This window comes from Diabrotica undecimpunctata, chromosome 3 (genome assembly GCF_040954645.1).
Source record: "Diabrotica undecimpunctata isolate CICGRU chromosome 3, icDiaUnde3, whole genome shotgun sequence".
In the NCBI taxonomy this organism is placed as follows: Eukaryota; Metazoa; Arthropoda; class Insecta; order Coleoptera; family Chrysomelidae; genus Diabrotica; species Diabrotica undecimpunctata.
In genome coordinates, this window is record NC_092805.1 from 20,732,376 (window position 1) to 20,854,271 (window position 121,896).

At 33.8% G+C, this 121,896-nt stretch overlaps 4 protein-coding genes across 4 annotated transcripts in view; 2 read left to right on the top strand and 2 right to left on the bottom strand.

Moving 5' to 3' along the window:
• The window catches only part of LOC140436550 (UDP-glycosyltransferase UGT4-like), an 11,903-nt gene extending 7,032 nt beyond the window's left edge, over window positions 1-4,871 (top strand). Inside the window, exons 3-5 of the mRNA XM_072525457.1 lie at window positions 1,201-1,389; window positions 3,732-3,951; window positions 4,588-4,871. Of these exons, the coding sequence (XP_072381558.1) occupies window positions 1,201-1,389; window positions 3,732-3,951; window positions 4,588-4,858 (680 nt within the window). The 3' untranslated portion in view covers window positions 4,859-4,871. The remainder of the gene's footprint in view (window positions 1-1,200; window positions 1,390-3,731; window positions 3,952-4,587) is intronic.
• An 8,087-nt stretch (window positions 4,872-12,958) lies between these two features.
• On the top strand, window positions 12,959-77,470 carry LOC140435700 (uncharacterized). Its single transcript, XM_072524421.1, has 10 exons — window positions 12,959-13,289; window positions 32,983-33,594; window positions 43,346-43,534; window positions 50,630-50,849; window positions 59,176-59,446; window positions 64,069-64,306; window positions 67,815-68,426; window positions 68,601-68,789; window positions 73,357-73,576; window positions 77,193-77,470. The coding sequence occupies exons 1-10, from the start codon at window positions 13,049-13,051 to the stop codon at window positions 77,461-77,463; spliced, it is 3,063 nt and encodes a 1,020-aa protein (XP_072380522.1). The 5' UTR covers window positions 12,959-13,048; the 3' UTR covers window positions 77,464-77,470.
• Window positions 77,471-78,746: 1,276 nt separating this feature from the next.
• LOC140435701 (uncharacterized) lies at window positions 78,747-87,532 on the bottom strand. Its single transcript, XM_072524422.1, has 3 exons — window positions 87,203-87,532; window positions 86,205-86,703; window positions 78,747-78,961 (listed from the first exon to the last, which is right to left on the bottom strand). Exons 1-3 carry the CDS (start codon window positions 87,530-87,532, stop codon window positions 78,747-78,749), a joined length of 1,044 nt encoding a protein of 347 aa, XP_072380523.1.
• A 4,803-nt stretch (window positions 87,533-92,335) lies between these two features.
• On the bottom strand, window positions 92,336-121,146 carry LOC140435702 (brain-specific homeobox protein homolog). The gene is made up of 5 exons (XM_072524423.1): window positions 121,109-121,146; window positions 118,148-118,443; window positions 108,629-108,745; window positions 107,887-108,051; window positions 92,336-93,045 (listed from the first exon to the last, which is right to left on the bottom strand). The coding sequence occupies exons 1-5, from the start codon at window positions 121,144-121,146 to the stop codon at window positions 92,888-92,890; spliced, it is 774 nt and encodes a 257-aa protein (XP_072380524.1). The 3' UTR covers window positions 92,336-92,887.
• Between the last annotated feature and the right edge of the window lie 750 nt (window positions 121,147-121,896).

Sequence of the window (121,896 nt, forward strand, 5' to 3'; positions counted from 1 at the left end):
ATGAGTGTACTTTTTCACTTAACGGTCATGCTAATCGGCAAAATTGCCGCTGCTGGGCCACAGAAAATCCTCACTGGATGAGAGAAGAACACACTCAATACCCTCAAAAGGTTAATGTTTGGGCAGGGATTGTAGGAAACAATATCATTGGTCCCTTTTTCACTGAGGGCAACTTGAATGGCAACAATTATTTGGCACTACTTCAAAATGATGTCTTTCCAACGTTGGCAAATTTATATCCTGATCCAGGAAACCCTCAAGTTCCAGCAAATACGATATGGTTTCAGCAGGATGGAGCACCACCACATTACCAACTTAATGTCCGGCAGTACCTCGATACAATATTTCCCAATCGGTGGATAGGGAGGCGAGGATCGATTGAATGGCCAGCGCGATCACCTGATCTTACATTATTAGATTTCTTTTTATGGGGATATGTGAAGAGCCATGTTTACAAAACTAAACCTTCTGATTTAAATGACTTAAAAGAACGAATAACCCTTGCGATTAGGTCGATCGCGCCTGTTATGTTAAATAATGTTAGAAGACAGTTTTATTTGAGATTAGGATGTTGCCAAGACGTTAGCGGTGAACATTTTAAACATCTACTTCATTAACATTCATAGTTCTTTTTCGTGTTCTACATTTTATTACGTTTTGCATTACATTTTAGTTTTTGATTGTATTGTAGCGAATTTCGGTAACCACATGATTTTAATTTATTTTATCTTAATTAATCTTAATAAACTTGAAAGCGACAACATTTTTAAATGGAGAATGAAAAGACCTTTCAAACGATATATCACAAGCCTATACTTTCTATTTTAAAAATTGGGGGTTGTACCTGTCATACTAAGGAGGTTGAAGGTAGGGGTTGCATTTTCACGTTAAAGAATGTCAAGTTATAATTTAAATTTGACGTGTTTCGGGATTTTTTATAAATATGTACAGTAACCTAAATAATGAATTTATTCCATTTGGCTTTTACACACTGTATACGATAATAAGGGTGTACGGTTGCGACGATACAGGCGCGTGGCGTTTAGAAATCTTTGTTTAAATTTAAAACTATGTTTTTATAAAAAACACTTATCGTTGTAAAAATATTTTTCCTTATACATTTTTTCTGGCTTAACGTATTTTTGTAAAATGATTTCCATATTCAGTAAATGTACCAATATTTTTTATGTATAATTATAGGTGCGATCTTATTTAGCTTTGGTTCATTTATACATCCATCACAAATGGATCCTAAAATTAAGGAAGCTATTATCAAATCTCTCGGTAAACTAAAGCAAAAAGTGGTATGGAAAACCGATGAAGAAAATTTCACTGGAAAACCTGCTAATATGAAGTTGAGCAAATGGGTTCCACAAGAAGCAATATTGGGTAAGAATTATATTATTCATTTTCAGGAATTCATTAAGCAGTTATGCAGATATACTTTCTCTAGAGCGAGTGAAGAGCATAGGGCTTAACGAGTCCCCTATCTTATTCTGCTGTTTATACGAATATATATATATATATATATATATATATATATATATATATATATATATATATATATATATATATATATATATATATATATTAAACTTAGAGCTAAGATTAATATTATTATAAAAATTAATATTAAACTCACCAGTCTTCCGGGTTGAACCGCGTCGATATCCATTTTGCCGAGCTTTCGACATCCTCTCTGATGTCTTCTTCAGGGCTTCCGAGGTCTCAGTCTCCCGAGCCCCCAGACACTACTACACTCACTAGTCACTTCTAGTTCACTCACTAGTTCACTACGTACTACGTACTAGTTCACACAGTACTGTAGTGAACTAGTGAGTGAACTAGAAGTGACTAGTGAGTGTAGTAGTGTCTGGGGGCTCGGGAGACTAAGACCTCGGAAGCCCTGAAGAAGACATCAGAGAGGATGTCGAAAGCTCGGCAAAATGGATATCGACGCGGTTCAACCCGGAAGACTGGTGAGTTTAATATTAATTTTTATAATAATATTAATCTTAGCTCTAAGTTTAATTGTACTAACCGCGGAAATCTTTCCGAACATATTATATATATATATATATATATATATATATATATATATATATATATATATATTGTTATGATTGTTTATTTTGACTTTAATCTTAGTTTATTGAGCCAATAATAAAAAAATATAACTTATTTGTTATCAAAACTAAAATAAACTCCTTATATTACCTGTGTTCGATGGATTCAAAGATTTTCTAGTTGTCTTTTATCGGGATAGAGAAGAAGGATAAGAATAAAAAAAATATTATATTACAAAAATTTACGTTTCTTTATTTTATATGAACGAATAAAACAATTATCAAATACTGTCGTTATCTTGTCAATCAGCATACAAGAAAATAATTCAAATTTTTATAATAATAAGTTTTTAAATCTACATACATTTATATTAAGTGAAAACCAATTTTACTTAAATTTTTCTTTACTTGAAACAAAAAAACAACAAAACTTTAAACTTTTGATTAGCCTAACAAAACCTCAGTTCTTAAATTTGAATGCTAATGATCATGATGTCAAACCGATCCTTCACAGATATAAAATTCAATTGTACAAAACATTTACAGCTTATTTTCTTATTGAGTTGTATGTTGGAACATACCCAGAAAAATCCAGTCTCCTCAACGATGTGATCTCTCCTTTTTGGCACCTAGGCTCCTTCCTAACGTCTCTACAAACCTGCTGCACTAACCAAAAACACCTGATGCACTTCTCCAAAAACTCAACTACTTATTAATGACACAAGGACCTCCTTTTGTCAACTTAATGCCGTAAAACTACTTTCACAAATCTTCACAAAATGCCAACGGTAGATACAAGGACTTCTTTCAATATACGTGCTATCTCCTTCTACAAAACTATTCAATTCTTTTCACAATGCCGGTATCCAACTCACGAACCACACCCTATCTTGAGACAAACGACTGTTTCCTTCGATGACCAAATTATAACTGACTTCTCCGGTTCCCATGATCGGCTCCTAATTCCCATTTAAAAACGACCGTCCAATCAAAAGCTCCAATTTTGTTTACCGTGATTTTGGAAAAGCCTAATTTCGGTTTCAGAGAAAAACTAAATAGCTTACTTTAAAATTGGTTTTGTCAATACACAATTTATACATATTTCAAAAGATTAGAATATGGTCATTTATTACTCGATTATACAAACAATGAAAAGATTAACTTACAGGTAAAATGTCTTCTAATTATAAACAAAGGTTTTTTGATAATTTTGTTTGAAACGGAAAAAGGTCGTTTGCCAAACAAATTTCTATTCTTATCTACACTAAATCTTATCTTAAATTACTATATACAATTTGTTTATATTGATATCTTAAAATTTTATTTCGATGGATTTTTTTATTTATTTTTCTTTGGTTGGGAAAGAAGAAACATAACAATATATATATATATATATATATATATATATATATATATATATATGTCTAAATTGTAATTAATCAGATAAAATAAGACTATTAGAGATTATTTTCTATTTCCAAACAACAAACAAAGATAAAAATGTTTTTATTTATAATTGTTGTTTATTCCCAAAAATATTGGTTAAAGAAATGATTATCAGTTACAATTTCCTTTTTTTTTGACAACTATCAGACTCGTTCTTTGGTAATTTGCTGGATTTCCAGGATGATTTTGGTGAAATACTTAAACATTTTTTACTTTTAGCTCACCCAAATTGTAAGCTATTTATTACTCATGGTGGTTTTCTAAGTACTATCGAAACTATTTACCACGGAGTTCCGATTTTGGCCGTACCTTTTATTGGAGATCAGGATTTAAATTCTGGTAGAATGGTAGAACTAGGCGTTGGACTTAAAACAGATCTGAATGAAATAACAGAAGAAAAGTTAGACTACCTCCTAAATCAGCTGCTTAACAATAAGAAGTAAGTAATATATATATATATATATATATATATATATATATATATATATATATATATATATATATATACAATTATATGTAGACTAGGAGTGCATCAGAACATGTGTGCATCTATTATATCCCTAAGTGGGTGGTCATGGTTCAACTGTGCGATTGTCGAAATGGATTAGCGAAGAAATATACGGGGTTCGTGGAATAATTTGTTAGTACAGAATAAGCTTACACTATTAAGCTTACAGTTCAAGCGCGAAAGCTACTATCTTCACTTATTAATCCGAGAGAATTCTTTGCTATGTAGAGTTTGCTGTGATGGCTTTAAAAACACATTTTTAAAGCTGTAAAATGTCCAGCCAAGAGTCTACGTACCTAAAAGGGGAGCAGAGTCCATGCAGAGGGTTCCTAGGGTGTAGTGGACCCTGTATGGAAGATCGAGCAAGACTGCCCTGACTGTGCGCTCTGACCTGAAAATGCCTCATATTTATACACACTCGTGAGCGTTGATATGGGTATTTCCAGATCAATTTGCCAACATTAGATGTTTTGAGCCGGAACCACGGTGTACTAGTCCACTACTATTATAAAATCAATGAGAAAATAAGAAAGTGACATTCCTAAACTATATTATTTTTTCTTTCAGGTACAGGGAGAATGCTAAAAAGAGATCTAACTTAATTCGAGATCGTCCTATCAAACCCATCGATCTTGCAGTTTATTGGGTTGAATATGTTATGCGACATAGAGATTTGTCTCATATGAGGGTTGCTGCTCTTGAACTAAGATGGTACCAATATCTCCTGTTGGATGTTATTTTAGTTTGGAGTATAGGTGCCTTTGTTGTGATATTTAGTATTTACTTTATTTTAAAAATGTTATTTTGTAGGCAAAAAGCAAAAGTAAAAACGAATTAAATACTATACTACAGATTTGAGTTTACTTCCTCCTCGTCCTATCTAACATCTCTATTGAGGTTTCGACCATTATGACAAACTCTGGTCTATTGTGGGCTTGGTATATGAGAGCGTTTCTTTCAGTTCTGGTTTATTCTCTGATATTCCTGAGCTACGATTTCTTATTTCTTCCTATAGAACTTCTTCTTCTTTCCCAGAATGATTCTGTTACGTCACAAAAGATGGTATAAAAATTGAGGTTCAGACGTGGTTCAGTGGTTCAGTTCAAGAAATCATCAAAAGAAAAAAACCACTCAAGGGAAAATCCAGACTAAGAAAATAATCAAGATTATTGATAAAAAACTCTCGGAAAATTTGATGAACCTTAATAAACGTATTCTTCTTCTTCTTTTTATGTAGAGAGTTTTTCATGACTTTGTCTGTTTTTCAATGTTCCTTCAGTAAGTTGTCGTTCCATCGTTTTCTGGTCTTCCTACTGATCGTCTTCCTATTGGGGAACTGTCTCTTGCCATCTTTACTACTCTATTTGTTGTTATTCGGCTTATATGGTTGTTCTATTCTACTCTTCTATTTCTTACCCAGTTCTTAGAACACCAAGAACTGGGTAAGAGTTCTTCATCTTGCATCTACGTCGTATATCTGTACTTTTAGCTCTGTTCCATAGTGTCTTACCATCAATTTTTCTAAGTGTTTTCATCTCTGCTGTTTCTAACATCCTTTCTGTACTCGCTGCGTCAGGTCATGTTTCTGCCGCGTAGTATTGGTCTGATGATTGTTTTGTAAATTCTGCCTTTCATTTCTTTCCCGATATTTTTATTTCTCCGTATTGTTTTATTCAAGCAACCTGCGGCCCTGTTTGCTCTATTCACTTGATCTTCCACCTCAGTTTCGAGCTTTCCGTAGCTAGATAATGTGATACCTACCAATTTAAACTCCATCACTTGTTTTATTATCTGACATTCCAGCTCCAGTTTACAACTTAGCAAATTTGCTGCAATAACCATGCATTGTAACATAAACAGCTTAGTGTGAACCAACCTTAACATGAGTTAGTTCACCTGTCGGTGTTACGTCTGTCACTTGTCACTAGAGAACAGACATTGTAAAAAATATGTAGAAGTCTAAATAATAAAGATTAAACTAACAATAGTTGTCTCAATAAAACATTACATGCATTTTGTTTTTTTTTTTGAGGAAATTGATGATTTCTCTTACACTTGCCTCATTATAAATATAGCTTCGGTGCAGGATCTTCACGATCTAAAACTTTGTTGTTCTTCAGCAAGTGTTATAACTTCATTCAGTTTAGTTTATCTAACCTAACCTAACCTCAATAAACGGGAAATTAAAATGGTGGCTGGTCATTGTCGTTTAAGAAGATACCTATACAAACTAGGTAAGGTGAATGAACCATGGTGCAGAAAATGCGAGATGGAAGAAGAAACTGCCATACGTATCCCATGCCATTGCAATGTACTAAGTGATATAAGACATTCATCGGTCAACTGAGGTCGAAACTTTGTTGAGGCCACAGGACTTATTAGATTTAATGGAAAAAACAAGGTATGGTATAAAGGCGTTACGACCAAATGCCAGAGAATAACGGCTTTTGCCTGAACTAAGAAGAAGCTGGGTTCCACAAAACAGCAGAAGAAGAGAAAAACCTCAGAAATTGCGAAGAAGGAATAACTGAAGCAATTAGCACAAGAGATCTTAGAGAAGACCCAATGAGGACCGAATTTGTAACGATCGAATGGCCTGAAAATTAGACATCGGATAACGTCGCCAGACATTTTGACATTTTGAAACCGATTATATATAATATATCCACAAAAGCAATATATATTTCTTTATATGCATACTTTTAATACATTAAACCATTGTAGTTTTCTATCAGTACTTTAAAATGATAAAGAATAATTTGCCATATTCAAATGGATATTAAAAATCGGAAATAATTGCCTAGTGGTCATTAGACTAATAACATAAAATCCACAAGGAAACTAAGTTCCTGTAGTTGGCTGTATACCATATATTAAAAAATTTTTTTTTTCAATAAAATCCTTTATAAAAAGGTATATAAAAAACCCATTTGGGCTATGTTAAATTGACAAAACGTTTTCGGAATAAGTATTCCATCATCAGTGTCAGGTTAATACATGGAAATAGCCAATAAATATGGGGGTAAAAACCCTTTAAAAATTGCTAAATGAAATTTAGTTTACATTATGTCTAGTTTATAATTAAGATGGTAAAGTTACCGTTGGATTGGTAACATGGCGACATATGACTCTACATTAAGTTGCAAGTCCTGAGACGGTATGTCTACGAGGACTTTATTAAAGCAACTGTTACTTTAATAGTTTCAGTCAAAAACTGTGTAATCTTCTCCCATCTTCAGCACGGTAGAATAACTTTTAATAAAATTAATATACATTTCTGGATCAATTATGGTGGCACATTTTTTAACTTTTTTTTCTATTTGAGCAAATACTCGATCAGGGAGAAGGAAAGATTGACCGACTACGGAATATACGAGTTCTATACACTTTATATGAAGTGGAGCACAGCATTGTAGCCGGTATTGAACCATTTCAACCATTGTGATATTCTTGTTCTTGCCCCCACAACCATCAGCCACTAAACGTACTTTATCTACCCCTTCATCAAAATTAAAGTTTATCAATGTGTAATAAACAGCGGAAACAATCTTATTTGAACTCCTTTGGTGATCATTCTCTGTCCATATAAACGATTTCACTGATTCAGGATTAAGTGGGGACTTTGAATTTCCAGTTACAACTGTAAAATTGTACAAATTTATTTGCATACTAAAATAGCAGGCCTGGTCTGGAATCTTTGGTAGTGGTAGATTCTTTTGGCAATCAAAAGAAAATATTGCTACTGTGCAACTTTCTTCTCTTAATAACTCATAAAACGCTTTACTACGCAGTTTCTGTACACGCTGGTTTGTCATTATCTTTATTTTTTTTGTTGGTTTGTGATTTTTTTCATTTTTTTCTGAAAATTGGAAACATTGTGAACATACATCAACTTTTGGTGATCCAAAACTAATGTTGAATTGTCGTACAAAAATACTTCTGAAGAAGCACTGTCTTACTTTTAGATGTTCCTCCGTTGTAGAATTATACATCTTCCACAGTTTCGATATATTTAGTTCACAAGGCTGTTATCGTCAAACAACTGTTTTATACCTGGCATATGAGTTTCGCAGCAAGTAATAGATTTAATTAAATGTGTTATAGCTTGCTTTTTACAAATTGATTTTTGTGAAGTTCTGTCACCTCCTCTTTTTTTTTCTGCTGGCAAAACTCCTGTTTTATGATATCCCTTTAATATCGTTTCAATTCGGTTTTTTCTAATACCCTGTATCGCTACGAATGTTTTTTTTACAAACAGGAATTGATCTCTTGCAGTGTTGATCGTGTACTTCACACTGACTGTTTTTTTTATTTAGAACGGTTTCTTTAATTTTCGTACACTTCCCGTCATATAAAACTGGTACACTTTTTTTTCCAAATGTAAACCTGTGTTCAGACTGGACACAATGGTTCGTGAATCAATTCGTTGTTGCCATCACAGATAACTGAATTTCAGTAAATTTAAATAAAACGTAAAACGTAAAAAATAAGGTTCAAAAATGTATAAAGTTTTTAGATAGGTATTATTTTTATTATTAACAACAAAAAACCATATCTAATAAATTTAATAACCAGAGAGAGGATTGAGTTAATGTCCAAAATGTTGAACGATATTTAAACTTAGGGTATTGGCACAGGGAACATTGGAATGTATCTACTGTAATTTTATACTTCAATTACTTACAGAACACAAACTGTTGACTGTATGTTATGTCAATAAGTTTAGTAACAGGCAAACTAACTAAATTAATTTATTATTTATTACATAAACGATAAATGTGAAAAACTAACATTATACTTTATCATACGTAGATTATAAACTAGAAAATATCCGGGGCGAAAAATGCTTTTCAAAACTATTACATTACAATCCAATATCTCACTGTAATGTTCCTTATGGAGGTTGAATCTACACCCTAATTGTAATCCGTTGTTATCTATAAATAGACTATTACTTTTTTACATTATTATGTATAAAATGTAAACAAAAAACATTTACCTACCCATTAAGATGCATATATTTTTTTTAAATTAAATGATTTACGGTGTATAAATGATAATGAAAATAAATTTAAGCGGAGTAAGATATTATCGTCTGTCTTGAAAAATCCTTTTATAACTGAAAAATGTTGGTTTAGTATCTACAGATGTTATCAGCGCGTGAAAACTTCCCGAACATATCCGAACGATTAAACATAAAAATTAAACATAAAAAATATTGCTTGCCATCAGTCAGATTTGACAAGTTTGTCAAAGTGAATTTTTAAAGATGCCACGTCAGTTAAGTCAGTTTGATAAAACGAGAATAATTTCAAAAATAGAAGATCGTTGGTCTATTCGACAACTGGATAAAGAGTTAAATAAAAGCATAACCACAATCCACAACATCCCAAAAAAAAATGGGAAAACGAGCAGACTTTGGATAGAAGGAGAGGGAGTGGGAGACCAGTTATTACTACAGCCCAACAAGATAAAACATTAACTAATTATTTAAGAGCGTATCCCTTCCATACGGCAAGGCAAGCAAAAGTTAATACAAACTTTAATGCTTCTATAACTACAGCATTAAGGAGAATTAGAAGAACAGATTTAAAAAATTGTGCAGCCGCCCGAAAATACAAATTTAGCGAGGAACATAAACAAAGTAGACTCCTATTTGCTTTAAATTACGTTTTAAATGATCCAGTCAATTTTTGGGACCGTGTAATTTTTACTGATGAAAAAGTATTCCAGTCTCATTATGATAGCCATATTAGGGTTTATAGACCGCCCCGAAATAGGTTTAACGAAAACTATATTTTATCAAGGGATAAGTCCTGACGGTTCTCTGTAAATGTTTGGGCTTGGATGTATAGAGAAGGTTTAGGAATGTGTTGGAGAACTGAAGGACGATTCAATACTGAAACCTAATTACATATATTAGATAATGTGATGTTGCCATCGGTTAGGAAAATTTTCCCCAACAATAATCTAATTTTCTAGCATGACAACTGTTCCATCCACACAGTCCACCGTGTACGGGATTACCTTATATATAATAGCATTGAAGCTCTTCCATGGCCATCTAAAAGTCCAGATATTAATCCAATAGAGAACGTTTGGGGACTTATGATCAACAAAATACAAAAATTAAATGTAGTTCCCCAAAACAGGGATCATTTATGGACCATCATTGAAGAAACCTGGGAAAGCTTAACCGAAAATGAAAATTTGTCACTAAATTTAATAAACTCAGTTTCCAGAAGATTACAAGAAGTAATTAATATTAATGGAGCTATGACAAAATATTAACTTTTCGAATTGTAATACATATATTTAAATTCCACACTTGTTCACTGCAAAAATTATTTATTTTTTATTAATTTCAAATTAAATTTTAAATTTTTCCAGTGGGTTTTATTTACTGTAGTATTCCACAACTCAATACAGTTTTGTGTTACACTTTACGAGAAACCAATCACACCTCTCGATTTGAAATTAAACATAATAATTTAAAGTCATGTCTAGATTTATTATCTATCATTATTTTTGAATTGAAATATTTTCATAAATTATAATAAAACACAAATAAATGTATGGGTACTGAGATAATGGAAAATTTCAAAATTAATAGAATTTTTTAAGATGCATGTTTAAATAAATGTTTAAATAAATGTGACTGACTAATCGAGAATGCTCGATATTGTTTTAGTTTTTAATATACTAAAACCTGCGACCTCTCGCACAGCCCTGCTTTTAGCTGGTTTGATATAATATTTTCGTTGAACTGGCAACGTTGCCTTCGAAATTAGAATGACACAGGTAAAAAGCTCAACTTACACAACTTGAAAAACACGATTTTAGATCATAAGAGTTGTACCAGTTTTTTATGACGCGAACGGTACCAGGTCTTTTTGGATTATTTGTCACGCAGTACCACTGTGTCATGTACCACTTTCAATGCTTTGGGTAGCAATGGAAAAAACAAGGAATAAGCAAAAAAATATACAAGCAGTACAAAAGCTCTACAAAAATATGACGGCAAACATTAAAACTGGAAATAGATTAACTAGAGAAATTCCTATTAGTAAGGGCTTAAAGCAAGGCTGCTGCATAGCACCTACACTCTTCAAAATATATCTAAATGAGGCACTCTCAGTGTGAAGAAGAAAGTGCTGCAATATGGGCATCCCAATCGGAGATGATAGATTGTACACGATACACTCCGCTGACGACCAAGCCATTCTAGCTGAAAGAATGGCTTGGTCGTCAGCGAAGTGTATCGTGTACAATCTCAAGCTGAAGATGAGAGTGATGTAGGCTACATGCTTAGAAAACTGGAAGATGAGTATACTAAATGGGGCCTCACAATTAATATACAAAAAACTGAGTACTTAGCTGTAGGAGAAAAAACCAGAAAGCCTACAAATCGAAATGGGAACTATAAAACCAACAGACAATTTCAAATACTTGGGAGTCCAAATAACATCAAAAACAGGAAGTAGCGAAGAAATACACTCCAGGATTGGCCAAGCAAGATCAACCACCAGACAGCTACACGGACTATTATGGAATAAAAAAATAACAAAAGAAAATAAAAGAAGAATCTATAAAACAATAATAGAAAGTATTGGGCTGTACGGCGCCGAACTCTGGGAAATAAACCAAAGAAACAAATCAAAAATTAAGGCCATGGAAATGAACTACTGGAGACCATGTTGCCAGCTCACTAGACTTGATAGGGTGAGAAACGAAGATATTCGGAGAGAAATGGAAATCGATCTAGACATAATAGACACAATCGAAGCCAAAAGACTTAACTGGCATGGACACCTTCAGAGAATGCCTGAAAATAGATGGCCAAAAAAAATAGAAGAATGGACTCCGCCAACTAGAAGAAAACGATGTAGACCTAGACGATCCTGGAGAAACGATGTCGACGATGCAATGACCGCTAGAGATTTAACAACTGAAGATTGCTTCGACAGAAAACGCTGGAAATTAGGATGCGAGAAGCGGCGCCAGCTGTAGAAGACTCGCTTGTTATATATATATATATATATATATATATATATATATATATATATATATATATATATATATGCATTATAAAGTGTTTTTATGAAGAACATTTGTTCGGAACACACTGTAACTGTAATCGAATGAAGGTGATATTTTGGCATAAATTGGTAACACTTATTTGACAGTTGCGGTGTCGACTAATGTTAATAAGTAATGAAAAAAGTGTTGTGTTTGTTTAAGTATTCCATTTTACATCTTTATACGACGCATACAAACGGCTCAAATTGTTTTTAACAAGAATTTTTTTTAACTCTTGTTTTGTTTCTATTTATTTACATTAAATATTAATTTGTTTCGTTGTATAATCCACTTTTGCAATAATTATGTGACCTATTTGATTTAAAATGGATTCAGGATTTTTTTATACTTTGGCAACTATGTCAACTTTGATCTCTGTCAATGATAATGACGTGCAACGGTAAGTAAATTAGATGGACTGTAAAAACATCTTGTTGGTTATAAATTTTTCGCAGAATTTTTTAAACAATTTTCTTTTAAGACGATTTCTGGAGTGGAGATCGAAATGTCAAACATTACTTAGTAAAAATGTGATTTTTATTACAACAAATTGTGGCTTAATCCCATAGAAACATAATATTTACTATAGTATACGCCTATAAAACATTATACCATGTATTTATTACAATTTAAATTAAAAAACACACTATCAAATGATGTAGAAATGATGACGTACGTCTGTTAAAAATGTGTGTTCAGTATACTTAAATCTATTTTTTGTATTTCTCATTCTTAGGGTTTCTGACACATTTTCTAGAAATGGAATTTTGTTTCTATAATTACATACATTACAATCTTTATCACTAAAATTTACATTGTTTATATTTACTGTAAAACAAATATAGGTTATTATGCGCATTAACCAAACACGTTTAAAGCGATATCCAAGAAGTATTTTATAGGGTTTTTTTAAAACTATCGATAATAACTGCTGGTCTTTGCAAAAAATATGCGTTTCAATATAAATTTTGTTTTATTTTTATTTTGTAATGGTTTGGGAACTTTAAATTCATCAAAGATCTTACTAGTTTTTAATCACTTTGGGAAAAGTCACTACTTTCAAGGAAAAGCCTTAGGACATGGTCTTGCCAGAGCTGGTCATGAAGTAACGATGATCACCGCTTTTCGAGATGACCAAAAGGTTGCGGGATACAAAGAAATATATCTGGATGGAATAGCGAATAACACAGGTATATATTTAAATATTTTTTATAGCTTTTATTGAATATTTTAGATTTTATGGATGTTGTAGTCTTTTTAAACAATTCATTTACAAGTAAAAATAAGTATTTAGTTTTAAATTACAATATTGTATTACAATTACAATGTATATTTACGGCATGTTTTGTGGCCAATTTAAATTACCATACCATGTCTACCAGTTCCTCTTTTTCAAAATTCATGGTTGACTGCTGTAAAATAATTAAAATCCAAGATAATGTCAAAATAATTTGATTTAAAACTATGTAAATTGTCAATTTGTAAGCCACCTAAGCTATATAGCAACCTTAATTTTAATGATATGGGAACTCATTTCAAACATCTACAATGAAAATGACAATTTCTTTATTTATTTTTTAAAATTTTTTTGTTGCTCTAAGATATACTGGGGTGCAAAATTAACCGGACACCTTAAAAATGGGTCATTTTTGATGTCTCGTATCTCCTAAACCTGTTGTCCGATTTCAGTAATTTTTTTAACATGTTATAAGTCTTATTCTTTTGACAATATCGCTGTAATAATGTTGCTAATCGGGTAAATTTTCATTGTATACCGGATGTACAAATCAAAGTATGTTTTTTTTCTCAAAGTTCGCATCACCCTGTGGAATTTTCTGGTATTGAAAATTTTCTGGCATATAAAATACTGAAATTAAAATCCTATAGCTTCATGTTTTCTCAACGTTTTGTTTTTTGATTAATTCGCTTACATTAGACCATAAAAAAGTTATATTACCACATCGGCCGTCATATTACCCGTATGCGCGTTAATGGTGAATATTAAATTCCTACTTGTATGTCAAAGAATGTGCAATAATTACGTCTTAAAACCCATCAAATTTCATTTTCATATCTCAACCGGTTTTAAAGCAATAAATAAATCGTTGGTTTGTAAGAAAAATTTCAACACCCTCTATCTCAGAAACGATGCATTTGTGGACATATGTTTATAAAGCAAACTGGCATTATTTTTTCATGTTGAATTTACCCTTGAAGTTTGCCATACTTATTTAAAAACACCCTGTATTGCTGAAAAACATGGTTAATTGTTAAAGTACCTAACTTTCTTATGGTCCAACATAAACGAATGAATCAAAAAACAGAATGTTGAGAAAACAGGGGGCTGTAGTTGGGTTTTAATTTGAGTATTATATAAATGCTAGAATATTCCACAGGGTGATGCGAAGTTTAAAAAAAAACACAGTTTCATTGGTACAGCCGGTATACAATGAAAATTTACCTGTTTAGCAACAATATTATTACAGCTATATTGTTAAAGAATAAGGTTATAAAATCACTTAAATCGGTCAATCGGTTTAGGAAATTCGAGACATCAAAAGTGACCAATTTTTAAGGTGTCCGGTCAATTTTGCATCTCAGTGTATTTGTAAGTAGTGAAGATAATAAAAATAATAAAATTTAATGCATAAAATATCTATTTTTTTATTAAAATATCTCCTAAACTTTTAAGTATAGGCATAGGAAGTACTTAAGACAAATCAAGCTACATTGACTTAAGTTCATGATGGTGAATACAGGGCAATGCATTTAAAAATACTGAGCAAATAAAACATGTGTTTTGACTTACCGTATATTATAGTCTGGAAAATATTAAATGAAATTGGTCATCCGAAATCATGCATTACAAGTGGTGAAATGTAGCTGAAATAACGTGCCCATTATGAATTCCAGGAAATTTTGAATTCGATCAATAGAATATTATATTTCTGCGTATAATAATAAAAATAATACATTAGATCTAGTTTATAAAATAAGTTTTCATTCACAATACTAATGTGTTAACTGAGCGGATGAGCAGAAGTTGACTAGGGGAACATATTGTACCTAGGGACAATTTTTACAATTTGATTTTTATAAATTAGACAAATAAAGATATTAAAAAATAATAAAATCTGGACAGTTGATCATATCTTTGTAAAGCTAATTCAAAAATGCCAATTTTCCAACTTTCTACCCATTTTATCACTTTTTTTTTGTATGTATGTACGTGTACCTAGGAACAACCGGTCTGTTGTACCTACGAACACGAAGAGTTGTACCTAGGGACACGAGTTAAAGTACCTGTACAACCAGAATTTAATGTGTAAAACAAAAATACTTTCTAATATTCGTGAAAATTTTATTGAAAATATAAACTGCTAATAATACACAGACTACCCTAAATTAATTTTATCAAAAGATATTGGAAAGATAAATGTGTTTGATTGTCGAGAGGATGAACCTGCTGTACGTGGTTGAGGAAGTTTTTGTATAATATCGCTGATGTTAGTTGTATATTCCGTTTCATCTTCAACCGTAAATGTATAGCCATATGCAAAGGAATGAGCTTTCTTTAAATATTTTATTTGGAACTCTGTTTTCCACCTTTTCTGATATTGCGGCTACAAAATATCCTGAATGCTTTTTCCCTTTTAAGTGCACCAAATCACCTTTCTGAAGATCATCTGGAGTAAATTGAGTGGAATCAATTTCTAAATCTGACAAAGAATTATCATTACAATTACTGCTGTCACTTCTAATCTCAAAGTCAATTTGATCTTCCTCTGACGACGTTTATTCAGTATTTAACTTACGTTTTATTTTTTTTGTTTTTTGCAGTTCCTTTTTGCGCTTCTTTTCCATACTGTCTTTCTTACTTTCTTTTATTTCATTAAATTTTGGGGTGGGAATAGGAGACCTTCCTTCCTTTAGAAATGTTCCCTTTGCGTGACAAAGCTTTTGGAATGGGACGAACCTCATATGGTGAAATAAAACTTGACATAACAGGAATTGGTTCTTGAAAATTCTAGAGACACGAATCCTAGCTTCTGGTGTGGAAGATGACGTTAAACCAGAACATAAAGGCTTAGAGTCTGTTTCGGAAGCATCACAATGCGGTGGATCGGGGTCAGAATAAACAGGAAGGGTTGTGTAAATATGGATCGTCTCGATCGGTTATGTTAGATGGCAAAAATCCTTGTTCAATAAAAATATCACTGTTTAAGGGGTATAGACCTGATACTTGAAAGCCCTTGGTTGTATTGTTTAGACTAAATGCCTTCAAGTACGCCGTATTTGCCAACTCTGCTACGTCGTAAATGGTACCTTTACCAGGAGAACTCATCCAATTAGTCATTGCATTATTGCAGAAAGACTTAAAGGGTCCAAAAACAGATAAATCGAGAGGTTGCAATCGGTGTGATGTATGGGGATGAAAAGTAACTAAAATGACTCCCGAACGTTTTGCCAAGTTAATAGTGGGTATGAAAATATGGCTTTAATGGTTACCTAACAATACAATAACCTTATTCTGCAAAGTAGGTTTAACATGTAATATGAAATGTTCTAGGAATTTAAAAAATACATCTTCATTGGACCATCCACTTTTGCAGCTCCTATTGCTCCAGGTGGTGCCCCTTTCAACATGTGACTTTTAAAATTCACTCTCGGAAACACAAATAAAGGCGGCACAGTATTTTCAGCAGCATTAATACAACATATCACAGTAACTAGAACACCTCTTTCTCCAGATGTCATTCGTCCTATTTGCCTTTGTCCTTTTGCTGCTAAAATTTTAGGAGGTTGCTGCACAGTAGTAATGCCCGTCTCATCGACGTTCAAAATTTTTGATGGTTCAAAGTTTCCTTTACTCAACGCATTTTTATATGATGGAAAGAAAATGGCAACTGTTTCTTTATTGAATGCAGTTGCTCTGGCCAAACTTGTATCCTCGGGTTTTCTAAGTGACAGAGATGCAGAATGTCTATTTCGGAAACCTCTAAGCCAATTATTTCCTGCTTCTTTTATATTATCCCAGCAAGCAGGATATTTTTTTTATTTTGGTTTGCATATTCATATGCCAGTTTTTTAATGTTTATCAAACTTAGGCCATAATGCATTCTAGCAGCTGTTTTTAAATAGTTTACCAGCTCCGTTGCCTCGGCTTCATTAAAAACTTGTTTGACTTTATAATTCGGACTGTATATAAAATTGTTTTGACCTGATGTTTTAAAATTTTTAATGTGTCGTGCTAATGCAGACTTTGTAAATCCAAATTGGCTCTCTGCGGCACGAATTGAAAGACTTGAATTTAAAACTTCACGAACAGCATTCTCTACATTGACTTTTAAAGGTCCCGGTCTTCTCTTCTTTTCTTTACTTCTTGGCATAATGAGCTCCTGAAACAAAACATTGTTTTGTACTAATACTTTTATAATATAACTGGGAACGGCCCCAGGTACAACAAAATGCATGTCCCTAGGTACAACAGGGGGACTCCATGTATAAAAGCAGTCGAATAAGTCGTTAACCACAACAAATACAACGGTTTGATTAGTGGATTCTTTCTTCTTTTGGCATCATAACCCTGGATGGGTCTTTGCCTGTCTGGCTATGTCCTTCCATTCAGATCTCTCTTGTGCCCTTCTTCTCCATTGTCTTATGTTCATTGTTTTCAGGTCGTCTTCCACGTCATCCAACCATCTCGTTCTGGGCCTTCCTTTTTTTCGCCTTCCTAGGGGCTTCCATTGTAACATTTTCTTTGTTGTTTTTGCATCGTTTTGTTTCTGCACATGTCCCAGCCATGACAGTCTTTGACTTTTCACAAATCTTACAATGTCATAACCTTCATTTAACTCATTAACCTCGTCGTTTCTCCTGATTCTCCATGTGCCATCTTCCTCTTGTAACGGGCCATATACTTTCCTCAGTATTTTTCTCTCGAATGTCCTGAGTTGGGCTTCATCTTTTTTCGTCATTACCCAAGTTTCACATCCATAGGTTATTACGGGTCTAATCAGTGTTCTGTAGATAGTCATTTTGGTTCTTTTGTCTAATAATTTCGATGTCATTAATCTTTTATTAGCATAGTATGTACGATTCCCGCTGGAAATACGTGCATTAATTTCGCTACTTACGGAGTTATTCTGATTGATTTCTGTGCCGAGATATGTAAAGGCATCCACTCGTTCGATAGTATAGTTGTCTATTGTGATATTATTTTCATTGTCAGTTATTCTTTTGACTGTCATATACTTCGTTTTTGCTTCGTTTATTTTGAGACCTCTTTTTCTTGCTTCAGGATCAATTTGTTTGAACACTTTCATTAGTCGTGGCTTATTCCTACTAATGATGGCTACATCGTCTGCATATGCAGTAATTTGTACTGATTTAGTGTTTATATGGCCGGTTATATTGGTTTTTCTGATGACTGCCTCAAGAACTAGGTTGAATAGCATGGTTGATAGGGCATCTCCCTGTCTTACTCCCATGTTGATGTTAAACAAGGGAGTCAGTTCTCCATCTACTCTGACTGCGGCTTTTGAACCCTGCAATATCATTTTTATGAGGCTGATGTATTTCTTAGGTATACCTAGATTACAAAGGTCTTCCAGCATTTTGTCTCTTTTCACACTATCAAAAGCTTGTTTAAAGTCTATATACATATTATATAGGTCTATGTCGTATTCATAAGCTTTTTCTTGTATCGTTCTTAGTATGAATATGTTATCTGTAGTGGCTCTATTTGGTCTGAATCCATTTTGATAATCACCAATTATATTTTCGGAGTATTCTAATAATCTATTGTAGATTATACCAGAAAGAATTTTGTATATTACATTTAGCAATGTAATTGGCCTATAATTCTGGCATTCCCTCTTATCTCCTTTTTTATATATTGGCTGTATGAGGCCAACTGTCCATTCCTCTGGCATTTGCTCCTTCGTCCATATTAATGTTATTAGGTAATGGATTCTTTCCCAGAGTTCGGATCCTCCATGCTTTAATAATTCTGCCGAAATTCCGTCCGTTCCTGGTGCTTTATTATTTTTTTGTTTATTTATTATCTGAACTACTTCTTCATAACTTGGATTTTCGATGTGCAGCTCCGCCGTATAATATATTGTCTCGTTCTGATCATTTTCGTTGTCTGAATTTAGATTTTCTTCGAAATATTGTTTCCATCTCATTATAATTTTTTGCTTCTCTGTTAGTAGTTCTCCGTCCTTGTCTTTGCATATCGTTAGTTTTGGTCTAAATGACTGTGTGCTTTCTTTTATGCATTTATAGAATTTTCTGCTTTCGCGTCTGTTGTTATGCTTTACGATTTCTTGTACTTGTTTTTTCATAGCCTCTCTTTTCTTTCTTCTGCATATTCTAGTCGCTTGTATTCTTTTTTCGTTATAAATCTCACTGCTATTTCTTGTATTTCTTTGAAGTTGGTTAAGCCTAGCTTGCATTTTTTCCTCTGATTGGTGGATTGATTGATTAGTGGATTAGGTAGTCTAAATTTCGTTTAATATCAAAAATTAGAAAATGGCCACAGCTTGTGTTAACACTTCACGAACATGTGCACAACTGAATACCATAGAGAGGGACACTGTTGCCGATATGTTTTGTAAATCTAAGGTTTATCTGATATTTTGTTTGGCGTTAATTTAGCCTGTCCCTAGGTACAACCGTCCCTAGGTACAGCATGTTCCCCTATATACCTAAATATGTACAATATTTAAATTAGTATATTCTTTTTAGTTTAGAAGAATATTTGATTATTTAGCCTGTCAATAGATAGAGTACTAGAAATCGCAGAAACTTGTTTGGTCTGTATGTACATAACTTCTAAAAACATTTTAAAACTTGTTTATTTGGGAGAAGTTACACATCGAGGTATGCATTATACGAATCATATTTTTACAAATATAATACTCAATCAGAACAAAACGCAATTATCTACATTCAAAATTTATTTTTGAGAAAAATTTAATTCTCTTCACTGTCAAATAACCGAGAAGTCTATTTAATAACGGAATTAATCAACATCCTGAGATTATGTCGAAATTTGTTTACACAGCAAAATAAAGACACAACAGATGGATCATCAACTGAATCAGCAGATTGGTGCAACTGCAGAATGAAGCAAATACTTTCATTTTATACGCGTCAATAAAAAACTAAAAATTCCATCAAAGGAAGAACTGGAATACAAAGTAAACGTTTAACTTGCATGGTATGGAACAGGATTGATAACACAGCCTAACAAAATGAAAAAAAAATGGTGCTTGAGAAATATCGAATTTTAAATATTTTTGATGATCTGTAAATGTATAAAAATATATTATAATATTAGATGTTCGTTTGTCATACTCCATTTAACGTTTTTTGTGAAAATATTGCTTTTGCTTATGTGTTTTTATTGTGCAATACGCTAAATAAAAAATAAATTTTTCGCTACAGGCACGATTCTTGGTAGAACTCAAAGTGATTAAAAGAGGCCAATAATTATCTTTGGTATGAAGGAATGACTAAACGCGGTTCAGTCGAGATTGATGTATGCATTTGGAAACATTTATCTGAACATAATTTTTTTTCAGACACCTGCAATGGAGAAAATCGAAATGTTAATATGGTTGCAACGCTTCTTTATGACGTTAAAAATTTAGATAGTGTTTTTACAATTAACCACTTTTTTTTTAGAACGGCCATTCCATGATGGAATGAGATTCTGTCCATGCGCAAATAGAAAAAAAGTCGAAATGTAGACATTTTTGAACCATCTGATTGGTATACGATTATAAGAACAGCAAGCAGAAATTTAAAGTACAGAGTAATTGAAACGGATCAAACAGCGTTTTTCGATTTTAATAGCTTGCGACAGAAAACTATACATAATAAAAAAAACTAGATACCGATGGCAACAAAACAAATTGGCTAATATTCGTTTGGTGTCAGTTTAAAAAAGAAAGCACAAAGACAGTGTTTTTATATACGAAATGGATTCAGAAGCTTTCCTAGACTTTGATATTTTAATCAATGTCTCTGACGACAAAGTACCATGGCTATCTCCTCTGAAAAACATAAAAATGTTATGGAGCATTATCAATATGTTATTCCCAAGAAATACCATGCCTTTTATGTTTCTTTAAACGAGTGCCACGGAACAGACAGGAATGAAAGCATTACCAATCAACAATATAGTGATTAATTTACTACAAATTCTATTTTTCATAATGTTATTTTATATTAAAAAATACTTTCGGTTGGTATAAATCCATACTTAGTAATTTGTGTTTACCCTGTTTTAAAAGAAACTTTATTAGAAGTTTTGTTTTTTCCGATTTTTTTTCGATTATGTGCCTTTTGAAGATGAAGCTAAATTTCACAAATTGGAACGGTGAATCCGCATAATATTCATTACTATGCATCAAGCAATCCCTATTTTGTTAACACTCATAGGTCTATAAATGTTTGGGGTGGTATTTTTGGCGATTATGTGATTGGCCCACATTTTTTTGACGGTCGTGTGAATGGTGCCATATATCTAGATCTTCTAAATAATCATTTGCCAATAAAATTGCTGCTCTTATTCAAAATCATCTAAATAATAACTTTCCTGAGAGGAGGATAGGCAGATAAGAACCAACTGTTTGGCCATCGCGATCACCGGAATTCTCCAAAATTGATTTTTTCATGTGAGGCTATATAAAAGACCTTGTATACCAGAAGCCTCCAACAACGGCAGATGATATGAAAAATAGAATAACGGAAGCTTTTAATAAAATTGACTAACAAATGTTAAGAAATGTGGCTCGGTCATTTGAATATCGGTTACAAACTTGTATAGACGTTGAAGGTGGACATTTTGTACATTTACTTTAGACTTATTTCCTTAATATCACATTAATTGTTACATTCATTACATATTATTATGGTTTATATTTTTTGTCACTAACTTATTGAATAAAAATAATTTTGTTATATTATCACGCAATACTGAATACTTATTTCTACTTACAAAAATTGAATGTATTCCCGAAATTTGAAGAAACGAAGAATATTATTATTAATATATTACAAATAAGGGCAGAGGAGCGAGCTCCTATTATGCCCAAAAAGCAAAAAAAAAACAAAAATAAAAAATATCCTTATAAAACTAATACCAATTATAAAGTTAAGTAAACATAAACAATTAAGTATATCATACAAAAATTAAATAGTGAGACAATAAATAAATAAATAAATAATGCTGCCCGAGAAAAACATAATCCTATAAATAAAATAAAGCACTATCAAGTTTATTTTTAAAGATGTTAAACACTAGTTGCCGATATAGTGTCTTGATCCAAATTGTTCCAGATATTAAAGATTCTATTTGGCAAGAAGTTCACCCTGGACCTTGCAGTAGTTTGTTCCCTCTTTAATTTGTATCGATGGCCTCTTAATCTTTCGTCTTGATTCAAAGTGAATATGATGTTTAGGTTCCCAAAATTATGTTTTAAAATACAGAAGGACATAATTAGATCACCTCGAAGACGACGCTGCTCGAATGTGGTAAGATGAGCGATGGATCATCATAATCTATCTTCACAGTTAGGTCTTACACGGCCGTATGCCAGTCTTGTGGCTTTACGCTGAACATTTTTAAGTAGGATCTTATCACGAATGAGATCTGGATTCCACACTGGTCCGGCAAACTCAAGAATAGGTCTAACGTATATTGAGTAAAGTTTACTAAAAGAAGTTAGAGATATACGTGTAAAACATTTACGGATCAAAAAAAATTTCGAGTTTGCACGTTTACACAACGACACTATGTGATCAGACCAATTTAAGTCACTATTAATTATCACTCCGAGATCAGTGTGGGAGGTTACCGAGTTTAAGGGATGTCCATTAATAAAGTACGGCAGTGATGGGTTATTTTTGCCGATATGTAAAACAACGCATTTTTCAATGTTAAGCGGAAGTAACCATTCTGAGGACCATTTGAATATTGCGTCAAGATCTTGTTGAAGAACATGTTGGTTAATGGTTGGATTTACATATAATTTCGTGTCATCAGCGTAAATGGAAACCTTACTGGATACGATGAGCGGAAGATCACTAGTGTAGACACAAAATAGTAGCGGTCCAAGTACTGATCCTTGTGGGACTCCACTCTTGACTGGCTTATCTAGTGAGTGGTCTTCCCCAACACGAACCCTAAAGTATCTGTCGGATAGAAAATCTTCAATCCAAATGTTCAACTTTCCGCGGATACCATAGTGATCCAATTTAGCTAGTAATCGACGTTTTGGGACACGGTCAAAAGCTTTGGAGAAGTCTAAGTAGACTTCATCGACAGGATTCCGATTGTTTAAAGATAATGACCAATCATTTACACAATGAAGTAAGTTTGTGATCGTTGAACGACCTTTGATAAAGCCATGCTGTTGGTGAGTGATGACATTTTCTTGAAGAAGAAACTCAGACATAGCTTCCGAAATAATCGATTTCATGACCTTGCCGACAATAGGAATCAGGCTGATTGGACGATAATTATTGCAATCAAGTTTATTTCCTTTCTTAAATATAGGAGTAACCGAAGCCAATTTCCAGGACGAGGGGAGAGAACTTTGATTAAAAGAAGCATTCATTTTAAGAGATATACGGATGGCTACAGATTCTGCACATTGTTTGAGGAAAAAAGAGGTGAGTCCGTCTGATCCAGGTGATGAATTATATCGTAGTTTCCTTAAATGATGTTTAATTTCATCCGGTGTGAAAGATATATTGTCAAGAGTTTTAGACAAACGTGGGCACATTATTTGAGGAAAGGTATCGTTAGGTTCATTTGTAAAACCCTTAGAAAATAGTAACGATAAACATTCCGAAGATTCGTTATTCGAAGGACATAAAGACCCGTCAGCTTTTTGAAGTAACGGTATGGAGACTTTAGGAGATACAGATGTACGAATGTACCGATAAACTTTTTTATTCAAATATTCAAATTATAGTTTACCGACCTTAGTTCTTCCTATTTTTATATTACGGTGGTTTAGTCCTCCTCTGGAATAATGATTCGAAAACTACTTAATAGTCTTCCAATCTTTCTTTAATATTTAAAGTAATATAATATATATATTTTAACAAAAAATCTGAATCAAAGTAGACAGGTTTTTGTTCACAATAAAAGTGATGGTGAAAACGAAAAATGAATTCAAATGTAATGTATTTGTTATATTGTAAACGAATCTGATTATTTAAGGGCTATATATATATTATTGATAATCATTTGTAAATTTTTAACAAGGGCTAACGAAAAAAAAAAACATGTATCTATGTTCGTTATAAATATTTAATTTTAATCATTATTTATATTTAAAAACAAATAATAAAAATATGAACAAAACTGAATATATAAACACAAATAAAAATACTTAACGAAAACTCAGAATATATTGCAAAAACTGAATTTCGAAAAAAACTTGGACATTTAACACTTTTTATATTCATTTTGAACGAAGACCTTTATTTTGAGCCAATTTTTATTTTTTAATATATCAGGATTTTTTAAAATCAGATCTTCACATTCCGATTTTTTGGGATGCCTCTTTTGTTTAATGTGGGTTTTAAAATACATTTTGACTACTTTCTTCTGATTTTCTGTCCATGAAACTAAAACCCTTTTTTTATTTTTTGCCTTCATATCCAATATTCCCTTTTTTTCATTATTACAACTTTCTGGACCTTTTGATTCAATAACATCATTGGTTTAATTTTTTTGTTCCCCAAATACCTCGTTATTATGTCCATCATCATCTTCCATAATGTCTTCTTCCAAATTTATCTCTATTTCTTCTAAACTTTTTCCCTTGAATTGACCTGCTTTACCTTTCTCCATTAACAGGAGCAACTTAGAGATCTTTACAGTTTGATAAATGTCATCGGGGAGTCTATATGAAGATCGATGAATTCCTAATGTGTGCCCCATAAATGAAGCCAGTTGCTCCATGTCATTTTCCGACATGGTAAACAACTGGGTTAGCGTTGCTAGATGTTTTCTCAGCCTTGTACATGTAAGAGCACTAGGATTTTTAGCTCCGCATAATTTAGCATATTTTGATATTACTTCATACCCTCGAATTGGTTTATCAAATTTTGGATTAACAAAAAGGTAAATACTAGGTGTTTTTAAAAGTAAATCTCTACATTTTGTAATCATTTCTAAGTGTTCTTGTACATCCTTACTTACTAGGACGGGTACACCACGTCCCCTTTTACCTTTTATTACTATTCTTCTAAAACTTTTCATTAAAATTTTTTCGGTTTCTGAAATTGCTTCAGAAAATTCTTCATAACATTGATTATCTTTAGCGCTAATGTAACTCTGTATGGTCATTCTTTCTAATTCACTAGGGCGCCTTCTATTTAATAAGATATGGCAATATATAGTTTCTAACAGAAACATGTAAGAATTAATATCATTATTATTTTTCTGTAATTTATCACAAGATTCATTTGCCCTTCGCACGAGATAGTTTTTCAATAGCTTAAGGTCACTTGCTAGTGGTATTAACGTCACTTTGTTAGTGTCTAAATGTCATGTCTAAATCATTTGCAGCTTGACTGGAAATATCATATTTCCAATTTCCTTCTATTATTTGTATTAAAGATTTTAAGTCAGCTTTAGCGCTGGCACTTCTAACTGTAAACTCAGACTTTTTCGCATTAAGCATAAGTGCTATATCACAACACTGTTTTAATGTAGTGCCAATATTTTTAGCAAATGATGGAGCTTTAAAAGTTTTGCTCTCGTTATCATATTTTGAAACTATTTTAGTAGCAAAAACTAAAGAATCGTAATATTCTGGTTTCAACGAGTCAAAAAGCGTTTTGATTGAGGAACTATTTTTTCTTAGTTCGATAACAATTTTAGCTAATTCCCTCATTTTTCTTGACGCTACTGGTATAAAGTGTTGTTCTCTATGGATCTTCAAATATCTTGAGCCAAACGCACAAATGAGCGGATCTTTTTTAGCCACGAGTGATACATTGTCTGCTCGCATTCGAGGAAAAACAGTTTCTTTTAAATAAGTGTCCCATTTAAGGTGCCTTAATAAGAAATTTTGTGCTTGTGATTGGGAACTTCTGGTTATTGAATCAGGATTACATATTTTTCTGTGGCGCCATAAGTTTTTTGCCGAATACATGCCGAAGCAGTGGTCACACGGTAGGTAGTTTGTATCTGCAGATCCTTTCCTAACTGGTTTTAAATTTGCAGAACCTAACAAATAGTTTCCCTTTTTTCTCAAAGCAAATAACAATTGCCTTCTCGTTTTACTTCTTGGAGGGTAAACCAAAATTTTTTGAACTTCTAATTCGCTTTGATGATTTCGTTGTATATGTCTAGGAAAATTTAATACAACTGATTCACAAAAGTAACAAAAAACAGATTTTTTTAAAGACTTCGTATTTATATTGCAAGTTTCTTCCACATGTTGATGGATATTTAGGCTGACAGAAGACGAAGGTGAATTAGATTGTTCCTAAAAAGTATGTGCTTTGAATTATATTGCTAAAATATTTGAAATAAACTTACCTCAATATTTAACTCATCTTTGTTAACTTGTTTTGGACAAAAGTGGGAAGAAACATTATTTATTTCTGGAGAACCTGAAGACTTTTCCTAAAAACCCAATTAAATAAATATTATATTTTTTCTGTTATCCATTTCAATATTACAGTGTACACAACACATTTTATTCTTTTAAAAGTTTTATTGCACTTACTGAAGAATCATCGAAGGGAACATAATTGGAATCTAACATTTCATCAGAAGCTGGTGATGGAGTTTCTAAGTCTGGAGAATCTGTGTTATCTTTATCACTTTCTTCAGGTGTGAAGATACTGTCAGGTGAACCATAAAATTGAGGGGAACTTAAGGATATTTCCTAAAATTATTTTTCATAGTAAAAAGTGACCGAAGTAGGGAAATACAGTAGGCGGTAAAATAAACAGTACTGAAATGAATATTGAAATGTATATGAATATCTATATATTTAGTATACATGATATAGCCTTACCAACATTATTCACGACGACGTTTCCGATAAAATAGATGTTAAAGATGCCCTCTGGCACTAAAAAAATCTAATTGGAGTTTGTTATTCCGGAATGTCAGACATTGTATCGGTCTGCCTCCTTCAGCATTCCCCATATGTACGTATCATGTGGTGTTAGTTAGGTTAGGCCTGATAATTGCGACGGGTATGGAAAATCACTGAACAGTATTCGAAGAGCACTGACCGTGTGACAGATTGCCCGTCCTGCTAAAACTATTGTCGATTTTAAGCTTTTTGGACCGATTTCGCGACCTTTTCCGTATGACCGAAAATAGTACTCCACGATAAAAAAATTTTCTGCAAAACTAAGAACCATCCTGAAGCACCTAAAATTATCATGACATTCACATAAGTTATAACGTCGTTCAGAAATCACTTAATACATTTCGGCGCATGACACATACAAATCTGAGGCATACGCATTTTAGTACTGTTTATTTTGCCGCATACCGTTCATATTTGAGAATAAAATGCTCTTAAATGTTAAACTTACGGAAGAAATGTCAGATGGATTAGAATTTTCAATCGGTAATATTTCATTAGCGGTTTTTTTACCAACTTTATACTGATCTTCATCTTTGTTATGTTGTTCTTGTAGTGTAAAATTACAAGGGAGTATATTTTCTTTAGATCCACTATAAAATCGAGAGCTTTTGATCTACAAAATATTTTTTTTATTTAAGTATAAGCAATGTTTTTTAAATATCTAACTGGAACTTACCGAAAGAATTTCAGTTGAATTTACTTTCTCGCTTACTGATTGGTTAATTTTTACGGGACTTAACGCTCTGTTACAAAAACGAATTGGTTTCATCCTAAAAATACACTGGTGATAAAATATCTAAGTATTGTTTAACTGAGTGAGCAAAAATTTGAACCCTACTTTTTTTTATACTCTTATACTTTTATACAAAATTTTTATGCTCGTATTGATGTTTTGGGGTCCCGGCCTGCTTGATCTGAAAATAATTTCAAGCACATGTTTACTTTTTAAAATTCAAGTTGTCCGTGACAATTGAGAAAAAAAAATTTCATTTCGGTCAATAATACGGCAAAATTATATTAATAAAAGTTTTTCAAAATATGAAATTATGTCAAAATACAAAATTTCACAAAAATCGGATCAATTTCACTAAATCAGATACACTTGGTATTATAAAAAAACTATCCAACGGATTTTTTGCCGTAATCTATGCAACATTTAAATAAACAAAAAAATGATATCGTTGACAGAATAGAAGGCATACAATTATCACCGATAAAATGAAACTTGCTAAGCAGGTAATTTTACGTGTAAATGAATCATTTTCTTGAATTTACGACTCTATTCTGACCTGAATCGAATTTTGTTATCTAAATTGGCATCTTAATATTATTTTTATCTTGAAAAAAAAAGTATATCTACCAAAATAAATAAATTATTTTCAAACTCTTTCAAACTAGTTTAACAAACAGTTTGAATTTTCAATGCCTTAACCATTGACCAGTTTGACTTGACTTGAATTATTTGCCAAAGTTTGACAGAGTACGCCATGATAAGCTAAGCGATATTCTTGAAAGAGAGGACATAGATAATAAAAATCTGCGAATAATTCTCAATATATATTGAAATCAGGAAAATATCATAAAAATAGAAAATAAGACATCACAGGCAATAGAAATACGTAGAGGAGTATGGCAGGGAGGCATCTTGTCACCGCTGCTATGTAATGTTTATAGTGAAAGCATCTGCCAGAAACCCCTTTTGCAAGCAAACGAATGAATCGTAATCAGTGGAGAGGTTGTAAATAATATTGAATACGCGGATGACACTGTATTAGTTGCAAGAACAGTAGAAGAATTACAACGATTACTTACAAACATAAATATTGCTTGCAACAATTATGGCATAAATATCAATATAAAAAAACAAGTATATGGTCTTCAGTGAAAACATGACACAACCAGCATATATTAGTATAAACAGCATTCAAATTGAAAAAGTATCAAGTTACAAATACTTGGGAACTTATTAAGAAGGAAAGGAAAAGACCCAGAAATTTTTACCAACGATAAAATGAAGAAAAGAATATTTGGGTCACCTAATGAAAGGACATAAATACGCATTACTTCAAAATATAATTCAAGGAAAAATAAAAGGAAAACGGAATCTGGACCGTAAAAGAATGGTTGCGGAATTTGAGAGAGTTTTTTGGCTGCACCACTAATGAACTCTTTAGGTCAGCTGTAAACAAGGTCAGGATAGCCTTGATGATTTCCAATCTCCGATAGGAGTGACACAGGAAGAAGAATTATTTGTCAGAAGGATTGACTTGAGTTTGACTGGAAATTAAGTCAAACTCAAGTCAATTTCAAACATTCAAGTCAAACTTGTGCAACTCTAACCAGCCGAGACGCCAAAATATTAAAACGAGATTCAAAAATGTTTGATCCATTACATGTATAGTTAAATCAATCCCTTGATACACTGTATAATATGTGTTTATAAATGTAGTTCAGATATATTTGTAAAGTGTACAAAAATATCTGATGTGTAATGTGGAGAAGACAGAAAATATATTATTTTGCATAATTATCTAGTAGTTTTGTTCAATCCAACTACCTATTAAATTGAAACAATATTAAATTGTATTTATTACCCGTTCTGTAACAAAATAAAAATTATATAAGTACATACCTAGAGTTTCCAGTGCACTACACGTGTAACATGAATAAAGAATATTTTATCTCTGCAAAACAAAACGTTAGAAATCGTTAGGCTTACAGATTTTTTCGCGCCAAATATACTCTAATATATTATTTGGTTTACGTATCCACCGTCGTTTAGTCTCTGATTTATATTTGGAGGAGTAAACCAATGTAACGTAGTTTTGACGTATATTTTGAATAGCAGATTTATTTTGTTAATTTAATATACATTGGAGGAGGTATGTATAGTAATTTTAGATGGAAGACCAATTGATTTTAATTTGGTAATTGTATAAAAAATTATAATGTTTTTATTTTCGATACATTATAAGAATTGTAAAAAAATTAATATACACGAATAATATTTTAAAGATATTCACTCCTTCTAGAAGACGACTTATAACCGCATTTTGAAAAGAGGAGCTATAGTCGGGTCGTGTAAATATATATATATATATATATATATATATATATATATATATATATATATATATATATATATATATATATATATATATATATATATGTTCGGATAAGTTTCCGCGGTCAGATAAATGAAAATTACTGAGTTCTCGGGAAGAACCGCGTTGAGAATTTAAAATGTTGTTCTACTAAATGATGTTCTGAAATTCTACTGTTGTTCACAATTTCTCAGATATTCACATATCCGATTCAGCTACCAAAGCTCTGTCAAAAGGCTTCAATTTCTCTGTCACTCCTCTTTCCATTCCAACTGAGAAAATTATTTGTCAAACTAAAGAAGCTATTTCCCATCTTCCTTCCGACCAAGCCGAAGTTGCCAGACAAGATGTCCCCCACCTTCAAATATCAGTCTTTCAGAAAGACGTGCCCTCAAAGAACTTTACAACAACCTTGACATCGTCATCCTTCCGGCCGATAAAGGTAATGCCACCGTCATTCTCAACTCTTCTAACTATTTCGACAAAATGTTCGAACTTCTAAATTCCACAGAATATAACCATGTCCCAAATGATCTAACCACATATCTAGAAAAAACGACCAAATCCATTATAAATAAGTCTACTCTATCTCCAGACCTCAAAAAATCTCTTATACCCAGAGAAAAATCATCCCGAATTCCAAAGATATACGGCCTTCCAAAAATCCATAAGCCCAATGTTCCCCTAAGACCCATCGTCAGTGCATACAACTGTCCCACTCAGAAATTGGCAAAACATCTCGCTTTATCCTTACAACCATTAGCCGAAAACGCCTCGTCCTTTGTCAAAAACTCTTTTCATTTTATTGATCTTCTGAAAAACTTTTCTATTTCACCCTCAGACATACTAGTCAGTTTTGACATTGTTTCTTTATTCACCAACATTCCCATCGATGAAACCATTTCCATCTTGGACTCTAAACATCAAATTCCCCAAGACACATTATCTCTTATAAAACACTGCATGTCTAATACATATTTCACGTTCCAAAATCATTTCTATCGTCAAATCAAAGGTGCCCCAATGGGATCGCCCCTCTCTCCCGTAATAGCAGATACATGCATGGAACATTTCGAAACAGTAGTCTTGTCCTCGTCAAATCTCAAACCCACCTGCTGGTTACGGTACGTTGATGACACGTTTGTCATTTGGCCCCATGGTAAAGACACATTAGATCTCTTCCTCTCCCACCTGAATGGAATACATCCCAGCATTCAATTCACGATGGAAGTTGAGTCTGAAGCGTCTTTGCCATTCCTTGATGTTCTTATTCAGAAAAATCCACCTCACAGTTTTTCCTATTCCGTGTACCGGAAACCCACTCATACAAACCGCTATCTCAATGCCCAGTCACATCATCACCCCGCCCAACTTAATTCAGTCATCAACACTCTTATTTCCCGTTCCATAAGACTTAGCGACAACAATCACAGGTCATCCGAAATCAATTCAATAAGACAAACACTCCTACAAAACGGCTACCACAAAACCCAAATCAATAGAAGCATTCAAAAACTTCTAAACCCCATTCCATCCAAAAAAGAAACCTTGCCGCCGGATCAACCCAAAATCTTTCTACCTTTCATTAAAGGTGTCACTGACAAGATCAGTAGAACTCTTAATATCAAAACCATCTTCACCACTCACTCCAAATTGTCCAATCTCGTCAGATCCGTAAAAGACCAAATCCCCAATGAAGACCATGGTGTCTACGAGATACCTTGTTCCAGTTGCCCACGTACATACGTAGGACAGACAAACCGACGAATCCATAACCGTATTTACGAACATTCTCTATCAGTCAAACATTCCGATACCACTTCAGCCCTAGCCCAACATAATATTCAGACAGGCCACAAAATAGATTTTGAAAAAGCAAAAACCATCGCTCCCATCCGCTCATTAAAAGCGAGAATCATTCGTGAAGCTATCGAAATCGAAAAACGGCCTAACAGCTTGAACACGCGCGATGACGCGAAACGATTGCCGGCAAATTGGCGACCCCTTCTTCAGCGACCTCCCGCCCACACCGCTCAGGCCACGTCAGTTCAGACCATGTCAGCGCATACCGTTCCCGCGCATACAGCGAGTATAAAAGCAGCCACGCAGGGTAAAACTGGTTGTCACTCGACACTGGGGAGTAGGCAGATTGAGACCTCAGTGCTGAGAGACAGTTCTTGCAATATAGAACACGATACTGGTACGTCTCGAGTGAGGGGAGTAGGCAGATTGAGACCCCGAACTCGAACCGAACCGTATCACTCTTGATAATGGCTCCAAAATGGGTGCCGAAACGTCGAGTTTTAAATTCTCAACGCAGTTCTTCCCGAGAACTCAGTAATTTTCATATATATATATATATATATATATATATATATATATATATATATATATATATATATATGTATATGTATATATATATGTATATGTATATGTATATGTATATATAAATATATATATATATATATATATGTATATATATATATATATATATATATATATGTATATATATATATATATATGTATATATAGAAGTACGATAATATTCTACTTCATGACATTTTGTTTTTTAAAATGTGTTTTATATTTATAATGCACAATAATATTAGTTACTAATTATACTTTACTTTTAGGTATAAACACAAATTTCCTAACGTGTTCGACTAATTCAACGATACAATTGCTTCTTGCCTTATATCCAGTCAGTATAAACTACGTAGAAATAACACTAGGACATCCCAAATTTCAGGAGTTGTTAAAATCAAATGAAAAGTTTGACATTGTTATTGTAGAGGAAATAATATATCCATCTCTTAAGGTCATAGCTTGGCATTTCAGTGCTCCGTTAGTAGTCTACAGTCCCTTTGCTCCCATGACAACTGTTCATTTGATGGCAGGAAATGCAGCTCCTCCATCCTATGTAATTAATACTTTCCAAGGAAAATCACGGTTTATGACCTTCTGGGAAAGATCATCCAATTTTTATATCTACATATTTGAAATGCTCTTCAATCATTTTATAATTTATCCAAATCATGAAACTCTTATGAAGAAATTTTTTCCTGGTTGTCCCGACCTTGCAACCCTCGACAAAAGTGTTGCTCTATATTTAAATAATGATCACGAGAGTATTACTGCACCTATACCTCATGTACCCAGTATGGTTAATATTTTAGGCTTTCACATCAAAGACAAAAATGAATTGCCTAAGGATCTACAAGAGAGCATGGATGCAGCCAACAATGGTAAGTATAAATAAATTATTAAATTTTTTTTTAATGAAATAACAGTTGATCATAGTGAAATAAGACCAGTCTTAAGCTTAAGAGTACGCAATTATTATTATGAATATGGCGACCATAAAATACGAATTCCCAATTATTTCATTCTTCACTGTGTCTATTTGTGATACCTACACTCTTAGACATTTAATTTCAGCCGCATTACTTTGTGCTTTTTGTACATTACAATATTACATTTATTAATATTGTTCTGAAGCTATTTTCTTGTGGCATTTTAAATTAATTACTATTTAACTGGGAATAAGCCACAATTAAAGGTTAAAATACGTTTATTGACGTTTCAATTTCCACTTCGGAAATCGTTCTCAAAATACAAACATTAGTAAATTAATTTACTAATGTTTGTATTTTGAGAACGATTTCCGAAGTGGAAATTGAAACGTCAATAAACGTATTTTAACCTTTAATTGTGGCTTATTCCCAGTTAAATAGTAATTAATTACTGTTACGAACATGCTTTTGACATGGCTCATATAACGGTTACAACTCTAACAAGGCCACAAGAACATTCGCGATCCTTCGAGTGAGAGACAGAACAACAGGTCACGTAGGCGAATTAGAGGTGGGACAACTCCTGAATGTTCTGGAACTTAATACTTTTGGTATATAAATGACGCGATGTTAGAAGTTAGTTTAGTTGATAAGAGAGTACCGAACTGTAAACTTATAAATAAATATATGTATATAAATTCGAACCGCTCGTTTTATTTAATCACGCTACAGTTGGTGTTACGGTGTGAGTAAAAAGAAATAAATTCAGCAGTGACTTTTGAAAAAGACTTTTGAACTTTTGAAAAGTATTGTTCGTCGGGAACATCCGCGTAGTTCGGTAGTGTCCTTTGTACGAAAGAACATTTAAAAAAAGTACGTGTGTGCCTGACCAAAGATGTTGCTAGTACAACTTTCAGTAAAACAGTTGCGTGAGCAACTGGAAGAACGCGATGAAGACTGCAGCGTAAATTAATTTACTAATGTTTGTATTTTGAGAACGATTTCCGAAGTGGAAATTGAAACGTCAATAAACGTATTTTAACCTTTAATTGTGGCTTATTCCCAGTTAAATAGTAATTAATTACTGTTACGAACATGCTTTTGACATGGCTCATATAACGGTTACAACTCTAACAAGGCCACAAGAACATTCGCGATCCTTCGAGTGAGAGACAGAACAACAGGTCACGTAGGCGAATTAGAGGTGGGACAACTCCTGAATGTTCTGGAACTTAATACTTTTGGTATATAAATGACGCGATGTTAGAAGTTAGTTTAGTTGATAAGAGAGTACCGAACTGTAAACTTATAAATAAATATATGTATATAAATTCGAACCGCTCGTTTTATTTAATCACGCTACAGTTGGTGTTACGGTGTGAGTAAAAAGAAATAAATTCAGCAGTGACTTTTGAAAAAGACTTTTGAACTTTTGAAAAGTATTGTTCGTCGGGAACATCCGCGTAGTTCGGTAGTGTCCTTTGTACGAAAGAACATTTAAAAAAAGTACGTGTGTGCCTGACCAAAGATGTTGCTAGTACAACTTTCAGTAAAACAGTTGCGTGAGCAACTGGAAGAACGCGATGAAGACTGCAGCGGGTCCAAGAAGATACTTCAAGAACGACTAAAGAATGTTCTTAACAAGAATGGAGATGACCCAGAGACATTCCAGTTTCAGTCAGCGGAAGAAGCAGTTTTAATGAAGATAGAAGAAACTTCTAAAAAAATTGAAGAAACTTCTAAAAAAACTGATGATAAATTCGAGACTGTTTCCAAAAGATTCGATGAAACGTCTCAAATGATTGAAGAAACTTCTAAAAAAATTGAAGAATCTTCTAAAAAAAATGATGATAAATTCGAGACTGTTTCCAAAAGATTCGATGAAACGTCTCAAATGATTGAAGAATCTTCTCGAAAGAATGATGAAAGATTCAATGAAACGTCTCAAACTATTAAAGAAATAGCTAGACAAAACGACGAGAAATTCGAAAATATGTCTAGAAGATTCGACGAAGTATGTAATCAAAACAATGACAAATTTGAAGAAGTCACAAGAACATTCGATAAAGTAGAAGAGAAGATCAAACAGTTAGAGAGCATGATAACTAATACAAAAGTGCTACCACCAGTTAACACAATAGCCTTAGATCCGGTAGTGAAAGAAGAATCACCTAGAGACGAAACGACACATAATATGAGATTCAAATTGCCACCATTTGATGGAAAGTCTTCTTGGTCCATATACCTTAGACAATTTGAAGCTATTGCGACAGCCCATCATTGGACAGAACAAGAAAAAGCTGTTTCCTTGACTGCTGCTTTACGAGGTGATGCTGCGGATATCCTAAGATCAATTCCTAAGGGTCAAGAAAAATGTTACCAGACCTTGTTCACCCGACTAGACAAACGTTACGGAGATGCCCATCTACAACAAGTCTACAAGGCGCAACTAAGAAGTAGAATTCAACGAGCAAGTGAAAATTTGCAAGAGTTTGAAGCAGATGTTGCTCGTATAGTGCGGTTGGCTTATCCGGAGGTACCAGACAACATTTTAGAAGAAATTGCTGTAGATACCTTCGTCAATGGGTTAAAAGAAAGTGAATTACAGAAAGCTTTACGACTAGCAAGACCGAAAGTTCTAGATGAAGCGCTTGCTATTGCCTTGGAACATGAAACAGCCAGTCAAACTTCACGGAGTCATCGAGTAAGAACCATTGAAGAAGGCGACGAACCAAACGATGAACGTCTGGAAGAAATGGTACGAAAAGTAGTTCGTAACACGATGCCGAAGAGACGCGAGCCAGATGTTGGAATTGCGGTGACGTAGGTCATATTCGCCGTAATTGCAAGAAAATGATACATGCAACAGTCGGAAAACTAGAACGGGTCGACAACAAGGGGCAACTGCCGACCTCGAGAAACACAGCCCCCATAGTAACTGTGAACATTACGTCCTCAGGTGGAATTCATAGCTTGTACATAGAGGGTCGTATCAATAATAAATGTAGATCGTTTTTGGTAGATACATGTGCAACGAGAACTATTGCACGGCCAGAAGTAGTACGAGGCCATCTTAAATTATTGCCCGCAACAGTAAAGCTTAGAACAGCAACTGGTGAGATAATTAATACATATGGCGAGGCTAATATGTCAGTATTCATTGGCCAGACCACAGTGAAACATACAGTATTAATTGCAGAGATCTCCGATGAGTTCATATTGGGGATGGATTTACTAAGGAAAGTTGGGGCTGTATTGAATGTCAAAGATGGAGTTCTCGAGATCAGTGGAGAAGAGTTGCCGTTTCATGAAGACAAAGAAGATGTTATCAGCTTAATAACGACTCGTGACGTAACTATACCCGGTAATAGTGAGAAAATTTTGATGACCAGACCTGATGGTTACTGCCGAGAGGGAAGTTTGAGGATGGTCGAAGATGTGAATAATGCCGAGTTCCTAACGGCCAAAGCTTTGGTGAGAATTCGAGATGTCGTTCCTGTAAGAGTTATGAATTTAAAGGGAACTGCTATTAAGTTAAGTAAAAGAACTTTGATCGGACAGTGTGTTCCCGTGGCTTCGATTTGTTCCATGAATACTAATGAGAAACCGTCGAAATCTAAGTATCCAAAGGAGCTTGTTGAGACGATGATTAAAACGTGCCAAGATCTTGATGATGAACGAACTAAAAAAGTGAAGTCTATGCTGATAGAATTTCAAGATGTTTTTGCCATGGATAAGAAGGATAATGGCAAAACAAGCATAGTAAAGCATAAAATTAATACCGGAGACGCTCAGCCAATCAGACAACAACCTAGACGACTTCCATTTGCAAAAAGAGATGAAGCCGAAGACATCATCAAAGATATGAACAAAAAAGGGGTAATTGAACCATCAAATAGTCCATGGACATCACCAGTAGTGCTAGTAAAGAAGAAAGATGGTTCAACACGTTTTTGTATTGACTACCGACAGCTCAATGCAGTAACTAAAAAAGATAGTTATCCTTTGCCCAGAATAGACGATACTTTGGATACACTTTCTGGTTCTCGTTGGTTCTCCACACTCGATCTGAAAAGTGGATATTGGCAAGTAGACATGGAGCCAGCTGATCGTGAAAAAACCGCATTCTCGATAGGATCAGGGCTTTGGCAGTTCACAGTTATGCCCTTTGGTTTATGTAATGCCCCGGCCACATTTGAAAGATTAATGGAGGCAGTTTTAAGAGGTCTAACATGGAAAACATGCCTGGTTTATTTGGATGATGTAATTGTAGTTGAAAGATCCTTCGATGAACATGCCAATAACCTAACAGACGTCTTTCAATGATTGCGGGCAGCGAATCTGAAGTTGAGTCCGAAGAAATGTCACTTGTTTCGACGAGAAGTGAAGTACTTGGGACATATTGTAGCAAGTAATGGTGTAACAGCTGATCCTGAAAAACTTGCAGCAATTAAGGATTGGCCAGTACCAAGAGATAAACACGAAATTAGGAGTTTTCTTTGCCTATGTACATATTACCGACGTTTTGTCAAAGGATTTGCCAACATCTCCAAGCCATTAACAAAGTTGACAGAAGAAGGCAAAGAATATACATGGAGCGAAGAGTGTCAAAGAGCTTTCGAACACTTACAAATGGCTCTGATCAGCGCACCGATTTTAAGCTACCCTAGACAGGCAGGAAAATTTGTGTTGGACACAGATGCAAGCAACAGTGCAATAGGAGCTGTTCTTTCCCAAATCCAAGATGGGCAGGAGAAAGTCATCGCTTACTTTAGCAAAGTCTTGTCAAAACCAGAAAGAAACTATTGCGTTACCAGGAGAGAATTGCTAGGCGTAGTGAAGGCTTGTGAGCATTTCCATAAATACTTGTATGGCAGAAAGTTTCTTCTTCGCACGGATCACGCTGCTCTAAAATGGCTCCTACAATTTCGTAATCCAGAGGGCCAGATGGCAAGATGGTTAGAACGATTACAAGAATATGATTACGAGATCGAACACAGGGCTGGCAGAGTTCATTCAAATGCTGATGCCCTTTCGAGACGGCCGTGCAGTGCAAATTGTAATCACTGTCTTAAATTGGAAGAACGACTTTGCCCCGTGAGACGAACCACCGTCATTAATGAGCAATGGCAGCCTCAACAGCTACAAGACGCTCAAGCAGATGATCCATGTATAAAAAGAGTATTGGATTGGATGCGTCGAAGTGAAAGACCTTCTTGGCATGACATTAGTGCATGTAGTCCAGAAGTCAAGTGTTACTGGAGCCAATGGAATTGCCTAGTGCTGAAAGATGATCTTCTGTATAGAACCTTTGAGAACGATGATGGTACAGAAACTAAGCTTCAGTTGATTGTACCTAAAAGTAAAGTGTCAGAAGTATTGCGTCAGTTACATGACGGTGCATCAGGTGGACACTTTGGTATCACGAAGACTCTGCAAAAGGTTCGAGAACGGTTCTATTGGGTGAACTGTAAAGATGATGTAAGAAGGTGGTGCCGGAAATGTGAACTGTGTGCAACCAGTAATGGTCCAGTTGGTAAAAAGAGGGCACCCATGAGACAGTACAGTGTTGGTAGTCCTATGGAAAGAGTAGCAATCGACATTGCAGGTCCACTTCCAGAGACAAATGATGGAAATAAATATATCCTGGTAGCCATGGATTATTTTACGAAATGGACTGAGGCCTATGCGATACCAAATCAAGAAGCTGCTACCGTTGCAGAGGTACTTGTTAAAGAATTCTTTAGCCGATTTGGTGTTCCCTTGGAGATCCACTCCGACCAAGGGCGAAACTTCGAGTCAACTCTTTTCCAAAACGTTTGTAAATTGATTGGTGTCAATAAGACCAGAACGACACCCTTGCATCCTCAATCAGATGGAATGGTCGAGAGAATGAACCGAACAATGGGTAAACACCTATCCAAGGTTGTATCAGAACACCAAAGAGATTGGGACCAGCACATTCATTTATTCCTAATGGCCTACCGCTCGGCCGTGAATGAAACTACAGGCCAGACTCCAACCTGCCTGATGTTAGGTCGTGAAGTTCGTTTACCCTGCGACCTAGAGTTTGGCTGCAGACCTTCCGAAGAACATGTTGCAAGCGAAGATTATGTCGACCGCTTGAAGTTAAGAATGAACAACATTCATGAACTTGTCCGACAACACATCCAGATAGCCAGTGACAGAATGAAAGATCAATATGATTCTCGATGCAAGAGTGAAAGCTATGAAGTAGGTGATTTTGTTTGGCTTTATAATCCACAACGTCGTCAAGGCTTGTCTCCCAAACTGCAAAGACAATGGGAAGGTGCGTATGAAATTAAAAAGAAAATAAATGACGTAATATACCGAATTAAGAAGTTGCCGAAAGGTAAACCAAAAGTAGTTCACATAAATCGTCTTGCACCATATGCTGGCTCAAATGAAACAGAAGAAGCACGAACCCTTCAACATGAGATCAAAGATGACCGGCGACCAAGCTTTAATGAATTTATGTCAAATTACGCAGAGAGAAAGAGTGCTAGATTCGGCGTGACCACAGAAGTTCAGCAGGATCTTTTTAGTGTTCCGCATAACGTCTCTCTAGCCCACTGTGTTGCCCAAGATCTTGAGATGACTAAAGGAATCTCATCTGTATTTTATAAGAAATTCGGTCGTTTGGACGAGTTAAAAAACCAGCAACCTAAAGTTGGAAGAGTACTGAGATTAGAAGATGGTTCTCGATCTTTGCTATATATGGTGACCAGGAAGTCGTATACAGACAGGGCAAGCTACGAGGATATATGGCGTGCTCTAACTAATTTGAAGAAAATCGTGTGCAATTATGACATCAAGAATTTGGCCTTACCCAAGATAGGCCATGCACTAGAAAATCTGGATTGGAAGATTGTCAGAAGCATGCTTGAAGTAATCTTCCGAGAAACCGGCGTACGAATTACTGTGTGTTGTATTAATCCGAAGAGATCATGTCTTTCAAAGTCTGTAGACTGTTATTTCTTCTTGAGGGGTTCATGCAGAGCTGGAGAGTCCTGTAGATTCCGCCATCCTGGGCCTACATATAGAGTTACTGATCGGGACGCTCAGATTTAAGAGGGGAGCAGTGTTACGAACATGCTTTTGACATGGCTCATATAACGGTTACAACTCTAACAAGGCCACAAGAACATTCGCGATCCTTCGAGTGAGAGACAGAACAACAGGTCACGTAGGCGAATTAGAGGTGGGACAACTCCTGAATGTTCTGGAACTTAATACTTTTGGTATATAAATGACGCGATGTTAGAAGTTAGTTTAGTTGATAAGAGAGTACCGAACTGTAAACTTATAAATAAATATATGTATATAAATTCGAACCGCTCGTTTTATTTAATCACGCTACATTACATTTATTTTTAAAACCATGGGTTCAAAGAAGAAGATGATGTCTATTGAACTAAAACGTGAAATCATTGAAAAACATGAGCAAGGTGTACTAGTAACTGACTTGGCGAGGATGTACGGGCGTACCACATCAATGATAATATGTACTGTACTTGTACGAAAGGAGGTGATAAGTGGTATAATGCCAGCTAAGGGCGTTACAATAATTTCTAAGCTCCGGACTTCTCTCCATAAAAAGATGGAGAAACTCCTAATGGTGCGGGTGACAGAGAAGCAGCTTCAAGGAGGAACCTTAACACAAAGCATGAAGGTACGAGCGATTTACGAAGATTTGTTGAAGCAGATCCCACACACTTCGAGAAATGATCGGAATCGGAAGACTCGTTTAAAGCCAGTCAGGGCTGGTTTGACAACTTTAGGAAAAGGACCGGCATTCACTCCGTCGTCAGGCATGGTGAGGTAGCAAGTTCGGATGTGAAAGCAGCTGAGGTTTACATCAAAACGTTTTCCGAACTGATAGAAGCCAAAAGATACATCCCCAGCAAGTCTTCAACTGTGATGAGACAAGGCTTTTCTGGAAAAATATGCCGAATAGAACGGCAGAGGAGAAGACGATGCCAGGTCACAAACCTATGAAAGATAGATAAACTCTACTACTTTGCGCCAATGCGAGTGGCGACTGTAAAATCAAACCTGTTTTAGTGTAAAATTCAGAAAATCTCAAGAGCCTTTAAGCCACATAAGATTTTAAGAGAAAAACTGCCAGTTACGTGGAGAGCAAATCCAAAGGCGTGGGTTACCAGGAAATTCTTTGTGGAGTGGATAAACCTTGTGTTTGTCCCTTCTGTTAAAAAATATCTACAGCAAGACAATGTACCCATGCAAATCCTTCTTGTCCTCGATAATGCCCCTTCTCACCCACCAAATCTCGAAGATGATTTACTCTAAAAGCTCAGGTTTATAAAGATTCTCTATCTATCAGCCAATACCACTCCTATATTGCAGCCCATGGATCAGCAAGTGATTTCCAATTTTAAAAAGTTGTACACCAAGCACATTTTTCGGCGCTGCTTTGACGTGACGCAGAACACAAACCTTACCCTTCGAGAGTTCTGGAAGGACCACTTTAACATAGTAATATGCCTAAGAATTATTGAGCAGGCTTGGCTAGGTGTTACAACAAGGACCTTAACCTCTGCATGGAAGAAACTGTGGCCTCAGGGTGTAGATGAAAGGGCCTGCGAAGGACTGGAACCCGAAGTATCAGTGGTAGATGAGATTGTTTCTCTTGGAAAATCCATGGATCTGGAGGTGGATGAAAGAAATGGGAACGAACTTGTCGAGGAACAGTCTCAGGAGCTGTCAACCGAGGAGTTAGACGAACTACATTCGTTTCGTTTTGAAGAGGAGCCAGAATTGGAAGAAATTGTCTCTATAAGAGATATAAAGGAGATTATGGGAATATGAAAGAAAGTTGCAGAGTTGGTGGATAAAAATCACCCCGAAAAAGTTACAACTGGTCGTGCATCGTTGTTGTTCAACGAAACTTGTTTAACACATTTCCGTAATATTCTGAAAGGGAGGAAGAAACGAACCTCCTTGGATAGTTTTTTAAACGATCTGCAGATGAAAATGAGCAAAGTGTGACGAAAAAAGCGAAGACCACTGACGAAAATTAAGCGCTTCCTTAAGCACTTCACTTTTTCGTATGTTTTTACAGAATATTCTTTTAAATACATTTTTCTTATTTAAAAACACTTAACAAAAACAACTAACGTGTTTTTTTGGGGACTGGAACGGATTAATGATATTTCAGAATTTCAATGGGGAAAATTGCTTTGACATACGAACAATTTGACATAAGAGCAAGATTACGGAACTCATATGTCGAGGTACTACTGTATATAATACCCAAAATTTTATGGGTTTAGTATACACTTCCACTGTTTATAATAATTCTTCTTTTTTCAATGAAAGATGTCTATAATAAAAGTTTATTTAAGCTGTTAATACTGTGAGATAGGAACTTTTGTGCTGTAGGTTTCCAGCTATGAATCTGTCGAAATATGCCCCAGTAAGCGAATAGACCTTATATTACCTATATGTTTTCTTTTTACATGCGCCGTGAACTTCGAAGATTTCTAAAGGTTTATGTTACACTTAGTACAACGATTCATTTTCTATTTACACCAAAAAAAAAACAATAAGAGTTTAAAATTATAAATACAAAACTAAATAAATAATTTCCTACACCGTGTTTTCGCTCTTAAACTCCATGCTATAATATTAAATAACACAATATTTCTTTAATGTTTTTTAGGTGTAATATTATTTAGCTTCGGTTCATTCGTGAAGCCAGAAGAAATGGATCCACAAATTAAACGGGCTATCCTGAATTCGTTGGGAAAACTAAATCAAACAGTTTTGTGGAAAACCAATGAGATCAATATTCCCGGTAAACCGGATAATGTAAAATTGCATAAATGGCTTCCACAAACAGATATTTTGGGTAAGAATTAAAAATAAAAATAATATATATGTTACGGTAAATGTAATGAATTAGTGATTATGCATAATTACCGATTGTTATATATATAATCATCAATAAACTTGGTAAATGGTAAATATGATAATTTCATTCTTCAATATTTCAATGCAGGGCTTCTGCCATTGGCTTGTACGTATTTTGACCTTGTTAGGTCTCCTCAGAGCGACAAGCTGAAGCTCTTATTGAATTGAATTGAAAATAAATCTCTCCAGTCATAAAAGAATTATTAAATATAGACTTTACAACGCCATCTAATAACAATCATAGTAGAAAACCGAAGATTTTTTATTTGGCGAAACTGAAATTCAGATATTTGCCTACTGTGCTTTATACAATACAAAAAGCAGATTCATGAATTAGCCGACAAGGGGAATCTATAATTTGCATTCCACGACCTGTCGATCCACCACGGCAAAAATCCTTCGCGAATTAATTTTTAGTACTCACGAACATGAGTAAATACAGAAAGAGTTTGAGATTTAATTTCAATGCAAGGCTCCTGCCATCCGCTTATATGTATTTCGACCTTATTAGATCTTCTCTCGACTTGGCTCTCGATTGAAAATAAATCTCAAACGTCTTTTTGTTTTATTTATTTACTCATGTTCGTGAGTACTAGAAACTAATCCGCGAACGATTTTTGCCGTGGTTGATCGTCAGGTCGTGGAATGCAAATTGTGGATTCCCCTTGGCTAACTCATCAATATGTCTGCTTTGTATATTGTAAAAAGCACAGTAGGCAAATATCTAAATTTTAGTTTAGTCAATTAAGAAATCTTTAGATTTCTACTATGATTCGTCAATATTTATCAAATTCACTGACAAGTTTCCTCCTTCCTATGGGGCTCCATTCGGTTATTCTCTTTATCCATCTGCTGTCGCTAGTTCTTCTTACATGTCCATACCACTTTAGTCTTTTTTGTTCTATATATGTTATTATGTTTGTTTCTATTGATGTTCTTTGCTTTATTTCGTCATTACTTATCCTATCCATTCTTGTTACTCTGCAGTATCTTCGCAAGCATTCCATCTCTGTTGCTACTATCTTACTGCTGTTTTTCTTGTATATGATCCAATTTTCAGCCCCATTTGTCATAATACTTCGCACTAATGTTTTATAAATCTGCGTTTTTGTCTTCATATTTAGGTGTCTATCCCACCATACTGAGTTAAGTTGTCGGATTGCTGTTCTTGTTTGTCCTAATCTTTGTGTAATTTCTTCCTCTGTTGTTGCCTTTTTCGTGATTATAAACCCCAGGTATTTGAATTTATCCTTTCTTTTGATTGTTACGTTGTCATCAATCTGTAGATCTTCTATGTCTTCTTCACTTGTAGATAGGTACCCTGTTTTCGCGAGGTTAATATCTAGGCCAGCCTTGGTATATTCTTCTTGTAGTTTCTTCATCATGTAGCTGAGGTCGTCTTGGTCTTGTGCAATCACTACTTGATCGTCTGTAAAGCTTAACGTATATAGGTATTCGTTCCGTACCGGTACTCCCATGCCTTCGCATTTTCTTTTCCATATAGTCAAGGCTTTCTCTAAGTATATTTTGAATAGGGTTGGAGATGTGGAACAACCCTACAGGAGCCCTTTTGTTGTGGTGAAGTCTCCTATGATACTTGTTCCCATTTTAATGGACACTTTATTTTCTTTATACAGAGCTTTTGTAGCTTCTATGAGTTCCGTCTGTATTTCTAATTTGTACATTGTCTCCCATAGTTCTGATCTTGGTACAGAGTCATACGCCTTTCTCAGGTCCACAAATGCTAAGTGTATATCTCTATTTTTTGCTTTTTTCTTTTCCAGCAGTGTTCCAGTGTGTATATGTGGTCTATGCATAATCTTCCTGCCGTGAAGCCTGCCTGATCCTCACCGATTTTGCTTTTTATCGCATGTTCTATCTTTTCTCGCAGTATCTTCCCATATAATCTTTCTATTGATGATATTACGCTTATTCCTCTGTAGTTTTCGCATCGTTTTCTATCTCCTTTCTTAAATATAGATGTCATATAAGCCCCTGTCCATTCCTTTGGGAGCTGTTCTCCATTTATGGCTTTCTGAAATATCCATTGTATCATCCGGTGTAATTTTTTTGATCCGTATTTTATAAGCTCAGGTGAGTTTATAATTCCCAATTCGCTATGGCGAATGTGATTAAAGTATGTTACTGATCGTTATTGGCGGTCTCTGTTAATGTCGCATGCACTCTCTCGTTTCTTATGTGGTCCGTTTGGCTAGCCTCAAACGCGCAGGTATAGCGATCGTTTTAGCATTTTATTCACGTGTCCACTCGACTAGTGCCGACTCCTACCCTTCTATTTTATAAAATATTGAATGATGGCTGGTATGCTTGAGCGTTTTAACTCAAAGTTAGTTAATATTATGAAAAATATGAAAGCAAACAGTGGTTTTCTGATAAAAAAACATCATGTTGTTAAAAAAAGGGACCACTGAACATACGACTACTTGACGAAGTTCGTACAGTTACGTGCCTAAATACGTATTGGTATTTTTACTATATTTGTAGCTCAAGCATACTTCAAAATGACAATAGCCGTGAGTTCAATAACCAAATCATAGAAGAAGCTTAGCCAATGTGGCCGGATAGGAAAATCGTGCGCGGAAAACCTAGGCACAGCCTGTCTCAAGGTTCGATCGAGTGTGCAAACCAGGATATAGAAAATATGTAAGTCAGAATAAGTTCTTTGTTGGAAAGCAATCAACTTAGTAAATGTTCCAAAGGGTGACACTTTGTGCAACTTATAAAATATAGACCATTTCGTGAAGGGATCAAGTATACTTCTTATGAAGCAATGCCTGGGATACCCAAAAGTAGGCTTTAAGAAATTATCTGTACCAGAGGTCTGGTACGTTTAGCTATCTAAAAGGATGAAATAGAGGAATAGATATATATTTCAAGATAATTTGGACTTTGGACTAAATGGGCAAAATGAAGAAATAACAACAAATAGCCATAACCTTAGCTGCTATCAATCAAAACAATCACAAACTGTTTAAGACTATATACGCTGTGCAATAGGATTAGAAGTTTTTGTTGTAATGTATTTTACTAGGACTATAGTCCAACAATATACTGATGAGTGTGACTCATTTTCAAAAACGAAATAGCAGACTAAAGAAACAAACAATTGATATTAATGGTGGGTACACATATGCGAGCCGAACTGTTTGCGAACTGCTCGTGAGCTGTTCGCGAAGAGTTCGTCGAAAATATGTTTATGTTCAGGCTATCCAATACCCTAACTATCTAATAACAAACCAAGAATTAATTTACTTCGTTATACTAAACATTTCGGTATTTTGTTTACATTATCTGTTATTAATTTCTCTCGCTACTTAGATAAGCCGCGCTCGTTCAGCAATTTTGTTTAACAGAATGATATCATCGCACACTTGGCAGAAACATTTTATAGACACAATTTATAGTTCTGCGAACATTCTTTGTGTTCGTCCCAAAAACCGACATGCTGTGGTTCCTGACGAGCAACGAATGAACAGCTCGCAAGTGGTTCGTCCCGTCGTACAAATTAACGAATATAGCGTTCACAAACGGTTCGCGAACAGTTCTGCTCGCATATGTGTACCCGCCTTTAGATATTAAATCTTGAAATATTAATTTAATTTATATTCTGTCATTATTGAATGTTAAGTTAAAGGAAAAGTTCATTGGAAGTTCTCCTTACATGAATAATTAAAATAAATGGGCTTAAATAAAAATATATAGATTTCCTTAACGTTGTAGGATACATATTTTATGCAAAATTGTTAAGGATAACCGTAATTTTAAATTATTAAAGTAGTTTTAATCGAAAAGTAATTTTCATTATTGGATTATTTACTCAACTACTTTTTAAACTTCCTGAAATACAGAGATGTCCTAATTATAATCAGAATATAAATCGTTTTTACTAACAATCATAATATTTGTTATTTGACAATTAATTTATTATTTAAACATAGGTTATAATAAGCGCTGGGTATTTTTACACCCTGCTTGGTTTATTGCATGTAAATATATACAAGAAAATGGAGAACCAGTTACATTAATGGTATAAAGAGATAGACAACAATGTGGTACCACTAGATTTCGATTAGGACTTAAGTGATGTTCGTTCTAAAAAAGAATCCACAATACAGATTCTAAGCAGTCCACACAAGATTTACCCAGTGATCCTGAAGAGGCCATGTCAGAAAGCGGCCGAGAAGATGGTTTGCTAAGACCAAAGCCTGTAATATTCTTACGAACTTATCTCGGCTAAACGCAAAAGGTGCCAAAACCATATTAAAATGCTGGATATTGTCTTTTTTGGATGCTATGGTCAATAATATTGCTGTTGACTACGAGGAAATGCAAGCATTTATCGGACTTTTGTTCCTCTGAACCCTGGAAATTAGATGGCACAGCTCCAGATATTTTGTAGCTACTATATCCAAGAAAAGATTTTACCAAATAATTCAAGCTGTAAGGTTTGACGACGCCACTAAGAAGCAATAAAATTAGCCAGTTGATAATATTGCACCCATTCGAGAAATACTTGAAATGTTTGTCATTAACCGTTTTTCAGCATACAGTCCTGGATTCTATGTGACCATATATGAAATGTTGTAAGCATTCTGTGATCAAAGAAAATTTAGGCAGTATATAATCAACAAGCCAGTGAAATACGGAATCAAGATTTATGCCTTGGTGGACGCTAGATCATTTTTCACACAAAATCTCAAAATTTACACCAGCAAATAGCCCAAGGGACTATATCAACTACCCAACGATACAGCTAGTGTAGTAAAAAGGCTTATACGACCCATAAGTGGAACCGGGCAAAGCGTAACAACGGATAATAACTTTTCCTCTGTACCCTTAGCCAACTCCTTAGTGAACGGTCATTGCTTGACAACGATAGGTGCTTTGCGTAAAAACAAACCAAAAATTCCTCCTGAGTTGACAAATTTAAAAGGAAGACTTTTATGTAGTAGCATGTTTGCATATGGTGACGATGGAAACAAGTGTTTACTTCTATCTTCTTCTTCTTGCAGTACCGTCTTCTATCGGAGGTTGGCTACCATCACAGCAATCTTTACTTTGTTGGCTGCAGCTCTGAACAACTGTATTGAACTGAACCCATACCACTCCCCTAAATCCTCCCTACCACTCGCAACCAGGAAATTCCTTCTACGTCCCACATTTCTCTTTCCCGAGATTTTTCCTTGGATTATGAGTCTAAGCAGAGAGTACTTTTCTCCTCTCATTATGTGGCCCAGATATTCCAGTTTTTTCGTTTGTATGGTTTTTATGACTTCGCATTCCTTCCCCATCTTCAGCAGAACATCTTGATTTGTTACTCTTTCTGTCCATGGTATTTTCCACATTCTCCTGTAACACCACATCTCGAATGCCTCAATATTTTTGATGTTTATCTTTTTCAGTGTCCAGGCTTCCATGTCATACAGCAGAACGGAGAAAACATAGCACCTTAACATTCTCGTTCTTAAGTGTATATTTATGTCCCGGCTGCATAGGAATTTTTCATTTTCTCTATTCGCCTCTTGATTTCTCTTGCTTATATCATACGTACCAAAAAACTAAGAATGTATTACTGCTTTCAAGACTACACAGTGATGTGTACTGTAGATTTAGACAATCGCTGGTCGTTTGTTTTTGCAGCCCAAGTATTTTAACTATAAACAGGCAAATAATTTTCAATAATAACACTATTATTGTAATATCTCTAAGAAGCTACATTACAGAGCTTGACAAGCAACTTTTAATGTCCGATATTCAACGACGTTCTAATATCCCAAATCTTCCTTATAAGTTGAGACTTAGAATTCGAAATATAACCTGAGAAAAGCCATCAGTTACTCAAGAGACAACTTCAACTATAAAACCAAGATGTTCTTTTTACCCTGTAAGGAAGAATAGGTTTACCCAGCATTATTGTACTAACTGTAAGTTGCCGATAGGTAAAGAGCACACAAAAGAGTGTGAGCACACAACAAATTTTAATTGCCACCGCTGCGCGGCCTAGAAGAGGAAGAAATCTAATTTTATGCGTAATGCGTACTTTTTTGCAATAAATCAACTTATTTGTTTTATTCTTGGATAATGTGTATATTTGTTAGTTTAGTAGTTTTTTTGCAGTTTTGCTTTAACAAAAATGTAAGTTTATCGTTTTTATGGGCCAATAAACTTAACCAACAAGTACTAATGACTCATCTATTTGACCCATACCCATATGTAATGGTTACACTATACTACACTATTGGCGATGATGGCTGATCGTGTGATTGTCTATGATCGGCACAATCATCCTGAAAGAGTCCACACAATCGTCCGTAATAGTAAAGTTTGTTTAGCAGTAAATGGTTGACTTTAATTAGTATCGACTATAAACATCCTGGGTTAACCGATAATAGTATAAAAGGCCCGGTTTCAGGTAACAATGGTTTACCTCAGGTACAAGGTCTTAACAATGGGCCAAGTCAGATAAATTAAATAATATTTACGATTGCACTAATTGATGTCAACCATTTTCTACTAAACAAACTTTATGTCAAACCACAAGCATCAATTGATTCCCTTTAATGCGTCTCCGAAAAACTGACAATTCACGGGTTATAGGCGATCATAGAAAATGATCGGCAAGTATAGCCGAGTATGCCATCTAAACAGCCGTGATCGCCCTTACTTGTCTGTAATCGCCGATTATGAAGAGGGGCCGTTAGACAAAATCTAACACGCGAGTGATGGCGTAGTTTTTTGAGGTGTGAGTGATGGAAGATTAAAATATACAAAGAGGTACTAAAAACGTTATTTTATTTGCACCCCGTACGATTAGTAAATTATGTTACATCTACAATGTATTGTGTAAAATTTTTGTATATACAACAGACTTAAATGCCAGAGATAACCGGACGATAGGATCACTCTTTTACAAATATACTTGACCACCAACATGTTAAACATTTTAAAAAATACAAAAATAAAAGACAGAACCCAATAAAGCAAGTAGCTCTTTACTAATTTTAATTTTCAGCTCACAAAAACTGCAAACTATTCATAACTCACTCCGGTTTTCTAAGTACAATCGAAACTATTTATTACGCAGTCCCAGTATTAGCCATACCATTCCTTGGAGACCAGAGGACGAATGCTATAAGAATGGTCGAAATGGGTGTCGGATTAACTACAGGATTGGATGATATTACGGAACAAAAATTCGATATTATATTAAATCAACTTCTATATAATAATACGTAAGTTAATTGTCCTAAATCTTACAAATCTTACTATATTTTTTGTTGTTTATAGACTGTTTTAATATATAATTTTTTTATTTTATAATTGAAACAATTGTTATAGTGCAACAATGAGTTCAGAAAATAAGGCTGGGCCTTCACAATCCAAAAAGACAAGGAAACAAAATCGGGCTCTTACGATTGATGAACTGGAAGATCTAGTCAATCGTTCGCTAAAAGAGGGTTTTCAGACGAGGATACTGTATGCGAGATACTGTATGCGAGATACAGAATTTTCGATGGCGGCTGTATCGGATTCACGGGCATGCTCGTCAGTATGAAAATAGTAGCAGTGCAGTGCGGTTATATTTTTGGATTATGGATGTAGAAGAGTGTGTTATGCTGTGGTACATATTATATAAAAAGAAACTGAAAGAACGACGTAATTTGTGGGTTCATCCATAAAATTTTGGAAATTCAATTGAGTAAAAAAGACACAACTATGCGTAGAATTATTTCATCAAAAGAACGGCTTTCTATGACTTTTTAAAGTTAAAGTCTATGACTTAAATTTAAAATAAATATGTGTACTTATCTCCAATTTGTAAATTGTTTACCTCGCCCTAAATAAAAAATGACCGTATTCCTTTCACAATAATGTAGTTTGATATTCGTTAAATAATCAAAATTTCAATTAGCAAACTTTTAAAACTAAACTGTATACGTATGAAACAAAATATTAAACTATTCTACTATGTATTTATAATAAAAACATGTTTATTTCTTACCATATTCATTTTGCTGTACTGCAGTCATGGCCTCAAAATTGTCGCTTAGAATTTTCGACCCAGCACTGCTGCTTTTTATTTCTATTGCAGTAATCTGGCGATGCTGTATCCCATAGACAGGGATTTGATTATACCAAACAAATAAATTTGTCATTATCAAATACAGCACGCTCCATTATTTAACTATATTCAGAAAACACCTTCTTTTTTTCGTTGCTCATTCACAATTATTCGACAGAAAATCGCGCGTCTATGGAATGTGGTGCAAAAGTATTCGTGTCTGAAAGCGTTCATTTAACGTAATGGTTCTTCTGTATCTGGCATACGCATTCAGTCGTCGGCGACAGGAAGGTCCGAGATACTGAATTCGGTATCTCGCATACTGTATCCCTCGCGCGTCCCGTCTGAAAAGCTCCATTTGAGTCTATGTAATATCTGCGTCTCGGATACGCGTATCTCGGATACAGTATCCTCGTCTGAAAGGGGGTTAAGTGAAGACGAATCTTTTTTGTCTAGTGGGTCAGAATATATGAATTATGACTCGAGTTTTGAAGGAGAGGAAGAGGTACAACATTTAACAGTGATTTAGTGAGGCTAACTTCACTCTATAAAAGCCATCTATTTGCACGGCGGAACCGAATTGGACAGAAAATTCACAAGCTCCAAATGAATTGAAAATATTGAATTTCACAAGAAAACAAAAGTTGTTACTTCCTTATCCAGGGAATAGTCCAATTGATTTTTTTCCTTATTATTTGACCTTGAGTTTTTAAATTTTATGGTTGAAGAGACGAATAAAAATGGGGTTGTTGTTTTATCAATGAGTAGTGGAGACAAGTCGCCTATTGCTTTTTGGAAAATATTAACAATTGATGAATTTAAAGTTTTTCTTGGTTTTCTATTCCACATGGGAGTAGTGTTGCCCAAATGCAAGAACAAGACGAGACTTAGACAGTCTTGGTCTTGGTCTTTCGCCAAAACACTGGTCTTGGTCTTGGTCTTGGTATTGCACTCCCGGTCTTGGTCTTGGTCTTGGTCTTGGTCTTGCAGCAAGAGCCTTGCAAGTCTTGCAGTTACCCATTAATTAGCCTTTTGCTATTTATTAAACGTTACTTTAGATCTTAAAACAACGTAACAGAGTAAGTACATTTTAAGCTTGAATTAACATAGCAATAATAAAGACTAACCAAATTAATAAATGTCTAAATAACTGACACCGGGTGGGGTTTGAAGCGACGATCTAAGCGATCCGTGCCTATACTCTAACTAACTCAGCTCTCTACTTGAAAAAATAAAGACTAGTTAAAAAAGCAATGGTAATCAAAAGTAGTAGGTACATAATATATGTAATTGGTAATAAGGTAATAACTATATTTTTTTACATGTCCACCTTTTTTAGAGGTTATTAAAAAGCTTGTGATATCTCCACCGAATTTTGGTTTTTCGGGAAGAAATATTTGTAATTCCTTTTTGTGAAAAGATATTAGATGCTTCCTTAAATCTGACGTGTTTCTGTTGATCATTCTCATTTCAACCTTTTTATGTAGGCACAATTTACACAAAGCAATTTGGGATGCATGAATTATTTCGAAAAACTCATCAAATTTGCTTTTAGGTCTTTTAGATCTATAACTCTAACGCTCACTACTCGAACTAGAACTATTTGAATCTTTGTCCCTCATGTCAAATTGTAAACTTGTCACTCCGGGAACAACAAGGATTAGATGAAAAACAATTATTACATTAGACTCAATGGAAAGCTCAATTGGGAATAAAGTTAAGTGATGTCGAAAAAGTAACTACTATTATACTTAGTTACTTTGTGTTCGTTACTATCCAATACCCTAAGTATCTAATAACAAACTGAGAATTATATATCGTTACTTCATTATTCTAAATACTTCATTACTAACATTATCTGTTGTTAATTTGTCTCGGTACTTTTAAATATTAGCCACGTTCTTTCAGAAAATTTTGTTTAACCGAATGATCTCATCGCACACTCAGCAGAAACAATTTATAGTCTTAGGCCGATAAGATTTGTTTATTTAGATTCCTCCTGACTAAATTATAATGGGAAAAAAATTGAATTATTAAGTGGGTGTCCGTAACAATTATATTTTTTATTAGCTAGGGTGACATATTTAAAAAAATATCGATACGATATTACTGTCGGCGTCGCAATGCAAGAATATTATTTTTATGATTAGAGGGCGGCTATTCTCAAAATATGGACAATTAATTTCAGAGCGAAGAAGTCGTCTGCTGGAAAAGAATGTACAAAATATTTTATTTTTACATTGTAATTATGACCTCTGAGCACGTGTCAAATGTGTTTTTTTAATGAATATTTTGATTCGGTATGTATGTTTATGGTATTGTTTGTAATGCGCATAAGTCCAGTTTTTCAAATTTTTATTACATATTTTTTTGCGTCTCATAGAGTCTTTAAGCATATACCCGAACTACTATACTCGCTAAAACCACACTCACTCCTAACTGCAAGACGCAAGAGTCTCGCAGGCTTAGTCTTGTTCTTGCTTAAATCTTGCACGGTCAGTCTTGGTCTTGGTCTTGCTAAAATTAGGCGGTCTTGGTCTTGGTCTTGCAAAAATCCAAGAACAAGACCAAGACTGCAAGACCAAGACCGATTTTGGGCAACACTACATGGGAGCATTTCCGTTGCCCAGAATACAAGACTATTTTAAAACAGATAGATTATTTAATTTACCGATTTTTCGTGAACACATGATTTTGGAACTAACACATGGTTCGTGAACACATGGTTTTCTGTTCCATATGGGAGCATTTCAGTTGTCCAGACTACAAGACTATTTTAAAGAGATAGATTATTTAATTTACCGATTTTTCGTGAACACATGATTTTGGAACTAAAACATGGTTCGTCAACACATGGTTTTCTGTTCCACATGGGAGCATTACAGTTGCCCAGAATACAAGACTTTTTTAAAATAGATAGATTATTTAATTTACCGATTTTTCGTGAACACATGAGTAGAAATAGGTTTTTATTCATTTTGAGATATCTGCACTTTTACTCCGAAGAAGATGTGACCAATGAATCTAATAAAGATATTCTAAAAAAATAGGATGTATACTATATTATTTTAATGGCAAAATGGAAACCATATATTATCCGGGAAGAGAACTTTCTTTAGATTAGAGCATAATGCTGCGGCCAGGTCGATTGGCTTTTCGACAATATATTAAAAACAAACGACACAAGTATGGAATAAAGTTGTATATGTTGACCGAGTCAAACGGAACGGTGCTTAGATTTCGTGTTTATACAGGGGCAAATGATGCAGAGCTAAGCGGTATGGGACACGATTCAAAAGTCGTCATGAATTTGATGGATCAATGGCCATGCCCTATATATGGACAATTACTAATATGCCCTTATCAATAGAAAACTTATAGCACTGGGACGTTAAGGGCCAACTTAAAAGATAATCCTCAAGAAATTTCGAAGAGAAAGTTAAAAAAAGAAGAAAAAGTATCTTTATTCAAAGATGACATACATGTTGGCAAATAGAAGGACAAGCGCGAGGTATTCTATATAACTTAGCAGTATAAAGACGAATTTTGAATATTTATCAACGAAAGAGGGAAAGAAGTTCGAAAACCTATGGTTATTATGGAATATAACAAGTATATGTCCATAATTGATCATCAAGATCAACTTTTATCGTAATACACTTGTGAAAGGAAAATCATCAGATGGTACAAAAAAATTCTTTATTCATATAGTCCAAATTCTTATGTTGAATGCCTTAAAACTTTATAATATATACTCTGGCGAGAAAAAATGCCTTTGTACGATTTTAGGCTATGTATAATAAATCGGCATTTACCAATAAAACCACCACTTGAAATTGCTCCTAAAACTACACAACCAAGCCACACTCTTAGTAAGATAACTGAGACATACCAAGATAAAAACAATTACAATAACTAGAATAAAGCAAAAAAGATGTCGCCAATGCACCAAAGACGGAAAAGGACGAAAACGCAACATGTTCCAGTGCAACGAATGCGATGAAAAACCAGGGCTGTGTCCAGAATGTTATTAATGTTTTAACAAATATCATAGTTTGTAATATATGTCCTCGTTGTTATATATAGCCCAGTCTGGTTATACAAAAATCATCGATTTCACGGCAAAATGTTTCGCAGATTTCTGAAGCTTTTAAGACATAGGTGGGGGTTACTAGATGACGAATAGATAAAAAGATACTCCTATTTTTACCTTGCGTTTTTTTTAAACAATAATTTATGGTCAGAATTTGATTTTTTATCTATAAGTTTTTTCCCTTATAATTTAAATAAACAATATTTATACCATTTTTTTATATCAAGAATATCTTTATTTTCCCGTTTTTTCAATTAAAATTGATAAATAATTTACGGAGATATTTGCAAAAAAGCAGTTTTTTTGCACTAATTTATAAATTTAATTAATTTTTTTATTAACAAAATAAAATGTTATTAATACATTTCAACATTAAGGAAATACCGTCCTTTAAATTTGTGCGAAATTTCCCCCCGATCGGTCAAATAGTTTAAAAGTTATTCAATTTGTTTATCCCTGGGACTAATTATTTAAACCATTGAACTTGCTTTATGAATGATGCTAGACACATTTAACAAATTTCATAGGATTCTTTAAGACTTATTCTATCTCAGAAGTTAAATGAATATTGAGTTTTCATCGAAATTATTTACAAAATAAACGTTTGAAAAAGGGGTATGTTTTTTACTTATAAACAATTGTAATAACTTCTATATTTTTCAAGCTACAGACTTGTACGTACAACCATTAGATAGCTGGTAAAAAAACTCACATTTGAACAAAAATAAACCTTCTATGAACAATAGGAACGAAGTTAGCGACAATTTTTTTGTTAATTATATCTCCATTTTTTATAAACATTAAGAAGTAAAATTTGCACAAATTTTGAATGAAAATCTAAACTTTATATTGAATTTTATAGCTATAAAATTCATCCAATTTTTTGAAACTTAAAACCTTTCGAAACGAAGTTACTTTCGAAAGATCGACATAGGAAAATGGAGGGAAACTGTTTTAGCTCCTCGCTGCAAAATTTAATATTATGGTTACGGATTTATCATTCAAAAGCTTCAACAGTTCTGTAGGAATTTCATCAGGTCCATTTGCTTTTCCATTTTTAGCGTTTCTTATTGCGTATTCTACTTCTTCTTTCAATATGTCTGGCCCAGTTTCATTGATTATCTGAGTTAAGTTGTTTCTATCGTCTTCAAATAATTCATTCATGTATTCTGTCCATCTTTTTATTTTATTCTCTGGATCTACAATAAGATTTTCATCTTTGTCTTTAAGTTTACCTATTTGGCATTTCTTTATGCTTCCTGTTATCTCTTTTACTTTTTTGTGCATATTGAACGCATTGTACTTTTTCTCATAGGTTACCATTTCTTCACATTGTTCTTTTTTCCACTCCTCTTTGGCTTCTTTTATTCTCTTTTTTATGTGTTTATGTATTTCTTTGTATTTGTCTGGGTAATTCTTCATCTTTCTTCTTTGTTCTATCAAGTCTAGTATATCTAGTGTCATCCACCCCTTATTCTTTGTTGTTGTTTTTGTAAGATGTTTCTTTCCTGCTGTTTGTATAGCTGTATTTATGTACTTTAATTTTTGGCTAACGTTGTTTGTATCGTTAATTTGTTGCTGCACTGAACGGAGGTTTTCATTTATTTCTTCTCCTGTTTCTTGTCGTATATTTTTGTTTCTAAGTTTATTTAAATCTAGTGCCTTTCTGTGTAGTCTTCTAATCTTTTTTGGTCTCGCTTTGGTCTATCACAGTAACTACCGGGTTATGATCTGAGCCTATATCAGCTCCTGGGTACGTCTTAGTACATTTAACAGTATTATGATACCTCCTTGCTATCGTAATGTAGTCTATTTGATTTCTCACTATTTTTTCTTTGGTATAATGTGGAGATGTCCATGTATATAACCGTCGAGGAGGTAATTTGAAAAAGGTATTTGTTATTACGAAGTCTTCACTTTGGCAAAATTGAATCAATCGATCTCCTCTGTCATTTTAACACTTTCCTATGTCGATCTTTCGAAAGTACCGTCGTTTCGAAAAATTAGATAAATTTTATAGCTATAAGTTTTAATATAAAGTTTAGATTTTCATTCAAAATTTGTGCAAATTTTACTTCTTAATGTTTATAAACAATGGAGATATGATTTTTTAAAAAATAGTCACTAACTTCGTTCCTATTGGTCATAGAAGGTTTTTTATTTTTTAATGTGAGTTTTTTACCAGCTGTCCAATGGTTGTACGTACAAGTCTGTAGCTTGAAAAATATAGAAGTTATTATAATTGTTTATAAGTAAAAAACATACCTCTTTTTCAAACGTTTATTTTGTAAATAATTTCGATGAAAACTCAATATGCATTTAAATTCTGAGATAGTCTAAGTCTTAAAGAATCCTATGAAATTTGCTGAATGTGTCTAGCATCATGCATAAGGCAAGCTCAATAGTTTAAATAATTAGCCTCAGGGATAAACAAATTAAATAACTTTTAAACTATTTGACTGATCGGGGGGAAATTTGGCACAAATCTAAAAGATGGTAATCCGTTGATGTTTAAATATATTAATACCATTTTATTTTGTTAATAAAAAAATTAATTAAATTTATAAATTAGTGCAAAAAACTGCTTTTTTGCAAATATCTAAATAAATTATTTATCAATTTTAATTAAAAAAACGGAAAAATAAAGATATTCTTGACATAAAAAAATGACATAAATATTGTTTATTTAAAATATAAGGGAAAAAATTTATAGACAAAAAATCAAATTGTGACCATAAATTATTGCTTAAAAAAACGCAAGGTAAAACTAGAAGTATCTTTTCATCTATTCATCATCTAGTATCCCCCACCTATGTCTTAAAATCTTCAGATATCTGCGAAACATTTTTCCACCTTTTTTTTTAACCAGACTGGGCTAATACCTATGTCTTAGTTTTTGTTATTGAACTAACATGTTTTTTTACTAAATGTATGTGCCATTTTGAAAAAAAGTTTATTCAGTTTTTTATTTTTTTAGTATCTTTGATACTTTGCTCCTATTTTGTATTCTAAATACCATTTTGTGTTCTTATTTTTATATTTTCCTAATAATTTTTTTTGTATAAGGCCCCGTACGCAGTTGCCGACTTCTGACAATATTATTTCGATAAAATTTGTGACCGGCCACTTAAGTGGTCGATTTTTTTTCCTCTTCTGAAGGCTGTTTTTCCCACAAATGCTTTACTTACAATATAAAGTTTTGTTTATTTGTTAAATGTCCCTAAAATAAAGTTAAAATGTATTCTGGCCTCTGACGACCAATAACTACTAATGTCGCGACAGCGAATGGGTTAAGAGACGATTGGAGAGAGAAACTCACTAAAATATCTTCAAAACTTTGCTATCAACAGAAAAATAACTTTTGAATAGTTGAATATCTAAAAAATATTCATTTTAATTTCAGCTACAAGAAAAATATTCAAAGGAGATCCGCATTGATGAGAGATCGTCCTGTTAAACCAATGGACCTATTTGTCTATTGGGTGGAGTATGTTATTCGGCACAAAGATCTATCCCATATGCGAGTAGCAGGTTTGGAACTAACGTGGTACCAGTACTTACTTCTAGATGTTCTTTTAGTCTGGAGCGTAGGAGTTCTATTTGTAATATTTATTATTTATTATATGTCAAATCTTTTGTTGTCTGGGTGTGGACGAACGAAAAAGGTGAAAACCAATTAAATGTTTTACTAGCAAATTGAGCCTATTAATGTTACTATTATTACTTAAGATATAATTTACTAGAAACTAACTAGTTACTATGATGGCTTCAGAAAGCAGAAAATTGCTGTATTTCTTGTTTAAGCAATAAACGTCGATATAATTATAAGCTTACTTTTGTTGCAGTACGCCAGCCTTTCTTAACCTGTATGGCGCGCGCCCCTTAACTCTACGTGTGGGCAACAGCACATAAAAATTAATAAAAAAAAAAACGATATACTTATAATGAAAAAAATTGTTTGTGCTTTTATTTTCAGTAAAGAAAAGGTATCATTTACTTTCGCCCAAAATTAAAATCTAGATTTATAACTAAATTCTCTTTGATTTCGCAGCTTGCAATAAAGTCTATGAAGATTTCTTCTTCTGCAGTTTCAGCTCTTGGAGAGCTTCAGAATGGATTCCTAACCAACTTGTAATCTGCTACCAATTTATTGTCAGTAAGAAAATATTTTTTTAAATCGTACCAATATGTCTAAATGACTTTCTATTATCACAAAAGCAACATTCATATGGACGACTTTCTGCAGAAAGGGACCAACCCACAAATAGCACAAGCTGAGAAAAAGGAAGTTAAAGTTTCTGCGACAAAAAAATTGTAGCTCATTTAAATTTATTTGACGAAAGTTCGTAAATGGGTTAATACATTAGAATTATGTTTCTTCAAAATGTTAGTGTTAAAATAATAGTGCAGCTATGCATATATACAGTGTGTAAAAACCAAATGGAATAAATTCATTATTTAGGTTACTGTACATATTTATAAAAAATCCCGAAACACGTCAAATTTAAATTATTATAACTTGACATTCTTTAACGTAAAAATGCAACCCCTACCTTCAACCCCCTTAAAATGACAGGTACAACCCCCAGTTTTTAAAATAGGAAGTATAGGCTTGTGATATATCGTTTGAAAGGTCTTTTCATTCTCCATTCAAAAATGTTATCGCTTTCAAGTTTATTAAGATTAATTAAGATAAAATAAATTAAAATCATGTGGTTACCGAAATTCGCTAAAATATACTCAAAACTTATTTCCCGTTTAGGTCTTGATAATGAGAAAGTGAACAAAAACCATAGCAATGTGGTTTTTAGATGGTAACCATTAAAAAACTTTAAAGAATTTCCGTGGCAACGTTATTTTAACACGCATTAGTAAATTGTTTTATTTAAGTTGTCAGTATTTTAATTTAAGTAAAAAGTTCATTCAATTCAATTCTGAAAAATGGTTAGATTAACGGAAATGCATAAAATAACAGTTTTACAAATGATTGGTTACGGAGATAACACCCGAACACAACAGGAAGTAACTCGCCTATTTCATGAGAAATTTCCTAATTTACCGCCTATATCCCAATGAACAATAAGTAAAATAGAGAAGCAGTTTCGCGAGTTTGGTCATGTAAGGCAGATAAAAAAAGCAGCTGCCAATGCACTGAGTGATGAACTCAAATTAGATGTGTTGCTTGAGTTTCAGGAAAATCCACATACATCGAGTAGACAGGCATCCACTACATTCAATGCTAGCCATACATCGATAGTAAACATATTAAAAGAAAATAAATTGCATCCCTATAAGATGATTCCTACTTAGGAGCTCATGGAAGACGATTTTAATAGGAGAACTTTTTTTTGTGAGCAAATGATGGACATGTTGGATAACAATATTATCCAATTATAAGACGGTATGTTTTCTGATGAGTGTACTTTTTCACTTAACGGTTATGCTAATCGGCAAAATTGCCGCTACTGGGCCACCGAAAATCCTCACTGGATGAGAGAAGAACACACTTAATACCCTCAAAAGGTTAATGTTTGGGCAGGGATTGTAGGAAACAATATCATTGGTCCCTTTTTCATTGAGGGCAACTTGAATGGTAACAATTATTTGGCACTACTTCAAAATGATGTCATTCCAACGTTGGCAAATTTATATCCTGATCCAGGAAACCCTTAAGTTCCAGCGAATACGATATGGTTTCAGCAGGATGAAGCACCACCACATTACCAACTTAATGTCCAGCAGTACCTCGATACAATATTTCCCAATCGGTGGATAGGGAGGCGAGGATCGATTGAATGGCCAGCGCGATCACCTGATCTTACATTATTAGATTTCTTTTTATGGGGATATGTGAAGAGCCATGTGTACAAAACTAAACCTTCTGATTTAAATGACTTAAAAGAACGAATAACGCTTGCGATTAGGTCGATCACGCCTGTTATGTTAAATAATGTTAGAAGACATCTACTTCATTAACATTCATAGTTATTTTTCGTGTTCTACATTTTATTACGTTTTGCATTACATTTTAGTTTTTGATTGTATTGTAGCGAATTTCGGTAACCACATGATTTTAATTTATTTTATCTTAATTAATCTTAATAAACTTGAAAGCGACAACATTTTTGAATGGAAAATGAAAAGACCTTTCAAACGATATATCACAAGCCTATACTTCCTATTTTAAAAATTGGGGGTTGTACCTGTCATTCTAAGGGGGTTGGAGGTAGGGGTGACATTTTCACGTTAAAGAATGTCAAGTTATAATAATTTAAATTTGACGTGTTTCGGGATTTTTTATAAATATGTACAGTAACCTAAATAATGAATTTATTCCATTGGGCTGTTACACACTGTATGTATAAAAGTGGGTTGAAAAGTGGGTTGGTTACTTTTTGCATTTTAAGAAATGAACTCTTTAGAAAAGTTTTATTGAAATTATTACATTTAATACAACAAATGACCCAGCTAGAAAAACTCGCTTTGATAGACCCATCGGTTAGGGAAGAAGAGGAAAACCTAGAACAAGGTTCTTTGACAACATCGATGAAGACATGAGAAATATGGGAATACGTGCTTGGCTGGGGAAGGCGATAAAAGTGCATTCTGTTAAATTGAGTGCTGAAGTGTTGCTTCAGTCGCGTCATGAGACGAGTCGCCACTGGGACACAGACTATATATATATATATATATATATATATATATATATATATATATATATATATATATATATATACAATAGCACTAAAGGCCTTAGAGGCCCAGGGCTTGGAAAGTTTGTTCTTTCTTCATCTTTTGAAGTTTGATCTTCTCTGGCTCGATATGTGTTATTTATTTTTCTTTTCTGGCCTTCTAGTCCAATTTTTTCCATCTTTTTCTACCTCTTGATTCCATCTATTTTTTGACCTTCCTTTTCTCTTTTTTGAAGCTATAATGTAGTTTACTACTCTTTTTGGAGTCCTCGTGTTCGGCATCCTTTCTAGGTAACCTCGCTATTTTAGTGTCTGTGTCTTTATGACTCCTATTATATTAGGTTGATTATATAATTCCTTTAACTCATCATTTGATATTCTTATCCATAAACCGTCCCTTATTATCCCTCCATATATCGTCCTCAGGATTTTCCTTTCCCATATCTCCAGTAAATTTTGTTCAGTTTTTGTCATTGTCTATGTCTCACTGCAGTATGTTACTATTGGTTGTATAGTTGTTTTGTATAACTGTATACTTTGCCTTTCTTGATAAAAACTTGCTTTTCAACATTCCACTAAGAGCATGTACACCTTCTATTGCCTGCCATTATTCTAGCTTGTATTTCTTCTGTAATGCTAAGTTTACGTGATATTATTGTACCTACGTATGTAAATCTTTCTACCATTTCGAATTCGTATGATGATCCTTCTTCTACTTCTACTTTAAACTTTTGTCCATCCCTGAATTGATTATCTGTCCACTGCATACATTTTGTTTTAGTTTCATATATGTAAAGTCCCATTTTCTTTGCTGCTTTTACTATTGTCTGTACCATCCCCTGTAGCTCTTTTTTTCCTCTTGCCAGCAACACTACATCATCCGCAAATGCCAAGACTTGCTGTCTTTTATAATCTAGGAGTCCTTCTCTATTGATTTTCGCTTCTCGCATTATTTTTTCTAGGCATAAATTAAAGAGTAATGATGACAAAGGATTGCCCTGCCTTAATCCTTCGTTTACTAAAAATTTGTCCGATGCATGATTGTTTACTTTGACTCTGTTTTCTGTATTCTCTAAAGTAAGATGTATCATGTTACGCAACTTTCTGCTAACTTCCAGTTCCTCAAGGGTCTCTTTTAATTCCTTCCTCTTTATTCTATCGTATGCTTGCTCGAAGTCGATGAATAGCGCTATCGTTGGTAAGTTGTATTCATAGCTTTCTGCTTGTAATTATCTGATTACAAATACTTGGTCCGTTGTGCTTCTCCCTCGTCTAAATCCGCACTGATATTCGGGGACACAGATTAGTCATTTAAATAAAATTATATTAGTAAATAAAAAGAATTACTATTAACTACTATGGGACTACTATATCTGAAGTTAATCTAATTAATCTACTTTAAGATACTTATACCAAAAATATTATTATCTAGAAATTTTATCAAAAAATGTACAAACATGTAATTTCTATGAAGTCCAAGGGCAACCACTTGTTATTGTTGTAATCGGTTTTACTATTTGTTATAAGCTTATATTTTATCATCAGTAGTGTATAATAATTTATTAAATACATATCGACATCCTATGATTTGAGGTTAAAAAATGCGTTTCGATATAAAATTTGCTATAATATTATTTTGCAATGCATTGGGGTTAGTGAATTCTTCAAATATTTTACTTGTGTTTAATCACTTTGGAAAAAGTCACTATTTTCAAGGAAAATCATTGGGACATGGTCTTGCAAGAGCTGGTCATAATGTAACGATGGTGAGCGTTTTTCAGGACAACCAAAAAGTGCCAGGATACGAAGAGGTTTATCTTGATGGAATGATTAGTAATTTAGGTATCGTATGCAAATATTTATATACACAATAAACCTTATATATAGACTAAATTTTCTTTTAAATGTTTTGGGGATATTTTATCAATTTTGCGGTTTTACAATTTTGTTTTTTTCTATTCTATCTATTCTTATTAAAAGTTGAAGTTATCGTTTGATATTATTCTATCTCGAAGGGTAGTGCCAAAATGGTGGCCGAAAAAAATGGTGGCTATCTCTGACGTATTGCATCTCTGACTCTAATACCGTCTCATTTATGTATTTTTATTTTCTACTATGATCTATTTAGTTTTCTTCAAGTTGAGCTTGAAAATATACCAATCCCAAATCTTCTTGTTCATTAGATTTTGAAGTTCATAAATGCGTTCCTTTTTATCTGATACATTTTGGGATAGTTGTTTCTGTTCGATTGTTTCAACAATCTCTTTTAATTTATTTTGTAGGTGAAAGGTATCATGCTTTTTTTATAGTTTTCATTACATTCTTTTTTATGAAATTCTATGGAATTTTCTTAAATCTTATCTTCTGTCTGATTATTGTGTGGATTCTCGTGGATTTGTTTTATTTTTATTTCTGACTTCTCTTCTGTGTATTCGTTTTATCTTTATTTCTGTCTTCTTAAGCTAGCGAAATGAAGACGTAAGATAAGAACTGTATATCTACTTGATCTTACATGTTTGGTTTTTTCATTGCATTTCGTGGTCCAAATACATATATCTTTCCACAACTTGTATGGGCGATTTCTTGATTTCTGTTTTGCTCATTGGGGACAAGATTCGTCACCATTTTTATTTTCACATAGTTTTTTTTTTCTTTTTTTCCCTTTTCTACTAAGTCGTCTGTTATAAGAACAATGTCATTGGTATATCAGAGATGATTTAGTTTCTCTCCATCGATGTTATTATTCTTTGAGTCCCACTCTAATCATTCAAATGCGTACTTCATGACTGTTATAAATAGGTTTGGTGACAAAGTGCCCTGTCACACCCTTTTACCAGTTTTTATTTTCTAAGTCATGCAATGAAGGTTACAGTTGTTTGTTGCATTTTCATAAAATATTCGCACTGTGGCAAATGCTTTATGGAAGACAACAAAAACTAGAACCAGAGGTTTATTATATTCGATATACTTTTCAACTAAAGTTTAAGGTACTGAGATGGTCATTTGTTCCGTGGCCTGACCGAAACCCTGCTTGTTCTTCTGACTGGTAGAGATCGAATATTGCTTCCAATCTGTTTGCCAGTATTCGAGTAAAGAGTTTGTGTAGGTGGTTTATTAAAGATTCTTGATCTAGTCAGTGCATATATCATCCACACCTGTACCATTTCTGTTATTTAACATATCGATGCTGTCATGAAGGTCTTTTATGTTGAATGTTGTTTCTAGGTAGTTTGCCTCTTGATTAAGATTTTTAATTATTTTACTTGATTGGATATAAGGTTGCAGGATCTTGAAGTCACCTCTATGTTATATAACCAGGTTCTATGCTATTTTGCTACTATGTATCATGTCCATGTTTTCCTGCGTTTGGATCCATTTTGTCTTTGTAGCTTGACTTAGTTGTTAAAGTACGGCTGTTCAACTTTTTCTTTTCTAAAAGGATTCTCAAGAGTTTTTCAGGTCGTTTCAGGTCTTTAGGTTCACTAGATATTCCAGGGACACATTATTGTCTGCACTCTATAAGAATTGCTTTCCTGGACGTATTTTTTATTTATCTGGTCTTGATTCCAGATTTTGTATCTCATAGTATAGCATAGTTGCAATTTTTTGTCTTCTTTAAGTTAAATCTTTTTCCGAATGAGATAGTTCTAGGCCTGATAGCTGGCTTGATATATATACTACGTGGTCTATGTTGTAGCCTTTTTTCCATACTTTATTTTGGAACGATGGTATAAGTTTTCGATGGTGAATTAATGCAAAATCAATAGTTTCTAATCAAACCTCTATACTTTCTTAATTTGCGCCAGATTCTGCGTAACCTCATAGAATACTGTTGATGTTAAAATCTCCCAAATCAATCGGGTTGGACTTTGAGTTGAGTGGAGACGAAAATATAAATGGCTGCCTTGGTGATTTATATACCGAACTTTCATTGATTTTTAGCTTGTTTAAGTTTAGTATTTCTACATTTGGTAAAGAGCATGCGAAAAGAAGCACCGGATTGATTTTCGCCGTAAAATCTACAAAGTAACTACACTTTCATCAAAGAATCTATTCTGAAAGTAGTTTGGACTCGTTCCGATAATGTGGCAAAAGCCGAATTGAATTTGAATATGATTTAAGTATCATAATAGTTGTTCTATTTTCTTTTTGAGACCAATCATTAAACTGAATAAGATCAATTGGGAAATAGGTAGAGCAAAAATGAAAAGGAAAGAGAAAGCCCAACCACTTTAAAATCCGGTCACATTTTCTATCATGTCAGAAATAACGATGGAAATGGAAGTATTTAATTAATAAAAAATTAGCTAAGAATGTAATATTAGTAAAAGCAGTTTCCACAACAGTTTTGCTTGCAAAATTCCAACTAAACACCTGTTACTCCATAAAGATTATTAAGGTGTATGCGACAACATCGGGTCACACCGAGGAAGAAATAGAACAATTTTATGAGGACTTGTACACAGCTGTTACAGAAGACCATGACATTTCACGATCAAACAAGTTATTCCAGAGCTCATCTAAAAGCCAATAGGAAGGGTACAACATGTAGAATCGGAGAATACTAACCCGGTCAAGTCGCGAATGTTTTTCAGCCAGGATATTTGTCGTCTACCAGGACCCCTTTTTCCTTCGATTTTACCCTTCATAATTAGCTGTAATCACTCGTACTTATCATTCCTAAGTATGTGCTCCTAATATGCTGTCTTTCGCCTTTTAATGGTGGTCAAAAGTTCTCTGTCTCCCCCCATTCCGTGCAACACCGTTTCGTTCGTAATATCATCGGTCCATGGTGCTATTTCCATATAATGTTACCACAGTCTGTTGGTTCCAATAGAGATTTCTCTTTAGTCATTCCTTTTCTGTTTAGACATTCCATGAGTTATGTTTGTTTAACTTTGTCGAAAGCTTTCTCATAGTCTATAAACGCAATGAAAAGATCTTTTTGTTGTTGTTGTTGTTGTTGTTGTTGTTGTTGTTGTTGTTGTTGTTGTTGTTGTTGTTGTTGTTTGACCAGATATATCATGGGAGGAAATTCAAGATGCTCTCAAAAATAATGAAAAGTAATAGAGCTCTGGGGGAAGATGGTGTCATTGAGGCAATTAAGACAACTGAGACAATTAATTTCTCACACAATGAGAAAACATTCCAAATAAGTATAAACATTCGGTTACAATCCTCATTCATGAAAAAAGAGATAAATTTGGTCTTGAAAGCTGTAGCCTCTTATATTGTTCATAAGTCATTCTCCTGCGTTTTTTAACTAACTTTTGTCCGATAATATATGAAAGATCGTTTTTAAGATACACAGTAATTTTACTTTACTTACTAAATAACTTGTTATTTTTAGGTATGAATACAAATTTTATAACAGTTTCGAAATTTACGGCCTTACTGTTTCCAGTTTTCGTCCAACCAATAACATTAAACTTCACTGAGAAAACATTAAGCCATCCGAAATTTCAGGAATTGTTGGATTCAAAAAAACAGTTTGACGTCATCATATTAGAAGATACCTTAAACACAGCTCTTAAGGGACTATCTTGGCATTTTAAAGCACCCTTAATACTCTATAGTCCCTTTGCTCCAATGACAACGTTCCACATTACTGCAGGCAATTCAGCCCCTCCGTCTTATATACCCAATACTTTAAACGGTTATTCAAGCCCCATGAACTTTTGGCAACGATCGTTTAACAGTTTTGTTTATTTGGTCGATGTTCTCCTTAGTAATTTTCTATCTTACCCCAGTCAAGAAGCACTTATGAAGAAATACTTCCCAGGATGTCCTGATTTGGCAGCTATCGACAAAAATATTTCGCTTTTCTTAATTAATGACCACGAGAGTATTAATGCGCCTATTTCTCATGTACCGAGTATGATTGACATTTTGGGCTTTCACCTAAAAGACAGAAATGAACTTCCAAACAATTTACAAAAATATATGGATGCTGCTAAAGAAGGTAAGTATACAACCATTAATTTGTTTTCATAACCATTTTATTCCATTATTCTAGTAAATTATATTAATACAAAAAACAATTTTTATTCATAAGTGTTTTATTCATAAAACGATTTTTAGCTTTTTTTTTTATAAAAATAGACCTTCAATTTGTGTCATGATATTTTTCTTCAAGGTGTGATCTTGTTCAGCTTCGGTTCATTCGTGAATCCCTCGCAAATGGACCCTCAAATTAAACAAGCCTTCTTAAATTCACTTGGTAAACTTAGCCAAAAAGTTTTATGGAAAACTGATGAGGATAATATTCCTGGTAAACCAGATAATGTAATATTGCATAAATGGCTTCCACAAGAAGATATTTTAGGTAAGAAACAAATATTAAACTTACAATATGTACAATAAAATTACTCGAAATTCAATTCAAAAGTTTGATTTTAATTCGCCCATTCTTCAGTTCTATTCAACTTGGAGTATTTTACTTAACGTCAAGCAAAAATGTCAGATATACCTTAAATATCATCTTTAATTTTATTTCTATGTTATGGCATACATATTGACATAATGCCACACTACTCCACAAAATGTGACTTAATACTTCATACTTCAATATGGACATCGATCTTCTTATTCATGTGGTCTTCTTTCTAGAAAAATGGCTACAATTTCGTCAACTTTTTCCCAGTTTTGTGCGATCTTTAAAAGTAATTTTAAATTTAACTGGTCCAGTTTCTCGCATTTTCGAGACAGGAACATTGTCTTATGCCCGGATCCTTCTTTCTTCGGTCTTACTCTCTATTTCATCTATCGTATGACCTACAGCCCAATTCGACTCCTGGTCTCCCTTAGCAAACCTCTCCATTCGTTACGGCCTGTAGCCATTTTTCTCCACGATCGACTGCCAAGGAAATTTCTGGCGTCCTATCTTTTTCCCTGTAATTGTAATCACTTTAAGAAAGCGATTACAATTTGCACTGTATGGCCGTCTTGACTGAGCATCAGTATTTGAATAACTTTTTCCAGCCATGTGTTCGATTTGTTCTAGCTTTCTGACTGTATTATTTTCTTGCAATTTACGACGTGACCTACGTGACGATGTGATCTACGTCGCCACCATTCCAACATCTGGTTTCGCGTCTCTTCGGCATCATGTTACGAACTACTTTCCGTACGATTTCCTCTAGACGTTTATCGTTATATTCGTCGCTCTCTTCAGAGGTTTGTACTCGATAGCTTCGTGAAGCTCGACTAGCTGTCTCGTGTTCCAAGGCAATGGCGAGCGCTTCATCTAAAACTTTCGCTCTTGCTAGTCGTAAAGCTTTCTGTAGTTCACTGTCTCTTAACCCATTGATGAAGGTATCTACAGCAATTTCTTCCAAAATGTTATCTGGTACCTCTGAATAAGCCAACCGCACTATACGAGCAACATCTGCTTCAAACTCTTGCAAATTTTCACTTGCTCGTTGAATTCTACTTCTTACTTGCGCCTTGTAGACTTGTTGTAGATGGGCATTTCCGTAACGTTTGTCTAGTCGAGTAAACAAGGTCTGGTAACATTTTTCTTGACCCTTAGGAATCGATCTTAGGATATCTGCAGCATCACCTCGTAAAGCAGCAGTCAAGGAAATTTTGAATAAAATCCTTTATAAAAGGTATATAAAAAACCCAGTTGGGCTATGTTGCATTGACTGGCTATGTTGCATAGCACAACTGGGTTTTTTATATACCTTTTATAAAGGATTTTATTCAAAATTTTTAATATATGGTATACAGCCAAATACAGGAACTTTGTTTCCTTGTGGATTTCAAGGAAATAGCTTTTTCTTGTTCTGTCCAATGATTGGCTGTCGCAATAGCTTCAAATTGTCTAAGGTATATGGACCAAGAAGACTTTTCATCAAATGGTGGCAATTTAAATCTCATATGATGTGTCGTTTCGTCTCTAGGTGATTCTTCTTTCACTACCGGATCTAAGGCTACTGTATTAACTGGTGGTAGCACTTTTGTATTGGTTATCATGCTCTTTAACTGTTTGATCTTCTCTTCTACTTTATCGAATGTTTTAGAAACTTCTTTAAATTTCTCGTTATTCTGAATACATACTTCTTTAATTATTTGAGAAATCTCGTCGAATCTTCTAGACACATTTTCAAATTTCTCTTCATTTTGTCTAGCTGCTTCTTTAATAATTTGAGACGTTTCATTAAATCTTTTGGAAACGTTCTCAAATTTATCATCATTTTTTCTAGAAGATTCTTCAATCATTTGCGAGACGTTTTCAAATTTATTATCATTTTTTTTAGAAGTTTCTTCAATCATTTGAGAGACATTCTAAAATTTTTCCTCAATTATTTTCGTTAAAACTGCTTCTTCTGCTGATTGAGATTGGAATGTCTCTGGGTCGTCTCCATTCTTGTTGAGAACAGTCTTCAGTCGTTCTTGGAGGATCTTCTTGGACTTGCTGCAGTCTTCATCGCGTTCTTCTAGTTGCTCACGCAACTGTTTTACTGACAGTTCTACTACCAGCATCTTTGGTCAGGCACACACGTACTTTTGTAAATGTTCTTACAAAGATCACTACCTAACTACGCTGATATTCCCGCCGAACAATACTTTTTAAAAGTTCAAAAGTCTTTTTCAAAAGTCACTGCTGAATTTTTTTTTACTCAATTATCCTCATACCGGACGCCATGTAAGTAACTTAACCACTCCCCCAATCATTGTTACTGCATTATGCTGTTACCGATCGTTTGTTAGCGACAACGACACGCTCCACTATAAGAGGATTGTCTCATTTTTCCAGTAGCCTATACTTCCAGTAGCTATATATATATATATATATATATATATATATATATATATATATATATATAATATATATATATAATATATATATATATAATATATATATATATAATATATATAATATATATAATATATATATATATATATATATATATATATATATATATATATATATATATATATATATATATGATGTATATATACTTGTATATATATATATATATATATATATATATATATATATATACAAGTTATTATATACGAGAATATTCTGGATTAGCCCACCTCTAATTCGTCTCATCGAAAGCGCATCGAAGACGGGCGCTATTGAAATTCCCAACTCTTGAGTTTTCTATATTTATCCTTCTAAGAATTATTATGACGTATCGGAGATGGGCTATTTCGTTACAATATATTGAACCATTGGTTGTGATTTATGACATACGTATTACTTTTTCTAGAGCCAGGTTGAACAGTATACAAGAGAGAGGGTCTCCCTGCCGCAGCACGTTATTTGTTTTAAAAGGTTCAGACAGTTCTCCCTGAATTCGTACTCTACATTCAACTTTTTCAGGAGTTAGTTTTGTTAAATTTACCAACTGATTTGGTATTCCTAGCTCTTTCATTGCTTTGAACATATCTCTTCTTCTATTCACAGAGTCGTAGACTGCTTTGTAGTCTATAAATATGTGATGAGTATCAATGCCAGTGTTTTTTCCAAAATTTGTTTCAGGGTTACAATTTGATAAATTGTCGATTTACCACTTCTGAAACCAGCCTATTTTCAGGTATTTTCCTACTATCCGTTCTGCATATGGTGCCATACGGTGACATAGTACTGTGGAAAATATTTTGTACGCTGAATTTAGAAGCGTAATTCCTCTGTGGTTAGAGCATTCAAAGATATCTCCTTTTTTTGTGTCTGGTGCAAAGTATTCCAATATTCCAATCATTGAGAAGGGATTTCTGTGTTCATATGTCTTTTATAAGCTGTTGTAATGCTATTATGGTATTGTGGCCACCTTCGTTATATAGTTCAGCTGGGAGATTATCTATTCTAGGTGATTTGTTTCTGGCTAGCTTTTTAACTACATGTTTAATTTCAAGAATCGTTGGTGGTTCCTCTTACCTCTCGTCTGTTCCCCTTACCTCATCTCTTTCTTCTTCCAGGTTTTCTTCTTCTTCAAGGTTAAAGTATTTCACCCATCTATTCAATACATCTTTTCTTGTTGTTGATAGGTCGCCATTCTGACTTCTGTATTGTCTTGTGGTTGCATTGAATTCTTTTATGTTGATGTTAACTTTTTTATAGAATGCTCTGAATTCTTTCTTTCTGTTGAGGTTTTCTATATATATTTAAGTTCCTCATTTATGTGGTGTCGTTTTTTTATTTTGTGTATCCTCTTTTCTTTTTTTCTTTTTGTCTGGTAATTCCCTAAAGTTGTTCTAGTTCGTCGGGTAAGCATCTTTCTGTAGGCTTAATTTTTTTTCTTTTGTTACATTCTTGCATTCATCGATAAACCAATTTTTTTTACTATAAAAAAGGGTCGAAAAATAGTTCGTTTAATGTTTTATAAATCTCTCAAATTGTTTTTAATCTATATTTGGATCTCAGACTCCTTTTTCGTATATATTGGAATCGTCAATTAATTTAGGTCAATCTCGATAAAAAATTAATTGTACCAAAATTAAGTAATTTCATTAAACAAGTAATGTCTTTTTTTATATTTTTTTATGTTATATTTTACTAAAAGGTTTTAACAGTCGATATAAAAAAGTTTTATTATTTTGAATTTATAATCTAGAAGGCAATAAAAAAGCTCATTGAAAAGTCCATTAAAAGGACCGTTAAAGATTCGTTAAGAATCATTGAAAATACCTTACTATAATTTACTATAAATTGCTGCTTCTGAGCGGTAAAAAGATATTCTCACGTCTCGAGTGGGACAGTCACATCACCGCAGTCTACGTAAAATCATTTAGCTTTTACCACGGATTATTATGAACGCATTAAAACATATCAAAGAAGTTAAGTGTTTTTTGTGACTGTGCTCAAATAAAATAAAGTTATCTGAAACTAAAAACCTACAATTAACTTTACTTTTTTACCTATTCACTTTTAATTTCAGCTCATCCAAACTGCAAACTATTTATAACGCATGCTGGTTTTCTAAGCACGATCGAAACTATTTATCATGAGGTGCCAGTTCTTGCTATTCCTTTCGTTGCTGATCAGGATTTAAATGCCCTGAGGATGGTCGATACAGGAGTTGGACTCACAACAAAACTGAATGAAATAACAGAATCCAAACTCGATTTTATGTTACATGAGCTTCTCTATAATGAAACGTAAGTAAACTTTATTCTAATGTCAAAAATTAAAAACTTGTTCGGCAGAATTGTGTGACATAAATAGAGTTTTAGTCTAGTATGTATGCTCTCGATACATCTTAATGGACAGAGGGGGTGGCATTTGAGTTGCGAAATACCTGCTCATTATTGCGCATTATATAACTTTCTGCGGACAGTCTCAGATTGGAACTGACCCAAACTACGTACCTTGGCTTCGAAGGTCTTGACAAGTTTTCCCCACTTTTTAGGTACTTCACTTGTGCTTTCCAGTCTCTTGTTCCCATTTCTTCTATGTCAGAATGAACAGTCTCAAATCACTTCGGTCGTGGTCTCCCTCTTCTTTTTTTCCCTTGTTCTCCTGCTTGTAAGACTTTTAGGACGTTTCTTTCTTTTTTCATTCGTAAAACATGTCTCAACCATCTAACTCCCTGTGCTTTGATTTTCTGCGTTATTTTAGGTCTCTTATAGATTTCCATTAGCTCCTGGTTTGTTCTTTTGTACCATTCCCCATAGCCTCCTTTTTCCCACCAAAAAGTTTTCTCAGGACTTTTCTGTCCCAAATCTCTAACTTTTCTTCTTCTTTTTGATTTATGGTCCTTCGTGCAAGTGAGACCAACATATTGAAGGCAAGTTCGAATCTTGGCTGCCCTGGACACGTTTTTTTGCATGCAACAGTGCGTTTAATGATGCTACTGCTTTGCTGCCTTTCAACAACTGCTTGTCTATGTCTCTCTCTTCGCCTCCTTTATTCCGCTGAAATATATGAAACAATATTCTGAGATCTATTAAACTCAATTAGATAAATTAGTTTTTTAAATAAAGTTTTACTTTCAAATATTTAGGCTTACATTAGAAATAATTTAACATCAGCTTAAAGAAAATTTTGTTTCGTTACATTAGCAGGCAAATACAGAGGAGTAAAGGTAAACTCAGAACAACTCGCCCTGTAAGAATTGGAAGCTACTTTGCAGAGAGTCATAAATTACTTAAATTGTATACTTTGCGAAAGAGGTAAAAACATTAAAGAGTAGAAAATAACTTGGCAAAAGAACCAAACAGCTAAGTTTATTCTCGGAGATAACCAGTGCATATAATGGATTACAGGGACTCTAGAGAACACAGTATTAATACATGATTAGAAAAATCTTATAATAATACCCTAGAAAACAAGATAAGTATACTAATAATAAAATGTAGTCATATGAATACTTTGCATGGAGCCCTACAATAAACGCTGTTTAATCTAATACAAATATTTTGGTTCACATAGGAAAAATAATGGTGAAAAAAGAAATAAACGCTATATCAGAGGGAAAATAAAGCTTACATAGCTCAACAATTGTTGGGAAAAACTGCTACTTGACTAGATACAACATATTGCCCAGATTGTATTTCTTCCACTTAACATTGTTAAAAGAGAAGGGAAGTTTAGCGTCATCATTTTTAGTTGGCCATGATCCGCCAGTATCTCCAACCGTCTACCATTGTAATCAGTCATCAGTCTCTCTGTATTCCCATGCAGTACTTTGATAACAAAAATGGCTAAATACAATGTTGATGAAAACGAAATCTTCCTCAGGAAGCTTGTATATAGAGGTCGCAGAGAAGCTTATAACTAAATAATAAGCCTTGAATGCTGACAACGCTTTAATTTACTTATAATTATTTGCCATCCTAATGATATGAATGCTTACGTTTATTCTAGGTATACAAGAAATGTTCAGAAGAGATCTTCTTCTTCTTCTTCTACGACACTACAGCCCAAATTGAGCCTTGGCCTCCTTTATTGCCTCCACCCTTGCTTGTCTGTGGCTGATTTTCTCCATACACGGACTCCTAAAAGGGCTTGTGCTTCGCTGTTTACTGTGTCTTCCCAGCACTTTCTTGGCTTTCCAGTTGGTCTCTTTCTCCGCATTCTAGGATTCAGTGCTTTTTTTGGCAGCCTATCCTCTCCCATTCTTATCGCCTGTTCCATTGCAATCTTCTAATGTATTCTAATGAAGTCTGACAGTGGTGCTTCCTCATAAAGTTGATAAAGCTCGTTATTGTATCGACTTCTGAAGATTCCGTTTTCCCTCATAGGTCCTAGTATTCTCCTCAGTACTTTCCTTTTGAATGTGTCGAGTTTCCTTTTTGATGTTTCTTTTAGGACTCATGCTTCACTGCCTATTGGTTGAATTAAGGTTTTATAGATTCTCATCTTTGTATTTTGGTGGACATTTTCTTTTCGTCTGTATCATTATTTTTGTTTTTTATATGTTAATTTCCACATCTAGCCTTTTTGTTTCGTTTTTAACTAGAAGCCGCTAGTTTATAATATACGTGAGGCCTTTATATGCTGTACATAGTAGAGAAATTCCACGGTAGTTTTTGCAGTGGAGTTTGTCCCTTTTTTTAGATCGGGCCTACTATATTTTTTTCCAGTCGTCAGTTATTTTCTCTTCTTGCCATATGTCTTTGATGAGCTCGTTGATGTGACTTGCTAGGTGGTCGCCACCTACCTTATACAATTCTTCTGGTATTTTGTCAACTCCCGGGCCTTTATTGTTTTTCTGGGTCTTAATAGCTTCGAGAACTTCCTCTATAGTTGGAGCTTCTACTCCATTCTCTACTTCATTCTCTTCTACGTAGTTCGTACTTATTTCATCTTCCAGGTCTACTTGTGTACCAAGTAGGGTCTGAAAATAGTGCTTCCCGGTTTTTGCGACTTTCTGTTGGTTACTGATTATTTTCCCATTTTCATCTTTACATAGACTTGTTAGAGTTTTATACCCGCTTTTTATCTTTTTTAGGTATTCGTAAGCCCCTCTAATTTCGTTGTTTTTGAAATTTTCTTCCATTTTTTCTATTTGTCCATTTTCATAGGCTCTTTTTTATTTCTATATATCTTGTCTGCTTTCCATCTTGCAACTTCAAATGATGTTCGTCTTTATCGTGTTCTTCTTATTATATACATTTTGTGTGCTTCATTTCTTTCCTCTATTGCTTGTCTGCACTCATCATCGAACCATGCTCCCCTTCTCGCATTTTTCTTGTTTTCCAACGTGGATGCTGCTGCTGTCAGTACTGCTGTTTTGATATTATTCCATTTGCCCTCTATGGAGTGCAGTTCTAGCGCCCTTAACTCATTTGCGACTTTTTCTTTGAACTTCTATTTATATTCCTGAATCTTCAGTTTTTCTGGTCTAGTTTGTTTGTTCTTTGTTGTCTTTCGTTTTTTTCTTTGTTAACTCGGCATATTAATTTGGTTTGGAGTAAAAGATGGTCTGATCCACAGCACGCTCCTCGTCGTGTTCTCATATCTGAGATACTACTGACTGCCCTTTTGTCTGAGGGAAGTTTAGTGTCATGTATCATTTTTAGTTCGACATGACCGCCCGTATTTCCAACCGTCTACCATTGTAATCAGTCTCTCTGTATTCCCATGCAGTACTTTGATAATTAAAATCGCTAAATATGAAGTTGATAAAAACGAAATCTTCCTCAGGAAGCTTGTATAAAGAGGTCACAGAGAAGCTTATAAATAAATAATAAACCTTGAATGTTGAAAACGCTTTAATTTACTTATAATTATTTGTCATCCTAATGATATGAATGCTTACGTTTATTCTAGGTATACAAGAAATGTTCAGAAGAGATCTAGGCTGATGAAAGATCGTCCCGTCAAACCGATGGACCTAGCTGTCTATTGGGTAGAATACGTTATTAGACACAAAGATCTATCCCATATGCGAGTAGCTGGTCTTGAACTCACGTGGTACCAATATCTCTTGTTAGATGTTATTTTGATTTGGAGTATGGCAGCTGTATCTGGAACTATGATTATTTTTTATACTTTGAAATTAATTTTATGTAAGCGATCGAAAAAATTAAAAACAAATTAAATAGTAACATAGTACTTTAATTAATGATATATTATCAAGAAAATTCTGTTTTAGATCTTAGAATAGAATGGTTTTTATTAAACATCATATTAAATTATAAGAATATCTTAGTAATATTGTTATAATTCGGGTATTTTTTCACATAATGGTCTTAAATAAAAATTTTCTTATTGATATTTAAGGTGACCTGATCTGTTAATACCAATTCATGGTTGTTATATGTATTGAGAGACGGACTGTCAATTAGACAACTGGGTTGTGGTTTCTAATTGGGTTTCCTTCTATTGAAGTTTGTGGGAGTCTCTCTTCTGATCTTTAACTACCTAATCGTATTACATCTTGTGCCCCCATCACGCTCTTATATCTTCGTTTTAACGTGTATTTTTCTAACGTGGAGCCGTATGGCTGTGTCATCTGTGTATCTAGCATTGTTGGTAGTTTCCTCTCAAATTCGAGTTTCACACTGCGCTTCTAAGTTAATGAAGTGTATGAATATCGATCCTAAAAAAGCTCCAGGGTTAGATCTAATAAGAGGCGAAATATTAAAACAATTACCAAAGACAGCTATCACTAGGCTTACATACCTATTTACTGCATCATATAGATTAAATTATGTTTCCAAGGTTATGCTGCAAAATGGCAGAAGTAATAATGACTGAATTACCAAGAAAGCTGGCAAATGAGGTAAAAATCCTAATGAAAAGACTAAAGATCATCATCGAATAAAAGAGATTAATCCCACCACATGAATTTGGCTTTAGATATAGTCATTCAACGATAGATTAGATACATAAAATCACCAACATCATTAAAAAGGCGCTAAAGGGAAAACAAGTCTGTTCAAATATCTTCCTGAATGTGGCCCAAGCCTTCGATAATGTTTGGCATGAAGGCCTTATTCATAAATTGAATAGAGCACTATCAAGGCAGTATTCACAATTATTAGAATCGTACTTAACTGAAAGACACTTCAGAATAAAGCAGGAGATTACCTGCACAGAGTTAAAGAAAATCAAGGCCGGAGTACCGCAGGGAAATGTGCTCTATCCAGATCTCTATTTATCATACACTAGTGATATTTCTGAACTCGAAATGAAACAATCGTATTATTTGCAAACGACAAAGCTGTTCTGGCAGTGGGTAATAATTATGAAGAAGCTGCAAGAAATCTACAATCTCCAATAAACAAGATCGATGATTGGATCAAAAAATGAGTTCTTCCATTGATTATTAGATATATTATACCGATTATTTCCAGTTTTGCAAATGTAGTTATATATTTTTTAGCTCTGAGACATTCTTATCTGTTTGATGGCATCTTTCACTTTTTTAATAATCGGACCAGTATTGGTATGATTTGTGGTTTTAAGAGACATGCTCATACCATAAAAGAGTTCGTTTAGATGTAGTCCTTCTTTTTTCGTGTTATAATATAATCGTAAGAAGAGATTGTGATGAGACTTGATGAATCGAGATTCGTTGTTGGACATTTTTTCTACTGGAATATATTAAATATTTTATAAATAATAGGCCATTACATTTCCTTTTTATCCTTCGCATCTTCCTTTATGATGTCTAGGTTCTTCTTCTTCAAGTGCCATCTTCGTTCCGAAGGTTGGCGATCATCAGGGCTATACGTATTTTCGAAACTGCTGACCGAAACAATTCGTTGCTGCTACAGCTATACCATTCCCGTAAATTCTTTAGCCAGGAGTTTCGTCTTCTTCCTATGGACCTTTTTCCTGCTATTTTCCCTTGCATAATTATTCGAAGCAGTTCATATCTTTCGCCTCTTGTAATGTGTCCCAAGTATTGCAGTTTTCGTTTTTTGATCGTAAATATGACTTCCTTTTCTTTATTCATTCTTCTCAAGACCTCGACATTTGTGACTCTCTCGGTCCATGATATTCTTAGGATTCTGCGATACATCCATAGTTCAAATGCCTCTAATTTTTTGGTATCAATATTTTTCAACGTCCATGACTCCATTCCGTAGAACAGCACAGAAAGTACGTAACATCTCATCAGGCGAAATTTTATTTCAAGGCTCAAATCTCTTCCGCAGAACACTCTCTTCATTTTAGTGAATATGGATCTGGCTTTTTCTATTCTTATTTCGATTTCTGCTGAGCTATCGTTGTATTCATTTATAAAAGTGCCTAAATATTTGTATTTGCTAACTCGATCGATAATTTCATTGTGTAAATATAAATTTTGGACATTTTGTGTTGATTTCGATATTACCATAAATTTAGTTTTCTTTATGTTCAAAGATAGTCCATATTCTTCGCTGCAGTCTGCTATCTTATTCACCAATGTCTGTAGCTCTTCAAGTGTTTCTGCGATCAGAACGGTGTCGTCGGCAAATCTCAGATTGTTTAATCTAACACCATTTATTTTAATACCTACGGATTGCTCAGAGAGTGTTCTATTCATTACGTCTTCGGAATAGAGATTAAACAGGGTTGGTGACAGTATACACCCTTGTCTCACACCTCGCTTTATTTCAATTTCTTCAGTGGTATTATTCTCTACTCTCACTACTGCTTTCTGATTGTAGTACATATTTGCTATTAGTCGGATGTCTCGTTTATCTAAATTATTTTCTGTCAGGAGTCTGATTAGGTGATCATGCCGCACTTTATCAAAGACCTTGTTGTAATCTATGAAACACATGAATACATCTTGATTTATGTCAAGACATCTTTGAGACATAACGTTCAGTGCAAACAACGCCTCTCTTGTTCCAAGTCCATTTCGAAATCCAAACTGGGTATTATTGATGACCATTTCCAGTTTTCTGTGTACTCTAGAGTGTATAATTTTCAGAAATATTTTCAGTACATGGCTCATCAGACTGATTGTACGGTAATCACTGCATTGTTTGGCATTTATCTTTTTTGGTATAGTAACAAAGGTGGATAAAAGCCATTCTTGTGGTATTTTTCCTGATGTATAAATGCTATTGAAAAGTTTAACTAAAATGTGAATCGAGTCTTTTTCTATTAGTTTAAGGATTTCCGTTGGTATTTCATCTGGACCTGGGCTTTACCATTTTTCATTCTTTTTAGTGCGTACATTACTTCTTCTTCCGTTATTTCTGGACCTTCGTCTCCTTGTATGTTACTTAGCTCAGATTGTTGTCTATCATCTGCAAAGAGTTCTTCAATATAGTTTTTCCATGTCTTCAACTGTTCTTCTAGTTCTGTTATTATGTTTCCGCTGACATTATACAGGGTATTTGGCTGCTTACGTTTTTGTGTACCTGCAAGTTCTTTCACTTTTTTATGTACATTAAAAATATCATGTTTTGCCTGCAATTGCTCTATTTCTTCACATTTTCTTTTATAAAAATCTTCTTTTGTTATTCTGATTTCTATTTTGATTTCTTTCTGTATTTGTTTATACCTTTGTTCGTTTTTTCCTTTCATTATTCTCCGATTGTCCATGAGAAGAAGGATCTTATCAGTCATCCACCTTTGCTTTATTTTTGGTTTTTCTTTAGTCAGAATTTTCTTCACAGGACCTGTTATCGCCATTTTTACGTTTTGCCATTTTTTATCTATGTTGTTCGTTGGCTGAGATGTTTCTTTTTCATGAAGTATTTTGAAATTATTATTAATACATTTTTGCAGTTTCTCCTTTACCTCCAGGTTACATAAATAACTGACGTCTATCTGATTTGCTCTTCTTTTCTGCTCCAATCTTTTTAGTTTAATACTCATTTGCGCTATTAGAGGGTTATGGTCTGAAAAGACATCTGCGCCTGGGTAAGCTTTAACGGATTTTAAGGAGTTTCTGTATCGTTCGTTTATCAGTAAAAAATCAATCTGGTTTCGAATTATTCTTTCGCCATTGTCCTGGGGTGATTTCCACGTATAAAGTCTTCTCTTTGGTAAGTTGAAGAATGTATTAGATGCAATCATGTTATTCTCCTGGCAGAATTGAAGTAGTCTGTGACCTCGTTCATTTCTTTTACCGAGTCCGTATTCTCCTACATGTTTTCCACTTTTTCCTTTACCAATTTTTGAGTTAAAATCACCTAGAATTACGGTAATGTCTCGTGGTTTCGTCGATTTTAATACTTGATTGATTTCTTCGTAGAATTGTTCAATTTCGTCCTCGGATTTATCTGCAGTAGGTGCATAGATCTGTATGATATTTAGTTTACTTGTGTTTGTTTGTAATTGAAGAATGTCTAGATTAAATTAATAAAAATGGTTAATAAGTTGAGTCATATATTTAGCACAATGTACAATTTCTTAAGCCTAGAAAACATAATAAATTATATAATTCTTTGGTAAATGTCTATTAAAATCTACTTGACTTTTGACCTAACAATCAGTGTAAAAAATATAATACGTGTTATTTTTCTCCAAAATGTATGTAATTTTTAAGAGGTTGGCTGTTGGATGACGGTCCTATTTGGTTTAGATAACTCAATTACAAATTTTAATCGTTTGATTCCTTGGAATCAGCTGATATTTAATAATCTGATTGAAAGCTTTAGATTTTTGTTCGAAAAAAGAAGTACAACCGTCAGTTTAAATACAAAATTAAGTTCACAAGGATACTTGTGGAAAGGGTTAACAGTCACAAAAGTGGAGAAAAAACAAACGATCTTGCTACCTTATCTTTTAACGAAGACGTTTCGTATATTAATCTATACACATCATCAGTTCATAAGCATTTTTAGCTATCAATTTGATGAAAGTGAAGTATATAAAAAAGTTCAACTCTGGAACCATGGAGTTAAAAAGTTCAATGTTTTTTGAAGAAAAAACAGAACTAAGTTACTTTTTTATATAATTATAACAGAGAACAGCAGTACGTAAAAAATTATAAGGACAATAGACTTTCTAACATGGAGCGACAAAGATAATTCAAAATCACTGATAGGAAGGTTTAGTAAGTAAACATTAATAAATAACTTGTATTTGACTTTAGGTAAAATGTTGCTGTCACGATGATTGAAGAATTAAAGTAAAAAACGGAATGTGGCACTCCAGTAGTGACTGAGGAGGGAAATCATAGCTTTCTTATTGTGGTCTATTATGCACCGACCGATGGATCCATATGTATGTATATATATATATATATATATATATATATATATATATATATATATATATATATATATATATATATATATATATATATACTTATGGTAGACTTCGAGACCCGAGCACTATCCACATTAAAGCTCAAACCTACATGTTGGCTTACGATATGTTGGCGAAACACTCGTTATTTGGCCCCATGGCTGGAATGCTTTGGTGTACTTTCAAACACATCTGAATGGTATACATCCTAGTATCCAGTTCACGATGGATGAAGAAACTGATTCATCTCTAACGTTTCTCGAAGTTATCATATAGAAAAACCAATTTCAAGGTTTTAGTCACTCTGTTTATCAAAAACCCACCCATATCAATCGTTACTTGCATGCCAACTCTCATCATTTCCCTTCACAAATTAATTCGGTCATTATTACGCTTGTCTCCAGATCAATACGCCTTTGCGATGATGCAAGTAGATCCACTGAGTTCTCTAGTTTAAAACAAGCCCTCATTCAAAACGGTTACCGCGAAAATTACATCAATAGGAGCATCTATAGACACCAATCTCAACTCAAAGACTCAGATCCTTGTCAGCTTGTCTTCCTTTTATCAAAGGTGTCACTGACAAAATCGACAAAATTCTTAAATCAAGAGGAATTAAAACAATATTTACCCCCAACAAAAACTTGAATCTTTTGTACGATCAATCAAAGACAACATTCCAAATGAACAACACGGAGTTTATGAAATTTCTTGTGCAGACTGCTCCCAATCCTATATAGGCCAAACGAATCATAGAATCCAAAATAGGATTTATGAACATTCCATTTCTGTTCGCAATTCCGATTCAATTTTAGATCTAGGTCAACACCATCTTCACACAGGTCACAAAATTAATTTTAAAAACTCCAGAATCATAGCTCCCATCTGCTTCTATAAACCAAGAATTATTCGCGAGGTCGTAGAAATTGAAAAAAGGCCAAATTGTCTCAATAAAAGAGATAACGGCATATGTTCGCTCCAACACCTGCGCCAATCCCCGCGCCAACCTCCACCCAAACCACGTCACCAACGACGGTATAAATGAACCGTCCGCTGTTCCCAGTAGCAGTAAGGCATTGGTTAGTGATCAGTTTAGTAGTGTCTGGGGATTCGGGAGACTAAGACCTCGGAAGCCCTGATAAAAACATCAGAGAGGATGTCGAAAACTGGGCGCAGTGATAATCAACGCGGTTCAACCCTGAAGACTGTTGATTAGATTTAATTGTACTAACCTCGGAAATATTTCGAAACATTATCTTAGTACTGTCTTATATTGGTAAAAATAATAATAAAGAGACATGCATGGAACTGCGTTTACTACTCCACGTCTTGTGTAAACGTGAAAGAGAGTGAGTGGGAGATAAGGGGTCCGATTCTACAACTATACATAGCCATATTAGAGCGCAGTATATATAATATATATCTATAGGTATATAAGCAAAAAGTTGTTTGCAAAGTCGAAATACAGGGCGAACAATCACAGGCATTTGAAACGCATGTTGGGCTGCGACAGGGAGATGCGCTGGCGTGTCTTCTTTTCAACATAGCTTTGGAAAAGGCGGTCAGGGATGCCCAAATAGACAGCAGAGGAAACATTTTTAATAAATCATCTCAAATTTTGGCATATGCAGATGATATTGATCTAGTTGCCCGCACAACACGCAAGCTAGAAGAAATATATACCACCTTGTCAAACGCCTCAAAAAATATGGGCCTGCAAGTAAATCAAAATAAAACTAAGATAATGTCATCAATACCCAACAATAGAGCCAGAAACATCGGCCACCAATTCACGGTTGATAATTCTACCTTTGAAGTGGTGGACAAATTCACATACTTAGGCTCCCTGATCACCAAGGAGAACGTCATGACGGAAGAAATCAAGCGAAGAATAATCCTAGCAAACAAATGCTATTTTGGACAGTAGACATATGAGAAGCAGAAACTTAAGCCAAAAAACAAAAATAACCATATACAAAACCCTTATACAACCAGTGTTGACATATGGGTCGGAGACATAGACCATTTCCAAGGCAGATGAAAATCTCCTGCTTATATTTGAACGAAGGATCCTGAGAAGAATATTTGGTGGCATCTGTGAAAATGGTGTTTGGAGAAGGAGGTACAGCTACGAGATATATCACAGATATAAACATATATTTGGTGGTAAAGACGTAGTATCCTTTATAAAAATAGGAAGACTAAGATGGGCAGGACATCTGGCAAGATCACAGCAGAACAACCCTCCTAGAAGAATCCTTATGTCACCACCTGTGGGAAGTAGAAGTAGAGGTAGACCAAAACTCAGATGGAGGGATGGTGTAGATGAGGATGGTAGACAAATAGGCGCAGCAAACTGGCAACAGTTGGCAATGGATATAACTGACTGGCGTAATAGACTTGGGAAGGTCGAGGCTCTTTTATAGGGCTGTAGCACCAATGATGATGATGATAGGTATATAAGCTGTGGTTCGCGCAATTTGTCGTTACAACGGTTTCAGGCGTTTCAATCGTTCGTCGTTTTTTATCATACCTCTGCTTCATTCACCGGTCCGTCCGTAGCCCACGATAAGAAAGCTACGCTTCCAAAAAAGTTAAAAGTGTTTTAGCATCAACTTAGTTACAACTTAAAAGGCTCACAAAGAAAAAAGAGTTGCTTTATTTGTGAAAGAGTTTGCGTAAATACTTCGATGGACCCTTGGCAGTAGGCCATTTATTTAAACAAAAGATCATGCGTAGTATAATATTTTAGATGTTCGAACTCGGAATTGTCAGAGCTCGAACGTAGCTGGCAAGGTTTTGTACCTCTAGAGCAAATTTCACGCTACGATCTATTGAGACTACGCCTTCAGCTATTGAAATCGTCATGTCGATTAAAAATTAAGTTATTTTTAGACATATGTATGGTGAAATTTCTCAATAATTGTTAAACACTATTTATAGTAGGCACAACAATAATAAACTAAACTGTCTCTATCAAAAACTCGTCCCCAAATAACCTAACGCAATTCTGTTTCGGTTTATACCTTTCATATGACACTAACAAATTCCAAAATGCATGTTTATAATATATTAAATTCTAGAGATCCACTAGTTTACTAGGACCAGTTGGTGTACAGTCAAAATCGTTTATAACGAACTTCAGGGGACTGGTGGTTTTTGTAAACATTGTAGCCAGTGTTCTCTGTAAGCGGTTCTATGTTGCTATAATCGATTACACTGGTAGGAACAGTTAGTTCGTTGTACCTAGGTTTATGACGCAAAAATGTGTTACTTTATCTATACTTATAATATGTTATAATAACATATTATACATAACATTTAACATATGTGTTTATTGTACTTACGTAAATCTAAATATGTACATACATATATGTATAATATGTATTGAAATAAGTATGTCAATAAAGTATACTCATAAAATAACGGTTTCTCAAAATCTTTGTATTATAAAAGTGTAGGCATACATACTATTTATTTTTAAAAAGACAAAGAAAAATAGATACATTTATGTATTACAAAATATGTAAATACAATATTTTACCTGAATATTTAATGAAAAAAATCGCCTTCCTTGAACTTCTGAAAAAAACATTTTTTCAATTGATGTGAAAACAATCGATAATGAGTCTTTCACACTCTGGGAAGTTTCAGCAGTCTGAATAAATGCTCTTATGGTGGAACAAGCAGCATACGCTTCAGCAACAGTAGGGATTTTGCCGAAATCTTCCAATTCTTCATCAGCCTCATCAGTACTTTGTTTGTCACTAGTTTGGTGACTCAGTACGATGTCAATATCTGACAGTTCTTCGCTCGTACTTATTTTGTCATCCACTCGTACATAGTCATCTGCAGAGCAGTCAGAACTGAGAAGGGAAACGGCATCCTGCAAATGCTTTTGTGCAATATCGTTGTATGCGATTCCTGATGGTTGTAAGTCGTTAGTTAGGCCGGAAAAACGAAAACAGTTGATGATCGTTTCCTTCCGCACAGATTCCCATGCCTTTGATATCAGTAGTATACCGTTAAAAATACTGACTTTCGTATCGTCGTTATTCTCTCTCTTTTCGATGATTTTGTACACCAATTCTTTCCGAAAGCATTCTTTAAGACTTCTTATAACTCCTTGGTCTATGCTCTGCAGTACTTACGTACAACTTGGAGGAAGAAAAACGAGTTTAATTTGTTTTAACCTGTCAACTAGTGGGTGTGACAGTTGTCGATAATTAAAATTATGTGTTTCTTTTGTTGTAAAAGTTCAATGTCCCATTTTATTAAAATCTTTTCAAAAATAGCCGACGTCATCCAGGCTTTTTTATTGAAATCGTAATCAATCGGGAGATTTTTCACGTTTTTAAAACAGCGCGGCATTTTACTTTTTCCTATCACCAAAAGCTTCCTTTTTATGGAACCGGACATGTTGGCTGCAACAAGAAATGTAACTCGCTCTTTCGAGAGTTTACCACCGGAACATTTCTCCCCTTTAAACTTTAACGTGTGATCAGGTGCCAGTCTAAAAAATAACCCCATATCGTCAGCATTAAAAATTTCATCATCGCTATAGCCGGACCTGAGTGTAGGCCACACATTTTCGACTCAGTCATTTGTAATTGATCTGTCAACAACTGCTGACTCACCTGAAATTTTTCCATGGACAATATTGTGGCGAGCTCGGAAACGTTAACCCAGGAAGCATTACACTTAAAATCTTTCTTCAAAATCACAGCCAAAGCGTCAGCCTTTACCTGAAGTATCGGCCCACCCACGGGTACATTGTTTGCGCGTTGTTGTTTGAACCAATCAAGCAAAGCACTTTCAATGTCACTGTGATTTGATGACCGAACGCGTTTTCCTTTTTCACACTTATTAAATTGCATAATAATTTTCACTCGCCGTTTCATCGTTCCAGAATCGACTCGGCAAATTATTCCAAACTGTTCCTCAATAGTAAATTGTTTCCGTGACATGTTTTCTATGAAGGCTAGACACAACTGAATTCAAATTCAGAAACTCTTGGCTTGGGCCAAATGGTGTAATATAATATAATGGTGTAAATATACAATGGACCCGTCTTGGAAGGTCTAAATGTCTAAAGGACAAGTAATCAAGTGTAGATGCCTGCCCGGATGTACTTTAACCATAAATTAATAAATCCTTACTTGTCATTTCGCGGTACTAAATATCGGTAATACCTGTGAGAAATACAACACTACAATGTCGATTTTCATAACCTTACAGGATAGCACTTTTAAACTTATTTATTAAGATGTGGAAACATTATTATATTGAACATTGTATCTACTGTCATTTACATCATGCGTTGGTTATAATTATTTATTATTTATTTATTATACAGTGTGTAAAAATGTCATAATTGAAAAAAATGGATGTTATATCATCTGAGGTACAGATATGTACTTGAAATTGTACACTGTAACCAATATTTTAACTGCTATTGTTCCAAGAAATACGTTTGCTCTAACCGATTTGTTCATTATAAGCAATATAAATGCGTTTTTTGTATGTCATTTTATGGGAACTACTACATATTTTGTTTGTTATATCCGATTGTACGTTATTGCCGGCGTCGTTGTAAACGATTTTGACTGTATATTAAAAGTAATCAAAATCAGATTATCGTCGATAGTCAACCTCTTAAATAACATTTTGGATTATACATTGAAAATATAACTTAAAAATATAATTATATATACAGTAAAACTTCCGTTAACCGAAATAACTGGGGGGAGGTCGTTTCGGATAACAAGAATTTCGGTTAAAAATAACATTGTTTTTTATAATATTCTTGAACAAAGTATTGGTATTAAAAAATACTATGAGTTGATTTCGTAATATTTTCTAATAAGTAAATCCAAAATAAAGTAATACAATTAAGGAAAATGAACAAGATTAACATGCTTTTTTAAAGAAATCTATTTTCTTTTGCGTTTTCGTTTGACAGCGATGTTTTTCTCCCTCTCCATCGTTCATTTGCAGAACTCTGATCTAACGGCTGAATTAATCTTGTGACATTCGGTGGCAAAAATCTGACAATTGTCACTATTTTGTAGATTTTGAGTGTGAGTTGGCGCATTGTTAACAATGCTTTGGTGGGAAGGTTTTTTGATTTTAAAAAAGATTTTACAGTTGAGACGAATTCACTTTCGAACCATTCTGAAAAAAGAAAAGTGGTCGACATCCATGACCTTTTTTGGCTTGTATAACTGAAAGTGATTTTTGGAAATATCTTTTAGAGCTTTTGGTTGTTGTGATTTTCCAACACACAGAGACATCAATTGGTGAGTGAAATTATTGGAATTGTTTACGATTTGCGATAAACATGTACTTTTTATTGACGAAATTATTAAAACTGTCAGCCGATTCGGTTAAACGATGTTTCGATTAAAAAGGTTTCGGTTAAGGGAGGTTTTACTGTAAGTACAAATAATCTAAATTGTGCAGACATCTTTTATCAATAAAGATTTCATCAAACCAAATTAATATATATGTATTATATATATATATATATATATATATATATATATATATATATATATATATATATATAAACAATAATTTTATGATTATTTAACAAATGTACTCAGATGCAAAAATTTAATTCTTTTTGTTTTCTTGGCACTTGAATCCAATGATGTAGTCACAATATTAAGCATCCCTAACAATAGCAACTGAAAGATTTTCACTCATTTCTGATCTGTATATCAGAACATGGATTTCAAATTTATAAATTCAGTAATTAAGGATTAACAAAATTACCTATTACATTACAGTAGTTGATATTTGATGGATTTTTATTATAATAGTTTTTTTTTAATGAATAAAAACTATTGACTTAGAGTTTATACAGTTTGTAACATACACGGTAAGAGTATTTAAAAAGCTATCGTAGTTTTCTATTGGACTATACTTATTGGAGTAAAAATTTCTGTGCGATAAACCGACCCTTTCAATAACTGCCTTTCATAAACAATACACAACACATTTACAAACATTTACATACAAAACAAGATTTTAGCTTTGAAAAATAAAATGGATATTTTAAAGAAGTTAGATAGTGGAAAAAATATGTACAAATTGGCAAAAGCATATGGATCTAGACATGCTACTATCCTCCTTCTTATTCCTTGAGTCTAAATATTATTGGCTTGCTGTCTCCATTGGCTGCGATACTGTGCCATATGGACAGCTTAATGTAGAGTCTTCATTTGGTCTGCTCATCGTGTTAGAGATCTTTCTCTTGGTCTTCGGCCTTCTACTACTAATAGTTTCACTGTCTCCGGTCTTCCAGCTATGTGGCGGAAGTAAATTAGATATGCTCGGTTTTTTAATACTTTTATATTTATATGGTTTATATTTATATGGTTTTATATTTATATGGTTTTATATTTATATGGTTTTTTAATACTTTTATATTTATATGAAACTCTTCTAGAATTGACAGGTTGGTTCTATGTTCTGTCCATGACACAAGTAGAATTCTTCTATAGACCCACACTTCGAAGGCTTCGATCTTATTCCTATCGATTTTTTTGAGAGTCCATGTTTCAGCTGGGTATGTAGCAATGGGAAAAATAAGGGCATTGACCAACCTGAGCTTAGTATCAGTTTAGCTGTTGCGGTTCGAGCCATTGCTAGTCTACGCTTTATCACTGAGGAGCAATCGCCATTGTTGTGACAAAAGTGATTGAATGTTAGGGAAAATTCATCATTTGAAAAGTAATCGAATTTTTTTTGCTTTATATTGTGTTTACACCGATGTATTCGAAACATATTTTCGTAAATTTACCCAAGTATGTTACAAAGATATATTTTTAAACCTACCATATACAAATTTACAATTTGTTAAAAATAATTAAAGTAAAACTATAATAAAATCACTAATTCAAATGACTAGTATAAAACTTCCAACAAAGGAAAAATGATTATACACGACTTAAAATATTGTGCACTGACAAACTATTGAAAATATTTTTGTATTATATGTACATATTAAGAATAATGATTTTAAAAATATATTAATAGTTGAGTTTAAAATATAATTCTGATAATCCCACAAAAATATGCATCTATTCTAAATTAATTTTGTATTGTTTATTTAAAATTTGGAAAATATATTTTTTTTACATTCTCCCCTTACCTTTATCTCTATGGTTTGCCTAATTGGATTTTCCCATAAAGTTGGGCCACACAACTATTAGACAAATTAGATGTATTTTAGCATATATGCCTTTTCTAATAGCAGGCTGAGCATTGAAATGCAGATAAAAAATAGTGGAGCATCAACAAGAATTGTCTAGATATTGAAAAAATAGATATCTGTCTCATCCTAATATCCTAATATCCCAACCAGAGGAGCTACAAAATAGAAATATTCCAAGTTACTTCAGTAAGTGTTATAACAAAACCTTTTGTTCTTTATAAAAAACTCTTTTTTGCTTCGTATTCTGTATCTGTAGAGTAGGGAGGGCGAGTTAAGTTCCACAGCAATTAGGCCACAATTGACCTATTGCGCATCCCCCCAAGAAGCTGTCCTCCTTAGCTCCATCCTGCCATTTCTAGGAAGCTGGACAAGTCACCAAGGGACATCTTCCTTATGTGGGCAGGTGTGGGCCAGGCCTAACGTACTTTCGTATTACCGATAACTTCGGGCATTCACATAGGACATGCTTTACAGTTTCGTCTTCTTGTTCACACTTCTTGCATAGAGGTGTGTCTACTAGCCACAGTGTGTGGAGGTGTTTGCTTAGTTGACAATGACCAGTTAAAAAACCAACTGTCAAGCGAAGGTTTTTCCTGGTCATTCCCAAGTATGGGACAATTTTTAGCGAATAAGTTAAAGTAAACAATTATTATGACAGTATTATCGATATTATAAGGTGGAAAGATGCAATTAATAGAAGATGAATGAGAAAGGATCAGGAACATGTTAAATTGATCTATAAGATATAGTTGATAGTATACGTAGTCAGTTATTGTAATACTGATATTTAGAAATTGAATATAATTGTAGGTAGAGTCAGTAGAAGATTATTAAGTGTTTGTTTTTAAAGGTTAAGATTCATCATATCAAATATTGTTAAGAATGTTGCAGTAGATATTACTTAAATGGTTGGTGTCAGTCTTATACTTAATTGATAGATTCAGGAGTTTCATTAATGTGTACCATTTCACGGAAAAGTCGATTTTTATAATTATCAACGTGTTTCAAAATTTTTACATTATTAAAGTCAAAGTTATGTCCTGTCTTCAAGTGGTGGTCCACTAAGGCACAAGAGTTTTTTCTTATGTTACAGTCACTTTTGTGTTGAGGGACACGTTGTTTAAGCTACTGTTGACTTTGATCAATATAACAACTTTGACATTGACTGCAATTTACTCGGTAAATTATGTTACTCATTAGTGAATTTGGTGTTTTAACTTTTATTTTTAAGAGTAACCTTGAATTTAGAAGTGGATTGTATTTAATTAATTTAATGTTCGGAAATGTTTTGAAAAGTGGGACAATTTGGTCTGTTAAATCTTGTATGTAAGGTATTTTTTTGTATGAAATTCGTTGTGGATTATTTATTAAAGCTCTAGAATAGCTTTTTAAAATTTATATATATATATATATATATATATATATATATATATATATATATATATATATATATATATATATATATATATATATGTGTGTATGTATATTGGCAAGGCAAACATTATGTTTTAGACGATGAAGAATTGTTATGACAGCTTCAGTGAGATTTGTTCCATATACAAATGGCCCTTACGAAAAAAAAGAAGTGTTTAGGAAGGAATTTAGAATTTTCAAGATGTTATCAAAAATTCCAAAATGTCTAGTAAAGTCTGGAATATCAGAAAATGTATAGAAATAGTAGTATTCAGTTTCAGCGTCAATTATACATCATGACCAGCGTATTTCAAATAAACGAAATAAAATATTTTTTTTTTCACTGGCCACCTATTATCAATGTATTCTCCTAATTTTAAATGTATGTAAAAACGTGAGTTTGATGAACTAAATTATGAATGTAGTGATCCTGCAGTGGGATGTTGTACTATCATTATTCATTTATTTTTAACAGGACAAACAATCAAATATTGGATATTATTGAATGTTAGAAATAGAATAAAAAATTTGTATTCTAAAAGACTTTCGATGTAAAGTGTTGTTTGGGGATAGATGCACATTTTTATATGTAAAATTAGATATTTTTTTGAAAAAAAAAAACATAATTAAATTAGTAAAAAACATAACAAACAGTAACTAAAAATATAACAACATTGATACCTAAACATTAAACCCTTTTGTAAGGGTAGTTCATTTGTTTGGCGTCTCCAACTATATCAATGTCACTATCGCAATCACTAACGTCGGAATTGGTTACTGACATACCGGAGCTGCCAGCTGTCATATTTTTGTCTTGAGACATCGATGCTAAATTTGGACTAGTTCCTAAAATTAAAGAATTATTTATAGAAATAGATAGATAGATATAGAAATAAATTATTTAAATTATAAATAAAGATTATGTATAAATTAAAGTCTTATTTTATTTATCACAGAGTATATTTTAGTGTATGAAATCTGCCAAAATAAATCAAAGCAGTGTAAAGCATTGAGTTGAAAATGCATTAAATTTTAAATATTGGTTGATTTAACTTTCAAAAATCTTGAATGTGTTTCTTTATCAAAATATTTTCCGGTAGACAATTATCTTGGATCATATGGACGGAATAACAGCCTTGTTTAAAATAAGTCTCTAGACATATTAGAAACAACCAGAAATGGTGTTATCTTACTAGAAAAATACTTTAAGATAAAAGCTGATGCAAGGTGAGAATGAAGAGGAGACTTCTGGTGAAATAACAGCGTGTATGCAGTCACGTATAAGCAACTTTCCATCTACAGATCATAGATTGGTTGAAATTTTTGAAGGACAACATGAGGATCTTGTATGCTGTGAAATTTCAAAATACTGTCGAGCAGGTTGGCTATCTAGAATCAAAATATCCCAAGAATGTCTGCGATACTGGGAACATTATTCCTTTCTTGATGTGCCTATCCGTGACGAATGTTTGTGATCATCACGGCAATATTTATCTTGTCTGCAGCAACACAGATAAGCTACACAGATGTTGTGTTAAACCAGGATCTGACGTTCTTTCAGGATGTTCTTCTTCTTCCTGGACTTCGTTTTCCAAATATTTTTCCTTGTAGGATGGCTTGTAGCAGGGGATATTTGGATTTATTTCATATAATGTGTCCGAATTACTATACTGTGTGTCATATTTATGACTCGGCCAGTCCACGGTATCTGTAGCATTTGTAAATTCCTTGGTATATATTGAAATCCCCTCGTATATGTATTAAAACACAAATAATTTGAATTGATATAAACACATTTTTAGAGTTTGTTTATATACCACGGACGCGTATTTCTTTGGTATTTTCTTTTGATCGAAACCGCCTAATATTCTGCGTGTCAAATAAATAGGAATTTAACCGTATATGTTTTGTTTATACCAAAATGCATAAAATTTGTAGTTTTTTCTTTTGTTTTTCACCTTTTTTCATGAGAAAATGTGTAGTATTGTGGCAGTTAGATAATTACCTTACTCTCGGTAAGGTCGGTCGCTGGTCCGAATTTAGCTTCAAATTCGTAGTTTTTTCGTTTTTCGTACTTTTTATGGAAAATAAGTAGTTTTGTGGCAGTTAATTGTACAGTTTTAAATGAGGTTTGCATGGTCGGTGCTTAAGAACAGACGTCGGTGTGTAGTTTGAAGAAGCTGGCAAAATTCGTTAGAAAAAGTGATTTATAGTCAAAGTAATGTGTCAGTTCCAATAGGAGTAATCACTGTTTTTTATTTGTAAGCCGTTTCTCATCTGAGATATTTGTAAAACGGCGTTTCCAACAATTTTCAAAATACCAACATGGTTCCAGTTTTTTAAGAAGACGAGTCTTCTGTCCAGTGTGCCAATTTCAACCTCAATTTTGTTTTGTCCTATCGCAGTTTGGAGATGAATTTGTTCGAGTGGCGGTGAATCTAACTCCATTGCTAACCCCAGAAATTCTAAAGTTTATTGAAGTCCAGCAATTTAAAGTAAAGAAATTTTAGTGAAATCCAGGTAACTTCTTTGTGTTGATTTTTGAAGATAAACATTTTCTAATGATATGTAATGGCTTTCATAATTGTAATAATTAAAATTAATAATATGTAGGGTGTGGCCATAGCTGTCATATTATTTGTTCTGTTTTAAAATTTAATATTGACATATGACAGCTAGCACTATTTTTGACATTTGGTGAATATCTAATCATATTTGAGATTTTGTTTTCATGCACCATTTCTGCTACAAATTATCGTCCATTAACAATAGTAAGTATTGTAGTATCTCCAACTTCAAGAGTTTGCAAACTGATAGGACATAGTAAGTGTTTTTTCTTTGTTACTTTTGGTATTTATAACTAATTATATAGTATTTTTCTTGTATTACCATTTATATTTGTAACTTTGTGGTGAGACAGTAATACATGTTTAATTTTTTTCCCTAAACCATTTTGACTATTTATTTTAAAAAAGATTCTAACCCTTTTCTTTATGTTTTTTAGGAAGGAAGAGCCTTTTTCTTTTATCCAGCAGGAAGTTTCCTCAAAGCGGCGTCCCATTTTAAATAGCTAGAGGACCTTCTTGTGTTTTGTTTGGCCATTTGTCCAGGAGATTCATGTAAGTACCCTCCTTTTGTTTCATTTTTGTAGTTGCCCCTACCCAACCCCCTTGCCATTCACTTATCCACGACCCAGTTTCTTAAAATAAACCCTGAGCGCCGTTAGCATAAGTTTCGTTTATTTTGCTTGCCCTATCTCTGCCCCAATAATTTCTGTCCCCAATTTTCAACCCCCCATAGTAACCTATGTGGTAGGCAAAATATATAACGTATATATAAATATACGTTACATATCTGGGAAGTAATCTTAGTGGTTTCCAGTGATCTCCCATATATATATATATATATATATATATATATATATATATATATATATATATATATATATATATATATATATATATATATTGTTATGCTATTTAAATTGTATTATATTGCTTACTTAGGAAAAATCCTGTCTATATTTATTAAATGATCTAATCTCCAATTAATCACAATAAATCAGCATTAATTAATTACAATCTCAGGCTATTTAAATTGTACTATTTACCTTTGATCGTGGATTCAAAATATTTTCCAATTGGCTTCCTAATCGGGATAGGTAATATGACCTGAATAAAATACATAGAATTTCAACTGAACTATATGTGAGATGTCCTTTATTTTAATGAAATTTTATATAACAATCAATCCTGTAATATTTGCAATATACTAACTTTAAATATATGAGAAGTTGTTTTCTATCATGGACCCAAATGTTATTTTACATTGATTTTTAATATGTGTTATAACTAAGCTCTTTTTATAATTCTTTTTTTTTTAAGTGATCGCAAAATTAACTGTCTCTATTATTTATTCAATTTATTTAATTAATAAATGAAAATCACACTCCGGCTCTAATGAAAATTGACTGACCTTTCCTTCTCTGCCGTTGCAATTCTATGGCCACGCCACAACAAAAAAATCCTTTCTCTGCTTCTGCTCCTATTGTGGTCCAGATGACGTACACCTTTCTCCTATCTGTCACTGTATCTGCAACCCAACAACTCGTGTTAGTCTATGCAGCCTCCCTTTGAGCCAATCTCCGCGCCTGTTTACAACTCCAAATGTTTCCGGCTTCGTCTGCTATTAAAATTCTTATACCCTTTGGTTTTCTATCTCTCTGTACCCCGTTCCTCACACTGGTCAGCTTTTACACAGCAAATAAACACACCCGGTAAATTACGTCTTCGGGACTTCAAACAAACACAAATCCCAAAGCTCCTTCCTTCTTGGACGACTAAAACTGACTAACTCACTTTTTTTTCTCTCTCCTCTCTCATAGCCAAAACCAACCTCCTTGCATTCAAAAATTGACCAATAAAAATTATCCACCTCTTGTGACGTATATCGTTACCAACCAACTCCCTCTATAAAACGTCATTCGGGTAATTCCAGAAAACAACCTTCTTTAATTATTCTAACTAAATCTATCTGCTTTACAAATATTTCTTACTAATAGCTACAAACGATACCTGTTTCTCAATTCAATGTCTTTTGTTAATAAACTTTTACCGATATAATCTTTCGGGGAGAAAACCACCGCAAATCCCGGTCTATTGTTCAACACTTTCTATATACACTTTTATTCCGGGTAAATCCATTCCACAATAACCGACTTATTTAAATTTCTTATCGATAATATTTGAAAGTCTTGTCTCTGAGGCCTAATGAACAATTCTTCGAACAACTTAAAATACATATTTTGTCTTATACAGGATGTTTGAAAATTTATATGCCCGTGTCTTTATGAAATATCAATAATTTTAATTTTTATTTAAGTAATAAAATTTGTATATCGGTTTTTTATTGCTTATGGACATTCAAAAGTACAACAATATATATATATATATATATATATATATATATATATATATATATATATATATATATATATATATATATATATATATATAACGTGATTATTTCGACCAAAAAACAATTTATAAATATGTTGAAATAAATAAAAAATCTTTGTTTTTTCTAAAGCTCAATATTTCGCCATTTATTTAATGGCTTCATCGGGAGTAACTGTAAAAAACAAACATTTCAAAGTACAAGTGTACGTCAGTGTTTTGAAATGTTTGTTTTTTACAGTTACTCCCGATGAAGCCATCAAATAAATGGCGAAATATTGAGCTTTAGAAAAAACAAAGATTTTTTATTTAATATAGACCACATATCCGATATTTCCAACATATTTATATATATATATATATATATATATATATATATATATATATATATATATATATATGAAAATTATTATTAGAGTTTATTGTAGAATGGAGGTTACTAGAAAAATGAGACAATCCTCTTAGAGTGGAGCGTGTCGTTGTCGCTAACAAACGATTGGTAACAGCATAATGCAGAAGGTTTCTGGTTTCTTTTCAACCCCTAGGGACATCATTAAAATTGTATTATCGTATTTGTGTCTATTTGTAAATTTAGAATTTTCGTTCTTACCATTAATCAATGATTGACATACAATTTAAATTACCAAGAGATTATTTTAAAAAACAATTTTTATTTAGTCGGAGACAAATGAAATGGCAAATAACGTTTATTATGCTACTAAGGACTTTTTCAGAGTTTTTGATATGTACGACGTTATTATATCAAACGAAATATTGTCGAATTGGCATTCTTCGTTCTTGTATACGAATAGTAGCAAGAAATTCATAAATGTGCAGCTATGCTGTATTTGTACTTAATACTTTTGTCAAATTAAAATCGGAGTATGGAGAGCCAGGTACAACCAGGAACTCTACCAACTATTCAAAGAGACATTGATCTCAGAATTCGGTAAACTTCAGAGACTTCAATAAGCTGGTCATATATTGAGAATGGAGACCAAAAGATTACCGAAAAGAGCCTTAGATAGTAAAATGCAGGCCTCAAGACCAAAAAGAAGGCCACGGAAAAGGTGGAAGGATGAAGTGGCAACGAACGCGCAAAATTTGCTAGACATGAGAACCTGGAGAAACCATAGTTCGGAGGAGGCCACGGCTTGATTAGAGATGTTGCGGCATTGGAGAAAGATATCCTTGGTTTTAAAACTATTTTCGTAAAGCAGGTTTAACACATTATAACGGTTTAAACGTCATTTGTTATTTTTCTTGAAATAATTATCTTACTTCAATTTCTTTTGATTTTATTCATCTATTAACTTTTTCGTTTTATTTACTATTTTTATTTTAAAACTAGTTGACGCTCAACTCTTCAATCAGCTTTCTATTTACTAAATATTGTCATAATCTAAATTCCAGTTTTAATTTTCACTTAATATTCTAATTCTTTTATTCGGATCCCATTACGCTCTATGCCTCACTTCAGTAGACAAATTATACCTGTCATTTGGCAACTCTTGACGACTTGGCTTCTGCCATGTAACTTTAATTCTGTCGGAAGGGAAATTTCTGTTCATCAATAAAAAGGCATGATTTTATTGAAAATTCATTTATATCCTTAAAACTTCTTTGGGGTAAGTTTATATTTAGTATTTAAGCAATATCCTTCTTCTTCTTTTTATAGTGCCGTGCACCTATAGTGCGTTGGCGAATTATCTTAAGGCCATACGTCTGTCTTTTGCGGCATGCAAAAGATCGCCGTGTTATTTATGCCTGTCCAGTTCTTTCTGTTCCGTAGCCACGACATTTGTTTACGATCTACTCCGCTCTTGCTTTCAATCTTTCCCTGGATGATTAGTTGGGGGATTGCGTATTTTTTTCCTCTTAGAATATAGCCGAGGTATCCAATTTTTCGTACCTTGATCAAATTGAGTAGTTCTCTCTCAGTATTTGCCTTTCTTAAGACTTCGTCGTTTCTCACCCTATCTATCCATGGTAAGCGGAACATTCTTCGCAAAGTCCACATTTCGAAGATCTCCAACTTATTAATGGAAGGTACTCTTAACGTCCATGTTTCCATACTGTATAACAATATGGGTCATACATAGCATTTAACCATCCTGTAGTGGAGATTGAAGGAAAGATTGCGGTTACATAAGAGCGGTTTAAATTTGATAAAAGCTTGTCTTGCTTGTTCGGTACGGCATTTTATTTCTTGTTGAGGATCCTATTGGTTATTCATCATCATTCCCAAGTATTTAAATGTTTTCACTTGATCGATTGGAGCATTATCTACTTGCAGTTGTATTCTTAAAAGTGCGCTTTTTCTTATTGCCATGCATTTAATTTTTCCAGCATTTATCTTCAAGCCATATATTTTTCCTACGGTGTTTATTTTATTTAACATCAATTGCATATCATGTTCGTTGTCTGGTATTATCGCGGTGTCGTCGGCGTAACGAATGTTATTTATCGGGAACCCGTTTACTTTTATTCCACACTCAGAGCCTTTCAGTCCTCTGTAAAAATGTTCTCCACATATAGATTGAAGAGCATAGGAGACAAAATACACCCCTGTCGCACCCCTCTTAAAATTTCAAATTCTTCTGTGTTCGTTGATTTGTTCAGTCTTACTCGTGATTTTTGATTCCATTAGAGATTCTGGATAACTCTTATATCTTTCTCGTCAATGTTAGCATTGTGTAGCATTTTTATCATTGCGTCATGTTTTACGGTGTCAAACGATTTTTCATAATCGAGGAATGTTATGACTATATCGTTTCGTTGATCGATGCAGTTTTGTACAAGCGTATTCAAGCAGAGTTTCACGTGTACCCAGTCCGCCCTTGAAACCAAATTGTGTCTCACCGCTTAGATCTTCCAGCTTTCTGAACATTCTTGTGTGGGGATCATTATAAAGGTTGAATAAAGCCAATCCGTTGGAATGTGGCTGGTGTTATATATGGCATTGAAAATTGTTACCGGCATGTCGATTTTATCATCTTCCAACATTTTTATGGCTTCCGTAGTAACTCCATCCGGTCCAGGGTCCTTGCCTAGTTTTGCTACTTTTATAGCGTACTCCACCTCGGCGCGAATAATGGGAGGGCCGGATAAATTTTCTGTGGGTAAGTTAGTAGTTGGCAGATTCGGTCTATTATCCGCAAAGAGGGACGATTTGCCCTTATCTCTGTCGTGATTTCATTTACCCTGGCGTTTATTATCTCTTGAACTTTTGAATTAAATATAAATTAAATATGGATAATTTTAAATTGGTCGTTAAAAGAATGATTATGAACTAGAAGGAGAAGTGCGTACGTAGAATCTGCTTTTCTATTATAGAAAGCCCTTTTGTGTTCTGCTACACGTCTGTTAAAGGTCTACCAGTTTGGCCGATGTAAGTTTTTATGCAGTCACCACACCACTGTGAAAATGCTTTTTATTTTGGCTCGTGTTGTTCGTAATATTCCTTATTTCGTTCGTAATATTCCTATTTCCTTAATAATAAATAATAATAAATAAATTGTAATAAATTTTGTAGAAATGTAGAAAAACAAAAGTTTTCAATGTTTTATTCTTAGATTAAAGGAACTTCCACCAAGTAACGGTCGAATCCTTCACACTAAGAAGAAGTTAACTCTGTTTCATTAGTGTATGATTATTGATTTTAATTTTCTTGTTTTATATTTATTTATTCTAAATAAAATATAGACTACTAGAAATTTATAAAATTAACATTAAAACGTAATTTATATTGTTTTGAAATTTCTTAAAAATATGTACATAGAACAAGTGGTTTCCATTCTTTTTTATCGGCATCTACGCAACTTTCGCATAAATTACATCATTATCTACGTTCGAATCCTCAGAAAATGGAAACGAAATTGAATGGAAACTCCGTTACGATGAACTGTAAAGGCGAATGGCATCGGCCAACTTTGATAATTTTGTTTCTAAGTGGAGAAGATCTTGGATCTTACCCGCCATCTTATGTCATAATTTAGTTCATTAACTTATGAACTTCCCTTAATTGATGTTTAAGATTGGGTGCGCTCTTTCAAGGGCCCAAGATTCGATTTTCAGGTTATGGTCTATTGAATTAGAGGAAGGAAGTTTAAGGCCTTTAATATTTTCTTGGGAGTTTTCGCAAGACGTAAGCGTCTCCTGGAATACATTAAAATGGTAATTTGATAAAGTTTTAATGATTGTTAAGAAGGTTATTAATTAGAGGATGTAAATGTTTTTAATTTATGTTTATATTTCAATGCTATTCATCGAATTTATTATTACAAAAGAATAAAGTAGAATTAGAATAGACAAAAGAAATAGTAAAAACACAACTGTTAATAGAGCTGTAAATATTTAGCTTTTTAGCAATCATGTTGTCAGGCGTTCGTATTATGTGTCCGGCCCATCTAAGTCGTTGTTTTAATGAATTTTATGACATCTAGTAGAAGAACGAAGAAAAATTAGAAACAATGCTTCAGATCCAACAGAAACTGAAAACAAGATAGCAAATGTAAACATACGCATAAAATCATCAAGTAGAAGAGACGAAAATAATCATATTAAAGAAATATGCAAACAACTACAAGAACACGCCGACCGTCAAGAATCTAGAGAACTGTTTGCCAAAGTAAAATACTTAACTAAAGAGTTCAAACCACAAACGCAGATAATTAAAGATAACTTGGGAACGATCACCACCAATCCAGAGGGCATAGCAGTGCCGTGGAAACTATGTTGTGAAATGTTGTTTCATAGTGACTATAAAGACGTGAATCCAAAAGAAATAAATGACGAAAAGGAACCACATATTTTAAAACCGGAAATAGAAACCGCAATAAAAAAATTGGAGAAATTGGAAAATTTGGAAAATCTCATGGAGAAGATCACGGAATCACGGCGGAAGCACTTAAAGAAATGGGAGATATAGGAATTGAAGTAATGTCCAAACTGTGAAGTCTGGAACACAGGACAATGGCCAGATGATTGGTGTAAGCTCACTTTCATACCCATTTATAAGAAAGGCTCACCAACTGCCTGTAATAACTACCGCACTATAACCCTGATCTCCCACGCAAGTAAAGTTCTGCTAACTATAATTAACGAGAGATTAAAATCAATACTTCTACCACAGATCCCACAAGAACAATGTAGATTTGTCCCTGGAAGAGGCACACGAGAACAAATTCTCAATCTCAGACAAATTATAGAAAAATCTAGAGAACTTAATCTAGCTAGAAACATATTTAAACTTTTAAAAATTTTAAGTATTTTAATTTCATAGTCAGATTTCTTCTTTTCTATAGTATTGATAGTAATAGTACCCTTTTATTGTAGTCAACCACCCACTGTCTAATAGATTGTTTAGTCTATTTCTTGCATTCATACTTTACGTCAACTTCAATTGCTCTCAAACTAGCACCCTAATTATTATAGACAGGTTTGAGAAGAGTGAGATCTGGATTATGCCATCTAGTTAAAATATTCTATATGTATCTCACATGTTATTCTATATGTTTCATCAGTTGATTTCCTAGAGTAGTGTTAGTTGGATCTTTGGTCAATGCTTAGTTACATAGAATTTTGAAATGTGGAGATCACATCTACTACGTTGTACTACTTTGTACGTGATTGTGACTGCCCATCCAAGCTGTCATATGTCACATATCACCTAAACATTTCCGTTAATACCGGGAGCCATTCTCTCTCCTGTTGCCGACCAAAATGTAGCTTTGACTTTTACATAATTTTAAACTGTTCGTCCTTGTTTAATGTTAAATTTTATGTTTAGTTTTATGTGTATGACAATCTGCAATTGTTGGATAGCCCAAAACGGACGAAGTAAGTCTAAAACGTTCACAAAAAACTTTTATCATCCATTAACTTCAAGTTTTTTTATCGAAGTTAATCACATTCTTCATTTAAAAAAACCTTTCTTGGCTTATTTCAGATGCCCCTGATGATGCTTTAGAAAAGCGAAAGTACTTGGGCAAGATTCAATTAATAAAACTGTGCTCGATATCAGCCTTTAATTTTCAAAGTTCATTTATTCGAGCATTCAACCTTATATCAATTTAGAAATATATTTGTGCTTCGTCGACTACTCGAAAGCGTTCGATAATGTAAAATGGCATAAAATGTGGGGAATACTGAGAGAAATCCCCGAACATCTAATATACCTACTGAAACAACACAGCAAACGTAAGAGTCAACAACATATACTCCGATAATTTTAAACAAAAAGCCGGTGTTCGTCAAGGATGTATTATATCTCCCACGTTATTCAATATATACACCGAACACATCATGCGCATTGTATTCGACGGATGGCAAGGAGGAATATCAGTCGGAGGCCGAAAAATGAGCAATCTCCGCTATACTAACGACACTTTAGTACTAGCATCATCAACAAATGACCTTGAATACAGATTAGACACTATTAATAGTGAATATAGACTTAAAATTAATGTACAGAAGATCAAGGTAATGATAATCGATCGAATTAGAAATAACCAGCCGGGAATAAGAAACGTAACGGGGTTTGAAGTGGTACGTCGTTTCAATTACTTAGGTTCTGTTTAAAACTAGGTTGGTTAAAATCTGGAAAGATACGGACATAACCAGGAACACGAAACTGCGCCTAGTACGGACGCTTAACTTTCCTATCGCTATCTATGCGTCAGAAACTTGGACCATTAAAAAGTCCGACTCACGACGTATGATGTACCTTTGAAATGTGAATATATCGTAGAATTATGCGCATACCCTGGACAGCACATCGCACAAACGTCTCAATATTGACAGAATTCGACATCAATACTAGGCTTACCACAATCACCAACCAAAATATATTGAGGTACTTTGGACACATTACCAGACGAATAGAAGGCATGGAGAGGTTGGTGGTTGAAGGCAAGGTAGATGGTAAAAGAACCCGAGGATGATCGTCACTCCGATGGTCAGACCAAATAAAGTGCGCTGCCGGTTACTCTCTGTCTGAGACAGCACACCACGCCCAGGAGAAAGAAAAATTGATAGCAACCATTAATCAAATACCATAACGTCACCACATCCTTACGAAGGATAAAGGATAGAGGAGGAGGGATTACTTGCTTTTTAGATTCACTAAAGATGGACTGATTAGTCTGAAAATGTTCTGAACTTTATAATCCTTTTGGATTTTTTGAATTAAATTTTAATTAAGTATACCAATTACAACAGAAGTGTTTTACATCGATGTTCGAGTTTTTAAACTTATATGGTATACAGCTAACTCCCGGGAATAAATATAGCATTTTAAGCATATATAAACATATTTTTTCTAATCTCTATATTTTTGTAATCTCATTGTAAGACTAAAGAGGGCCTCTCTGGTCCCCAACCGTTAAAGGAACCAAAACTGTTTATCTCAAGTTTTCTTCGCATTTTAGGTGTATTCGTTGGTGAATAACTTTCAAGATAAGAGAATCGCATCTTCAATGGGTTCAACACTTTTAAATATACGTTAAGACAGACAATCACTTTCGATATTCCGACGGATGCTAGCAGACTCTCTCTCCATATAAAACAACCAAATAAGCAAGGTACGCGGCCAACAGAAATGTTAAAAAAAGATGAATCTAGAAGAAAGGACGTTAATTCTACTAAATTTGCAGCTTGACTAAAATATTATGTACTCAGCAATTTGTACAGAATAACGTGATGTGTTTATATGTTTGTTTTCGTAATTCATTCGTTCGAAAAAAGTTTGCTATTTGACAGACAAGGTGGCAATTCGACGAAATAATATTCGTCATTTTTGAACGTTGTATTTGAGTCTTGTATCAAGTTTAAATTCATTAGGAATTTTTATTAACTCTAGAATACTAACTATCGTAATTTTTACGACGTCAATGTCGTTGTTGTAGTATATTATGGAAGGGGTACACCAGTATCTCTTGCCCGCTCATCTATTCTTACATTAGTGTATATCGAAACGTTTTACAAGTACAGTTACGCATACATTATTAGTGAAGTGCCTGCAACTGAGCACAGCTTCGTAAATATTACAAAATAAGTAATAACGTTATAACTTCAGAAACAACAATATAATCAGTTTTGTTTTTTTAGTGTAAAATATGAATACGAAAAGTAGACATGCACAGACCTCTCACGCAGCGGGAGTTGGAAACTGAGTTGCAATTGTGCCTGGAAGAACTTTGACCAGATGAATCGGATAACAATTCTGATAAATAAGAACAGACTTGGAACAGAAGATGCCGTTTTAGAAGCAATTAGTTCATCTGAATTAGAGTTCGAACCATCAGACGAAAACGATTCAGATTCCGACCATGACTTGCCATCCAGTAGTAAGAAAAGAAAAAGAAGTTCTAAAAAGAGTAATGAGTTGGAAAAACAGTTTACTTCAGTGTTTTCAAGAAAATAAAGTAATGGCTCTAAAATCGACAAGGAAACGAAATGTTCTGCCTAGCAAACTCCATTAAACGAAGAAGATTCTCCAGAAATTGCAGCTAAAGAGAAGTAAACTCGGGTGCAGTCGAGTCTAAAAGATAAAAATGGACACAGGTGGTCCCCTCAACCAAAAACCGCTACTAAAACTTCCAAACGTAACTTCGTACATTTTGTTCAAGGCCCCTCTGATAAAACCAAGGAAGCACAAACTTCCTTAGATGCTTTTCGTTGTTTTATGTTTAAGTCCAAAGTCTCTGTCAAAAATTGTAAGATATACAAATGCTGAAATTTCTGTTAGGGCACAAAAATATAAAGTCGAAAAACTTACAAACTCGAAAGTGAATATTGACGAATTGCATGCACTCCTAGGACTACTTGTTTTTGCTGCTGCCCAAAAAGACAATCATTTAGCGACAAAACAAATGTTTGATGACAAAATTTATAATATAATAGTCTCCCGTTTTATACCGCTGTCGCGGCTTTGGGAGTATAGCAGGGTAGTCTGCTATATCTAGGGCCTACGGTATACAAGGAAGGTAACATGGCCAGTGCTACGCTTCAACCGTCTATTATTACCCCTGGTTTTACCCAAGGTACTCATTTTTATTCAGGCTGAGTCGACCTGGGGCCTATAGACATTTTTAAAATGTCTAGATGTTCTTGCCGGCGGTGGGATTCGAACCCCGGACCACCGGCTTGCGAGTCAAGCATCCTACCGCTTGCGCTACGCAGGCCCTTCAGGCAGCCAGACAAAATTTCTGGTGCGATATATAAAGCAACTACGGGCCGGGAAAGATTTGACATTCCTATAGAATATTTACGTTTTGATGATAAAATGTCTAGACCAGACAGAAAAGAAACAGACTTATTAGCAGCCATTCGTGAAATATGGAATGATCTTATATAGAACTGCAAAACGTCCTATAAGGCTGGATCATACCTAACAGTCGATGGGCAGCTACTGGCTTTTAGGGGAAGATGTCCTTTCGTATGTATATCCCAAAAAAGCCAGCCAAATATGAACTGAAAATAGTAATACTGTGCGACGTAGGTACCAAATATATGTAAGATGCAGAACTATATTTAGGAAAGGGAACTAAAACCAATGGAGTGCCTCTAGGAGAATATAATGTAAAACAATTAATTCAGGGTGTGTACGGAAGTAACTGTAAGATAACCATGGATAATTGGTTGTCAGTACCGCTAGCATCAGAGCTCTTAAAACCTTCTTACAATTTAACTATAGTTGGTACTCTACGGCAAAATAAAAGAGAAATACCTCCCGAGATGATAAATCTCAAAAGTCGTGAAATTTACTTTGATGGTGAAAAAACAATGGTATCATATAAGATAAAAGTAAATAAGTCTGTGCTTCTTCTGTCGACAATCCACAACGGTCCAGTAGAATGTGATCCAACTGGAAAATCAGATATCAATAAATTTTATAATGCAACCAAATACGGAGTAGACACATTTGAACAATGTGCGAAAATATGAACATCTCCAGAAAAACAAGAAGATTGCCTCTTTGCTTGTTCTGTGATATGATAAATAAAGCTTGTATAAACTTTTGGATCATTTATAATTATAACCAACAACGACAGTAGAAAAAAACCATCACCAGAAAAAAATTTATTTATTTAAGTGACGAAACATTGGCTACAGCATCGTGTAAATTGGTCAATTTTGAACCGCTCGGTAAAGTTGCTTATTGAAATATTGTAAATCTAGAGTCGCAGCAAGAACGAATATGCCCAATTGTGTCAAAACGTGCTATGTGTCAATTTTGTCCGTCTAAAAAACGTCGAATGACAACCCATCATTGCGAGCACTGCTGATGTCCATTTTGTGGTGAACATCGCACCCTTTGTTGTCGGCACTGTAGTTCTAAAATGTAGAATCTATGATTTTTTTTGTAATTTTTATTTTGTAGAAACATCTTTCTGTTCAAAATAATTTGTAAAATTAAGATAAATAAAATTCTTTTTTAGTGACCACATTTTTTTCTCAGCGTAGTAAATTAACGATGGTTAGTGTAAATAAAGGCAAAAATAAGGTTAGTATCTAGGGTTAATGACAAATCATAAAAAATAAAACACAAATGGAAAATTTGGAAAAGAAGAAATATAACGAAAGCATTAGTTAAAATAAAAGAAAGAAATATCTGAAATTATCTAAAGAATGTCTAGTTAGATTTGAGAATAAGAAATATAAAACCACATCAAAATTAAAGGCTCACCTAATTTGTCTGACGATCCTAATGGAACCTTTACAGAACTACCATTCACCTTTTCTTCCTGGACTTTCCGCAACTGCTTCTTGTGTTTCATTCGTCTGTTTTGAAACCACGTCTTAACTTGTGTTTCACTAAGACTCAGTGCACTGGCTAGCTCTACTCGTTCCGGCGTTGACAGATACCTCTGAGCGGAAAACCTCTTTTCTAGACCTGGAAACATAATGTTTGGGATATAAAGCTAAATTAGATACGTCTATCTATGTTTACCATTGTCATAGTTTCTTATATTAGCTATTTGATTTTTGTAACTTGTTTTTTTGGTTTTCTTTCTATTTTATTTTTCAGCTTTGCTTTCATAAAATGTATTAGTAATTTTTTATTGCTCTTTTGAAATAATATAGGGTCTTCCTCTAGGGACTTCCAAACTTTGACAATTTGTAGCGGCTATATTGTTGAAGCTACATCTATCAAATTGGCTGTCATTGATTCAACCTGTTTTGCAAAATCAGCATGGATGGATATAGCGTACAAAAATACGTAGGCGTATATATAAAAATTGGTTATTATTATTACTGATTTGTAAATAAAAACATGAAATTAACATCAGAAAGAGTTTAATTATGGTTTATTTTAAATTAACATGCAAAATAATAAAATTGAATAAAATAAATCAGTCAACATAACCTCAAAATGTGACATATTTGATTTTAATTAAATATTTGATTACAATCAAGTTTTGATTAGCGTTCGAACAACCGGCTCTAAAAATAATAATTTTGATACTTACCGGTTAACTGAGGATCGCTAAAGACTGTTCTGGCTTTCCTTCTTCTACAGTGTTTTAGAGCATTTAAAGAAATTTCACTAGCTGAACTACCAAAGAGGGCGTGATGAAAAGGAATGCCTGCAACAAATGAAATATGACTTGATAACTTTGTTATAACTATTTTAATTAATTTGTTTATTCTCAAAGAGCTTTAGAAGATATTGCACGGCGAAAAAAAAAAAACTGATAAAATCAATAGTTCCTCTTTTATTTTTGTTTTTATATTAGTTTTCCTTTTTATTACCACTCTCAAATGGAGCTTCGCAGGTTACACTGCTAGATAAAAAGTTGGAACGCCATAATACAACAATGGACACCTTACAAAAGTAGATGACCTAGAGGACGCTTTCTAAGGAAATATCGTCTACACAGCTATATGAAGAGTTGGAAACAACCGAGAGGATGAAAAGGTTATAGAGAATTGCTAAAGAAAGGAACAATCATCAAAGGACTTAACCCATGTGCGACAGATTACGAGTGCGTATGGAAGCGTATTAAGAACCAATGTTGAAATAAAGTAAAGATGGTATGAGTACTTTGGTAAGTTGCTAAATGAAGAACACCAGAGGAAAGACAGAGGATACGGTATCAAAAATGAGAATATAATACCGGGAATAGAGAGAGATAAACTTGTTGAGTCCTTAAATAGGATAAAGAATGGTAAGGTAGTAGGAACTAATACACATAACTGTGGAGTTTTGGAGGCTCTAGAAGAGAAAGTGCTTACCGACCAACGGCTTCGGGCGAATGAGTCGGTAAGTAGTAGGACACTTTTTTTATCCTGGAGCTGAAATCGACTTCAAAGGCGGAAGAACCAATAAATTGGTCAACGGCAGAAGAATGCAGAAGGCAACGGGAAACCACTGCATTAAAGACTCATGGAGTATCCCTAGAAATCGTCATGGCTTATAGAAATGACAATCAACAACCTATTAATCATGGTTTTCGGATGCCAAGATTGGGCAGAGGAAAAAACAACAGTAACGACAGGGCTTCCCAGGCCGTTAGCCAGCGAAATCCCTGTTTACTAGATATATACAAATCCATCTGCAAAATCGCTACATGGAACGTTAGAAGTATGTATGAACCTGGGAAACTGAGAAATATACAGCAAGAGATGTTGCGACTGGAGATTGATATATTAGGAATAAGCGATACAAGATGGATCAGTTCTGGCGAACTCAATACAGACAATGGACGAATTATTTATTACTCTGGAAGCAGCGACACTCAACACAGATATGAAGTTGCTATGATCCTCAGTGAAAAAGTAGCGAGATCAGTAACAGGCTTCGTTCCGATGTCCGAAAGAATTATAATGCTGCAGATATTGACAACTCATGGAAAAATGAACTTAATTCAGATTTATGCGCCAACTGCTGACAAAAAGAAAGAAGAAATAAAAAACTTTTATAGCGAACTTCAAAAAACACTACATCTCACAGCATCTAAAGATATAACAGTAATCATGGGTGATTTCAATGCAAAAATTGGCGAAGGAAAGTGCTACCCTAATGTATGACATTATGGGCTTGGTGAACGAAACGACAGAGGAGATCGCCTAATAGAATTTTGCGAGGAGCATAATGTTATAGCCGTAAATACATTTTTAAAGCCAACAAAATAGTCAGACATCAAATTGATTACATCCTAATAAAACACAAATATCGAAACTCAATTCAGGCAGTAAAGGCTTATCCAGGAGCAGACGTTTCCTCTGATCACAGTCTTCTTATTGCTAGGTTTCAACTTCAACTAAAAAAGACGCAAAAGAGCCGCAACAACAATAAACTTAACATACAGAAATTAAAGTCAGAAGAAACAAAAGAAAATCTGAAACACGAAATCAACACAAATCTAGATAGAAACCCAATAAATAATTGCAACGTAGAACAGCAGTGGCAATTCTTCAAAACCTCTATATTTGAGCCAAGTAAGAAAGTACTTACAACAACCAAATGTAAGAAAAAAGAATGGATGACCGAGAAAATTCTAGAGTTGATGAATGAAAGGAGAAAAAACAAAACCATCAATACGATCCGCTATAAACAGCTTCAAAACCAAATAAGAAGAAAAATTAGGGAGGCTAAAGAAACCTACTTCTCTTAGAAGAACTGCAAAACAGATATGACAACTTTAATCTACATAAAAAAACGGATGTGGCAGTCCAGTGGGACTGCCGGTGGAAGTTACACTTCTATACACGCATTCGCCGTTACAAATTTATTTGGGAGTCAATCTGCACAATCATTACATATGTAATTCTATAAGTAAGACTACAGAAGAAAATAATGACTACACTGCAGAAATCAAACTCAGAATCGAAAAAGCACGTTCTAATTTTATGAAAATGAAAAAGGTCCTATGTGGCAAAGATTTAACATGTACACCTAACAAAATGTTACGTATACAGTGTACTATACTATGGATTGGAATCATGGACGTTAAATCTAGACACAATGAGACGACTTAACGACACAATGAGACGAATTATGAGGGTTTCCTGGGTAGATATAGTTACGAACAATGAAGTACTGAGAGGTAAAGAGAAGGAAGTTGAACTAACAATTAAAGAAAGAAAGCATCTCGGTACATGTGATGCGGGGCGAGAAGTATGGCATCCTGCGACTCATAATGCAAGGAAAGATAGATGACAGAAGAAGCATCGGAAGAAGACGAATTTCATGGCTCAAGAACCCGAGAGAATGGTTTGGATGCAGCTCAAAACAACTTTTTAGAGCTACTGCCTCAAAAATTAAAATAGCTATGATGACTGCCAACCTCCGTAGCGGAGATGGTACCTGAAGAAGAAGAAGGAGAGGAAGGGGTTGATATTTTGTGGCAAATAATGAGTAGGGTATATGAGGAAAAAAGGATACCCAATACGTGGAGAGAGAGAGTGTATGTGATGGTATCATTGTATAAAGGCGACACTTAGGACTGTAAGAACTATAATGGGATTAAGTTATTGTCGCACGCAATAAAAATTTGGGAGAGAACTGTAGAGCAATATCTAGGCAGACATGGGCACCTGTACGGACACATACAGTGTCAATATAATAATAACATACACTAGTTTAATTTAAAGGAAACTAAATGTGTATTACACCCATTTAGAAGTGTTACAAATACTAATCTCAAAATACAAATCAATGATGTTTACAAAAAACTAATTTTAAAAACAATGCTGCACATAAACAGAAAAACTTTAACTGTTTCGTTAACCCTGCGGTGGTAGCGCCGGGTCTGTGAAACCCGAACCTACCTTTAACTGCACAGAACTCCGTGGGCAACAGCGCTGTGAACATAACTTCATATCCATCCAGCTATGTTTCTATCTTCTCCGGCAGTACAACTCAGGCGTTCGAACAGGGTAATACGATCTTTTATTTTTTGTAAAGTGGATACGTCGAGTACAAGAGACCCAGCACTATCAAATCAGTTAGTAATTGTTTGCTGAGTATTTTAACTTTTATTTGTTTATTTACTGTTACAGCTTCATTAAATAGTATTCTATATACTTGAATAATTTCTTTACTTTGTATTTTATAACTTATGACAATAATTATTTGCAGATAATGGATTTCGAGGCCCAGCAAGCCAAACTTCTTCGTGTACTGGAAGAAGTACCATGTGACAGTGAAATAGAGATTGATTCAGAAGATGATTGTTCAGAGAGCGACAACTTCAGTCATTGCGAAGTCCAATCTGAGTCATCGAATACCGAACAGGATGCTTCTTCTTCCAATTCTGATGATGAAAGTTGTAAACCGAAAAACACAAGAATACCTCGTTTTACCGGTAAAGATGGGACAGTGTGGTGGAAACAGAGTTTAACTTCGACAAGAGAAAAAGCCCGTAAGACGGATATAATTACCTATTTACCTGAAGTTAGTGGAGAACAGGCAAAAAGTCCTGCAGAATGCTGAAGTTTATTTATTTCTGACCGTATGATAGATACAATAGTTGAATTTACAAACAAATTTATTGAAAATTTTAACCCGAGAAAGATCGTACGACCCACAGATAAAACTGAAATAAAGGCTTTATTGGGCCTTTTATATTTGGCAGGATGTTTAAAACGTGCTAGACTAAATCTTGAAGAACTGTGGGATAAAAAAGTGTGTGGAGTAGAAATCTTCTGGTTAACAATGTCCCTGGGAAGGTTTCGTTTTTTGCTTCGTATGTTACGTTTTGATAATAGGAAACACGAGGAATACCCTAGATAAACTTGCTTCGATAAGAATTTTTTTGATGAATTTGTTACGAATTTCAAAGACAATTATACAATTGGGAAATGCGTTACAATTGATGAAAAATTGGAGGCATTTAGGGGACGATGTAGTTTCCGCCAATATTTACCAAAAAAACCTAATAAATACGCCTCAAGATCTTTGCTCTTGTAGATTCGAAGAAGTGTTACACTAAAAATCTAGAGGTTTACGTCGATGAGCAACCAAATAGGCCATTTAGAGTAAAAAATGATTCAAAAAGTATTATGGAGCGTCGGATAACACCAATTTCCGGAATGTCGCGAAATATTACTTGTGACAACTGGTTTACAACGTTACCACTTATAAATGATCTTTTGAACATACATACATACATTAACATATTAGGCACAATCAGAAAAAATAGACGTGGCATTCCTTTGGAGTTTAAGAATATAAAGTCTAGACCTCTTCTATGAAGTATGTTTGGTTTTTAAACAGATATTACCCTTGTGTCTTATACTCAAAAACAAAATAAAAATGTCTTGTTAGTCTCTAGTCTACATTACAACGATATAATTGATGAAGAATACGGGAATCGATATAAAATAGAAATTGACACATTTTATAATAAGACAGAAGGTAGAGTTGATACACTGGACCAACGTTGTTCATTGTATAATGTGGCACGTAATACGAATAGGTGGCACATGGTAATATTTTATTCTACTATAACCATAGCAGGTGCATTTACACAACTTGTATACAATTATAACAACCCTGATACCAGTATGAAACGTCGACATTTTTTAAAAACTATTGTTCTGTCATTATTAGACAGGTATTTAAAAAGCTCAAACAGCAGGTCAACAGCTCAAAATGTACCAGCCCAAGTAAGATATAGACGTCAAGAAGTTGCAAATACTAAAATTCGAGAAAATTTGCCAGATATGCCTACTGGGTCAAAGAAAAGGTGCATTAAGTGCGAAAATGACAATAAGTCAAAATACTATTGTAAAAAATGCCACGCATTTTTATGCCTCAAACATGTCAATATTTATTTTGATGAATGTTCAAATTACTTGTTTATTTTATCATTTTTAGTTTGTTTCAGCATTATTTTATATATATATATATATATATATATATATATATATATATATATATATATATATATATATATATATATATATATATATATATATATATATATATATATATATATATATATATATATATATACCCGGTATTTAGGCGGCACACGCCCTTCCGGTAGGGATCTATGGAGGAGTATCACCAAGCCGCAAGCCCTTATCTCTTGCCGTACTGCTCCACCATAGGCCGATCAGATACCAGCATATTCTAGACTAAGCCGCAGATTCATTTAGAATTTTAAACTGCTGCGTTAGCCTTTTTGATTTCTGTACACCGAGCTGGGGATTGAACTGACATCTCTCGTAGTGAAGCAAAGGAGAAGCCAGCCGCCCAGCCCGCTTGGCTATCCAATCGACTTATTTATTATTTTTTATAATTATTAATAAAGGTAAGGAACATATTTAAAAATATACAAAAATATATATTTATATATCGAGTCTGGTGAACCCATTTGTATTCAAAAGAGGCGCTACCACTGCAGGGTTAAAAATCGACAACATGCTCAAATAGCCAGTGGAGGGATAATGATATACATAAAAAACGATACTTATAGCAATATATTACGATATAGACGCATATTCTTTGCTAATAGCACAATAGAAACAAACATCGAGGAAATTGCAGTTCGATTCAAAAATGTAACTACCTTTTCCGTATGCAACAATACACTCATGGACAAAAATATCGAATATTTTGGAATTTTCAAATTTTTGTTTTTTCAAAATAAATTCTGGTCAAGCAAGTTGTTTATTGTAAAATAGAGTTTATTTTAAGAATATTTAATGAATAATTTTAAGTTTTTATGCGGAGAAAATTGTGAATAAAATAAATGTTTAATATTAGGTAAATAAGGTTATTTTACTCTAACTTAAATGACAATTTAAATTGCTTTAACAACTGGTTTAAACTGAAAGAAGTGCATGATTAGTAACGAGTATTCCCCCCTCTAGCTCTTATTACTGCTTGCATCTTTCTCAGCATGCTTGCAAGTAAATTTTGGACATATCCTTGGAAAATTGCATTCTTTTTTGCATTTTCATTTCTTTGTCGTATGCTGCGTTTTAGATGATCCCACATGTGCTCTATTGGATTTAAATCCGGGCTAGACGGTGGCCAATCCAATCTTCGAATTTGGACCTCCTCAAGATAATTACTTACTATGGCAGCGGCATGTGGTCGAGCATTATCGTGCATTGACGTGAATCTTTCATATCCAATGTAACCAACATATGACAAAACATGATCTTGCAGGATGTTTTAAACGTAAGAATCATCAGTCATTCGTCCAATCACTTTCACAAGTGCGGTACGTACCTCCCAACTAATACCTTCCCAAAGAATTATGCTATCAACTCCAAAACTAATGGTCTGGGCGAGACTGCAGCTGGCGAATCGTTCTCCAACTCTTCTGTAGACGTAGTTTTGACCGTATGGCTTCCATAATATGATTCTGGTCTCATCAATGAAAAGAACGTTTTTCCAGTTGTCGATATTCCACTAAATATGTGTTCTTGCAAATTTTAAACGACGAGCTTTATGATTTTGGAGAAGAAGTTGAACTTTGGCGGGGCGTCTGGGCTTTAAGTTTGCTTCTTTTGATCTTCGTCTAACTGTTTGTGAACTCACATTAACTTGTCTAACATTTAATAGCTCAGTTCTAAGGTGCATCGATGTCAATGAACGATTTCGTTAAGAACCAAAAAACGGTCATCAATTATGGTTATACACCTTGGGCGTCCTTGACCAGGCCTTCGTACAAAATTTCCTGTTTCGCGGTACCTTTTTAGAGTATTTGAAACTATAGATTTAGTTCTGCTCAGACCTCGTGCAAAATTACAATATGTGCTACTTGGACTTCATCGCAGTGCCGAATTGGTGGGATACTTGTTTTAAACTTAGTTAAATCAAAACAATATTTAATTAAACTTAGTAAATTCAACTAAAAATAACCGAATTAGTATGATTTTCCCTTTACGTGAAGAAGGATTTTTATGATAAAATGTACGAATGACACTAACCACTGAATAAACGTCAAAATAAACATCAAAATATTTCAAACCAGTTGAGTACATTAGCCTACTATAATGAGTATTATCAGTAATCTAAAATTATTTTGAAATAATAGTGACTACAAAAAAAATTGGAAATTTCCAAAATATTAGATATTTTTGTCCATGAGTGTATAATTATATAACCAATTATAACTTCTTTATTGAAATATTGTTTAGCAGCAATGACAGAACAATTAACAAAATTATAAAACACAATCAAATATCTAAATAATAATATAACTAGTACGCTAGTTAACAAAGAAGAAGATAAAAACAGCCAGAAAACTACAGAGTATATACTAGTTAAATATTACACTAAAAGCTACTGCTAAAATTTTACAAGAACTAATGAATCGATTGATGTTTAGCACATGAACAATGGGGTTTCCGTACTGAAGATCTTGTACAAATGCAATATTTATGTGTCATAATGAAAATTACTGAGTATAATAGATCAGAATTTTTGTGCCTGATAGACTTAAATAAAGAATTTTATGAAGATGATATAAAATGAAAGTGTATAGATGTACAACTTACCTAACGGATAGACATAGTCAGCGGAGGACTCATTGAACCCTATGCTCTTCAATTTAATCATGGATAAAATGATCAAAGGTGTCAATTAAGAAAGGGGGTACAGAATGGGAAACAAAGAAATCAAAATACTCTGTTACGCAGACGGCGCAATATTGATAGCCCAAGATGAAAATAGTCTGCAAAGACTGGTCCACAGATTTAACATAAGAGCAAAAAACTTTAGTATGACAATCCCAACTCAGGAGTGGACAAAAGCACATATTAACAACATCTACAAAAAGGAGATAGAATGAATTGTTTAAACTACAGGAGGCTAAGTGTCATAAATTCACTCTCAAGACTCCATGGAAAAATAATAAAAAATAAAATTGAAAAAGGGATGACAGTGATGTAGAAGAACAAAATGGCTTTCGTGCAGGCAGATCCTGTATAGACAGCATATTTTTTCTAAAGCCGGTTATTGAGAAAAGATTAGCCCACAACATTTTAACTCATGTAATCTTTATAGATCTGACAAAGGCATATGGTAGTGTACCACTTTCAATACTCCGAGTAGCAATGAAAAAACAAGGAATAAACAAAAAAATATATAAAAGCATTACAACAGTTTGATATGCATCAGAAATAAGACCTGACACAGCCACAACACAAAGGATACTAAACAGCAGAGATAAGAGTACTACAGGAAATACGCTGAGCAATCGAACGATTAATAAAGACAGAAGAAAATGAAACGTACAGTTTATAAATAAATGGACACTAAACAGAAAAACAATGAAATAACAACATAAGCAACATGAAGGAGACCATGTGATTAAAATAGTGAAAGATAAATGACCAATCGGTAGAAGAAGTATCGGACGAAAGCGCAAAATTTGGAGTGACAACCAACAAGGGGAAGAAGGTAATTTGTTTAGAAAATGACGTATGTAGTGATGATGATGAAAATGATGGTTTCTAAGCCGAAGATGTGGTCGGAAGAGGTGATAAACAAGATGGTCTCGATATTTTTTCTGCTTTTGAGAGTCCTGAATAAAGACTATTGTAATCTTCTGTCATACAAACTATACTATTATCCATTTTTAAATCGAGTATAGTAAAAACGTAATAAACAAAATAACTTTCTTCTTCTTAGAATGCCGTCGCTCTAGGGAGGTTGGCTATTTTATTATAATGGCTATTTTTTATTTTGACTTGCTGTTTTAAACAAATCAATCGGTCTGCATTGATACCAAGGACGTCGATTCTTCAAACAAGATTTCTGCCTTCGGCCAAAGCCAACAGACCTAACCTAACTCTGGTTTATTTCCCGTAGTTATTACTCACCTTGTATATTTTAAATCTTTTTAAATCAAAAGACATAAAATAATATTTACAAAAACAAATGACGTAGAAAGATATTACAAAAAACTACAGACCAAAAATTAATTTAAAATATATTTAACAGTGAAATAAATACTTTAACTTATTGACACTCGATAGAAGCATTAAAAATAGTTAAAAATACACTCTTAAAGAAAACTGACCTTGTGTTAGGAAATACGGATCCGTCATATTCTTGTAAGGTGGTCCTAGATAGGCACCAAGAGCTCCCATCACCTGGATATACCCATTCTCATGCTGCGGAAAACTTTGAACCATTCCTCCCGGCACTACGTTCGACTGAAAGTAACTATAACCGTTTTTCTCTGGTGACACTCTCTTATCTATAACTTTCGGATACGGAAACACTTTTTCCCGATTAATAACTTCGACAGCAACACTTTGTTCCTGTTCAGACTTTTGTCTGTACAGAATATCCTCAATAAGAAACGAAGTCCGATTTTGCGACAAATTTGTATCGTTTAAATGCAAATCGGCCATTTTACAGTCCAATTGAAGTCGATCTAGTGGCTTGAGGATTAAACTTGTTCAATTGTTAGCAAACAATCGCGATCTGACGTTTAAAACCCGCCAACGCTTGCTCGATTTACCGGAGTTCCGCCTACTATGTCATTTCAACCCTTAAACGGGGGAAGAAAGTTTTGATGAAGTCGGCGAAGTGGCGAGGTCGGTTAACAAGGGTTGATTTGGCATCAGCAGAGATTGATTAGGGGATAATTGTGTTTCTCGTAAGTTAATTTCGTTTGGGATCGTCTATTGTCAACGACGACTACGACTTGTACAAGGAGATTCGAACATACGCAGCTAGTATCATGTTAATAATACTAATTCTTTTTAGAAAAGTGTAGAGGTAGTCATAAAAAGTAATGAATAAATTATATATAAATTGAAAAAAAAAATTAAAATTAAAAACATACAATTTAAAGTACTTATAGTATGGTATAATTTTTTGACGTCCATCTGCAGAAATATAACTTAATTTCTTAAGTTTTCATTCATTTGATTTATTGTGAATTTAATTATATATATATATATATATATATATATATATATATATATATATACATATATATATACATATATATATATATATATATATACATACATACATATATATATATATATATATATATATATATATATATATATATATATATATATATATATATATATATATATATATATATATATACCTATTCTTCAGTTAAAATTTAGCTTATTTTCCATTTAAAATAATAACACAATCATCCCCTATTTCCAAGTTTCATTAAAACATAAATTAAAAATAATATATCAAATATTTCCGCCATACAAATCCACCCGTCCAACTAATCATGCAATGACCCCTGTAGTAGTTCATAATTGTCTCAAACCTTGGAATTTGGTGACATTATGGCCCTTAAAAAATTTTCGGCATCGCGTCACGTTGTTTGCATAGATTGCAATAAATCAGAGCTTTGTCTGCCTTCAGTGGAGAACCATCTAAATGAAGCCAAATGTTCGTTTAAAAATTTTTAAATCTTCGTATTTACGAATATGAACATTATTTTCTGCAGAGTTTGTGTGTTTTTTGTATTGTTTTTTTTTGTTGTTAGTTTTAAATTTTGTTCTTCTACATCTGTCATCTCTTTTTCAATTTTATTTTTTAATATTTTTCCATAGAGTCTTGAGAGTGAATTTATAATACTTAGCCCTCTGTCCCCTTTTTTGTAAATGTTGTTAATATGTGCTTTTGTCCACTCAGGTGGTAAGTTATGTCCTTTATAGAATAAGGTAAAGACATACGCCAGTAATTCCCTCAATACTTGTGGGCTGTGTTTTAATAATTCGTTGAGTATACCTTGTGGTCCGCATGCTTTTTCCTGTATTGTTATTTCATCCTCTTCATCGTATTCCACTTCATACGTAGTTGTAATGGTGTTCGTGAATTGCGGTCTTATTTTAGTCAGAAGTTGTGAGTAATGTTCGATCCAAAATCTTTCTTCTATTAAATCTATTCTACTCCTTTTTTTTCTGATTGTTCTCTAGTTTTTTACTTCTCTGTTTGATCTTGCGTATGTTCGTCTATCATCTGGGTCATTTGTTTGCAGCATTTGTTTGTTCGTCTATCATCTGGGTCATTTGTTTTGTCATGCAGTTTGCAGCAGCAGTTTGCAGCTTCTGATATTCTTGTTTCTTGTTGTGTACTGCATTAGAGACGTCATTTGTCCACAACATTGGAGTATTCTTCCATTGAATCATGCCGAGTGCTTCATAAGCTGCTTCATTAACTTTATTTATTATCTGTTGGTAGGTTTTCTGGACTGAAGAGTAGATCAGGTTTATTAGTTTTTGGCTAAGCCGTGTACCTTATATAAAAATGATGTTGAATCGTTTTGCAGTGCACCAATATTGTATTTTTGAGGATTTATTTCTAGTGGTTTTGATTGTACTGGTTGGCTGTTATTTCGATGTAGCAGTTGCGGTCGATAGATTTTGATGTTACCATATAGTGGTCAGTTCCGCACGCCGGTCCTCTTAACAATCTTACGTCTTCGACTTGTATGTGTGTTTCTTGTATTGTAATAACCTAATCTATAATTTACTTGGCGTTTCTCGTTGGTTGGACCCAGGTATACTTATGTATATTTTTATGAAGGTAGAATCCGTTTAGGATTTTCAGAGAGTTCATTCAAATGTTCCCCATTTTCATTTATTTTACATCTCCCTATTTACCTACACCTTTGTCATTTGTTTTTTTTTCTGTCCAAGCATTAAAATCTCCCAACAGTACAATTTCTTTGCGACTATTTATATTTTCAATAAGTTCTGAGAAGATTTCGTAGAATATTTGTTTATCTGTTTTTGATGCTCTTTCCGATGGCGCATATATTCCAATGATCTCGAGATCGTACCCTTTCCACGTAATAGATACCCTAGTAATTCTTTCATTGATTTGTTTCATTTTGTCTTCTATTGATGATTTTTATTATATTGTTATTACAATGCGATGTCGGCCATTGTACAAAAGCCAACTTGTCTGTAAATGCTTTTAGACTGCAGAATATAATGTGAAGCTAAAATTCAAAGGAATAAAGATTCTTCTAAGGAAGAAGAAATAAAAGATTGGATAATTGTGGGTTAGATTGTTTACTTTTTCCATCTTGACTTCACTCAGTTTATTATTGGCCCAATTCTTATGAAATAAAATCTTTTATGTTCTGTTATGATAAACTTTCATTATTTATTAAAATACTGCATTTATATAGGTATAATAAATACTTGTTCAATTTAATATATATATATATATATATATATATATATATATATATATATTATTAAATGACAAGTGGTCTACCAATCCCATAGCCTCCAGGATAGATGGACCACAATATAGGGGATAATTGGACCAGTAAATTGGAAATTGTAATAAATAAAGACTAATATTTTTCAGTAAAACAATGTACTTCATTTAGTTTTTATGAAATATAATACCTTATTCCTACTATAATACATAATAGTTGAAATTAAAAGCCTTTTTCTTAGAATATCATACAAAACCAAACAAACAATTTTGCTGAGTAAAAATGTTTTTTTTTCTTTTTAATGTTGATTTTCAGCAGTTTTTTATCTTTCAATTCCCTTTTACCAGAACCATCGCATATTTTGTCAAATTTAGTACAATTTCCAACAAGGGCGGATCCAGTATCGATTTTCGGTGGAGGACATGAACTTTTTTGGGGGCGATACCGGGGTCTATGGGGGAAAATTTTTAAAAATTAGGGTAAAAATGGTTACTTTTAAGGCACTTTTGAATGCCATAAAGACATTTAAAACTTATCGCAATAAAGTATTTTTATTCGTATAGCAACGAAAAATCTTAAAATTTTAACCTAAACCTCAAACAACAAAT

Coding starts and splice junctions, on each gene's coding strand:
- LOC140435700 (XM_072524421.1), top strand. CDS start 13,049: ATGCGTTTCAATATAAATTTTGTTTTATTTTTATTTTGTAATGGTTTG. Junction 33,595..43,345: donor CATGGATGCAGCCAACAATG/GTAAGTATAAAT, acceptor AATGTTTTTTAG/GTGTAATATTATTTAGCTTC. Junction 68,790..73,356: donor TCCACAAGAAGATATTTTAG/GTAAGAAACAAA, acceptor TTTTAATTTCAG/CTCATCCAAACTGCAAACTA.
- LOC140435702 (XM_072524423.1), bottom strand. CDS start 121,146: ATGGAAAAAGTAAACAATCTAACCCACAATTATCCAAT. Junction 118,444..121,108: donor CTAACCCACAATTATCCAAT/CTTTTATTTCTT, acceptor TTTGTCGCAAAA/TCGGACTTCGTTTCTTATTG. Junction 93,046..107,886: donor CCAGGAAGAAAAGGTGAATG/GTAGTTCTGTAA, acceptor CTTTAATTTTAG/GAACTAGTCCAAATTTAGCA.
- LOC140435701 (XM_072524422.1), bottom strand. CDS start 87,532: ATGTCACGGAAACAATTTACTATTGAGGAACAGTTTGGAATAATTTGC. Junction 86,704..87,202: donor TGTCCATGGAAAAATTTCAG/GTGAGTCAGCAG, acceptor TAAGTACTGCAG/AGCATAGACCAAGGAGTTAT. Junction 78,962..86,204: donor GACTGCTGAAACTTCCCAGA/GTGTGAAAGACT, acceptor AATATATTCCAG/TAGAAAAAATGTCCAACAAC.